The 121,896-nt window shown below is 42.6% G+C and overlaps 11 protein-coding genes and 2 long non-coding RNA genes across 19 annotated transcripts; 6 read left to right on the top strand and 7 right to left on the bottom strand.

Annotated features, from left to right (window-relative positions):
* The first annotated feature begins 1,058 nt into the window (after positions 1 to 1,058).
* stc2a (stanniocalcin 2a) lies at positions 1,059 to 4,448 on the top strand. The gene is given in 4 exon segments (NM_001078589.1): positions 1,059 to 1,197; positions 2,661 to 2,803; positions 3,352 to 3,563; positions 4,091 to 4,448. Coding segments are annotated over 4 exon segments (852 nt in total).
* Positions 4,449 to 5,300: 852 nt separating this feature from the next.
* LOC115252319 (uncharacterized) lies at positions 5,301 to 10,005 on the bottom strand. The gene is made up of 3 exons (XR_003890733.1): positions 9,676 to 10,005; positions 9,079 to 9,333; positions 5,301 to 5,435 (listed from the first exon to the last, which is right to left on the bottom strand). It is a non-coding gene; the product is annotated as an uncharacterized lncRNA (long non-coding RNA).
* On the top strand, positions 9,273 to 18,222 carry LOC101068848 (cytoplasmic polyadenylation element-binding protein 4-like). 2 transcript variants are annotated; one of them, XM_003970509.3, is made up of 12 exons: positions 9,273 to 9,409; positions 10,340 to 11,453; positions 11,526 to 11,624; positions 12,137 to 12,227; positions 12,729 to 12,779; positions 13,265 to 13,288; positions 13,626 to 13,802; positions 13,879 to 13,968; positions 14,043 to 14,161; positions 14,792 to 14,906; positions 15,027 to 15,208; positions 15,293 to 18,222. In XM_003970509.3, exons 2-12 carry the CDS (start codon positions 10,395 to 10,397, stop codon positions 15,518 to 15,520), a joined length of 2,235 nt encoding a protein of 744 aa, XP_003970558.2. In that variant the 5' UTR covers positions 9,273 to 9,409; positions 10,340 to 10,394; the 3' UTR covers positions 15,521 to 18,222. The 2 variants fall into 2 exon arrangements, with proteins under 2 accessions (XP_003970558.2, XP_011609124.2); XM_011610822.2 differs by lacking the exon at positions 13,265 to 13,288.
* A 479-nt stretch (positions 18,223 to 18,701) lies between these two features.
* Positions 18,702 to 19,668, top strand: LOC105417388 (uncharacterized). Its single transcript, XR_965069.2, has 3 exons — positions 18,702 to 18,955; positions 19,138 to 19,186; positions 19,355 to 19,668. It is a non-coding gene; the product is annotated as an uncharacterized lncRNA (long non-coding RNA).
* A 12,121-nt stretch (positions 19,669 to 31,789) lies between these two features.
* LOC101074285 (D(1) dopamine receptor) lies at positions 31,790 to 34,559 on the bottom strand. The gene is made up of 2 exons (XM_003970533.3): positions 34,294 to 34,559; positions 31,790 to 34,043 (listed from the first exon to the last, which is right to left on the bottom strand). Exon 2 carries the CDS (start codon positions 33,779 to 33,781, stop codon positions 32,663 to 32,665), a length of 1,119 nt encoding a protein of 372 aa, XP_003970582.1. The 5' UTR covers positions 33,782 to 34,043; positions 34,294 to 34,559; the 3' UTR covers positions 31,790 to 32,662.
* A 4,536-nt stretch (positions 34,560 to 39,095) lies between these two features.
* On the bottom strand, positions 39,096 to 42,534 carry nek12 (NIMA-related kinase 12). Its single transcript, XM_003970534.2, has 2 exons — positions 41,308 to 42,534; positions 39,096 to 40,946 (listed from the first exon to the last, which is right to left on the bottom strand). Exons 1-2 carry the CDS (start codon positions 42,317 to 42,319, stop codon positions 40,738 to 40,740), a joined length of 1,221 nt encoding a protein of 406 aa, XP_003970583.1. The 5' UTR covers positions 42,320 to 42,534; the 3' UTR covers positions 39,096 to 40,737.
* Positions 42,535 to 43,031: 497 nt separating this feature from the next.
* pin4 (protein (peptidylprolyl cis/trans isomerase) NIMA-interacting, 4 (parvulin)) lies at positions 43,032 to 44,631 on the top strand. Its single transcript, XM_011610823.2, has 4 exons — positions 43,032 to 43,191; positions 43,402 to 43,475; positions 43,693 to 43,812; positions 43,999 to 44,631. The coding sequence occupies exons 1-4, from the start codon at positions 43,155 to 43,157 to the stop codon at positions 44,155 to 44,157; spliced, it is 390 nt and encodes a 129-aa protein (XP_011609125.1). The 5' UTR covers positions 43,032 to 43,154; the 3' UTR covers positions 44,158 to 44,631.
* Positions 44,632 to 45,190: 559 nt separating this feature from the next.
* faf2 (Fas associated factor family member 2) lies at positions 45,191 to 49,457 on the top strand. Its single transcript, XM_003970513.3, has 11 exons — positions 45,191 to 45,313; positions 45,874 to 45,942; positions 46,018 to 46,152; positions 46,346 to 46,422; positions 46,508 to 46,646; positions 46,743 to 46,828; positions 46,970 to 47,061; positions 47,344 to 47,521; positions 48,234 to 48,405; positions 48,790 to 48,933; positions 49,029 to 49,457. The coding sequence occupies exons 1-11, from the start codon at positions 45,251 to 45,253 to the stop codon at positions 49,209 to 49,211; spliced, it is 1,338 nt and encodes a 445-aa protein (XP_003970562.1). The 5' UTR covers positions 45,191 to 45,250; the 3' UTR covers positions 49,212 to 49,457.
* A 524-nt stretch (positions 49,458 to 49,981) lies between these two features.
* Positions 49,982 to 60,488, bottom strand: rnf44 (ring finger protein 44). 3 transcript variants are annotated; one of them, XM_011610824.2, is made up of 11 exons: positions 60,178 to 60,488; positions 56,661 to 56,854; positions 56,257 to 56,479; positions 55,939 to 56,106; positions 55,367 to 55,540; positions 55,115 to 55,276; positions 54,821 to 54,936; positions 54,312 to 54,399; positions 53,993 to 54,114; positions 53,813 to 53,912; positions 49,982 to 53,732 (listed from the first exon to the last, which is right to left on the bottom strand). In XM_011610824.2, exons 2-11 carry the CDS (start codon positions 56,765 to 56,767, stop codon positions 53,670 to 53,672), a joined length of 1,323 nt encoding a protein of 440 aa, XP_011609126.2. In that variant the 5' UTR covers positions 56,768 to 56,854; positions 60,178 to 60,488; the 3' UTR covers positions 49,982 to 53,669. The 3 variants fall into 3 exon arrangements, with proteins under 3 accessions (XP_011609126.2, XP_003970563.2, XP_029702832.1); XM_003970514.3 differs by lacking the exon at positions 60,178 to 60,488 and adding an exon at positions 58,321 to 58,729; XM_029846972.1 differs by lacking the exon at positions 60,178 to 60,488 and adding an exon at positions 58,321 to 58,726 and having other exon boundaries at positions 55,987 to 56,106.
* Positions 60,489 to 61,444: 956 nt separating this feature from the next.
* cdhr2 (cadherin related family member 2) lies at positions 61,445 to 71,470 on the top strand. Of its 2 annotated transcripts, XM_029846969.1 has the most exons (33): positions 61,445 to 61,468; positions 62,754 to 62,997; positions 63,063 to 63,144; positions 63,691 to 63,753; positions 63,834 to 63,893; positions 63,986 to 64,125; positions 64,207 to 64,257; positions 64,332 to 64,421; positions 64,562 to 64,651; positions 64,747 to 64,866; positions 65,113 to 65,259; positions 65,332 to 65,407; positions 65,494 to 65,603; positions 65,729 to 65,935; positions 66,012 to 66,161; positions 66,240 to 66,401; positions 66,474 to 66,535; positions 66,623 to 66,866; positions 67,187 to 67,426; positions 67,502 to 67,571; positions 67,650 to 68,234; positions 68,316 to 68,387; positions 68,463 to 68,512; positions 68,587 to 68,738; positions 69,147 to 69,243; positions 69,317 to 69,405; positions 69,483 to 69,554; positions 69,676 to 69,811; positions 69,978 to 70,099; positions 70,246 to 70,359; positions 70,441 to 70,524; positions 70,750 to 70,813; positions 71,088 to 71,470. In XM_029846969.1, exons 2-33 carry the CDS (start codon positions 62,836 to 62,838, stop codon positions 71,232 to 71,234), a joined length of 4,110 nt encoding a protein of 1,369 aa, XP_029702829.1. In that variant the 5' UTR covers positions 61,445 to 61,468; positions 62,754 to 62,835; the 3' UTR covers positions 71,235 to 71,470. The 2 variants fall into 2 exon arrangements, with proteins under 2 accessions (XP_029702829.1, XP_011609137.2); XM_011610835.2 differs by lacking the exon at positions 61,445 to 61,468 and having other exon boundaries at positions 62,580 to 62,997.
* Positions 71,471 to 71,602: 132 nt separating this feature from the next.
* gprin1 (G protein regulated inducer of neurite outgrowth 1) lies at positions 71,603 to 75,287 on the bottom strand. Of its 2 annotated transcripts, none has more exons than XM_029846970.1 (2): positions 75,115 to 75,287; positions 71,603 to 74,698 (listed from the first exon to the last, which is right to left on the bottom strand). In XM_029846970.1, the coding sequence occupies exon 2, from the start codon at positions 74,687 to 74,689 to the stop codon at positions 72,635 to 72,637; it is 2,055 nt and encodes a 684-aa protein (XP_029702830.1). In that variant the 5' UTR covers positions 74,690 to 74,698; positions 75,115 to 75,287; the 3' UTR covers positions 71,603 to 72,634. The 2 variants fall into 2 exon arrangements, with proteins under 2 accessions (XP_029702830.1, XP_029702831.1); XM_029846971.1 differs by having other exon boundaries at positions 71,603 to 74,678; positions 75,115 to 75,286.
* A 3,776-nt stretch (positions 75,288 to 79,063) lies between these two features.
* On the bottom strand, positions 79,064 to 80,164 carry LOC105417390 (uncharacterized). The gene is made up of 3 exons (XM_074084931.1): positions 79,881 to 80,164; positions 79,642 to 79,704; positions 79,064 to 79,387 (listed from the first exon to the last, which is right to left on the bottom strand). Exons 1-3 carry the CDS (start codon positions 79,957 to 79,959, stop codon positions 79,284 to 79,286), a joined length of 246 nt encoding a protein of 81 aa, XP_073941032.1. The 5' UTR covers positions 79,960 to 80,164; the 3' UTR covers positions 79,064 to 79,283.
* Positions 80,165 to 80,998: 834 nt separating this feature from the next.
* sncb (synuclein, beta) lies at positions 80,999 to 88,613 on the bottom strand. 2 transcript variants are annotated; one of them, XM_011610796.2, is made up of 6 exons: positions 88,435 to 88,613; positions 87,455 to 87,585; positions 85,580 to 85,609; positions 85,275 to 85,360; positions 82,499 to 82,585; positions 80,999 to 81,134 (listed from the first exon to the last, which is right to left on the bottom strand). In XM_011610796.2, the coding sequence occupies exons 2-6, from the start codon at positions 87,573 to 87,575 to the stop codon at positions 81,105 to 81,107; spliced, it is 354 nt and encodes a 117-aa protein (XP_011609098.1). In that variant the 5' UTR covers positions 87,576 to 87,585; positions 88,435 to 88,613; the 3' UTR covers positions 80,999 to 81,104. The 2 variants fall into 2 exon arrangements, with proteins under 2 accessions (XP_011609098.1, NP_001029018.1); NM_001033846.1 differs by lacking the exon at positions 88,435 to 88,613 and having other exon boundaries at positions 81,105 to 81,134; positions 87,455 to 87,575.
* Between the last annotated feature and the right edge of the window lie 33,283 nt (positions 88,614 to 121,896).

The following is a 121,896-nucleotide window of genomic DNA, read 5'->3' as shown; positions in this document are numbered from 1 at the left end:
CAAGTAGCTTGGATGTCTAAAGACACAGAAAGTCTTGGCTGGATTCCGCTGCAAAGACACCTATGACCTGGTATCTGACTGCAGAAACGTTGTGTATCTCCTGTATTATGACAAATATTACTTAAACGTGTCCAAATGCGTCAGCTCTGTTCCTCTGTTCCAAGCTGCTGTTGTTGTAGTGGATTGTCTCAGTCTAAACTATGAGAGAACTCTTCACATTCGCATGTTTTGCTCAGCTCAAGGAAAAATTTGGATTGCTTGATCTGAATTTTGTTATGACAGCATGACTGCAATAATAGCATTTTTACCATTTGAGTGCATTACCATGAGATTCAGAAGTACGTTTAAAGAACACCATGAATCCCATTGAATATTTACTACATAGCATATTGGAGGTTTTTCCTCAGAATTCCGTGGATTTTGTAAACATTGGGAGCAGGAGCACTTAGTGGTGTTTTGACATTATATGCTTCAATTTTCTTAAGTGTAATGGTGAGTTGGTATTTTATGGTATTTCCTCCCGCTGCTTATAGCACCAAGCTGGAACTGTAAACCTATAATATGAGGAAAAAAACTGGAAAGATTGTAATAATGTCTACTGTATATGGAACTTAAGGTTCAAATGTGACATCATAGGGCTTTTGTTGATTTGGTTTGTGAATAAAAAAAAACTGCTGTCACAGTCAACTTAGTCATGAATCTTGCTTTATGGCGCCAGTTTTATTGCGAAAAGGGGACTTTTATTGGACACTCCCCTAAAACCTTGGATGTGGATGTCTGCGTCTCTGATTGGTCGTGAAGCCCCAACAGACAACACCTGCTTTACTCCTTCATCCAAATTGACACCCGGGGCTCTGAGAAATATAGGCAGCATCTCCTCCTGCTCATGCATTAAGTCCCACAGCTGCTTATAAGGCACCGAGGCGCAGCTGCGCTGATCACTGTTCCAAGGTGAACCCTCACACACATACACGCGCACACACAACACACGCAGGCACATACACAGCCGAACGTTGCCGGATCTTTGTTGGGAACGGAAGCGCACTGCCGAGGACGCAATGCTGGTCAAACTGGCCGCGGCGCTGCTGTTTTTTTCGGTGCTGGAGCAAGTAGTGGGATCTGACAACATTGATATCTACGACAGCCTGCCGGAGAAGCCCGCGATTCAGAAAGGACGCCTCTCTCTGCAGAACACAGGTAGGAGATGTGTGCCAGTGTGCTACAAATATGTGGATTGTCGGCTGGTGCAGGCGGTCGCACATACAGCCGACGTTTGTTCGTACACGTGTTTCTGAGGCTGGTGAAGAACAGCCGAGAGATTCCGGAGCATTCCGGAGTTTTTTAAACATCAGGGATCACCAATCAGAAACCCGATATCTTCTAAATACGTGCCGACAGAATCCCAATGTGTTAGTAAACTATTAATAGATATTTGCGGCCGTGCGCATAGATGTGCGTGCGTGCCACGTATGGACGGGAAATGTCGATAAGTTATTTATGAGATAATCCTGCTGTCGCCTCCGTTAAAGGGTTGTGTCCTTATAAGACTGCGGAATATGTGTGATCCGGCAGGTTAGTAGAGCAGTGGGCCTGTGCAGTGGTGCCATCGCTGCAGACCGCAAGTTTTATGCATCTCATCGTTCTTCACGGAGAATTTAGCTTCCAAACCTCTTCGAAAAACCGATGCAATTGTTCCAAATAGCACTAAAGCGTCGGGACGCTTGCCCTTTGGCATAAATGTGTATTTCTTTAACACCCACATGACGCATGACGTGCGCGACACCGCGCGAGACTGTGTCAAAATATTACAGCATAACTCTTATCTTGCCTCCGCGCTGGGAAAACAAAGCATCGAGGGGAAAACTCCGGCGCTGGTTTGACAGCAGCGATTCTGGTAACGCTGCTGCGTAATTCAATGCATGTCGCGGCCAAGCTCGTACGATCCAGGCACATTCCCGCGATGCCAAAACAAGCGCTGCTGACAGGGGCTCACTTTTCCTGCGCACCGAAGTTCAACTCAGCGCATACACCCCAAGTAGTTCTTCCCCTTCTCCCTCCTCCCGCTTGCTGCCCGCGACAGAGGCTCTTTGTTGTCAGGCGTGATTTCTAATAATCTTCATGTTTGCATGTGGCCAACGCGGCTTTTTAAAATTAGATGACGCACACTTCGTGCCAGAAATCACATTATTTGAGGGGGGCAACGGTTTGAGTGAAACGTAATCCCCCCGAACGCGCAGTCGAGGGTGAGAAGAAGGGGCATTTGATTTGTGCTTTAGTCCCAACAGTAAAGCGACGGGTGAGAGCAAGCTGTTGGCTTAAATGTTCCCAAAGTTATTTGCCATCCATCTGCAATGCACCATCCCATGTCAATTCTAGGCAGTGAGTGCGGATTGCGGTGCAGAATGACATAGTGATATCTGTCATCATGTGTTCCTGTGCAGGGAATTGCCCCCCCTCCTTCCCCACACACACACACCAAAAAAAAAAATCCAATTTTCTCTGATGACCGCACAGATAAACATCTTTGTTCCTGGAAATGTTTGTTTATCCTCCACACGGACCGTGTGCTGCGGTTTAGAGCTCCATGTCTTGTCACCGGGTAATCAGACATCACCTCCGCCACCCCCGCCCCCCCCCCAACCCTTGTCCTCTCTTTCCAGCTGAGATCCAGCACTGCCTGGTGAGTGCAGGAGATGTCGGCTGTGGTGTGTTTGAGTGCTTTGAGAATAACTCCTGCGAGATAAGGGGGCTGCAGGAGATCTGCATGACGTTCTTGCACAACGCTGGCAAATTTGACTCTCAGGTAGGCCAGTGCCTCTTTTGCAACAAAAAAAGGGTAAATTTAAATTAAGTTCATTCATCCTTTCCCTCCATCCCCTTACCCCCCCCCCCCCCCCCCCCCCCCCCCTTCCTAAAACAACAGATTCTCTTTCTTCTGCATATCGTTCTTACATATAAACCTGTCACATTTCCTAGAAGGCTGGTCATTATACATACTTCTCATAATCTCCTTTCCTCTTCTGGGATATTGGCATCCCTCTCAGTAGCCAAGCGCATGTGTCGGACCACGGCTCATGAGCCGGCGGGTGTGAAGCCTAGTTAGCTCCTATTTCAGAAGATGAAGTCCTGCCAAACAAGGACTGACTCTGGTCTTAATATATCTTTAGGACCTGCTCAGAATCTACTAAAGAATGAGAAATACAGTGCATATTGTGTCAGATTTCATTACCTGTGTCTTGCAGTAGAAGCATACAATGAGTGCTGATTTTAACGCGGCCCGTGCTAATATGTGACCCTCAAGGTCCGAATGACTTCAAGCGCCCTTCTGAAGTTTCTCAATGCTTCATCCAGGGGAAATCCTTCATCAAGGATGCTCTGAAGTGTATGGCCCATGGTCTGAGGCACAAATTCAGCTGTATCAGTAGGAAATGCGTGTCTATCAAAGAGATGGTGTTCCAGCTCCAGAGAGAGTGTTACATGAAGCACAACCTGTGCTCTGCTGCGAAGGAGAATGTGGCTGTCATGGTCGAGATGATCCATTTTCAGGATCTCTTCCCTAAAGGGTAAGTGTGTTTTCTTTTGTTCAACAACCCTGGGGTGTGATTTGTTGTATGCACAATGTTGCAGTCCATCCAGTGCATTCTGTTTTTAATCATAACTATCAAAAAAACATTTAGACTTTACTAAATTAGACTGATTTTTCTAGGCCCGATTTTGTAAAAATGCCAGTCAGTTTATTCTTTTACTAGAACCCAATGTAGCCTTTACTGGAAGCAGTAAATTTAGCCTCTATGTGGGACTATAACTGGTCAAAAAGGTCTTTTTAGTTATTTCCACGGCTTTGCCAGAAATGAAAACCCTCACAGATGCGAGACACTACAGCAAATCCAGAAACCCCCACGATGGACGAGCCCTGAAGGTTTTAGCTTTTATCCAAGCTGATATTGGGTATCAGTCACAAAGACCACAGGGCGCCATGAGGCTCCTCTTCAATTCACAGTTCTGTTACCACATTCATGACAAAGTAATAGAGTCGATCTCGATTATATTCGCAATCCACCACTACAGTTGTCAATCTGTCTCTGTTTAGTCCATACGTAGAGCTGGTTAATATTCTCTTGAGCTGCGGAGAGGAAGTGAAGGAGGCACTCACACGGAGCGTGCGTCTACAGTGCGAGCAGAACTGGGGGGCCTTGTGTGACAGCCTGAGCCTCTGCTCCTCCCTCTCCCCTTCTCCCTCTGGGTCCACTGTGGAGCACCGCCACGTGCCTTCCCACCCCGAGCAGGAGCACCCTCGTCCGCCACGCCAAGGAGACAAGGAGAGGCACGGTAAGGTGGGATTCAGTGCTCACCCCCGCAGTCGCAGCCAAGGACCACGTCGCCAGAGTCCAGAGGCCGGGGTGGTCGCTGAGCGAGAAGACCCCGAGACCACCAACATCCGGAGGTGAAAGCACAGGAAAAAGGGCTGACCTGGCTACAGCGTCTCATAAACAACACTTGCACACACACAGAGATACATACACACAAATTCCGAGACTGAGCAGAAGGACAAATTCCCCAACTTTTCCTCTCCTTATTCCACCTTCATTCCAGCAGTCCCACATGGTAAACCTGCAGGGTAACTGTGGTGTAGCTTATACTGTTATACCAGACTAGGCCACGAGTTTGTCTTTGTTTTTGTTTTTTTAAATGCAGTAATTATTATTATCGTGACTATTTAATCTGTTAGAACTATTGTGGCTCTAATATAGCATTTCTCAAATCGTACTTACTGTAAGATTTGATTATATTTTTACTATTTATTTTTTTGTTTATGCAATGTTGAAATATCAAAATGTACATAGAAATATACTTATCTATATTTATATAAACATGTATAAATATAGCTACAATATGCAAAACGGATATGCTATAGATGACAAGGTATATGGTGTGCTATCTGTTGGCATCTACACATTATTGCACCCATCATGCGTTGGTCTGTAGATATGTAACATATGCAGTTTGTTGTGTCAGCGTGGGAATGTGTATTATAAATATAGATACTTGATGATTAAATTCAAATTGTACAGGTTTCAAGTCCAGCTCTGGCACATAGGAATTGTAGTGCATGATGGCCCCACGGCCAACAAACTCCTTAAAGTGAGAATCCTGTTTTACAGAGGCTGCAAATGTAATACTATTAGCATGGACACTTGCGTGTACTGATCGGTCTCCTGCAAATCTGGGAATAACCAAGTCAAGATGGATCTCTGTTCGGCGTGGACACGTTGCCGTCGCATCCTTTGCATTTGCAGCCTCAGGAAAAAGGTGTAGGTGAGGCCACAGATGGATGCTGTCGATCATTTTCATTAGTGTTCTTGCTTGCAAGTAACAGCCCAACCATCGGATGTTACACGTTCCCCGAGTTGCTTCTTCACCCACGTGTCCATGAACTGCAGGAAAAAGGGAGTGCGCTCCGTTAGGTTTCAATGCTACGACCATTTAAATGTGTAATAGCACACATCAGGGTGCCTAAACATGCTGTTGTTTCCATAGTGACCGCTTCTCTGTGATTTCAGTCAGTGGATGATGGAGAGTCATGAGGAGATTTAATGTTGAGCTGTTGTCTGAGAATGCTGAGCCACAAATGTCTTAGATTTTGCACTTTGGATGATTGTCATTTTGTGTTGCACCAGATAACCACAGCACCCTCTAATTGAGCACCCTCTAATTAGCTCGCTGTAGCACCGGCTCCTGTTTCCCCATGTACTCCTTAAGACCAGTTGGAACCCCCATCTGACCTGATATAACATTTCTAGAATACTCTAAATTAGCCCCCACATCCCTCCACTTTCCTACCTAGGCAAGGAGAGACATGAAGGCCTGGTATTCTACCCAGCAGAGCCACAGGCAACGTAGCAAGGAGCCAGGAACTGGGTTAAGTCCACACGCAGGGGCTCTGGTGGTGTTATTCTTAATGTTATATTTACTGAGGCCACCAGAGAATTCCTCTGGGTTATAGCCAAATGCTAGTAAGGCAGACGGAGAGTGGAGCTAATGAGACGTGCCTAAAATGAGGATCTGCTGCTTCACTCTTCTTCTCACCATCATTTAGGCCACAAACACGGGCTTGTGACCTTTTCAGGACAGGCAAAGGACCACGCTGTGTGAAATGCAGTTGATGTGAACGTCTCACGTCGGGAGGTGACTTGGGCAGGAAAATACATGCTCGAATTTTGCGGTTCAGGTCACGTGTCAGCGTAAGCTAATGCTTTTCTTATCCAGCCATTCAGAAACAATAATAAGCTCTAAGGGTTTGAGTCATCTGTGAGCTTTCTTCAACCTTTTTCTATGTTACTCTGTTGTGGAAGTCGGGATTCCTGTGACATCCTGATAAGAGATATAAGCTAATCCTTTTGAGAATGTACTGTGTGTCAAGTGACAATCTGTTTCAGCTCTCTGTCATTAGATTTGATATGGCTATTTTGTAATAACGTAGTAGCAAAAACTTGTGACATGTGCAGAGGAAAATAAAGCTAACTGTGTTTCCTACATTGTTGATGCTCCATCACAACGTTGTTTCCCTCTGCTAAGCACAAAGACTCTGCTTTCACAGAAGAAAATATGGAACATGGTCAAGAACTTTGTACCACCTGTAAGACATTGAGCATGTAATCCTATTAATATCTTTGGACTCTTCAAGTCAGATGTATTTTGTTACCATTAAAACATGTTTGTCTGTATTTTGTACCTGTTGTGTTGTTGTGTAAAAGTTTTCTTTATTTATTTATATTAAATCATAGAACTGGGACATGAACATAAAACTTCCATGTGGTCTTGTGACATATTCATATATAAAAAGAGAAGTTTCAGTGAATTTCAGATGAGTAGAGAACTAGTCTCAAGTGTGCACATGAGTTAAAAGACACCCTGTTCTCATTTGACTTGCTGCCTCCCTGCTGACACTGATGAATAGGCTGTGTTTAAAGTTTCAGGGAAAAGAAATCTCTGGACTGAGTAATGGTGTGGCTCATTTTAACAGTCGACAGTACTCCGATATAAACGGTAGTCAGTCAATGTGACATGCCGTAAAGATCACAGCAAAATAGGCAAACATATATGTTGTAGTTTCTAAGACACGAGCGCCTCAGCTGTTGTGAAGCTGCTTTTGGCAAATTCTGCATCAGCTTTTTGCAAGTTGTGCAGCTGTGTTGTCGCACATATCGACCGTTAGGTGGCGACATTACACCTTAAAACGAAGCCAGAAATGCTTTAATTGGGAAAAATAAATGGGTAGATGAGTGCAGTATTTGCTGGCAGGAAAGCACGTTTCCTGTTATAATATATTACACCACACAGCTTAATATAGAACAGGAGACCTCATTCCATCTTGTTTTATAAATATTCTCAGTTAAGAAATATTTTTGTATGATATATTCTGTCATGCCATCTGTCATGGAGCTATACATATTTTTAAGTGATGCTGAGAGATGTTTTATATCAACTTATAATAAATTTCAATGTTTAATGTCTGATTTAAAAAAACGAATAAACTAATTGTCAGCATTAATATCATTCCTAGAATAAACATCAGACCTATAGCAATGCATCAACCATAACAATATAGAATTTTTCCACCCCTGTCCTCAGTTGGAAAAGCCTGAGGGAGCTACATGCCAACACTAACCAGTAATGCTGACGTTGATGCCTGCACACGGTGGCTGTCATACTATAGTCCAACAGCTGATAACCAAGGCTACATGGGTGAACCGGTTCAGTGCGTGAAGGATTTACATGGCCTAGAAGGAAAATTTGTAGTACCTTTCAGACATATGACCTTCCTCCCTCCCACAAACAATGGGCTGTGCTCAAAATTTCCTTACTTACATTGTTAGTGTTGAAACATGAATGTAGCGAAGATCACATGCAGAAAGAAGAGGAGGGAGGGAGGTCAGCAAAGAGAGAGCAGAGAAACTCAAGATAGTGCCTCTCGTGCTTTGTTAACTGGCCTCCTAGAGTAAACCCATCACAGTTTTAAGAATTAATGACTAGGTGAAACGTTCCGTGGATTAATCATTCAGGAACCCTTCTTGGATGATTAAGGGCTTTCCAGTGCTCAGCTCCACCAAGACTAATCATCATACTCAAATAGTTTTTGGTAGACATGGCCAGGTACATTTAAAGTTTATTATAACATGCACTGAGTAATTTCACTTGTACAATATAAGTTCAACCAGTAGCAAGGCTCAGTTTCAACAGGAATGGCAAAGTGCGTTGCTCATGGAGAAGAAAATGCCGACACAACAAACTCCGCTTGACTTTGTCCGTGCCTTAAAATACCCACAGCAAACAGCAGAATTTAAAAACAGTATTACATATTCACACAGCTAATAGATAAATCCTCCTGGTGTTAAATCAAAACATAGATGTATAGATGCAGAAGTATTAGGCGAGCAATGTCCAACACATGGACTTCCTATTTACGTTATATATATGTTCTTGTTCTCTCTCTGTATATATATATACACACACACACACACACACACACACACACACACATAGAGACACTCAATATATACAGTATCAACAGGCCCTGCAGCACATGTAACTAAAGTAGGGTGGAGTGTGGCGTGCTACAACTAAAGTGACTATGAGTAGCAGATATCATGGAATTCATGTTGATCCTATGCTATTTTATTCTAACAATTCATGTTTATCCTATGTAATTTTATTCTATCAGCCAAATATTTTATCAAATGGTATAGTCAGCGCCTATCAGGGACTGACTAGAAACAAAAGAATGGAGCTTGATCACAAACTGATAGTTGACTGAAATTTGTTTTCTATGTAACATTGACAAAAGGAGAGATCTATTTATCTGAAACCTGTACAACTGCTATAGGCTGAGGTGGAGTCTCAATTTGCCTAGGCAAATTTATTCATCCGCATTCAAAATGGTTGCAAATACTGGCCTCCTGTTTTTTGTTTGCATATGTTCACGGTAAATATGTACGAAACATCTCGTCTCGGTCGTTGTAAACAATGTCCAAAAACATTTCGGTTGATCTGGCGTGTGTTCCTCTGCAAATAACTCACCGATTTAAAGTAGACCTTATTTGGGAGGACAGCGTCGTCAATACATGTGCCATTCATTGAGAATGGATCATGTGGGCGTAAACTGCACAGAATCAACCAATAATATCCTAGGGTTCTAGAGGATGGGCGGGGCTTCCTGGGGAAATCCTGACACACATTGGTCGTTGTCTGTGGGAGGGGGCGGGGCTAGTAGACGGAAGTGTCTCCCGACTGGTCCAGCTGTCATCTAGAAGAGAGACCATTTACACCGGCTGCCTAGGAAATGCAGAAAAAGGGAAAACGTTAAAATATGGCAACAGCACAACGATAAGGTCATGACGCCGAAGTAAAGGTAGCTATACCCGTCACGTCACCCAACACACATGCTCATCCACATCCGACAGAAGCGTACGCGGTCGCGTTTGGTGAATTCGCTATGTGAAAATTATGTCAAGGATTGTTGGGCTGTGACATTGAGCGTACAGGACACGAAACAGACGAGGTCGTCGAAATGTGTCACGAATTACAACCAGCCACCGACGGCTTGGAAATTCGCCCGTGTCGTTTATATCTTAAGTAATTTCGTGGACGTGATAGTCGTGTTCATTTACTGCTCACCAGCTTGCGAAAATGCCACAGCGTCTTTGCGGTATCGGCTATTATCCTAGCTTAGCTCGATGAAGGAAACTACCTTGTAGACTCAGAACATTTAGGATACGTCATCAGTATTTTCTTGTTTTTAAATCGTTCCTTCTGAGGAGGTCGTCGCTGAAACTCGGGAATCATTGGGTTATTGTCTTGGCCTTGAGGCCGAAGGGAGCACAGGCTTTCACGGATTCGCTGTACCGCAAAACGTACTTTAAAACTGACTGCTGGGATCTGCTTGATTAATGGGGCATATGGAAGGTGGCGGAGCAGCTGTTAGCTCGCTGCTAGCTTCGTAACGACCTTTAGAGATGTCAGTCCTGCAGAACAGACAGCTTGCTGCCTACCCTGGTTAAGCTGGGTGTTTTCTGTGGTTTTCTGTCTGCTGGTCGAGTATTATATTTCATCCAGGCCTCCCATGGCCAAGCGACTCAATGATTTTTATCTCTCCGATTACATCACAAGACCAGACTGGGTGCAGCACTGGCACAGTCAGTGGCGTTTGCAAGGCTTTTCTGGGTTTTTTTTCCCCTTCTTTTTCAAAAATATTTATTGTCTAAACAGTCCAGATTAACTTGATGAGCAACATTCTAATGCTTTATACCCCCCACCTTTCTCCTTCTCAACCACAATTTAGGATAAAGAAGGCGGTGAAAACCAAAAGTGAACTGAAAATTTACTGTGCGTCCTAAATGGGGGACTACGCGTTTGGAGTTCTAGTGAAGAACAGCAGCGGTAACAAATCTGCTTTCCCTGTAAGGATCCCTCCTCACCTACAGCCCCAGCACCATCACCATCCGTCAAACCCCCCCAGCCCCCCTTCCTTTATTAGTAACAACTGCTCCACCAATGGGGGCAGTGCCTGGTTGTTTCCTACTGTAGCTCAACACAGTAACATGCAAGATGATATTCTGGAGTCTGACAAGTCCAAGGCTTTGGACCTTCAGGACATGCAGGAGAAGTCTCAGGTTCAGTCCCAGCCCCAGTCCCTGTCTCCTGGCCATCAAGAAGCTGGGGGGAACCTAGGTGACCTTGAAGGGCCTGAGGAGACCACCTTAGAGAAGGGTTCTCTGGAGAGCAGTGGTGGGAAAGAAAAGTTGAGGATCGAGTCTCCGGTGCTAACTGGGTTCGACTACCAAGACGGTCTGGGAATGGGTACAAGCTGTGCACAGTCTACTTCCTCCTCATCCTCACTGACCAGTTTCAATAATTGGTCCCCTGCTGTTCCACCCACCCAGTCTCCAATCGTTGGTGAAGATATAGGAGGCTTCTTTGGCCCTGCTAGCACAAATGCTAATGGACCTCACCTCCTCTTCCAGAATTTTTCACACCACACTGGGCCTGGCTTTGGGGCTGGAGGTACCTTCTCCCCACAGATTGGACCTCTCTCCCAACACCACCCTCAAACCCCTCACCCCCAGCACTACCACCCCCACAGCCAGGGGCTCCCACAGCAACACCGGCCCTCCCAAGCTAGTTCTCATCCACCACAGCCCTCTTTCCCACCACATCCCCAACGCACTGGTCCTTTCACCCAGCTTCCCCACCTCACTCCCGCTCAGAGCAAACCTCCCTCTCCTTGGGGAAACTACCAGAGCCCCTCCACCCCCACATCCACCTCTTGGAGCCCCGGTGGTTATGGTGGCTGGGGAGGCACACAGGGGGTGCGGGAATACAGACGTGGATTAGGTGGTGGGATGACAGGTCTTAACTCGATCTCCCCACTGAAGAAGTCCTTCTCCAACAACCAGGTAGATACAATTCCCTTAAGTCCAGTGCAAGTGGTGTGATTGCCCACAGTAAAATGTGAAACTATCCCGCAGGTTCCATCACAGAAGTTCCCCAGAAATACCTCTGGTTTTAATCACAAAGCCTGGGTGGAGGATGGTATGAGCCGCGGTGACAGTGTTTACCCTTTTCAGGTGAGAATGTCACAGGTTAATGATCAGGGAGTGTCCTGTTATGATACTTCTTCAAACTAAATTCAGATGTGCTGACAGTCACAAACTTTATCCCATACAACATATTGTAGACATATGTGTCCTCTTGCTTTCCCAATGTGGGGGATTTTGACCCGATTAAACACACTTATCTGTAACAAATGGAGCAAATAAGCACGCTATTGTGCAAAACAGGATATGTGACTTTACACTTGCAAATGGATGAATTGAGATTACTGTGAGTTTGTGTCAGAGGTTCTTATCTAGACCACTCCACTCATCACATGGCCTTTTTATTGTCTTGAATTGAGAAGCCCTTGTGTTCAGTTGGTCCTCACCCACACTTGCTTTTCTTACATATTTCTTAATATATCTATTTTTATTTAGCCGTTGGTGTTTGAGCAGACTTCTTTAGACATCTCGTACCATGTGCTGTTTGAGGTGGTGACACAGGAATTGAGGACATTTATTGTTGTCTTCTCCTCTTTCTCCAGGAGAGAACGAGATCCTTTGATAGTTTCAGTATGCATTCTCTGGAGAACTCCCTGATTGACATTATGAGGGCTGAGCAGGATTCCCTGAAAGGTTTGTTCCCACACTAACCATTGCAAGGGTGGGATCATGTACTCCACTTTGACTTGAAGGAAACATGAATCATATTGGGTCACAAATATTATGTAGCAACAGTGGTATTTTAAACACCCATATTGGCTTCTAGTCAGCTGAAGAGACATTTGGAATACAGTATCAAAAAGAAAACCCACAATTTGTAAGATTTGGATTTCCCCATGTGAAATTATGCACATTTTGGCCGGCTCATTTAAAAAAAATAAAAACCACCTAAGAAACTTCTCCTCGATATGTCGCAGATCTTTTTGCTACCTGTCACATGAACATGCTCCATTAATCTATCTCGTTCATGTTCGTGGGTGGTTTTATTCTATTTATGCAAAAGCATCACATCAACACATCACAACACAGCATCATTATAGTTTTAGATTCAGCTTCTAAGCAAAAGAAATGATCTGATTCAGTTGGAGGCCTGTGGTTGTTTCTGAGGCTTGTTTTTTTCCCTCTCCTATCTAGGACGCTACAGCTTCCCTCATCAGGGTGGAGACGGGCCTCTTCCTATGAATGGTATGCAAATGATATTCCTGTAAATACTCAGTGCTGCAGAAAAAATGGAGGCTTGAAACTAACGTCCGCCGCCATTTTTTTCCAATTGGTTGAACTGTCAGTGGACACTAAAGTGGTTGTATACATTTATAGTTTTTGAGCCATTGATTTCCAATCTTCCAGTTGCGATTTATCATTTAAAAACTAGCTCTTATCATTTATGGGGATTGCTGGTGGTGTTTGCATCAGTCTTTTACTTTAAATGCCCTGGAGTACTCTGTGAAAGGTAACGCATTGTCTGTGAATTGTATTATTTATTGTAGGTTTAGCTTTTATTTTTTAGTTCCCCTTAAGATTATTTTTGTTTGGTGAAAATTCAGAAGAGTTGTTTCTTGTAACTGGCTTCCATTTTGGTTGAAGCTCACCGGCCTCTTTGCACGTGTTTGACTTTGTGCCTGTTTGGAGGGGGAGAGATATTTTAAGAGTGTTTTGTGTTTTACACGCAGCGAGAAGTTATGGCAGAAGACGAGGTAAAGCCCGTGACTGTTTTGCTTCCCAGCTGTAAAGAACCCTGATATTATGCCATTGTGGTTTTGCTTTTGTGTCCGTCTCTTTGCCTGTCCATTTCACCACTTCTCCTGCCTGATTTACACTCCAAGTTCAAGCCTATTTTTTTTTTTGTGTAGGACGTGTAAATCTTCTGCTCATTCCTTTACCTTTGGTATCCCAAATGGCAATCATGGCTGCTTTTGTATGCTTTTCTTTAATGTCCTTAATTTTTCCACATCTAATCACATTGTTGCTCATTGTAATTCAGAAGAGTTAGAACGTGTTCTGTCAGTCTGCTCACGTAATCATTTTCTGCAGGCCATTCGTCTTTGTTTCCCATGGAGGACGAGCGCTCTTTTGGTGAAGATGAGTCAGGTGATCAGGGGCTCGCTGGCCTTGGTTCTGCCCACTGTTTCCCCCACCTTAACGGTGAGCGTGTGGAGCGTTTCTCTCGTAAGGTGTTTGTCGGAGGACTGCCGCCAGACATAGATGAAGGTAAAGACTCGTGCTGTTTTAGCAGCACAGAAGCTAAAGCAGATGTTGATCTCTGACCGTTTCGTCATCTTTTTAGATGAAATCACTGCCAGTTTCCGCAGATTTGGTCATTTGATTGTTGACTGGCCCCACAAGGCCGAGAGCAAGTCCTATTTTCCACCCAAAGGTCAGTCAGAACAGCTAGCATATTTGTGCTAACACACTGTGAGTGGGTTTAATAAGCTGTCGGCCGTCCTTCAGGGTACGCATTCCTGCTGTTTCAAGACGAGAGCTCTGTTCAGGCCCTGATCGATGCCTGCATTCAGGAGGAGGGCAAACTGTACCTCTGTGTGTCCAGCCCCACCATAAAAGACAAGCCTGTAAGTCCAGTGCTGTGTTGAAATGCACGTTATCCATCTTGCTTTATGCAAACACCATTGCCTGTCTTGGTGCGTCTGCTCATCGTATCTCGGGGCAATTTCAGCACTGCTTTACCTGTTCTGTTAGCAAAAAATGATTATAATGGCTCAGAAGAGAGCGTGCGTGTTTCAAAGTTACATCATTAAACTGAAAACGAGACCGTCATTGTTTGGTTAGTGAATTAGTGTGCTTTAGTATGATGATAAATATGTTCTGGTAGTCACCACAGCAACAGCAGGTGATGTTTTCTCATGATGATGAATGACATGAGGGTTTCCTTAAAAGTGGGGCAAATCCATTTCCATTGTTCTGGTTGTCACCAACAGAAACTCCTAAATTCTCACGCTTTAGGCAACATGGAATCTTTACTTTTGTTCCAGTTTTCAAGTAATTCAGGTTTAGAGTTAATTGGTTATTTGATCCTAAAAATGTAACTAAAACCCCATAAATGGTTACACTTGACACATTAAGTACTGTCATTTGCATCAGTCCCTGCTCGGACTTCCTCGACCTACAACAGATGTCGTCGTTCAGCACATTTTCTTGACTGCGTCACGTGTGTGTTTGTGTGTGTGTGTGTGTGTGTGTAGGTTCAGATTCGACCCTGGAACCTAAATGACAGCGACTTTGTGATGGATGGATCTCAGCCGTTGGACCCAAGAAAAACGATCTTTGTTGGAGGCGTCCCTCGTCCTCTACGTGCAGGTGTGTGTGTGTGTGTGTGTGTGTGTGTGTGTGTGTGTGTGTGTGTGTTAAATGCATTGCTTTGAATGGACTATAAATGTTCTGATTCTATTAACTGCACCTCTTGTGTGGCCTCTCCAGTGGAGCTTGCTATGATTATGGACCGTCTGTATGGGGGAGTTTGTTACGCTGGCATTGACACCGACCCTGAACTCAAGTATCCAAAGGGGGCTGGGCGAGTGGCGTTCTCCAATCAGCAAAGCTACATAGCAGCCATTAGTGCCCGATTTGTTCAACTGCAGCACGGGGAGATCGATAAACGGGTGAGTCCCGCTGGTGACATCCTAAAACCGATCAGAGTGTTTATTAATTAGCCGCTTCTCTCTTTCTTCCGTGGCCTGTGTCAGGTGGAAGTGAAGCCATATGTCCTGGATGACCAGCTCTGTGACGAGTGCCAGGGCACCCGCTGCGGCGGGAAGTTTGCTCCTTTCTTCTGCGCCAACGTGACCTGTCTGCAGTACTACTGCGAGTACTGCTGGGCGGCCATCCACTCCAGGGCCGGCCGAGAGTTCCACAAGCCGCTGGTGAAGGAAGGAGGGGACCGACCGCGACACATCTCCTTTCGCTGGAACTAAGGCGAGAGGGTGCAGGATCGGGGAGGGGCCGGGAGAACGGGGAAAGTCAGGGAAGGGGTACGGGCTTCAATACGAAAAACAAATGCACTTTTCTTTTTAAGTTAAAAAAAAAAATGCTTAATTTATTTTTTAGTTTATGTTTTTTAATTCGGCCTTCTGAAAGAAGTAAATGCTAAAAGAGTGAAATCCCATTTCTGTTTCGATGTTAAGTATGCATGAACATGTGGATGCATTAGATTTGAATTTAGGTGTTTTCTGACTTGACTGTGATTTCTTTTTGTTAGCTGACAAAGCTGCTTACATTCGTTGTCAAGGGTAACAAAAACTTTAAGTGAGACTCATCATACCTAAATCAGTATATTAACAAAGGAGGGTGAGCATAAGATTGCTGCATTTTCTTACTTTTGCCTGCAGGATTAGTGAACAACCGGTTACCAAAGGTTGAGTGAAAATGGTTGAGTTGAACAGTAGGAAAAAAAAACAACCTTTCAGATGGCTAAATGATTGAGTTTGTTGGTGAAGCTCGTACAGCACCAGCTCACAGTCGTCCGCTCAGACAGGAGAACATGGTGGGATTACTGTGGGATTATTTGGGTCTTGGTTTAAAAGTGACTACTCTGTAAGCAGAAAGGGCAAACCAAAGATTGGCCTAAAACACCGCAACAAAGTAGATGAGGCTTTTCAAGGATAATGTTGCATCCTCTCATATAATCAATGAACCTTTTATTTTCAGTTTTCTCTATTTTTTCTGTCTGGATTTTTAGTTTGTGGGTATCAGCAAAGCGAGACGTAGCCCCTCAGGGCTCAGGTGTTGGCAGTAGTATTTTCTCACTCTATATTGTCAGGGATATTAGCACTGGAAGCTAACGTAATTAATGAATTAATTTAATCCAAACTAACAGGAACGCACAGTTTCCCTCAGCTGTCCTCATGATGTACCACTGCACGCTCATGACTGGGGCTTCTATCACAAGTGTTGTGGTTGGATATGTTAGTAGCTAGAACTTGCTGTCACAGAGATAAAGATATTATTTTATACATGGCCTGCTGATTTTTGTACAGTGTTTTATAGCCGATTATTTTGTCATGAACATATATACATTTATTATGCACTACTTTTCTAAATATTTTTTTCAATAGTCATTTTAGGCACATTTTTCCACAGATGGGAGGACTCCTTTTGCAATACCTCATTTTTTTCACTTGGTGAAAAATAATTTTGTACCTTTTGTTACTAAGAGACCTGCATTTATGGTGAACTTAATTTAACAAAAAAAAAGGAAATGAATGGTATAATTTTCAATTAGCTTTTATATATTTAAGTGCTGGTAAAATCTGAAAACTGTCTGGTGCATTGGTGTGATACTGTAGATTAAAAGAGAAAAAAAAAAAAAAGCTAACAGCCAGTCATATATGGATTATCCTCTGTCTAATAAACACGGTTACACGATTCTAAGGCATGATGAGACCTTTCTATGCTCATTTTGATAGTCTTGAAAATATAATATATTTCTCTCCTAGGTGTAGTCGGTAACTATCAATAATATTTTGGCTTTGTTCAATGTGAAAACTCCCCTTCTATCACCAGATCTCTTTAATATTTAGCTCCTCTTTCTGAGACTGCCTGTAAGTCCTACTTATTCTCGGCATGCGTAAATGTAATACAGACATAATATGGCTAGTGTTGATGCAGGACCTATTGTAATGCACTAGATCTCCCTGTTCCTTTGTAAACTTCTGTTCATTCTCCCTTTGAGATCACCTCTCTTGTAGCCTCTTTACATGACAGTCTGCCTTCCTTACATAGACATGATGTTTATGCAATTTACGACAACACTTGGATGCGTTTTGTAATGTAGAGGACACTCGGTAGGACATGAAGTCAGGAGACTCATTCACTTGACCCCTTTGTAATGTGGCATGCTTTGGGACATAATCTGAATGTGATTTAATGTTGCAAGTTAACTTTGAGCCATTATGTGCAATACTTATTTCCAGAATTGAGTCTCTGCAGTGTAAGTCATGTAACTCATAAATCATGCAGTCATTTACACATTATTTGTTTCCTGTTCTTCATGCTAATGTCTGCAAAGAAAAAAAAATATATACCTGAATTTATTTTTAAACATTAGTTTTGTGCTTATTTACTTATTTTGCTACTACCATGCTACTGTGATTTAAAAAAAAAAAAAAAAAAAGTTGTATATAATAGGTCGATAATGTATTTAGCCTTTGCTATATTTTCAATTGAAATGTAAAACTATCATTTTGATCAGATTTTTGTTATATTTTTGGGGTGACGTATTAAACTCATTGATGTCTAGTTTTTCTAATTGCTGTAATGTGCTCCACATTTGCAGATGAAAACATTATGTCTGTTAGTATTACTTGATTGCAAAATTTAAATAGTTTTTAATTGTATGTTGGGAAGGTTATATTTATTAACTTTTTTTTTTAACCTGGTATGATTTTTGATTTCATTCATTTCACATTTATATGCAAGTTCCAATTTTTACATTTTCTTTCTGATCAATTTGCGCTACAGTACAGAAGTCAGTTTTTATAGTTGGTTTGTAGTACTGAAGTAAAACAAAGATCTAATGTCATATTCTTTTGCTGCCAACTGTTTGTAACTGTATGCATTCATTTGAAGTATTTGTATTGTGAGATGTTGAATGAATAAAACAGCTGTGAGGAAGTTATTCTGTGACTGTTAGTGATTTAAACATTGGTGTTTCTAGATGTTTGCTGGTGCAACCTTTGCTGCTGCTGATGTGAAGCAGCACTTTCTCACATCTGGGTGGTTCAAGTAGAATCAGGTCAGTTATTTATAGACGAGCTTATTTCAGCTCCTCCAGAGAGCTACATACATAAAACCCCATTTTTAGGTTAACCCCCCCCCCCCCCCCCCCCCAAAAAAAAAAAGAATTAGAAGTAGGATTTGTAGTCGTAATATTGCCATATATTGCAGAAATAAGGGGATATTTTTAAAAACCACGTTTTAGTGAATTTTGGACTTCCCATTATCCGCACAGCAACGCCACCTGCTGGTCAGCAGTGTTATCGCCTTAAAACGCTGGCCAATGTAGAAAAGTGTCTTTTCTGCCTGATTCTTTTTATTTATACATTTGAATTGATCTACACAGGAAGGGAGTATGCCTATCAGAACCAAGTATGTTTCCGTATTTCGCTCACAATTGAGCTGCAGTCAAAGTGGCATTTCACAGCCGGAACGAACTACGGTGCCGAATGGTTCCCCCACCCAGATTCGCAGGTTCAGGCCCCGTATGAAGCGGGACAGCGTCGGCCTTTTAAAAGTCAAGCTACCGAAATTCCGTAAAGGAAAAAACACGGAGGAAAAAACCTCGATGAAATGGCTGAATGAGCCTGTCGCAGACACAAGTGTTTGCAGAGAAGAAGCGGCTCCACCTGCGAGTGCGTGAAATGCTAGTTAGCATTAGCCAATTTGCTCTGAAGGGTGACCCAGACTAGTTTGCATTGATGTTGATTAATATTTAATTACTTTTGCTACGCACATTAAAATTAGATACCTGGGGAAGCAAGTCTAAGTGAAGGCCTCAAGCAGAGGCTGCATATTCACGTTATATTTTTGGCAGGTTCTGGGCCTGAAACTGGATCTACTGGTCAGAGACTAAATGACAAAAGGTGGGTCATCTGAAAAATGTAATAAGGTGTGTCAACATGAGTAGTCCCTTTATGAGCAGTAAGAATGCATTGGGCTGTTGCACACGAAACCTGGAAAGTCAGGCTCATTTTGTGCTCAGTCATGAATCCACACCAAGCTTTTTTTTCTGTATCTTCCTTATGAAAAAGGTCAAACTTGAAGTTCTAAGGACAATCTCCAAGGTACTGCAAGAGAACCAGCTTATTAGACAGCGACTGGTTGAGCTCAACAAGACCCAATGATGCTGAACTGGAACGGCCGCAGGTCACCGACCTTTAGTTTCTTCACCCGTGATTATCAGGGTCAAAATGCATTATTGCTGTAAATGTTTGGTTCATTCAGGGTGGAAGATTGAAAAAGCAACAAGGTGCAATGGGATGGTTTGGTTGGTAATAGGTTTCAGACCAAGAAGCATAAAAAGGATGTTTGTCTTATAAAGAAGCCTTTCAATGTTCAGTTGATGTGTTTAATTAAAAAATGGCTATCTTCCAAACACTAATTATCTATTTATTCAACTTTAAACCCCCTTTTTTACATCATGTCTGCTAATTTAATAATGAAGGCTGTTGCATAAACTCTTACAGGTTTTTTCAGTTACATCTTTATACTACATTAAAAAATTAGAGTGCAGCATTTAATTAATACAATGATATTAAAATAACATCCCACCAGGGGGCGCTGCCTTCTCAAAGAATTGTTCTAACGTGTTACTTTTCGTTCACACCAGCGTGACATTATTATTCACAGTTGTCGCTTGAGTTCAGGGAAGTGTTGTTTGCAACATTCTAGGTTTAACTCAGTTTTCCCAGCAACAAGTTACTGCTACTCTGCTTCTGAATATGTGATTATTAGGATTATATTTGTTTACACATAACAGTGTTTGAGCTTGAAGCATGTCGCAATTTCAGCATTTCAAACTATCTCGTGGGACTAATAATAATGTCAATTAAAGAGCTATGGGTTAAAAATATTTAAGATAAACCATGAGGTTTGAAGATAGTTCTACATTTGTACTTTAAACGTAACAGATATAAACACTGGTCAATGAAAGTGTGTCCAAAATCAATCTTCCAAGTTGATATGCTGGAATATGCTGCAAGAATGAGTTGCAATTGTCATTATGAAGTGTTTTATGAGTAGCAAAAAGAAGATCCATGGTCTGCAGGTGAATTATCACAACGGGACCTTCAGCACAGCCGACTAGAAAGATCAGTGTGAGGTTATCAGGTCAAAATCTGAGAGTCATAGTATGTCTAATACCCTCAAGTAACTTACACATCAGAAATAATTATTACGTGTACCCCTTTATCCTTGCAAAGGGCAACACGTTGTTTTTTTGTGTGGAACACCACCATTGAATGGCATCAGCTTCAGACAGATAATGACTTTATTTCATATTTCACTATAGAGATGTGGGTTTTTTGTTTCGTCCCTGTAGATAAACGTCAGTCACTGCTGTATACTGATCTCCCAGCTGTGGTGACTCATGTTCCCTCCGGTTATTTGCTGTGATCACGCATAAGTGGGAATCTTCGGGTCTTATTTAAAGGGACCATACTGAAAAATAGATGTTGAAATTAGATAATCCACCCTGAATTAGGATTCAGACTGGTGTAAACGGCTGTGGATTAGCCCCACGTGTCCTCATCCCGCTTGAAAGTGTCAATAGACGAATGCAGACGACCTTCACTCCTGAGAGAACACATCTGGACGCCCGCGGCGCACTGCAGACTCAAACCTTCCAATCAAAATCATTTTATATTTATCTTTACAATTAAATCTTATCTTGTTTTGGCCTGCAGTGAGTAATTAAGACTGACTTATCCAGAGGTGCATGTTAATAAAGATGATGTTAATGCTTGAGTTGGTGTACGCCGCTCGCCTTTGCCAGCAGAACCAATCGCTGGTGACATCAGTCGGAAGGGAGGAGAACTAATTGTTGTTGGGGACGATTATTAGAGTGTGTGTGTATGTGTGTGTATCATGTGTCTATTTATACAGTATATATAGACACTTGAATGAAACACTTAAACATCTAACTACCTCTGACCACCATCACTGTCAGTGAAGGTCAAATATCTCCATTTTTTAGCCGCGTAATGAACATTCATAATGACCTCTTAACAAACAACCCAACTGTTGCCCTGGCTGGTCTCTTTAGAAAGGTCCTTACCCTCCTGGCCTCCCAGTATGTAGGGAGCATGCTGGAATAATTGGGAGGCCCCGTAATTGGTTTGCATGTGTTTACAGGAGAGTGAGCTGGTGCTATGGTGCTCCTTACTAATGAACTTGAGGAATGGGGGGGATTCCACACAGATCACACAGCTCAGGTCTGTTCCCATCTGGTTCCTCTATTGTGTCTCCTCAGGTGGCTCGCGGATGCTCTGAGCCTTTGCTTTGACACTGTGGGTGTCTCCAGTTTGTTCTACTTTTTGAGTGGCTTTGGTGATTCTGCTCCTGGAGGCTCCGAGGTTCGAGACAGGAGCATGGATGCTGTTGCAGGTATCGGCGGGTTGGTCTCAGTGAGGGTCATTGTGATGATCCACTCTAATAAATAGCCAGAGAGAGAGGACGCAATGTACAGGATGATGCCGAGCATGTTTTCCTGGATGAGTGAACACCACATCTAAGTCAATATGACACAGAGCGCCCCACTCCTCATGTCTTCATGTCACTTTTAATATCCATGTTCTTTACAGCTAATTTTCATGATTGACTTACCAGTCGAGTTGTTAGAGGCCATTTCACAGAAAAGTGTCTCTGTGCGCTCGTATTCAGAACTGTTGCTGGTATGAGTGTAAAACCAATAGACTGGAAATGATCAGAGACACACCTCAGGAAGAAAATAAGAAGAAAAAAGTATCCCATGTAATTTGGGGCTTGCGGAAGCAGTAATACAGAATAAGCCTTGTTCAACCCAAGTTTCTCTGCTTTTGGTTCTCCACTTGCTGTTTATCTGCAGGTCGGCCGCCTGCCACCTTTCTTTGCTGTCCCCCGTCCGTTTAAGCTTTAAGCCTTTAAGTTAAGTCACAATGATGATTTCTAATTATCTTTACCATCATCATAATCTCAGCTAATGATTACACGTCAATATAATTTCCTCCATCAGATGTTGCTGTGGCTGAGACCGACTTGTATTACATAACTCAATATTTATTTATTTATAGTTGGTTTATTTCATGCCTCACACACACATCTCTTACATTCTGACAGAGCATTGCAAAGAGGTTTCACTCTTGATGTCGTTACATAACGTTTTGCCTCTCTAGATTTATGAAAGTATGCCAAATGTTCCGTTCTCGATCTGATTATTCTCCAGTACTGACTAAAACATATTGCTCTGAGGGCAAAGAGGAACTTGAATACTTAAATGCATCAAGCACAGAGCTCCAGTATGCGACCACAGATTGAATAAAACAGAAACAAGTGGCGATGAAACACAGTAACATTGTATAATCCTGCAAATTACCATTCACCTTGCGCTACTATCAGCCTCTCAGTGTGTGCCCAACAAGTCTGTTTTTGGACACAGGGACAGGAGTGGACATTAGAACCATTAGTACATATTTCACAGTCCATTTCCTTCCATTCATTAACTCCGCATTAGCCTGATAATGAGGTCATTGGTGGATTTTAGCTGCCCAATAACGTAAATGTCCATGTGTTTTAAGCATGAAACACCAGGGGAGGAAAAGACTTTAGCAAAATACTGGAGAGCTGATGCAAAGTTCTTGTGCTTTAAGGGGACAAGTGATGGAGTAGAAATCATATCTCAGTGGGAAAATGTTTTTATAGAAATGTTCTTCATTTACATGATGATGGCCATAATCTGGGTCCCACAGACAGACCAGCAGAGCTTCAGGTCAGACAGAGTCCAGAGGAGTTCCTAGTATAAAAATCAGAGCTTTTCCCCAGTCTAACAGACAGAGGGCAAAATCTGTCCTTGTCCTGCAGAAGCCCTTAAGTGCAGCTGATGATAATGCAATTCTCCAGCAATACGAGCTGGTCAGAGTATGAATTTAGAGTCCGTTCAGCTCTGCATGTCCTCTATGCATTTGCCAGGACAATTTTCCTGATCTATTAGCTGTAAAGACTAAATGGCTCTGCTAAAAATTATTAGGGTCTTGGCAGTGGAGTTCCATACACTTAGTGGTTTCGGTCCTTTACTTTTCTGACACTGCAAAAGGACGCGTTGCCATCCGGCGGCAGAATAATCAGATTGGATTTTTGAAATATCAGTGCTTAGTCATTTTTATACACAACACTTTTTCTTTAAAATGCCAACAATAAACTATCTTTATAACTTCGTTTAAAGGCGGTGCAGTTAATGGGAAGTATGAGTGTGGACTAAATCCAGCGCATCCCTACAGAGCTGATCCTGCTGCATGATCCGCCCACACATTTTGGCTCTTAGCTGCAGTTCCTTATTAATTCCACTAGATGTCGCAGCTTCCCATCTCTTGCTGCTCACAACAGAGATCATCTCTGCTGAGGTACATGTGGTCTCCTCACATATCTCCTCCCATTGTGTGGAGTTGAGATGTCACGAGAGTCAAAATAGCATCAACATGTCTTTAATAAAACAGATCAGATTAGACTGAGAAATATAGTTTTTTAGTATATTCAAACCTTCACACAACTCTGGATCTCTGTGAAATGTATATGTGTTTTTAAAACATGCATAATTACCCACTGCAGAAATAAAATATATATTTTTTAGGAAATCCTCACTGGCCCAGGATTGCTTTTCACAGGGGTGGCCGAAATGTGAGATATGCCAAATAAAAGGTGGGCGGAGGGCACTGTGCACAGTCCTGAGTAAAACCCTGACGTTTGCTTTGTTCTGTGCTATGATTATTGGCCATCCTTTCATCTGTGCTTCAAAGCTGAGCAGCAGGTGTGTTTCCACAGACAATCCAGGCTCTGTCCTCCATCTTTGCTGTGCAACTAAAATTCATTTTCCTTCTTTGTGTCATACTCAATGTTATGTTGCTATTACGCTGCTGTTAAATGAGAGGGCTGACAGTGAATGCAAAGATGTTTCAAAGTTAGGTGGGCCGTAAACAGGTTTGTCAGTAGGTGAATCTGATCTCTTGTGCACCCACAGAGGAGCAGACTCATCTGTGCTCTGAGAAATGTCACCTCCAGCACTTTCTGTCTTTTGTTCGTCAGACTGGTTTTGAGGAGACCCTCCTCTGAATCAGGTCAGCCGAACAATATGAGCCATTCAACATAAAGACACACCAGAGAGCATTTGCTTTGAGCAGCTGATGCACAGATCTCACCTCAACTGGAAGGAGAAGTCGCACAGATGGTGTTTTTCTATTTTAAAACGAGATATGCAACAAAAAAAACAACATATTGGTGTGGTCACTCCCTAAAATTTGCAGTTTGAGCCAAATGTGCATGAACGCAGCATGTGGCAGTAGGAGGTCAGGAAATGCACCCTTGTTTGGTACATAAGAAGCATGAGAACTGGGGGATTTCTTAATGAAATGTCACATATGTGGCCTGTTTTTCCGTGACCCTGCCAGAAGCACTTTGTTCCATATAACATACCTTTCATCTTGTTTCCGTTGTATATACAGTCAAAACTTAACTAATCAGGAGAAGTCTGACTCATTTGTGGAAAACCACTTTAAAGAAAATGCATTTTAAAAAAGTAAAACAATCATATTGGCTGCCTCAATCATTTTGTCAGGAAAGCTTGTTTTGGCCCCACTGAACAACAGAATTATTACTGAGAACGCTGGGCACCCTCTCATTTTCTTTACCTTGGACTATAGGCCAAAATATCCACTGTTGCTTTGACGCTGCACGTTGCTGCACGAGAGGATTTCCCCAAGTCTTTCAGAGAGGCAGCATCTCTATACAGCCTTGTCCCTGTTTCCCCACAGACCTGTTCCATCCTCAGATCTGTTCCATCTCACCTGTTCAATAAGATGTTGATCTCCCATATGTGCTCTGATAAAGCAGCCGGAGCCCAGCCAGACTTTATGGTGATCTATTAACAGATAAATACGGAACTGTGTTTAAATTCTTAGGCTGCATTAAGCTTTTTTTTTTTTTTTACCTCTATTGGAAATGTACAATTTTGTGTGCTACATTTGAAATGTCAAGATGTGCAGTTTCCAGCCTGCAATGTCTGTGACTAAAGTCAATAGACACACACATGCACACACGCACGCACATACGCCTTCACCATCAACCTCAATGATTCAATGATTGATAAACAGAAGGTGATCAAAGCAGGGGAGCAGACTTGCAGATGGAACAATTAAAGAAGATTAACATAGTCCTCTGAAAAAGCATGCATCTCCACTTCCTGCAGACTCTGGTTTATTTCCTGTATGGGGATATAGACATGCTATCCTGATTAATCAATCCTGATCCATACACTACATGTTGCTTGCAAGGATTAGCAGAGGGTTAATAGATCAATTATGCTTCCTGTGTCCCGAGATTAGCACAGAGCAACTTAAATAACCACAGAGACAGAACAGCAGCATCGTATTCATTCATAACTGTTGTAAAAGCTTCACATGGCCAGTAAATAATGAACAAATACATTTACGTGTCACATGCATCAGCGGTACATTTGCTCAAGAGTGTTTGATTGGACCCTACCAGCATTATGATGAAAGGAAACAGACAGAGAATATGAATGTATGAAAGATAAACTGCCAGGCAAACCTAAAGCTTTCTGGGTTACTGATGATGAAGTTCTCTTATGTCCATTTGCATTTGATTTGTGCTTCAGGGGACAGTGGGCTCTCTCAACCACTGTAATTCTATGTCTGTGATTAATGCACAGTGAAGGAGAACATCTGTCTTTGCAATCAAGCTGCAGAATGAGCTTTCCTATATAGTCCTCGTGGTGAACCAGAGGAGTCAGACGTGGGACGAGGGACGAGGGTGATGTAATGAGAAAAGCAAACTGGATTCAAACCTTGTAGCATCCTGTCCTCCAGCTACTTAATCCTGCTGGTCGCAGGGAGACTGTTCTCCGATTGACCCCGATCTTTGACCTGTTTCCGAACGAGCAGCAAGGAAACGGACTTGTTGTGTCACTGCATGACCAGCTTTGATCTGCTTCATGCTGCCGAAGGCTGTATTGGACTACTGGTGGGGCCAAAGATGATGAAATCACTCTGACCTACCTCAGACTTCACAGAGGACACGAGATTTGGCTTTTCGTTTTCTCTCTGTGATAGTTAAAAACAGGAGTAATCTCTTGGTCACAATGTTGCATCAGAGAGATCGCTGAGCTTCCCTAAGCCCAACCCTCTGTTGACATCATGTTCTAGCTTTGTCTTTTACATGTGTGACCGTATTTGTATGTCCTGTCTGGAGAGGGTACACAAAGCTTCTGCTCCCGCATGAGAGGATCCTCCTAAAATAGGAGCAGTTGTCCTATCCACTACAGCTGAAATGCACATACACACGTAGCTGCAAAAAAAGTCAAGATTTAAAGTTTCTTCATATTTTTTTCTTTTCCAATTGCTCCCCTGCATATCACCAATGCTCGTGTATCATGACTTTCTGCACAGATGCAAGAGTAGCCCGAAATGTACCAGGATTTGGGTGAAATTGGCTGCCTATATGTTATGATGCAGATGGGTCTGGGTCGGTGTTTATATACTGGCTTGGATGAACTCTTGCTCGTGGCCCTATGGCAGCAACACGTGTGAAAGACTTAACGCAGAAGTGGCAGACGTACGACAACATTTTGACCTCTGATAGCTCGTCTTCAAAAGCTTAAGAGTAAATTCATTTGAACCGCCATTAACCAGGTGATTTCTCTCATTGGCACCAGAGTGTATATTTTTCAGTCTGTGAAGCACTTTTGCTGCACTCTAACTCTTGCCTCATGGGTGTTGTCACAGGCTGATCTTTTTCTTCCCAGACTCATAATCCCCCCCACCCCCCCCCCCCCCCCCCCCCCCACCCCACGCTTTTTATTTAATCCTGCTGTCCTTATCATTCTCTCCTCTCCTCTCTTTCCTGCTCTTTCTGTCTCTCTGCTGGGGATGTTTGTTCAGCTTGTCAATAGACCTTCACTCGAGTACCATGTCTGTTGTTGAGAGGTCCTCTGTGCTCCTCCGCTGCTCTGTTAATCCCCTTTGCAAATGCAAACAGCAGAAATCCAGCATGGCGGGTTTTTATATTTCCCGTTTAAGGTTTCTGTTTTGTGCATCCTCCGAATTGAATCAATTTTTATAATCAGAAAAAGTGAAAATTGAATGTAAGCGTTTGCAGATTAAGCCCCACAGATGTATTTTCATCCCAAACCAGCACAAAATCAGGAGGCGGCTACCAGAAAACAAGCAAATAAATGTGGACCCATGTGATTAGAGTGAAATTCTCAATGTCTATGGCCTCACAATCTACGTTGGTATTGAAGCGTGAAGCGTAGCACTGGCTTGGCTTGTTGTTCTCTCATGTTCTGCCCTGTTACCAAACTCCATTCCAGGCAGACAGCAGCCATCACCTCTCTGAAACTCTGGCAGAAGGGCCAACTGTGTCACACTTTCTCTGCTTACTTGTCAGTAATCACTCTGTGGCCATGTCTCTGTCAGCTCTTGCTGCCAGCATCCAGCTCTTAAAGAGATAGGACGCATCTGCTCTCCTGTCTAGGCTCACTCATTAAGATGCACGTTGGCACAGTGCAAGTGTGGACAACATTAATAAAACCAACTGCACTCGGACGGAGCAAGCTTCTGCAGCTTGATTACTACTCATTGTCCTACTTTGATTTGCCGTCACTAATTTGACCTAATGTCCCTGCGCTGTCCCATTAGCGACAGGCTCATATAAGCATCTAAGAAGATCAGTCCATCAATTCTATGGAGGATTAGATCTGTCAGAATTTAGCAAAGAATCTCTAGTTGTGGAACTCCAGTAGAGCTCACGTCACGACATAGTGTGATGCTGCAGCTGTGTCAGTTTTCTGTATTGCTATTACAGTTAATTTCAGCTTTATGTTTGTTTTTTAAATAAAATTGTTATGCGGCGAGGGTTTTAAGGTGACCGAGGTCGAAATGGCTCACTCTGTCCTATGAAAATATTTGTATTACAACCACTTTATATTCTCCTAACTGGTCACTCAACTGGATAATTTAGAACCACGCTTGCTTCCAAATGTGGGATTATTTGTTTGTTTGTTATTGGCTGCAGCAGATTTGACAAGAGTCGCTGGAATTGAAATAGTGGCCCCTGAGGATTCTGTCAGATTCACTCAAGCGTGGTTCATTTGTAGAATTCTGTCAGGCAGCTATCTTGAGCAGCCTTATAGTTTTGTGCTTTGTGGACCTAAAAAGTGCTTACTACTGTGTTCCTCAATGGGCCATTCTGGGAAAATGATGATCCATTGTTTTGACCTGTATAGCCTCTGTTTTGTCAGAACAGTATATTGGTTTGTATTTCCAGCACTGAGACCCATTCCCAGTTCAGTTTGGACTCCTCCACCTTTGCCCTTCGTCAGCAGTTCTGTTCATTGCTTCTTTCTCACACAGACTGAATTAGTGGCAGATGGTGTCATGTTTGATGACCTTAGGGTTCCATCCCTAATTTTTTTTGCACATGAGGTAATCCTATTGTCCTCTATCAACAGTGAGTTGAAGCCTTCAGCTGACACCGGGGATGGTTTACACCTGAGTGCGACGCTGCCAGGGTAACAATCAGTCTGAGGCCGTTGTCTTCAGAGACTGAGCCTACGACACGGTCCTCCAAATAACAACTGGCCTTGCCAAAACCATTACGCTTGCCCAGGAGGAAGAAATAAACAAAATCTGTGGATAAATCTGTATTCGGGCCCTTACATGTGGGAAAATATAACCATCCAAATGTGTTTCTGGGCTTAGCCTTAGAGAAAAAGTCAGGAGTTCATATGTCAGGGAGAAGATCAAATTACAATTGCAAATTGTGGTTCAGGTGTCTGGTCAGGATGCCTTTAGGACGTCTTCCTGGGGAGGTGTTTCTGGCACATTCGACCAAGAGAGCCTGGATTAGACCCTGGATATGCTGGAGGAATTACATCTCCCATCTGGCATGGGAACATCTTGAAATCCCCCCCAGTCGGAAATTGTTGCCCTTATGACAGATGAAGATGAGACAAGATGTATACGCCAAGCAACATTGTGAAAGCAAAGGAGATTTAGATAAACAGAACAAGACAAAAAACATTGTTTGTATTATGCGATGTAAACTTTCGACATATTTGGCAGCCCATCCAGATATAGAGATGCTATTTTGAAGAAGCTTGATGTGGCTCGTTGTTGAATCTATGTGCTTTTTCCCCTCATCTCTTAATAGCATTATGTGATTTTCCCTTTCCACTCATTTCCTTGCTCTTCTCCCAGTGGTGGGGTCAGAGGGTCTTGTCCTCACCACTGGTGCCAGCTGGAGTGACGAATGGCAACGAGGCACTGCCAGCGGCCTGCGGCACAAGCAGTAAACAGAGTGAGAGCGCAGGAAGGAAATGGAAGAGTGTGATAAGAAATAGTAATGAAGAGCATGAGTGACGGGGCGCTTCGCACAAAGGACAACCACCAAAGGTCAGAACATGTGCAGGGCAATCTCTGGTAGAGGCTTGTGTAACTATTTTTGACTGTGAGTAGTCCATTGGTCAGAACTGTTTTCACATTTGTTTTCAAGAGCATTACCGCGCTTAGATTGCTCTTCAGTCGTGAACGAAACGAAGTTTTCTGAAAGCAGAAGTCATGTTAAATTCTTCCCTCCATCACTTTGAAAAGAGTATAAGGTATAACATTGTGTTTACGTCACTAAGAGGAGCAGACAGGGACAGCCAGGGAGCATTTGTCAGCATGCAGTGTGCATTCACATCTGTCAGCATGCAGCCGCACTGATGGGCTTTCACCAGCGTGCACAGCCTCTATTATGCTTATCTTGGTGCTGCACGAGGGTATTAAAAATGCACTAGATTCAACCGCAATTATGATGAAGCTGCCAGTTGTGTATAATGCATATTTAATAGAAAGTAATACTCGATTATTGCACATGTTTAATTGCATTTTCACTCCCCGAGTACTCATCAGATGATGGATGCAGGGTGGCAGTGGCAATGAATGCATCACAAAGTCCAACTTCACATAACCAGGTGGTTCCCGGTTTTGACTTGTCAACATGCTGCCAGAGAAAATACTGAAATATGGTACTTTGAAAGGAAACATAGTGAGCTTACGTAAAATTTTCTCAGCAGCCGTCCTTTTGCGTGATACTTACATAAGACTGTCAATGTCTCACTAAACCTTCTGTTGTCAGTAATGAGATGTCTTAAAAGTCCCTCTCACAATCTAGAGCCAAGCAAAATATATTAAATGTGCGTTAACTGTCCTTGCTTTGTGCTCATGGTTGACATTGTAACTTGTAGCTTCACAGGCTACAAGTTCTCCTTTAAATCTTTTTTTTCCTCCCCCCTCTGAGCGGCGGACTGTCCTTGCCTCTGTGAAATCTCCTCAAGCGTGCCAATGGAAGGGAACAGCAATTAATTTGACTGACATCATTCAGAGTGATGGCTGAGGTGGCAAGAAGGCTGTGTGCGTGTTTGTGTGTGTGTGTGTGTGTGTGTGTGTGTGTGTGTGTGAGTGTGTTTGTGTTTGTGTGTGTGTGTGTGTGTGTGTGTGTGTGTGTGTGTGTGTGTGTTGACGGGGTGGTGTGCAAGTAAATCTCAGATGCTTCACTTACCTAAACCAAAAATATTGATTTTTTCTTTTTTTAATCAAAGGAAGGTTTAGCCCAGAATCAGGCTTTTTCACAGAATAAAGTCCACTCCATCTCTTGTGCTGGCTCTATCACACCTCTTTTAATTAGAGGGCAATAAGGACTTTAGTAGAATGAATTAAAAGGGTGGGGACAGCAAAGTGGTTGCTTTATCTCATTATTCCAGGATATTTACAGGCCAGGTTGGGCCTTTCTGTTTCTGATGATGACACTATAATATCATCAGAGATGTGGCAGAGATTTAGAGATGAGGCTCAACATATGTTTCCAACTATTCAGCCATCTATGCATCATTTATACTTTTTTTTAAATGATCATTATTAGGACTACATGCATACATATACACCCTGACTGATCAGGATCTTAACTCCCCCCCACAAACATGAAAAGGTCAAATGTTGACATGTAGCTAAATTATGGAGTGACACATGAAATACTCATGCAGTGCACTACACCAGGTCACTGTCGCTGTGTCCTTCTGTTAATATTTTACATCTTTAATCTAGTTCTTTCTTCAGTTGATATGAGGCGACTGCCAGCCCGGTGTTGTTTCTCAGCCCCTAGAGTGAACACAATCACAGCTAACCTGATTCTGTCCACTGCGAGCACTTCTTTTCTTTTTTTTTTATTTAACTTATTCATTTTTTTACCTGATATGACATGTAAAACCACATCCTGGTTCCCTGCATCCTCCTTCAGTGGACATAGGAAAGGAAAGCAAAAGGAAAGCAAAAAGTAACTTTCCCCTCTATGTTTCAGTGAGAAATCATTGAATCATTACTATGCAGTAGAGAGATTCTTAAATATATTAATTTAATGCCTTTAGATCTTCATTATTCGGTTTACATTCATTTATAAATATGTTAGACTGTGTCATTTCAATGCAAAGAAAATTTATTGGCACGAAGAGTTTAACTGAAGCACTGAAGGACAATTTGTCTGAACATTTGGGCACAACACACAACAGTAATATATTTGAACTTTTGAAAATGCTAAAATCCTGCAAAATACAGAAATATGTATCCCATTTGGCAGTGACTGGAATGGGCTAATCATACATTTTGAAGATAACAGACATTTGCTTAAATAAAATTGCACCCCAGGATTTCATATTGGCAGTAAAACATTTGCAATTTGCAAAAGTGGCAATTTTTGGTGGTGATTTTTACCTTAAAATAGGCTGTTTGTTAAAAACACAACACACAGAAAGTGAAATTTAGCATTGCGCTGTCACAAACTGAAAAGAGAATTTAAGTTGCTGTGTCAATTCCATTAACAGGGACAGGAGAAGTGGTTACCAATCCGGCAATGCTGTGGAGGAGAAATGGCTTGACAGTGTTTGTGTGTGACGCTATTCAAGAGAACAGTGTCTGACAGCATTAGGAATTCATGCTGCCCAGTCATGGGATCTGTCCCACGGGCGTGTCAGTGCTGTTCCGCTCCCAGCTCCCTGGCACAGGGGCGGAGAGGGCTTATCTCAAAACCTCATATCGTCTTTGCTCTTTTAGGAGATTCCTCCATTGCTGTAACAACTGCAAGTGCAACAAGGTCCCCTGACAGTCTGTGCACACACAGGCCACACGCACATGGAGGTCACTGTATCCTTCAGTCAGCACCGAGGGCAGCGCCCTAGCTTGAAGTTGATCAAGCTGGCCTGCACAGGAACACTTGGACTCTTAATATTAAGGGTGAGTCAGTGCTGTGAGAGTCATGAGTCATTTCTTGTTTAGACTGACTGTCTCCATGTTGTGGCCTCCTGGATATAGTCTGTGGCAGCCCAGCAGGATGGAAAAGGCCTTACGAAAATCTGCATTGAAGGCGTAGATGATGGGGTTGAGAGAGGAATTAGCCCAACCGAACCAAACAAACACGTCAAACGTGGTGGGGCTGATGCAGGGGAAAGCTTCCCCTCCCCCCGAGTGCTCGCAGAAGGGTACCATGCAGTTAAGGATGAAGAACGGGAGCCAGCAGCACACAAACACCCCCATGATCACCGACAGCGTCTTCAGTACTTTGGTCTCCCTTTTGAATGTGATTTTGAAAGAGCTCTCTGACTCTGCGATGCTGGAGCCTCCGCCCATGCTGTCATGTCTGTTCTTGGCACTTTCCGCCGCCCGTTCCAGTGCGGAGATCCTCCTGATCTGTCGGTGGGCGATGCGATAGATCTGGGTGTATGTGGCCACCATGATGACCACGGGGATATAGAAGCTTATGAGGGAGGTGGAGATGGCATATGTCCTGTTCAGACTCGAGTCACAGTTTTCTGAGCCATGGAAAGATGTAGCGTTGAAAGGTGTAGACACTGAGGAGCCGGTAAGAGGGATGTAGGCTTTAGTTTGGGCTTTGTGCCAATTGAGTTGCACTGGAATGAAGGAAATAAGTACAGAAAGCGTCCACGCCACACTGATCATCACGTAAGCCACTCGGGGTGTCATTTTCCTCTCATAACGGAAGGGACTGGAGATGGCCCAGTAGCGATCCACACTTATAACACACAGGTTTAAAATGGATGCCGTGGAGCACATTATATCAAAAGCCACCCAGGTGTCACAGAATGAGCCGAACGGCCAAAATCCAGCGATCTCGGTGACCGCTTTCCAGGGCATGACCAAGATGGCAACCAAGAGGTCTGACACAGCCAGCGAGATCACAAAAAAGTTGGTAACCTTGGAGCGTAGATGTCGGAATTTGGTGACGGCGGCACAAACCAGAGTGTTCCCCAGCAGGGTGGTGAGGATGAGCAGTGAGAGGAAGCAGCCGGTCAGCACGCGGCTCGAAGGAACCTCGTCCAAATACCCGCTGTCGATGACAGTTGTGAAGTTCATGAGATCCATTTTTTTAGTAGAACCCTACATTTCAGAGGTGAGAATCTTGGAGGCTCTGTGGCTCCAGCCTTGAAAAATGCAACATGACAAATGATGCGACCTTTACCATTTCTGGCAAAGCAGCCCTTCTGGCAGATATTTGCCTCCTGGCTTCACAGAGTAGTCTTGGCATCATTTGGGCTGCAGTGAGGATACAGCTGTGACCGGGGAGATTTTCAGAATTCCCACTTTGGCAGGTGTCGCACTTTTAGAAATGGAGTCATCATCAACCCTGTGGGTTAGAGGAATACTATAAGTTCTCGTTTTTTTACACATGTAAAATGATTTAATCTGTGTTCCAGTTGATTTATTCATACATTTTTGAAAAGTGTATGATTCCCCCCCTGCATGTCACGTCAATAAGTCTGCGTGCATGCGTGAATTAAAAAATAAAAAATTTATTAGGGACCTAACCTTCCTCCACACATCAATATATATACATATATATATAAAAGACTTCTAATTTCAATAATTTCACTCACCTCAGTAAAGCGGCGAGCAGCGGCTTCATTTTAATATTTTAATTGCTTGCGGAAATCTGCAGCTTTTAAACCTGGTTCAAAAGCGGCATAAAAACCAAATAGCAAATGTTTCCACCACTGATCTATTACATGTTTTGCAAAAACAAAAACAAAAAAAGGCAAATCCACAGGAATGTCCTATCACTCAGCCGTCGCCGCTCCTCCCGCAGCCTCGGTGTGCGTCGAAACACAGATTTCGTGCGCTCCGGCGCGCTGACGTTGTCCCATTCAAGAAAAAGTGAAGCACGAATGAGAACATGATGTGACTGTGCGCCCATTTCCTCTTTGCAGCCTCAACCCTGCAGCATCGCCGTGAACAGCCTGTGCAGTCATGAATGGCATTTTATTTTTGGAAAAATTAAAAGTGACCCCATGCTATCCCTTTTTATTTTATCTGTTCCAATTTTTTTCAGTGGTGTAGGTCAATGGAATCAAAGTAGAAGTTATGAAACTGGAACAGGACTAAGACCAAGTCTGCAAAAGGCAGCGTGTCTCTGAGGCCCCCTAACGGAGAAAGCGGAATGTTGCATCAGTTGGATGTCCAAGAAGAGGATTGTCCTGCAGAGTACTAAGTATGAACTGCTGCCACTGTAACTCATATCATCATGATGTGCAATAGATATTTAGTATTTCTGACTGCTGCAGCCCGCAGCACTCTGCTGCAGGCTGCAGCCCGAAGCACTCTGCTGCAGGCTGCAGCCTGCAGCAGTCAGTCAGAATCGTCCATCCTCGACACAAACACTCTTCATTTCTTCTCTCTGTGTTTGTATGTGTGTGGTTTTGCACTCATTCGTACCTCTAAGTGTGAGATCTGATATGCTGACTAGCTCTCAGACATTCTGATGGAAGGAACGGATAAGAGGGTGAGTTACTCTTAAAAGGTTCAAAACCTAGAAAGTTACAACAATGCCCACAATGACATCATTGTTGATCCCCAGGCACTGAAGGTAAAGATATTGCGTCACATCGGAGCTGTCCTGTCTTTTTACTGTTACTTAGTTATTTTTGTCTGGATTCTAGGGTCAGAAGTTCTAACTTGATCCAAAAAATCCCCGTACGACCATGACTCATCATGCAAGTGATGGAAGCATTTATCTTTACGGAATCTCTGATAGCACTTTGGAATGCATCACCTTGTAATGGTTCCGTTGTCCCCGCAGAAAGCAAAACTGACACGAAACCACTGAACAGGAATGTTAAACTGTTCCGCTTGTGATTTGGGGCTGTATTTGAAACCGGTTGCCACCTTGCAGGGCTGATTAAAGCTTTCAGATCATGACTTTTTTTCATCAGTTGAGTTATTTTAGTGGAGTATGAAGTTTCTGTGTACCTCAAACATTTTACAACCAATCCAGTGTGTGAGATTAGTGAATAACAACTGGTTAAAAAAGATTAGCGGGCCCATCCATCCAGTCTTTTGTTTGTGTGTGTGTGTGTGTGTGTGTGTGTGTTCTTGCACTTGCTAGTTTAAAGGACCATTTGAGGGTTAAGACACGTGGTTTTAGAATTAGATTTAGCTCAGGGATATATATACGTACAAGGACGTGTGTTTGTGTAATTCTAATAAAATAATGAAAAAATAGAAAGAGGAAATGGAGAGATTTACAAAAAACTTGATTTATTTTAAATCAGCAGCACAATATTCCAAAGTCATAGAAAATGTGTCATTTTGTAAAAAAATACTTTGTACTGATAATCCAGTCATCTGAATAAATCCCATTGGAATACAAACAACTAACTGTTGCTCATAAATAAATATATTCAGAAATAAATTAAAAAATATATACTAATAAATGATTACCGGTACTTGTTTTAAATATGTTAATCATACATTATTATTTCAGGTGAAACAATTCTAGTCTATGTTCACATTTATCCCATCAGTTAACAACTGACGGGGGAAACCGAAGGATTAGCCGCCATTTGGATGTTGAGTTTCCTGATGAAGTTTTTGTAATTTTCAATTGGCAGGTTTCTTGAGGTCTTGTTTGCCATCTTGCATTCCTTGGTGTTCTGAGAGGAACAAAGAAATAATGTTCAGCAGGAGGTATCCAGCCACACTGTGGCAATCCAGAGATTCGTTAACTCACCACTGGAAACGGTTTCGCAGTGTTCAGGTTGGCCAGTAACATCGTGACGCTGTCGTTGTACCTCTCGGGAAGGTTGCAGAGGATGACTCTGAGCTCTCTGATGAATAAGCCCGCGCACAAGCCCTGCCGAGGAGCAAAAGTTTGGTTAGCAATGTCCTCTACATCCAATCCCAAACTATCTTTAGTGCCATGTATGTTGTCAGTGTTGGAGGAGATGAACGTTGTTGTGACCATCCATCTGATCATTATATTCTCTCACTAAAATGCCACTATCACATTATTTTAAGATGCCTGTAATATAATACGGATTTTATCATATTGTTTGTAATCGGACTTATAAATACATTTTTTTAAGAATGATCTGTTTTGATATTAGCAGAGGTCAGTTATTTGTACATGCATTTTATCTTGAGCTTCCATCTAAGTGTTAAGTCTTCTCCTAATCTTAATGGTGAAACTGGGCATTTCATGATTAGTTACTTATTATGTTGTTGATTAAATATTTAGGTTAATGATAAATCATTTGCCTACTCAGCAGAACAAAAACAGCCATAAACTTACCGGATTTTCAAACATGTATTTTGATGGCATGTATACTGTGGTGGTCTGTAAAGGAGGAAAAAATTCTTTAAAAGAAGATATGAAAAATGAAATCTTGCCTGAATTCCTTAAACGTGAAACAAGTGTTCCAATTAAGATGACACGATAACACCAACAATCATACTTACAGTGTTTGGATAGTTGTCCGACTTGAGTTTGTCATTGAGACCCGTCAATCCAAGTATCATCTCTGTTTTCAGAGGTGATACACGGATTCTCTGCATGCTGTAGCAGCTGTAGCAGAGGTGCAAGATGACAACAAGGGATATTACGCTCTTCATACTGCAGTCAGATAGCTCTCTCTCTCTCTCTCTTGCACTCTTCTCTTTATTTGACTTGAATGTTCATCTGCTCCTTTTATATGCAACAGAGGAAAAGGAAGTCCTTTTTCAACTTCACACCCAGACCACTGGTTTCTTATTACTCATTTTACTATATTTGAAATTGCACTCTTGAAGAAACCCATTACCATGATCTCTACCTGGACAGGGAATGCCCAGTCTTGTTGAGCAGGATTCTGTTAGAAGACCGTCTAGGCATGATAACAAGACCCTGCTTGTGAAATGTTGTTTCTCTCTTTTTTCTTTATCTACTTAAGGTCACAAGTGCACCAGTGGCCTATTGCTGTTGCATTATTACTTCAATCAGAATATTTTCACGATAGTTTCAATCTTAATAGATGAATTCAGAGTGAATTTTGCTCCGGATGTGTCCTCGAGGTTGTGATAATGTGACAGATGAACATATGCAGAAGCAGACTCTACATCCAGGGCAGGTTATATAATCAGAATATGCAGGTTTACAGAGAATACCTGAATGCATCGGAGGCATTTGGTCACCCCAACATCAAAAAGTATTTTTATTTTTCTCAGTTCTTCCTACACTCCTACATACCCCAGTTAATACCAAACAGCCCTGGTTCCTATATAAGGCCTATGTAACACAACACGCAGATATGCCACTTAAATGGGTCACCGAAGATAATACTCAAGAGTAAGAATCAACTGAAGGGTTGCTGGTTGAGGCAGAACATGATTCCAGTTAGAGAATCAAGGTGCTTATGGAGAGAGGGCTGGGTGGATCTGGCTGAGGGATCAGGATGGGTCGTTGACTTGAATGGATTTTAAGTATTTTATTCAAAATTTGAGTCCGGGCAGGATGCTTAAAGCCCTACAGGTTCCAGACATGGTAAACATATATTGTGGTTGATCAAAGGGATAGTAGTAGCTGGGGGATCAGCATCACTGGACCTCAACTTCTAGGTCAAAATTCTGCTCATGACTCACAGACTTGTCATCTAAGAGATGAGCGGGTGCCATCTAATGTGTAAAGGAGGATTTATTTTTATCATCCTTCCTGCCCACCTCCATTGATAGGTGGAGGTGTATGTATTATATTAACGTGTAAATATTTAGGTGGGGGGATTTGATTTAGAACTTAGTTTTAGAACTTTGACTCAGTGGAGATAGAGCAATGGGAAACCCCAGCATGACCTAAGGGATTCTTTGTTGTTGGTGTCATAGTTTCACCGACCATGACCCATAAAACCACAAGACCTACAGTGTGTAAATATTTTATATGAATTCATGTCAGAGATTTAAACTGATTTTGAGAAGAATTTGCTGGCTTATTTGGGACATGAGTGAGGGCCTTGTCTACACAGTCACCATGGCGATAGCTCCTAGGAGCTGCATTAGGACGTTCCTGTCATGGCAGCAGCTGAAGAAACCCTCTGTGGGTCATTATATTTACAATTTTTTTTTAATCAAAATTAAACCAATTTTGCATTTGTTTTCATTGTCATCGAATGGTGCCAGCAAATTTAGCTTTCAGAGAGGTCTCCATGGAAATACAGAGTAACATATTTGTGGCTCCAATATTAACTAACAATATATACAATATATTAACCTTTGACCTCACCCTGAAATATAATAATACTCTTTAAGCCTAGAATATTAGCCTGACAGGTTGAGTGAAGGCTCTAAGTATGAATAAGTGACACCCACACATGCACATTCACATGCAAGTACACACACAAACACAAACACTTACAAATGCACGGACATCTGTGCATGCATTCGAATACTGCTGCATCGAAATACACGATCTATATCTATGCAAATCTATGCAAACAGAATTTTTATTTGAAGTTTGATTTGAATACATTTCTTGTAAACTTATCTTTGTGTCATCATTTGTTGAGATCCAGTGACTCATGGGTTATTGCCTGTGGCGTAGTGGTTGCGGCCTTTATCATCACGGAACGCCATCCGTCAGATACTTGCAAAGGAGGTGTGAAAGTTTTGTGCGCATTATTGGCTTGGAACAGTTTCCACGATGAACCGACCCTTGGCGATTCTCATTCATTAACACACGGAACGGTAATCTGTACAACTGAAAGATAAAGTAAAAGCGATCCGATAATAACAAGATATAACCCCACCCTCGAATAGACACGGATTGTGGATGTGTTAAAAGTTTGTCTCTTTAAGTCGCTCAAAAGGTTTAGATTTTTTGTATGTGTTTGTGTGTGTGTGTGTGTGTGTGTGTGCATGCGTGTGTCTAAGTCTGCGTTGAGTGAGTCCGTGAGCGCTTGGGGTGGAACCTGTGAGAGATCGTGTGAGGATAAAATGTGATTCTTGTATTTTCCCTTGAACCCTGAGCTTGGCCTATCTATAATCATAGGTTAAAGAAAGAAACTCCAAAAACTGTAAGAGCACAGATAATGGAAAGAAAAACCCTATTCCTGGTACGGAGGACCCAACAAATTATTAAAGAACGGTGGAAGATCTTTGCGTGCGTACCTACAAAAGGAAGTGAAAATCAACATCAAGAGAGAACTCTGCATCTGCTTGAACGTCAAGTTATATATAAAATAATAAGTGCAGCACCAGACAGTCCATGCAGATATAAGAGCGTAGCGTCAGAAATATATGCTTCCATTTCTGTTAAAGACAAACACTTATGTGTAGTTATTCAGTAAAATGGAGGGTGGGATAAATGGGTAAATAGAGAAAAAAAGGAAAGAAAATCAAAGCTATTCCTAAAATCACATATGTATTAAGCTAACATCAAACTGAAAGAGTAATTTTGTCAAAATGAATGATGCATAGGCTTATTCTTGCATTTTTTTCTATATTTAAAATAGCACTTCAGGAGGACTACACCATTCAATTTCAGGGGTTAGGGTTAATGGAGCCAACCCCTTTTTACAGCTGTCTTTAGGCTACCTGAGCCTTGCAGGCCCAACTTTACTAATATAATATACACAATGCTATTTTGATTGTCCAGTGCAGTCTTTGAAGAGTTTAACACACTGCAGTATTTAAATAACCTGACAGGAAGCAGGGGCCACATGTGTGTGTTTTTAAAGAAGGAAAACCTCTGAAATTAAAAACTAAATAAAATTAATTCTGAAATTAAAAACTAAATCTTAAAATGTTGGGTTAGGCTATCACTGTGTAAAAAACAAACAAACCCTGGAGAATATCAACATTCGGTCTCTTCTAATGTCTTTCTCAGTTGACAGGCTTAAAAGTATGTCTCTGGGCTGTGTGAGTAAACTGTGTGAGAAAAACTCCCACACAGACGCAGATTTGAACTCCAGACCTTCTTGCTGGTTTTAACACCAGGTACCACTGAGTTGAGGTACTACTCCTTGAGCAGGACTTTCAGGCTGGATGGGTCATGGTTGATGACAGATATCATCCTCTTCTTATTGCTCTGCGGACTGTTTGTTGCAAATCTCCTTCTCTGACATCAGGACGATGCTCAATCCTTCAGCCTCGCAGATCTTAAATTCCAAAACCATTTTATTCCGACTGTCGGCAGGTGTCCTGTGAACCGAGGGTGGTTCCTCCTCCTCTTCCTCCTCAAAGTCATCTGGGTAGTCACACTTAGCTTCGTCTGACTCAGCCAAAACATCTGTAAAAGATAAAGAATCAGCTTAGCGATCTACCACAGAGATACCATATCAGACACATACGTTTTTATGACTTTTGAAGCCAAAAATACTTTGCGGTGTGAATTACATCTTTTTTTAAATAATGCTTAAATTAAGTTTAATGCAATTTGGTTTTAATACTTGATTAAATTTAACATTTAGACAGACAGACAGACAGACAGACAGACAGACAGACAGACAGACAGACAGACAGACAGACAGACAGACAGACAGACAGACAGACAGACAGACAGACAGACAGACAGATAGATAGATAGATAGATAGATAGATAGATAGATAGATAGATAGATAGATAGATAGATAGATAGATAGATGTTCACCATGTTCCTCATCGCCACTGAAGTCATCAGGATACTCATTGTGGTCTGATTCTACAGCATCCTCCTCCTCCAAACTGCTGGAACTATTCTCCAGGTCTGTTTCCTGTCCTGACGTGACCTCACACAGATGTGGGTTCCTCGTCCTGGCATCAGTGTCACAACTCTCCTCAGAATTCTCGGCTGTGCTGGACTCCATCTCTGTCAGTCTGAGGGATCCCGTGTAGTTCTGCACATATGCACTGTTGAATACGCAGCCTGCACTGGGCCTGTTCTCTGGGTCCAGGCACAGCATTTTGTGGATCAGAGTCGCGATGCTGTCAGAGAACACGTGTGGCACAGCCTCGTACTCTCCTCTGGTGATCTTGTAGAACAAACTCAGCAGGTTTGTGGATGAAAACGGAGGACTGAGGGCACAAATCTCATACAGAAGACAACCGAGAGCCCAGATATCAGACTTGGAGCTGTATGGGACGTCCTGACAAAGCTCAGGGCTGAGGTAATGGGGAGTCCCAATACAAGTGGATGCCATATCAAATGTGTTAGTCATCAATTTGGATATCCCGAAGTCACCTAACTTAACTTTACCTTCCTTTGTCAGCAGGACATTTGATGTTTTAATGTCTCTGTGTAGTATTTTAGCCGAATGTATATAATCTACAGCCATGGTGACCTGCACAAACCACCTCATGATGGTGTCTTCAGTGAAAAACTGCCCTGGCTTCCTCTCTTTGACCCTGTCATCCAGAGTCCCACCATGACAATAGTCCATCACAATGTGAACACATCCCATACCCACAAAGGCCTCACTGCATGTTACTATATGGGGGTGCTGCAGCCTCCTGATGATTTCAGCCTCCTGCAGGAGCTCCTCCTTGGATTTCTTTGCGGCCTGTGCGTCAGCGACTTTCACCATCTTCACTGCGTGCAGGGTGCGGAGCTGCAGATGCCTCATGAGCAGCACATCTCCTGCTCCTCCGCGTCCCACACACGAAACAAGCTCGTACTTCTCCATGTTGTGGAACTACAGTCAGAAATATTAAAAAACAAACAAACAAACAAAAAACAATGTCAAAAGACTGCAGCAACACCGATGTCAACTCAGTTTGTGTACATTCTTGTTGCCGGGGCAACCACCACGCTTGCGAGCATGGCGCGATTAGCGCCGGGAGACGTTACAACCTGTCGGGGGCGTGACAATGTCAGGCCCAAAAGTGAGAAAAATGGGAAAAAAATCCACCACAGTGACACATTTTTGTATAAAAGCAGCATTCGCAAATGTTGATTTGTAAAAAAAATAAATACATTCTAAAATGTAAATTTGTTTCCAGCTTTGTAAAAGTGTTTTGAACCTCTCGGCCACCGTAGTTATTAGTTCAAGTATAAAAGAATATTAAGACCAAAATATGGCATCACTGCACCCAGTGCAATAAACGTTGTTATCAATTTAGGAAACACGTATTTTGGGAGGATATTTCTGCATATTATCACAGATCACTGAGTGTAAGTCTCGTGTAAAATACTTTTTATCTGTAAAATAACATAACATTTTGTTATGTGAAAATAACATAATATAATATAAAATAAATATTGATATTTCAGTTATAAAGATCGTTTGAAGTTTGGATGTAATTTTTTGCTACCCTGGCTTAAAACAATTTTTAAGGAAATGTCGCTTTACCCTCCAGAACAGCAGGTGGCGGTAAGTAAACGTCACACTGTTGCCACCGACCCTAAAACAAGATAGCGTGGAAGGCGCATGCGCAGGTTTATGAGCACGTTAACAAGTGTTGGTGCGGTTTTGTTTTTGTTTTCATTATTTCGCGAATTCTACTAAACATTAATCTAAAATGCCACCTAAAGGAAAGGGTGGTAAAGGTGGCAAAGGTCAGTGTCTGTTTGCCATTCTGCTCTTAGCTGTGTCTAGTGGAATGTTTGCTTTAAGTAAAACACATTTACTAGCAGATGAAGATGTACTCCGATAAAAAAGGTTTAAAATAACACCTAATAATCTCGTTATAGCGTTAATGGTGGTGGAGTCTTCACTTTTAATCATGTAAAATCGTTTTTATTTTTAAATTATAAATTGTTACACAGGAGGAGGAGCTGCTTCTGCAAGTGCAGAAGCTGACAAGAAGGAAAAAGCTCCCAAAGGAGGCACTGCTGTGAAGGTAACATGTCATACATGTAGTTCAATCTCAAAAGTCATTGTTTGGAGCTCAGCTCAATTTCTAGTTATTGGCCACAAATGACACAATGCTGTAAAAGTGTGTAAAGCTGTAAACACACGCGTCTGCTCCATATGTCACTATGTGTACAAAGACTGTCATCTCCCTTAATTTTCCCAGTCATCGAAACCTAACCGTGCATTTACTGTCTTTTTATCAGGTTCGGCATATCCTTTGTGAAAAACATGGAAAATGCATGGAGGCGATGGAAAAACTAAAAGCAGGAGTTCGTTTCAGTGAAGTTGCATCGCAGTACAGTGAAGATAAAGCAAGACAAGGAGTAAGAATTTTTCTAGTTTTTTTAAGTTGACTCTATTGACCCCATCTGGCCTTGAAATTCAATTATACAATCTTATAGAATGACAATAAAGTTTTCCTTTTCATGTCAAGTTTCCCTTTTCGTGTCATGGTTTGCAACACTTGTACTGCATTTATGCAACTTCTTTATTACTATTGTGTGTAACAGGGTGATCTGGGGTGGATGACACGTGGTTCGATGGTTGGACCTTTCCAGGATGCAGCATTTGCCCTGCCTACCAGTTCCATGGATAAACCTGTCTACACAGACCCTCCCGTCAAGACAAAATTTGGGTACCACATCATTATGGTAGAGGGGAAAAAATAATTGTGTCTGTGTGTGATATATGATGAAAGTGATGTTTTACACATCAAGAAAAATAAATGATTTTTGGCCCTTTGGCACTGGTTAAAACTAAGCCACTGCATAATTATTATGGTCAAATTCACAATAACAATATGTATCTTTATAGATATTACTAGGTGAAAAACAAATCTTTAAATGTTTATTTTGGTGGAAAATGCTTTGGTGATGTGGAAAGCTCTGTATCCATTAAGATGCACTGGACCCTATCATAATAGGCTTCTACTTAACCAATTGTGAAAAGGTAACTCAATGAACTTAAATGATGTGTACATTTGCGACATTCACTAATTTAAATGTAGACTAAATAATCCACCTGGAGGGAGTATTTGGCAAGTTTAAACTTTACATGCAGATAATTCATTGTATTGTATTTTACATATTGCTGTCACTGGAAAAGAAATTTCACAATAAACAATTTTGTTCAAATATGTGAAATATACAGGAGGTGACGTGATCAGGGGAAAAGACTACTGACTCCACAGTTTTCCAGAAGACAATCAACATCTGAACATCTGAACAAAGAGGATTAAACACAATAGGACATTGCTAAAAAAGCTGGCTGCTCTCACAGTGCTGGATCCAAGTACCATCGTGAAAGGGTGACTGGAAGGGAAAATGCGGTAGAAAAAGGTGCACAAGCAACCGCAACCTCGAGAGGATTGTGAAACAACTCCCATTCAAGAATAGGGGGGAGATTTACAAGTTGTGGATTGCAGCTAAAATCCTTTGAGATGAGACTTTTGAAGAAGAGGAAATTTTCCACACTCTAGAAGGGTTTAGTGGAGTCATATCTCCTGCTCCTGCTGGGGCACACTCTGCACTATTTAAAAAAGCAAAACAAAAACTTGAGGCTGCTTCTATTTCTGTTTCAATATTTACATATGAGAGCTGGTAGTGGATGACACAAAACCACTGCAAATAACTGCTTGCAAATATCTAAAGTATGTCACATTCCCGCCGCTAGGGGCGCTACGTTATCGTGGCTCCAGGCGAAGCGTCGGGAAAAGATAGTTGACATTTCCGGTTTGCTTAGCTGGATGATTGGCGAAGTAAGATGGCGGCGCCAGAGGAACCAGAATTATCTCAGGCGCAGACCGAAAAACTCCTGCAGTTTCAGGTAGACAGTCCAAGTGTTGCACGCAGCAGTTCTCAATTTGTAACCCATTTAAATGATTTGTTAACGCCAATGCTGACTGTCTGTTAATTTGTCGGAATGTCCGTGTTTAAAGGCTGTTTGCCTGTCAACTTCGATAACGCTGCCCCTCAGCCGTCAACTTGAGTCGGAGCTAACGCGGCTGGCTAACGTTAGCTAATCTATCTTGGAAGCTAACAGACTTCAAGGGCTACAGATAGACTTGATGTGGTAATTTTGTATCAATATGTGGACATATGCCCTCAAAATGCTTTTCATCAGTGTTGCTGGCGGGGCATTATAGCGTATTTTGCGAATTTATTTGGCTGTAAACTAACGCTCCCCCAATAAACAACCCGAGAATGCAAATTAGCATATCACACACATCGAGCTGTCACTAAAGTTTAATGGCAACAGGCTTTCATCATTTTGCTCGTACAACTAAATGGCGACCATCGAGTTGTGGTTTCGCAAATCTGAAGAAATACGTGCTTCTGAATTACCATTTCATATCAACATTGTATTTTGTGTGTGTGTGTCCGCAGGACCTTACTGGTTTGGAATCAATGGACCAATGTCGTCGTACATTAGAACAACATAATTGGAACATAGAGGTAAAGCCACACGAGTTTATCAGTTTCCTCCGTCTGATTCGTTTAAAATATTCTCATCCAATGTGCATCTCCCAGGCTGCTGTACAGGACACGCTTAACGAGCAGGAAGGAGTGCCCAGTTTGTTTAACCCTCCACCACCCAGGCCTTTGCAGGTCAATACAGCAGACCATAGAGTTTATAGTTACATAGTGTCAAGGCCACAGCCCAGGGTAAGTCTGGAGCACTTCAATTTCCTGATATCTGTAAATGATGATCAACACGATTTTATTATTGTTCATGGTGTTTTAGTTTTAGGGCAGATATTGGAATATATGAAGAAAATACTCCATGTTAATCCCTCTACGGATGTGTTTACTCTTTCCAATTGTTTAAATTGCTTTATTCTCCAATGGTTATTTACAGGGACTACTAGGATGGAGTTACTACTTGATAATGCTACCTTTCAGATTTACATATTACACTCTTCTGGACATATTCAGGTAATCTGGGTAAAATGAGTGGTTTCTAAGTGGTAAATGTGAAATTATGATTGCCTTGCTAAGCATGTTTTTATTTCTCTTTCAGGTTTGCGCTTCGCTTCATCAGGCCAGATCCCCGTGGTCGTGTGACAGACCCCGTTGGAGATGTTGTGTCCTTCATTCATGATTTTGAGGAGAAGTATGGCCGTTCTCACCCTGTATTTTACCAGGGAACATACAGTCAGGTGAATAGAAATATAAGAACATATTTGTTAATATTGGTTTTATTTCATTAACACGTTTGAAGCTTTTGTTTTTCAATGTGTCATTAAAATGTTTAGGCACTGAACGATGCCAAACGGGAGCTCCGGTACCTGCTAGTGTACCTTCATGGTGATGATCATCAAGACACGGATGAGTTTTGTCGGTATGGTAGCTTTACCTTTATTTTACGCACTTTACGCACTCAGGAAGACACATCAGTTGAACCTTAATGTTATTAATGTGGTTGTCTGTTTATGAAAGAGGAGTTAAAGATTTGTTTGTGCATTTCTTTGTAATTTCCCAGCTCTACGTTATGTACAGAAGAGGTTACAATGTTCCTCAATACACAAACGCTGTTTTGGGCCTGCTCGACCAGCAAGCCTGAGGGCTACAGAGGTATGCTGCTGTATAATGTATTCTTTATGTGAAAAGAAGATGAGAAAAAGATTAAACTGGTTAAAAAAATGAATAAACTGCCTAAGACTCTACCATCATGCTAGCCACATACTTTACATTAAATTAATGTAAAGAATTCTATGCTGTACAAGCACAACAAAAAGACTTTACATTCGCTTCCATGACTGAAGTGTGGCTGAATTTATATATCTGGATAGATTGATCATGAAGTGAAATCTACCAAACAAAGAATATATCACTATACTACTTGGTTTGCCATAGTTTCCCAAGCGTTGAGAGAGAATACCTACCCATTCCTGGCCATGATAATGCTCAAGGACCGTAAAATGACGGTGGTCGGCAGACTCGAGGGGCTCATTCAGCCAGAGGACCTCATCAATCAGCTCACCTTCATCATGGATGCCAACCAAACACATCTGATGTCGGAGCGCCTTGAACGGTAATAAGGCCACTGGTTCTGTGTAGTTTGCTGACATACACAAAATATATTTGCCCAGAGCCAGAACTCGCAGGCTGAAATTCACTTTTTTTACAGGCAGATAATGAATCTCAAACTGGAAAAATATGATTTCTGGTGCTGTGGCTGCAGCACTTTTGTCCAGTTTAAATTGTTTTACGGGAACTTTGTAGGGCAATTAGTTAATGAATTGAAGTCTTGAACAACTAAATGGAATTTTATTCAATATCACCCTGAAACAGAATGTTCCTGATTTTTTTTTTTTTTAATATGCTATATAGGTGAAAGAGAAGTCTTGTGCACTTCTGTCTTTCACCTATATAATGTATATAAAATGTGAGTGTGTGTCAAAGGACAACGACAAATAGTCCAAATGTACACTTAATCCTATGTAAGTTTTTAATGTTTCTTTCATTTTGTCTGCATTAATTTGCATGTTTGGGAATAAAACCAAGCAGCCGTCTATCTGATGTCCTTCCAGTTCAAGGCATCATAGTGTAATGAGTTTAAAATATGGGAAATAAGAGTAATTCTACTGTTAACATACACATCTTTCCTATAATCAGATTTTTTTGCCTATTGTGCATAGATTTTGTATTGTTAACATATATTTGGTCATTTTAGTGTACTTCATAATTATTACCTTTGAACCAGAAGGATTCATAGCATTAAAACCGACGTTTTCAACTCTCAGGGAGGAGAGGAACCAAACGCAAGTGCTGCGGCAGCAGCAGGATGAGGCCTATCTGGCATCTCTTCGTGCCGACCAGGAGAAGGACAGAAAGAAAAGGGAGGAACAGGAGCAGCTGAGGCAAGAAGAGGAGAAAGTCCGGCAGACGGCTCTGGCAGAGGAACGCAGACGACGAGTGAGTCTCATTTCCTATTAAATCTGTTCAAGTACACAACCAGACAATTTTCATTCGTCGAGTACAAATAAGTTCATATTCTCAGAATCAGTCAGCGACACATTAGTAGTTTGAGCATTTCTAAAATATTTTGTCTGGGAGGGTTGGTTTCCCCCCCCCCCCCAAAGTCCTCCACAAATAGCAGTAATTCTCCAGTCTGTGTGGATGGACTGATGCTGAACTGGAACAGCATGTGACAAAGCTAAAATAGTCTTTATGGGGAAAAACATGGTCATCAGTGGGGATGACTGAACCGCCAGTCTGGACACACATCAAAGTAGACGCAGTTTGACTGACGTGCAGACAAGAGTTCTAAATAAGTTGTGGTTTTCTCTTTAACTTCAGACGCTGGAAGAGGAGAAGGAGAGGAAGTCTGAATGTCTCCCCCCAGAACCACCTGTGGACGATCCAGAAAGTGTCAAAATAGTGTTTAAAATGCCCAACGACACAAGAGTAGAGAGACGGTTCCTCTTCTGGCAGTCTCTCACAGTGAGTACCACTGTTTGTGACCTTGTGTTCAGACCTTGGGTCCAGCGGGGTTAGCCGCAGAGCCTAACGCCTCTTTCTGTATTTTTCTGTCGCAGGTCATCTACGACTTTGTTTTCTCGTTGAAAGAATCCCCGGAGAAGTTTCAGATAGTGACAAACTTCCCTCGCCAAATTCTGCCATGCCTCCCAACTGAAGAGCAGCCCAACCCACCCACGTTGAAAGAAGTGGGACTCAGCCGGACCGAGGTCCTTTTTGTTCAGGACCTCACGGACGATTAACAGCAGACATACCTCCTCTGTGGAAAACTCCTTTTCCTCCATTGCTCAACCGCTCCCTTTTTTTTTCTCCCCTTTTTTGTTTAATGGCCGTTATGCACAAGGGATCATTCAGATAAAATCCTCACAGGGGAAAAAATAAATTAACCACCCTGCATCCATTTCTATTTTGGTTGTTTACAGGGTTCCCAGTAGCCTGAAAAGTCTTGAATTTTATCAAATAAATATTTCTTGAGGTCTTTCCTTGAACTTGTCTTTTTATCAATGTGCAGAACCTTGTTAAATTCATGTATGGTAAAGAGGGAAGGGCACGTGGAAGGTGTAGAATGTCGTGGTCCAATTCAGCTTCATTTTTAAAACCAAGGTTCAACATTTACTCATGCTTCCGACAGTGATTAAAAGCAAGTCCGTTTTACTCCTGAAATCCTTGAGGAAGTTATGGGAACCCTGTTGTGAGCAGTAGTTATGTACATATGTTTGATATTTAAAACTCCCAGTTTTTGATTTCGGCTCAGCATCTTTAAACGACCAAATTCCGACCGGTCGCTACGTCCAGCAGACAGCCGCTACGGCTTCTAGTACGAGTGCAAGTACCGTTCCTGTGGTCGCATATAGGAGCCTGGTCTGCCTGTAACATCTTTAATAGGGTCATGTAAAGATGTCATTTTCCAACGAAATTAAAAACATTTAAAAAAAATTCGGAGTCGGAACTGATTCACATCCTGAAGAGGAGGCGTCTTTCCCAACCCGAATCAAAGCAGACGGGAGCGGCGTTGGTATACATCATACATTTATTAGTGAACAACCCTTTCAAATCAGCCACAACGATTAAAAAAAATATGATTGCACTACTTGATAAAGCATAACTAGCAACTTTCATTTAAAAAAAGTACAAATCTTAAAAATTTCAAACAGTATACAGATGTATATATAATACACTAACTAGTTATGTTAAATGCTACAAACAATACGATTCCAATGGAATGAAAAATTATAACATTGATAAGAACCATTTTCCTATATATAATATATATTAGTTGTTTTCCCCCAACCCCCCCACCCCTCAATACAAACATGGAAAAAATGAGGTAACTGTAAATGTGCAAGTACCAAAGCAAAAATATCTGCCTCACACAGAACACATGCCCCTGGCTCTGTTGGCGGGTGGGTAGTCCGGTGTTCAGGCGAGGACCCCGAGGTGGCCAGGGAGAGTTAAGAACAGTAAACCACTATCCCACCACAGCAAACGTCATTGGTAAACAATAAATGGCATCTACGGAGCGATCGATCACAAACCCTAAATAAAGTTTAGCTGCTTATTGGAACACATCTTTGCACCACACAAGCTGTGAGATTATTCAATAACTCTTAACAGAAGGACTACAAGACTCTATTCTTAATTTTCGTTACCTTATTAAGTCTTAATGGGAGTTTTTTTTTTATGTATTTAATAGGGTAGCTGGATATTGTCAAATATTTACTCCAAAAATAGTGCTAAGATTAACATGAATAAAGGTATCTATATGTGAACAATACATTTTAAGATATTGATACACAGCAAGAGCCTGACAGGCAGGTACACACTGAAAGAATATGACAACACTTAAAAGAAAATCCCTTAAACGATACTGATTTTCACTGACATTGTTCAGGGGTAGTATTAGTATAACATGCTGTAAGAATACATGGAACCCATGACAAACTATTGCATTCACGCGAGTGATTCTTCATAGCTAAAAGCAGAACATCTAGCACCTTTTCACTATGGCTTTTGATAAACTACAGTAGTTTCAGAGCATGTAAATTTCAGTCGCCAGGGCAGAAACAGTAACACAAAGGAACTAAGGAAGTCTGGATTCGAGACCCGTTTGCTTTTTTTTTTCTTTTTCTCATTTTCTTCTCCTATAAAATGATGTTAGCGCAATAAAATCTTGTAGTCATTCAGTTCTATTACAAATGTGTGCAGTACAATGCATGGCAGTTATCAGCTGAGCGTTAACGTCCAAACCCCCTGAACCCCGAAGCCAACTAGAGCTAAAAATCAGTTGGGATCTGGTCGACGAGCATGCATGTTGTGCACCGTTAAATAGGTCCCTGTCCGATTTTTAGATGTCCCCGGCTATAACACACTTGCTTTGTTGTTATTTTCGTCTTGTTTTTTTTTAAAATCATGCAAACATCTTAAATAGATCTGGGAGTGAGTTCCTGTAGGTAGAATAGTGCGCATCATTGGCACGGTTAGAAATGGGAGCACGACTGCGATGTTGAACATATGATCAAGTAGAACAACTAAAGTCAAATAGGTTTGGAATAATACACTTGTTATGACTTGCAGTGTACATTGCTTATTCTTAGTGAATATTAATAACATGTACTGATATTTTTTTCTTGCATGCCTGTCTTTAAATGACGTAATATCTATTTCCAACAACAGAATATTGTAATCGGTTATATTAAATTATTTATGGTCTGAGGAAAATGACCAAACTAAATTCAGATATACCTTTTTAATGGTGTCCTTTTCTTTCAAAAATGGATTCTCCTCCCTTATTTTTTTTTTTAATATACCGAGGCCCTGAGTGATTTTTTTTTTTCAAACTTACAATATATGCCAGCGAATAGATATGTACATGTAGGTTAATTCTCAAAGCTGTGGGTTTAACTCATTAAATGGCTTTTTTCTTAAGGGTGGCACACACATCAAAACTCACATTCACTTTAGGAAAAGGAGGAAAAGGCAAGATACCTTTACAGGAAAAAGCAAAGGTTACAACTGCCTGTTAGTGCTTATTGGGGCAGCTGAGAGTTAATGCAAAGCAAAAGTCCATCTGTTGCTATTTAGCCTCTCGCCCCAAGTGTGTCCTGTATTTATATATATTTAAAAAAAAAAAAAAACTTGTTTAGGTGTGAACACAAGCAGGGAAATAAAGGTCTAACAGTGTTTCTATACCAATGAACACTCCAGATTCTGCCTTTTTGCGTCCTGATCGACAGTCGGCCTTTCACGGAGCGTCACCAGTGACCTCTATGCGTGTTTTCAACATTCTTATGTCTTTATCTAAAAGCATTCACGCTGGAGTTACACATACAGTTGCTCTTCTACAACACCATGGCCTAAAACATGACCTAATAAAGTCACCGGAATAGAACTCACACCACACACAAACATTGTTAGTGCTCAAGCTGTTTCCTTCAATGCATTTTCTTTAGAGGATAAAACCAATAAATAAACATTCTCTTTTTCTTTTTAAAAAAAATGACACTTTTAAAACAAGTGGAAATGACAAAGTATTTTCAGGGTTATTAATAGGTTTGTGCTTGTCACGGTCAGAAGAAGGCAGATCTGAACTATTGAACAGTATAGGCTATAGCTGGATATTGGATGTGGCTCACAAAGAAATAAATAAAAAGCCCAGTCTTCCTAAAAGGGGAAGAGAGTGCGTTTAAAACAAGCCACTCTACACATATTGCTTTCTGCACAGACCTCCAGGAGAGGACTCCCATCCTTTAAACACAGTGAGGGTGGAACCACATGCTAGTCTTTACCTTATAGCACGCTCTGGATAAGCAAGCAGTTCTTTTAGTATGCTTCTTTGTATCTTTTTTTTTTCTTTTTTTAATTTGATCATTTTGGTGGCAATAGTTGATAAAAATATTGCTAGTCTGAGTTAACAGTTCATGCAAAAACTAGCATGCTGCCCTGTATCCAGTGGTTACACAATGCATTGGCTCTGTGAACAGGACAAACACACGCGCCCAATTCCACACGCACACACACACACACTTGCCAGAGGAACAATGCTGACACGGAGGTTGGATGTAGCACTTGTGCAGTTACGCTAGGTGACCTTGAAAAAGATGCAGTCTATTAAACAGTGACTGCTTTTATACAGCTCTGTTCCAGAGAGGATAATCTTGGGTAACAGTTACCCCACAGTTGCACGTCCCATCGCTTGCAGTCCAGAACATCGGGTTTGAAAGAATCTGCATTTCAACACTGCGTGTGACACGTTCACAAAAGCATCGCTAAATCTAACTTAAGGATTAAAAACATGCACCTACGCTGTTGGCGCGTTAGCTCTGCAAACAGATACTCGCGTTGAAGTATTTTTCTGCTCATTGCACAAGATCTGCAGCTCACCGTCCTCCAGCCCGCTGAACTCACCGCTCTCTCTCCAGGACTTTACTACTCATCACCACCGCAACCAAATCCACTAAATTCAAATGAAACCCAGGAAACAGAAGCAGCAAAATAATGCATTGTGGGGAAACTCTTTGGAATAGGCAGTGGGTTTCATGAGACTCGGACGATGAAGCACAGCAGAGGTACGAGGGCTCCAGTAACATTCCTGGATTACTTATTTCTGAGGGCAGGGCAGGAGTCTTAGGTGGTTAAGCTATACTGGGACAGATTCTGCTGTGTGCAACTTTTCCAGTTCACCGCTCATGACAAGACAGTTCTCACTGCACCTCTCGGTGCACGTCCGAAGCGTCAGCCCGGCAGATGGGACAAGTGCGATTGGTCTGAAAGTAAGCCACACAAAACACGGGTTAGGAACATATGTAGAAGCTATATGAATGCCGCATTACTGGAATCCACGTACCTTTAACCATTTATCCACGCACTTGGCGTGAAATTCGTGGTTACACGGTAATACCCGAAGTAGCTGCCTACACTCAAAGTCACTAAAGCACACAACACACCTGAGGGGAGGAGACACGGAATGAGAACCATCATTGTGAGAAATGTGAGTTTTTGCTGGGAGAATGAGAGAAGAGCTTACAGCGTTTGTTCAGACAGGTGATTTTCCGCGTTGAACCTGTAGGACGGAAGTTGTTCTATGTCTGCTTTTGTAAGTCCACGTGGTTTTGCTTCACCCAACCTCTCTGCCAGATTCAGCAATGCCTGCAAGGGCAAAACAGTACAGATCTGCCACATCTGCATATTGGGAGGTGGAACAACCACCAGTGGTGCAACAATCAACATAAACAGTCTGGAGCCAGAAGCTGATGAGTAAAGTAATAAATAATGTAAAGCCACGTTTACCAGTAATGTAATACATGTGATGCATACGTGTTTTAACTACAAAACCTTACACTGACCTCATAGTTCTCCATTTCCACATCATCTACATCCAGGTCCAGGCTGATTGCAGGACCCACTGCAGTTGGAGGCACAGGAAGCACTGACCTGTGCAGATGCAAATGTACAACCTGTTGAAATGTTTGCCTTGGGTGGAGCTGAGCTGAGAATGTGACTATAAAAATCTTTAGTCTAAAACAACAGTAAGAGCTTAACAATCAACGGCACAGATTTAGAGTTAACGTCAAGATTTTGCGCAGTGATATATTGGAGATGTAATTTCACCCCTGTCCAGTAGATGGAGACAGAATAAACGCTCTATCTTTGATGTCAGCATAATCTTGGATTTTTATTTAGCATAAATACAATTTACAAAAAAAACCCCCAAAAAAACAGCCCAAAACATAACACGTTGTCTTTTGAGTCAATTAGCTCAAATTTCAACAATGATGCAGCAAAATTGTCCGTCTTTAAACCACGTCCGTGGTAAAAACTTGAACTGAACATCATACAATGTTCGGGTACTCACAGGAAGTCAGGGAGGAAGCCTGGGTAATATGATGGGGGGGGAGGAGGAGGAGGGAGAGGCTGCTGCAACCGATACCTCTGCCCGCTCACTCGCCGGGGCAGCATGTGGGGATATGGCTGTGGGTAAACACAGAAATACAGGACGCAACACGATCACATTACATTTTTGATTCACTTTTATTCCTAAGCGGTACCTATTGATATTTTTGTGCAAACCTTTTAGCCCTAATAGCTATGCTATTGTCAGTATCTAGGTTCTTCAACAGTAACAGTAACTGGTAAATAACAGCCTTACCACACCGAAGGGAAGCTCTGGATGCAAAGGCTCTTGAGGAAGATACTGTAAGGGCAGAGACGGAGGCAGCGCTGGTGGGTGATGAGAAGGAGAGTAGGAGAATGTCCCTAATGGGTGTTGGTCCCCTCTTAGGTCAACGTCATTTTCTACCCTCTGTAGAGGCTGGGGGAAAAAAAAAACCAAGTGTGATGAAACAACAAGTGTGCAAGCGAGCAAACTACAAAACCTGCGACTGTAGGGAGGGCTACTCACCATGCGTGGGTGCTGAGGCTGTAAAGGGACAAATTGGCTCAAAGGAGTAAGGTGCGGTGGCTGGTGGGGTGTTACAGAGGGGGCTGGATGCAATACAAAATGCTCGTTGGAGATAAGGGGCGGAAAGGCTTGATACGACACCGGCATGTGCTGCATGGTGCACGCCTGTATGAGCTTAGACGACAAAAAACAACAAGGCAGACATAAATTTAAGAGAGTCTAAGGTCATTTTCATGTATCAAGTATCACCAAAGGAGCCACCAGCTAACACATCACATTTGCTGTAAATTGGCAATAAAACATGAAAGCATGTAATGAAGAGCAGTGATGAATCACATAAATTCAAAGCACTGGCAGTGTTGCCCCAAAGCATCAATAAGAATCTACTTCAAGAAACAAGCTCGACAAGAAAATCTTAATTCATGTTGCTAAACTTTTAAATGCCTGTTCTGTTATCGACTGTAAAACCTGCACAAGCAGCTAGGTAATCACGAACAGTGACAGACTGTATGGCTGGTATGGTGTGCAACATGGATGCCACTGACATTTGGGCTCTTCCTTTTTAAACTCACAGGAGGAGGAAGGCAGCAGAGCAGAGAGAGCTGTCCGCTGAACATTACCGAGCATGCTGGGAGCTGCTGCGTGTTGCACCCTGGAAGGGGCTGCCCGGTGTGAAGGGGGAACCCGTGGGTCGTCACCGTTGTAACAGTGTATGATATTGGTACTGATCCCTGGTGCATCTTTTAGGAAGAGGAGTAGGGTGGGGGAGATCAGTTAAATCAATTCTGTCAACAGTTTGGCTGTAGATAACAACTTTTATCTGTGACCAGAGAGCATCGTTTGGATACATCTGAGTTTAGATCTGCACATATTTATCCTTCATCTGTCACCTGGTCGTGTAGATCCACCATGATGGGGCTCTGGTGGGGCAGGGGAGCAGCGGGGTGAAGCATGCGTGGTGGTGTGCTGGTGTGGTTGTACTGTCTGGACTCATCTAAAGGAACCTGTGGGTGGTGTTGGGAGAAAATCAGATGATGGAAGTTCTCATCCTGGACCAGGGAACTGAACAGTACGGGTCTGTCTCGTCTCCCCCAATGGTGTCGCTCTGGTGGGCTGGGACATCACGCCAGAAAAAAGGAATAATTGTCAATACAGCTGCTCAGCAGGTCAGTACAGACTTTCAATGATTAGCAAGCCAAAATATCAAAAGCTGACATTGGTTTGCTACTATAGGTTTCTTACAGAAAATGTATTAAAGACATTTTTCGTGTCTGAGGTGAGGTTGGAATTTTACCTTCTCCTGAGATGCACTGGAGCGTTGCAGGGCTCTCCAAGGAACCTCCTTGGATTTAAGGGGGCTGTTGGTGGCAGCCTATTTACTGCTATTTCCCATGGTCGCATTGGTGACGTCGTGCAAACGAGTCACACTCTGGGAAAGGAAAACTGTACAGAGGAGGCACTTGTATGTTGCCTCTGATTGTCGTAACCCTGTGGAGAAAACAAAAGGGACAAACTCAGATACTTATAAGGTCAACGGAAACCAAAACAAAACCGTGCAATGCAAATTGAATAAGCCACTATGTAAATCAGTGTTCTCATTGTGCTTTTGTGAGTAGTGCATATACAGGAAGTCAATTATTTTTCCTAATATAACAGGGTTGAAATAAAAAGCAACTTATAATGTTTATTGCTCTGAACCACTGTACCATGCTTCCACATTACTGCATTATGCAAATTGTAAATACACTATATACAGCTTCATATTCTGTAGACTGTTAAATATTTGCTTGCAAAGACAAATATAATGTGCTAATTTTGTGTCTCTATTGCTGTTAAGACTATTTCATTTCCTCCAGGTCTTAAAAAGGTCATCCATAAATCTATGACCATACGCCAATTTTCTTAAAAAAACATTTGATGTGTCAATTAATAAATGACGCCGGGAGTCCGGGATATAAACTTTATTACCCACAATAGTCTGCTGTGCAGCTTATATCATAAAAAACCAAGTATATTCTGCAGGAACATTGTATTATTGTAAACCGAGTACAAAAATGATAATGCGACTTCTGTATTGTAAAATCAACTACACTCATAAAAAAAGGTCAAAATCTAAAACATTCAGCGTCGTCAGTAGGAAGTTTAATGTTGACTACAGTGATATGCATTCGCCCATTACAGGTTTACCTAATTTAAATATAATTATGCAAGTCTGCTAAAGCAGTAGTTAAAATCTTGGCCACCAACAATTACACGTATCAATGTATCCTGGGATTCACTATGAGGCTAAAAATAATGTAAATTCGGGCTTTTTAAGGCCAACTATGAAATGTGGTAGCTTCGGGGCTAAAGTGAACAGGGGTCGCTGTGGCCTGCCTGAACAAAAACATGGAGAGCCATGTGCTCCAGAGACAAAGCAACAACAAAAGAGGTGGTGAGCAATCACGGCGTCTGGCTACCAGACAATTAACTGGACCACAGTGCTCCCAGCGTGTCTTGCAAGACATTTTTAAAGCTGTAGACAGATCGCTTTGAAAACGATGTGTTCGTTGGTAAAACTGTTTTATTTCTCAAAAGAAAAATACGTTTGCATATTCGACAACCGTGCTGAGGGAGAGCGGCTAATCTTAGCCATGCTAAGCTATCGCTTTGTTCAAGCAAAACCAAAACCTACTCAAAACACAGGTTTAAATTGCAGATCAACCAGCAAGTTTGCCATTCTGGCACCTGGAACTTCAGGACTTCCTGTTTTGCTCATGTAATGTGTTACACACACACGCACAGGAAAAACCGTTAGCTAACAACAGCTGGACAACAGATACTTTCAGTGAGTTTGCTTGCTCGCAGCATTTGCATGCGTCGATAGGTCGCGTCCTATCGGGTTATCCTAGAGTGAATCCCCGCTGAACTGACAAAAAAAATCGCATATTGGAAAGAAATCTTGTATTGGTTACCTGAATACGAACCAAGCGACGTTTCCTCCAACTAATTTCCAACAATGTCGCTGCGATTAGCTTGCTATGGCTAGCAAGCTGACACGCGCTCTCAATTGCAGTGGACAAATATCATCGGTGTGTCCAAATCGCAAAAAAAATAACGTGTCCGGTAACGGCTTCGTCGGAGCAGGACATGGAGTTAAAGACGTGCAAATGAAGCTTTAGCTTTCCAGCGATACAAACTCTTCCTTGGCGCGAGCATTTCGTTGACATGCATTGTTAGGATATAAAGCCACGCCCCCCTTCGCAGATTGACCAATAGGAGCGCAGCTCTGCTCCAAACACTTTGGCTTCAAACAATTGCTGCAATGTATCAAAACAAGCGTTTCCTGTTGTTGAGTGGAGCTTTTAAAGAAAAGGCTTTTTTAAAAATGTCAACATCCACAACAACAATTTTTAACCAAATGCCCCGAAGCTAAATGTTAAAGGAAAACTGTCCGTCTTTGTCCTCCTGTTTACAACATGCTCTTTTATTCCATGCTACCATGACATTACTTACACGGTCATGTCGCTTTAGAATCTGGTGATGTTATTGCACATGGGTTCAAATTCCATATAGTCCAGTAACAAATTAATTAAAATTAAACTAATTTCAGATATAAAATAAGAAAAACAAGATGATTTTCCTCCTTTTTTGTATCAACGAACTTGTGCCCACACAAACACACAACTTGACCCACAACAGGGTAGGGAAAGGACATGAAACCACAAAAAGGAGCCATAGGGGATATGGAGGCACAACACACCTCTTCGGAAAGAATAAAAATATGTTCACAAAGGGGGAAGAAAAGTCACTGTTTTTCATAAACAAAGAAAATAACCAGTTATGTAATTTGTCCGTTGATTTGCAGACCTTCACCCTGTGCAGCAATGTGACAATTGCACTGCGATGTATTTCCTGAAATAGCATGCCATGGAGCTGTGTGCTGACTTCCTGTTTCAGGTGATATGTTAGAGCGGAAGCCTCAAGTGTGTGAAGACAGATTGTAAAAATAGATTATGTTAATATTCCTCAGCACCCCTACAAAGTGAAAAGGTCAAACATTTTCAGTGCAAGCACCTGCTAAAATCCAGCTTTAACATCACTATGCTGAAAAAAAAGTTTGGTCTCCACTGACACATCTGCAGTATGGCAAAATCCCTTTACGTGTAAGAATTCTGACAGTCAGATAACATTTAGCTGTATAGAAAATTTTGGTTTGCGCTCCAACATAATCACCCAGAATGTCTGTAGCTCTGCTGTGGCCCATAGCCTTGACTGTCACTTGAGGCCATGGTGTCCTGCTGTAGTCTACCCAGCTACCCAGTTATGTAATATTGCACTTGCATGATCAAGTGAGAAAATCCTCCATCACCTGTATAAGGCTGTGACATTCCTCAAATGTTCCACAGACCAACGAATGATGCCACATAAAATTATTAATAGCATGTTTCCCCCCATGCAAAACCTCCAAATCCACCTCGTAATAAGTGTTTTTTAAATAATAATATTATTATTAATAATAATAACAATAATAATAATAATAATGCTTTTTTTTAACGCTTTACGACGAAGCATTTGAACATATCTCCTCTTCTTAATGCACTTACACATCCATGCAGCCAATAGCTGCACCAACACGGCAGGAGCTATGCAACTAAACAGACTAAATGTAAACATTACAACATCGCTGTCGGTAGCAGCAAAACAAGGAGGGGCTGGAGGTTGAGGATGACAACCCGAACAACCCGTCGAGCCGTCTGCCAGAGACGCGCACCGGGGGTCCGCCAAACTCGGCAAAGACGAAGCAACAACAAGTGGAGAGACGCCCTCACCTGATTGTTAATATGCGAGCATCTGATCGCTGTTATTTGCCTTGCAATGTTCACATCTCGTCAGGTTAAGTGCGGCATCCTGGTCAGCTGTTCCCGTGTGGAACATTCCGTGGGTCTCACCACTGCCGTAAAAAAGGTGCCCAGCGTCAACGCTTCGGTCGACTGGGCCGAACCACCCGGGTGTTTCGCGGCTTTGTCGCCTGCTAGCACTTCAAATTTTCACCCTTTGTCGAAGATTAGTTGTCAGACATGAAATTGCAGCTCGGCCGCGGATTTTATTTTCAGCTGTGCCGCGCTACACCCCCGTCCCTGCGTCTTTCTGGAGCAGAGAGCACGCCCGCCGCGCTGCCATCTTTACCGTAATCGACTGAACGTTCTGACCCGTAAATATAGGGTCGCCCATTTTTATGTTTTACTGTACAATCGATGATTGTGTAACACTTTTTCCATCAGTAACCAACAGCCATGATGGGACTAAAATTCATTTAAAAGTCTTGATCCGAACGGATGAGCAATAGTTCCTCTCAGCAGGCTGCTCCCAAAATAACTCATCCACACATCCCACATGTTGGCATTAATTTGTTGGTCTGCTACCCAAAGAACCCGAAGAAGGTGATTCACCGTGGAGCTAATCTCATCTCTTAAATTTCAACCAACACGACGATGTATCTTCTGTTCTCCTTTTGTCTAAATTATATCAGAAATCTGTGATGTAATAATCCAGCCCAAACAACTTTATTCACGCAACATGTGAACGCACACATTTAAATAAAGTAAAATAAAAGGTAGACAAAACAGTGTCTTAAACCACACAGACAACGAAAGACAAAAAACCCCACAACCCTTTCTTTATTATGTATGTATGTGAGTATTATGAGATTTAAATGTTTCTAGGGTGGGGGTCATTTTAAAATTCAGTGCTCATATATACATTTGAAAGAATGTGAAAAGGAGAACAGCAAATCCAAATGCATAAATATTTGCACTTTCAACACACATTTGTACATTTTTTTCGTCTTTTCTCAAATTAGCATCCCAATACAAGAGAACACTCGTTTGAGACAACACCAGATCCTGCAGGAGACCTAGAACTGTCCGGGAAAAACCAAAACGTAGTCACTCTCACCCTGCTGAGCACGATCACACCGCAGTGGTGGGTTTGGGATTTACTTCAACCGCAGAGGAAGTTATAACTTTTATTTAACTTTGTTTATTATTGTGTTCATGCAGAGGTGGAAACAGTTGGGTGTGTGACCAGCAGGTGGCGCCAGACACATTCGACCGAGTTACAGTTAAGAGGGATTCTACTCTATTTTAGTTTACTTTAACCTTTTCTACATCTTAACTAACAAAAGCCCAAAGCTAATAATGACCAGGTTTAACCTGGAGATGTTTTGTGTCTTTCTCAATATAGCACGACATTTCTCCATCCTCGAGTTTTGCATTTATGACTTTACTTTGGATTCTGGCATTTGAGGTGCAGGCATGGAAAATGCTGCAGTGACTGTGAGGCACAGAGCAGATTACATGAAGCTCTGTGACATGTTTTATCTCCAGTGACGTGAAATTCAAACACTGTTAGGTCATTGTCGCCTGTCTATATTTCTATTTCCTGAAATTAGTTTTATTGCATGTTCTTACATCCCTCCCATACTTTTATTGCTGGGACATGACTGCTGATAGTCATAAACCAAAGTCTAATTTGATTGTGTGTTAGAGATAGATTTGGTGATGTTTGTCAGTTGCCTAACTTCCACACAAACCCCACTCTGATCTGCTCAATTTCAAGTTTACTGGCATCAAAGAAGTTTTAGTAATATAAAGGCGTCTTTAGCCAAGCCAGCACCAGTTCTGTAGTCGAAGGCCAGTGTCAGTCCGTTTGGAGGTGACAGCAACGGCCGTAATTTGCTATTGGTGAAAGATTATTCACAACTGAGATTTTGGTTGTTCCCTGAAATGTTCTCACCATGGTTGCCGCAGAAAGTTTAGGTCTGTTTCTCACCTTTGTTGAGTGTGCATGTTCTCTCTGTGCCCGCATGTGTGGGTTTCGACTGGGCGGATTTTGTTTGTTTGTTTGTTTATTTAGTTTTCCTCCCACACTTTTACAGTAACCAGAGACCCCAGTATGAGTGTGGACCTGTTGGACTGGTGAGCAGTCCAGGTCCAGCCTCACACCCAGTGCCTGCTGAACTCAACTTTATCGGGAGGAATAGATGCTCTCACTAGATCCAGTCCAGCCATCAAGAGCATATATTCGACATGATTGGCTAACATTTTATCCATGTCTTGCTGTAACCAGTATCAGTGACCCTGGTGTGAATGTGAGTAGTTCCCTGTCAGAGCACAGTTGTATGGACCCCACTTTGTTTAGAGACAAATGTCTGGTTATGAATGATGCCAGTCAACCGAGGAGCAGAACGAAGACAATCGTTTGTGTGGTCTCATTAAGAGGACAAGCGTGGAGGGAGGGCATATTTACTGGAGCTCATTAGTGAAGCGCAGGGATTCGGGCCCTGATTGGTTCCGACACGACGCGCTTTAGCAACGGTACTGGTCTCTCTGGATCTTCTTGGCAGGTGGAAAGAGATTCCGCCCGTTCCCATGACTACCAAAGCGCCCGCTCAAACAATGGGACGGTTCTGAGGCCAGTTCTTGACGATGATGAATCACTATGGCACGGTTCCCCTCACGGGCGAGCAGCGACGGGGAGACGGGGTCGTCTCTAATTACTCGTTACTCTCACAGACACGTGAGAGCGGACAGCTCACAGATGGTCCCAGTCTGGAAACTGGAAAACTGGGGTTGGTTGACTTAAGTGAGGTGCGTGTGGATCTATAAATGGGAAGGTGTTTAGTGCGGCCCGGTAAATCATTCATGTTTTACAGCCGCAAGACGTAATCACTGGAAAGAGACGGAGCCAAAGGTCTCATTTTGCATCCGTAAAGGGGAAGCTGCGAATGCCACTCGGTGAGTCTGAAGTTGCATTTTTCTTTCTTTTAATCAAGTGTGAGCAAAGTGAATGCAAAAAGAACTGACGCTGTGGGCAGGACGGCCTATGTGATGTTCTCTTCTCCAGCTCACATTTGTTCTCCCCTTTCCTCAAAGTGTTCTTACAGTGCAGACGTGCTAATGTCATAGGGGTTTTGCTTAAGTCTTATGTTTTATTAAAAAGCAAAACATTTCCCTAATTTGGGTTGTTAGCAGTTGCCATAAGCACCCGCCGATGTGCTGTTAAACGTCACCCCAGAGAAGCTGACGCGCCTCGATCAATCGATCAATTATCGCATTGCTGTTGTCTTTCCTTGGTGTACTTTTATAATAACTATAGTTGCTGGCTCTAGGAGAAAGAAACCAAATATGCACATGCTTGACAATGTTTTCCACTTTCTTTCTTTTTTTAATTTCACATTTTAACTTGGGAATTCCTTCCGCCCTCATAATCCTGGAGTTTGATGCAGTTTATTGGTCATAAAATGAGGATCTACTGTATCTAACATTCCTCTTTATTTGCAGGGATGGTGGCGGTCACGTTGAACACGTTGCTTTGCCTGTTGTGCTTCGTCAGCTTCGCTGATGGTGAGTTCACTTTTAATTAGACCGATTTCAATTTTTAATCATCATGTCTTCACATAATCCGCTTCTGAATGCTTCCACAGCCAACATGGGTCCACAAATCAACAAAATACTCTACAACGTGTGTGAAGACACTCCTGCAGGTAAGCTGTGTTTGGAATATTAAAGAATGTTCCTTCCTCACATCATTCATCAGCAAATATATGTATTTATATTTGACCCATTGCTTCCCCAGGTGAAGTTGCATTTGTTATAGACGCAAGTGATCCTGAAAATGACCCACTGACATTTGAGCTCATTGGGCCAAACTCTGGATTCTTCAGTGTGGAACAAGGCACTGGGAGAGTATTTATCGATCAGACACTGGATAGAGAGGTATGTTGGCTATTTTATTTAAGTCTGTAAAGCAGATCCATGTGGGTTCTAAATCTCAGCTTTTCCTTTCTTTTTTTTCAGAGTTCTGAGGTCATGCCACTCACTGTTCGTGTCTCTGATGGTCCCAACAAAGTGAGTTCCTGTTCATTTTCAACTGGTCTTCCAAATCACAGTGGATCATATACTATGTATGTGGTGTGTTTCAGATACAAAGAGATCTAACTATCTTCCTAAAAGAGGCCAATGACAATAAACCCATATTTCAGCAGTCTTCATATGATACGAAAACCCCAGAGGTCAGTCGCTTCTTCGATTTTTCTATCTTCTTTTTTTTAAACAAAAGCAAACAAACATCAAGATTCAAAGAATTATTTTGAGTGTTTTTTGATTGGAATTGTTTTTTTTCTACCCCCCCCCCCCCAATCAAATGAGTCAGGACACTGCTGTCGGTGCGTCTCTGTTCACCGCTCTGGCCGAGGACAGAGATCTTTCAAATGCAGGTGCTGTTCGTTACAGCATTGACGAGGTCAAGCATCCTTCTCTTTAAATAACTGGCTACTGTTGGTCGTCATCTTCCATAAAGTCAATTATCATTATTATTTTTTTAAATTCATTTTTCAGGTTATTCCAAGCAGCGGTGTGAATCTGTTTCGCATCAACGCATCGGGGGTCGTCTGGTTAAATGGGGGCCTGAATTATAATACCCTGAGCACTTTCTATCAGCTTAAAATTAATGCAACTGTAAGTAGATTTGATTTCATCATCCATGACAACATTCTTCATAGGAAAACAGCATAATTCCATTCAATTGAGGACATGTATGCATATCCAGACATGTCGCTACAGCTAACTTAGCATAGAAGGTGCTAAGCTAAAAGCCAATAACTATGGATGTCAAGTCATGTTTTTAAGACCTTTATTATTATTAATCCAAATATAGAAATAAAAGCATCCTTTACCAGCTATTCTGTCTTTCTTTATTTATAGGATGGAGGAGGCCGGTGTTTTTATAACGAAACAAATTTTTGGTCAAATGTGGTTTTCTCCTTCATCACCATTGTGGACGTCCCAGATCTTAACCCAATGTTCCTCGGTCTTCCCTATGTAGCATCAGTTGAAGAAAATTCACCTGTGGTAAGTGCAGAAGGGTATTTTTTTTGCTGTTCAGTGGGTTTAATGGCAACTGAATGAACTTTTCTTCAACAGAACCATTCAGTGTTTACAGTCAACGCATTTGACCAGGACAAAGGAATCAACGACGCCATCATCTACAGCATTGAAGGTTGTATTCACCACCGTCAGGGATAATGGCCATTGTTGTTTGCATGTGTTCAGTAAGGTGTTGTTTTCCTCCACATTGTTTAACAGGTTCAACAACAGAGGGCCTGTTTAAAATCTCAAGCGACGACGGTGTCATTTCTGTAGCAGGTCCAATTGACAGAGAAGTTACTGGTGACACTGTTAATCTGACTGTAAAGGTAGAACTCTTATTTAAATTTGTGTAATTTTTAAATGGCAACTGAATTGGCAAACACAATTAAACAGATACGAAGCCACGGCCTGCAGGTGTAGCTTAGCATCATGCTAATTTGTTGAACCTTAGGCTACGGAGTCCAAGCAAGATGTCCATGGAGTGTTTGCCAACACCACAGTGCAGGTGCAGATCAACATCCAGGACGTCAATGACAACGGGCCTGAATTCTACAAGTGCGGCTTCTATTGTATGAATACAAGTCACTTCACTGGAGAGGTCCTGGAGCATTTTTTGGGCTCCATTTCCATCAATATGACGGTTAAAGATCCAGACAGGGTGAGTAGAAGTACAATCACAAGGACTCCGGGAGCCAAAGGTCTGGCCAAGAGTAACACTGACAATCTTTCCAAAGACTCCCAGAACTCAGCTGATCCTGGAAGGAGAGGACAAAGACGTGTTTTCCGTGCAACCTGAGTCTCTTGTATCAGGCATTAATGTTCAGCTTCAGGTGAAGCAGCCTCAAAACCTCGATTACGAAGTCAAACAGCAAATGATTCTAAAGGTACGTAAAACTATGAAGAGTCAGTTTGTCATTTTGGAAGCGCTTTGGGTTGATTTTTGCGACCCTTTGGTGGTTTAGGTGGTCGCCATAGATGAAGGAGAAAGCAAGTTCCGGTCCACTGCTACAGTTACGATCAGCATCATTGATACCAATGACAACAGCCCCAAATTCCCTAAGGACACATATAAGCTGTCCGTGCCTGAACACGCTTCTAATGGGATGGTGATAGCAAATATTACCGTAAGTCTTGCACCAACTCCACTCTTAGAGAAAGTTTACGGTACATCGCTCAGTTTGTTCTTCCTTTCCCAGGCGGAGGACCCTGACACGATGGACCGAGGCAACATCAGATATAGACTCCTTCCTGACAGCATGTGTGTCACCTGAACCGAACTGGTTTTTAATCTGCTTGGTCGTCTGTCAAGCCTGTCGCCACTCACCAGGCTCTCGCTCTGTTTCAGACTGCAGTACTTTGGCGTCGATAACCGCACGGGCGCGGTTTTCGTGAAAAACAGCACCCTGTTGGATCGCGAGGTCAGATCTTTGCACTCAGTGACTCTGCAGGCAAGAGACAGCGAAGACAAAACGGGCAGCACAGAGTTGGAAATCACCGTCACCGACATCAACGACCAGTACCCAGTCATCAACAGAGACTCCTACCAGGTGTTTGTGAAGGAAGGAGGGGACTTTAATCTAAAGATCGAGGTAATAAATGTTTAAATATGACAGGAACAGTTTTTCCATTATGGAGACATGCAGGCACTGGTTCGCTGAAAGAAATCTAGAAATTGTTACAGTTGGAAACCATAGCAACAACGGAGCCTACAGTCGCGCCCCATCTTATAAAGGACATTGAAAGAGGTGCAGCTAATGCAGATGTAGAATTGCCTTTTCAAACTAATGGATAAAAATATAAAAGACAAGCAGCAGGGGGCGACCGCACTGATGCATGCTGGTCTGGAAAGCTCCCTATTGGTGGAATTTAACGATATTGATATATGTCTTATTGTTTTCCTTTTGGCCAGGCTACCGATGCTGACATGCCTAACACGTTGAACAGCCAGATAGTGTACGCAATCTCACCGAGCACGTACAGCGATAACTTCACCATTGATCCGAACAGCGGAGTTTTGACAAACAGCGGCAACCTCGATCGTGAGTTCCTCGACTCCAAACTGCAGGGGAGGGTCGAGCTTATAGTAACAGCTACTGACAAGGGCACCCCCTCATTGTCTTCTAACGTTACGGTCATTGTTAATATTGAGGTAAGTATCCAGATTGTGTTTCGTGCTGGTTTCTGCTGATGTTGCCTAAACGTTTTAATTTTTAATGCATTCCAGGATATTAATGACAACATACCACAATTTAGCAATGCCTCCTACACATTCTCAGTTAAAGAAGGGCAGAAAGGTATTTACCTGCACCAAGCACTTTGTTGTGATCACAGCGTTGAGGCCGAGCATTAACTGCATCATTCCATCCCATCAGGAGCATATGTTGGCTCAGTGTACGCTGAGGATTTGGACCAGACCACAGAGTTTAACCGCATTTCCTTCAGCATTGTCGACGGAAGCTCCGGCAGCTTCATCATTCGTTCCTTCGCTGAGGACGGCCGAGGCTACAGGGGTGACATCAGAGTGGACCCGGACGTCGAGCTTGACTACGAGAGCATCCGGAATCAAACGCTGCGCATAGAGGCAGCAGATCTGGAACAGAGAAGTGCTGAAGCGGTGGTGAAGGTGAATGTGCTGGATGTGAACGATGAGAGGCCCGAGTTCGAGCCCATAGAGCCTGTCTCAGTGAAGGAGAACACCAACAACACGGAGACCGTCGGGAAATTTACAGCTTACGACAGAGATGGAAATCACTCCCTGTTGTATGAACTGGAATCCATCCAATGCAAATGCAACGACTCCATGACGTCCTGCAACAGTTTTATCCTGGATACAACAGGGGAAGTCAGGGTGAACCCCAACGACCTGGTGGACTATGAAAAATGTGATCAGGTGCTGATAGAAGCTCAGGTGGTGGATCAGTTTACTGAGAAAGGAGAGAACAACAGTGCCAAAACAGGTCAGTATTGGTCTTTAAAAAGGCATCAGATTCAATGTCATGAGCACAGCTACAGATACATATGTCACTTCATTGATTCAGGGCTAATGGTGATCAACATCGAAGACGTTAACGACAACGCTCCAGAATTCATTTATTCGGATTCTGTTTTTGGTGAGTTTATATCTGAGTCGGCACTTGAATGCTGTTCTCTGTGGTTGGTTGGTGTGTAATCCCTTTGTGTTCTAGTTGTGGTGTCTGAAAGTGCGAGTAAAGGGACGTCGGTCGCCGGAGTCACCGTGAGTAAGAATGTAAAACAGTTGTAACCTGAAGTATAAAATATTTTGATCGTGATTAAAGTTTTGCTGTTTAGGCCACCGACCGTGACTCGGGTCTAAATAGGCAGATGGAGTTTAAAGTAACAGCAGTCCAATTTCGGGACAACAACGATCAGACCAATACCATGAGGATCCTGTTTGAGGCCATCACCACCCAACAAAAGGACTCATATGTTGGGATAATCCAGTGAGTACAAAGTCAGTCATCCACAATATGCTGCCAGATGACTGATACGCTCCAACCGTACATCCCCATAATCGCGGTTTATTGCAGCCTCGCTGACATTTAACAGCTCTGTGGGGTTCAAAGGTCAGCGGAGTTTCTGTCAGCTGTCATTGTTGGGATTTACCGGTACATAACTTGTTGATGACAACAGACACTAAACTGCTGGGGAAAAAAGAAGAAAAAAAGGTTGTTAATGTAGATTTACATATTAAAAAAGCTGAGCAGTCACAACCACAACGGACAATCTGGTCAAAACAATCATAAAATCAATCAAAGATCCTTGTGCGATGGACTGAAACATGTGTTTGCTTATGTGGTATCGTCTCCAAATATACCTACACGCAGCATTTATTATTTTTCATCTCACAGAACCACCGAAGGGCTGGATATGAAGCTCAAAGGGAAGTATGTGGTCACGGTAACTGCGACTGACACCGGTGGCCTCTCCACCAACACAGAACTGGAGGTGCGTAACCTGAATGGAGCGCTGCAGCCAGACGAGATTTCAGCTAACATACACACGTTTCTCTCCTTTGCAGATTTTTACAGTTGATGAAACATATAAAGTGGAGCTTGAATTTACATCCTCGGAACAAGAAGTAGAACAAAAGCTCGATGAAATCATCAAGTTCGTCTCCTCACACTTGGTCAACACTTAATTTTGTCCTGTCATTTTATATTCATTTTCTGATTTGCACGTTTTAGTGCGCTCACTGCTGCCACCAAAGCCGCCGTTGAAATAGTTGCAATCAGGTCTGACACCGCCATACTGTCCAGGCAAGTTTGGAATAATCTGCCTTTTCGTTCGGACTTTGTCCACTAGGTGGTGCCATCGTTCATGTCACCTCTCATAATGAAGATTAATTTCTTTGCAATGATGGAAGATCTATTGTTTCAGGGCTTCTGGTAACACTATCATAGTGGCATATTTTGTCTATGCTAATGGGTCTGCTCTCACCTCTGCTGAAGTGGAAAGGATGCTCTCTGCTCCCGAACATTATCTTATCCTCGGGCAGCTCGGCCTTAAGAACATAGTATGTACACAAGTATTAATATAAAACCAAATACAAATCATTAATACTGATAAGGAGTTTTGCTTGTGGTTGACTTTACTGTATTCATCTGTAGAACCATATATTTTTTGAATGAGACAGTAAATGGTAAATGGCACAAAACAGGAAAGTTTCTACTTTATTTCAGGGTAATGTGCCAATAGTCACAACAGATACGAACCCTCTCCAGTACATTCTGCTGGGAATCGTCGCAGGCTTGGTTATTGCACTGGTCGTCCTCACCACTACCCTGTTGTGCACTCGCAAAAAGTATGAAGAGATATTAAATCTATGTGTTGATGTGATGTGTTAAATTTGATAGAACATTTAACTAACAGTAATACTAAAGCCAAAGTTGCTAAGTGTGTATTTGCAGCAGTGTAAGTGTTTATGAACCAGATGACTTTATGCCGTAGCTATAAGAGGAAGCTGAAGGCTGCAAAGGCCTTGAAGTCTGCTACCATGGTGATATCTGACAACCCAAAAAATACTGCAGTGGTGCCTGGAACCAACAAATACACCACGGAGGGGTCAGGAGTCACATACCTTAAAATGTAACGGTAATTGGAACAAATGCACATCTCTGACAGCGTGCTGTTATTTATCGCCAGGGCCAATCCTGTTCTGAACCTCAACATTGACACAGCTCTTGTTCTGGGCTTGGACGAAGAGACCTCTGATGTGGACAAAGTCAGGTACGAACCAACACATATTTCCTCTGGCATCTGTTGATGCTCGGTTGTCGCAGTTTTTATTCAAGCTGGATGAACACACTGACGCATCAGTGCTAATCTGGGCATGTTTCCAACATTTTATCCCAGTGTGGATACTGTGACGGAGAACTAGCCCTCAGTGTTTGCACTGCAAACTCAATGTGGAGTTTGGACTTTTATATACCAGTAATAATTTATTTATTTCAGCCTCAATTCTATGGATTATGATGAAGACTCACACTCCTTTTCAAAAGAAACTGGTTCTGTTATGGTGAGTTGAGCAAAAATTCAAATGAATGGTCTAAAAAATATCAATTACAATTTTTAAAAAAAATATCATCCTTCTTCGATAAACTTCATTTGCCACAATTAATTGATGCAATCAGGAATGAATTACAACTCTGATTAACAGGAGATATAATCTTCAGTTATATATTTATGTCGGTAAAACATCAAACAAATGACTATACAATTCAATACATTCATTCATCACGGAAATCACTGATACTAATATTCATTTACTTCTCTCACCTGGTCTTCATTAGCACATCATTCAGGAGGAGGATGAGGTGGAACCACCTGAGTATGAGGAACCTCTGGGTGCAGCGCTGGCCTTGCGGGACAAAAAGAAAGACAAAAACGCTCCTCCCCTGGTTTTAAATAATCCTGCTTTTAGCACGACTGACCTGTGATGAAAACAAATGCAGAGACTGACGCGATGAATGTACTGCACGTGGCCTCTCGGCAATCGCCTTTGTGCCGAAAAACTTACTATAAGAGACAAACAAGCCAAATCTGAGATCTTTGCTCCATGGAAACAGTACAGAGGCACAGCAGGGATGTTTTTACAGCAGATTGTTTGACACTTCCATTACGTTTGCAGCAAATTAATTGATATTGAAGTAGAGTAGCATTAAGAATGATCAAAGGAGGGGCAAAAAGCTATGCTAGAGGTTCATCTGTACCGTGTCTCCACAGCTGCGGCTGCATATTTAAAACTTCATTATTACAGAACAGCAGGTTATATCTAAAGGCAAGCAATGGGGAAGCCAACAACTGCTTTTGTTGCACACGAATCACTTTATTGTTCTTTAACCATAATAAGCAACACTGAAAACCATTTTTACCTTGAACTGAACTGAATAATATCCAATGCAATGATAATTCCGGAGATGATGCTACTGGAAAGAAAATCCAAAAAAGATCAGTACAGACAAGCACGATATATTTTATAATGTCAATGTATGAATAAAAGGGTTATGTATGAAGACAGCTATTGTGTATAATTTGTCAGGATTTGTTTTTAGTTTGAAATGCCTATATGTCTTTATAATAAAACCTCGAGCAGTGTGACTTCCTGCAAGCAGCTGATTAAAAAGACAGATTAATCAGACGTTAGTGCAGTTTGTAATTAAAACATATTTCTACCAAATGTTGATTTTTATGAGGAAAACACCAAAATCACTGACAATGTTGCCACTGAACTAAAACACTTTAGCAATTAGAACTGTCACATGAACTGAGTTACTCATAAGGACATTAGAACACATAAAGTTGCCAAGATTAAAAAGACCATCTATACAGATATTATTGATCTTGAAAAAGATGATGAGTGTGCTCCCGCTTAATGTTACAAATCATGGCACCACGTCTAAAAAAACAGAAAATAAGACATAGAAAGCCGTCATAGTCAAGGGTTCTTTTACACACAAGGCAACACCGACACCAGTTTGAACTATAATTTCAAAATAAAAGCCTTAACCAAGTCCATCACTCATTTCTCAAAAGCTAATTAGTACCATGGCTTTATATTATACGAGGCATTAAAAAAGGCATCAACACCTAAACTGGATCATGAAAAGCCCAAAGGGCCTCCAGAGAGTTCTCCACATGGAACTCGGATAAGGGCAACAGTCCAGTTAGGCGTGGCTGATTCTCCGACGTACACTGAAGATGTAGGCCCACGGTAAATGCCTTTGTGCTTTTTCTGTCACATGACAATGTGATCCGCCTCTCCAGATTGTGATGGAATCCATCAGTTGGTGAATGTTCCTCATCGCCGCTCTGACTGCACCCACCTGATTTGTCAGAGTCACTCTGTGGTGTGTGCTTTGGCACAACAATGCGGCTGCTGCATGTTCTCCATCATCTGACGGAAGGGGTTTCTTCTGCGCTGGCTCACCTCTCCCCTGTCCCGTTGTCTCCTCTTTCCCGCCCTGTCTTTCCCCGTCGGCCCCTGGATGGACTCAAGCGAGAGGGGCTTGGCCGAGGGGTTGAGTGGAGGAGGTGGGGGCATAGAAGGCTGCCTCTTCTTCATCACCTGTTTCTCCAAGTGTTTCTGGATGGCAGAGCCCAGCACCGCCACCTCCACAACTGCCCCGTACACCTCCCACGTCATCCCCTTTTCATCCCAGCTCACCTCTTGCACCGGCTCCTCGCACTTCTCCTTACAGTTCCTCACCTCTTTTGAGTCATCTTCAGCAAGTTTCACTTCAGATCCCTTCTCCTTCCCTACTTCCAGTACCTCCTGCTTGGCCTTTATCTCCACTTCTATCTTCCCTATGCTGTCTTCCTCCTTGATGTCCGGAAAAGTTGCGGCCGTGGGTGTCCTCGGTGTCATAGGTGCCGTGGCCACGGAGCGAAACTCCACCTGCCGACCCACCTGCAGTTCGGCGTCTTTGGTCTCCATCCCCACCACACCACACTTCCCGAAAGAGCTCGGAAAACAGAAAGCCTGATCACCCTCAGGTGGCGTCATGGGGCTGGTGGCGACCGACTGACACTGCACCACCTCCAGGCTCACCTGCGTGCGGATGTTGTGGCAGCCAAACGGAGCTGGAGATTCGGGGACAGAGGGCCTCGTCACAGAGGCATCTGTCGGATCTTGATGTGAGTTTTCCGAATGTTCGGCTTTCGCATCTGCTGCTGCTTCAGAGGCAGAAACCTCTCCGGTGTGATTTGTGTTGGACATGTCCGGTGCGTGTGGAATGCGTCCCATTCCATCCACATCCTTCACATCCATTACACCCTCTTGTTGTTTACGTTCTTGCAGTTTGATCACGTGTAGCTCTAACAATTCCTCCTCCTCCGCTTCCTCTTCAATGTTATACCGTGTCACTGTGATTGTAATATCTTGGTCCATGCTGCCCAGCCTCGTCTCCTTGAGGGGACCATTCTTATCTTTCAGACTCTCTTGTTTATCTGTTGGTCCGGCTGCACTGTCAGAGCTCTCTGGACGTTCATTTGACCCATCTTCACTCAGCTCCTTTGATGCGTTGATCTCTGTCTCTTGTTGGCCACGTTTTCTCCGTTGCTCGCTAATTTCCACTCCCTCCCTCTTGTGTACCGCCTCCCTCCCGACGACCTCTGGAAAGGCGCAGCTGAAAGGTGTCTTTGGGGTCATGGGAGAGGTGGCGACTGAGCAGAACTCCACCCGGTGACCAACCTGTCGGTCGGCGTCTTTTGTGTCAGAACCAGAAAATCTCTCAAGGGAGGCTGGGAAGAAGAAGGAATATCCACCTTCAGGGGGTGTCATGGGGCTGGTGGCTGCCGAGTGACACTGGACCACCTCCAGACTGACTTGTGTGCGCATGTGATGTTGGCCCTCAGGAGCTGGGGAACGAGGATCATAGGGGCCCGGGGTGAATGGAACAGGTATCGAAATATTCTCAAGTTCTGCATTTTTCCTCTTTAGGTCTTCCTCCTGATTGTCAGCATCTGCATCACCAGGGAGCTCGGTGGAGATTGCCTTGTCCTCATTTGTGACTGCAGTTTTATCAGCTTCAGGCTGTTGCTTCAGAGGAACAGGCCCAGTGTATGGAAAGGTTTTAACTTCTATAGAGTCTGATTGATCAACATTGTTACACACACTGTGGGAAATCTCTTTGAATATTGGATTCTTGTCTCCCTGTTTATCATTATTTGCTTCCATGTGTGACCCTGTCTCATATTCTCCCGCATTCGGTGCTGCTGGACTCACGCTGGTCTGAGTTCTCCCAGCATCAGTGCTGCCATCTGAGCTTCCCACACCGTGTCCTTCATCCAGCACCTCGCCAAGCTTGTGGTCTTCCCTGAGTCCTTTCAGGTTTTCCTTAAGGCTTCCCATGTTTTCTTCTGCATCAATGTTGTGCAGCAACCTGTAGGACATAACACACCACTGACAAAGTGTATGTGAAATGAGGGGAAAGAAAGTATTGTGTAACAGCACACTACTAGAATGAGCAGCAGCGACCGTGACAAAAATGTGTCGTCAGACAGTATATCGATAAAGGACCCAAACACTGAGCAGTCAAGTTAAATCACTGTGAAATTATCAAGTTGCTTATTAAGAACTAGGGACCACCAATCTGAATGAGCCATGATTACTCATTATATGCAAGATGCAGTTCTACCAAATCACGATGAGATCATTTAGCCGGCCGATTATAACAAAGAAGACACCAATATCCAGAAGCATTGTTCTTCTTTAATGATTTTGATACAGCTTGGTGTTACCGAAGCATAAAATCATGCACCACATACACAAATAATGTAATGTAAAAAACCAAACAGGATAGAACAAAAATTTCATACCTCAGCCCTTAAAGTGAGAGTAAAGCCTGTCCATACATCGTTGCTGAATTTGGGTCAGACATAGCAAATCTCGCAGTTGATCTGGAGCTGCATCTGTCCACGCATCTCCCCTGCAGACTGATAGTGATTGCAGAGGCTACAGGTTTTTCTCTAGAAGAAACTGTCTTCTGCAATCCTCTCTCTTTAAGCTGTGGCTCTCTCTATTCAAAAGCTTCACATTTCCAGTTTCCCTGGAAACCACGGTGGGGTGCTGGCAGAGTCTGGTAATGGAACGACAAAATATGTGTTCTGCTCTCTGATCATCAGTAAATCATAGTAATTAACTTGATCCTCTCATAGCAACACAACGGCAACAGCCGAGAGTGAATATATGTGTCATATGGGGCAATGTATGGCTTGGGTATGGGTATTTAAGAAATGGCACCTTCACTATAGACAAAAGTTTCGGAGAAGATGAAGGATTTGTTATCAGTACTTTAAAATAAGACCACAGTGTGCTCGTCTCTGAGTCCATGCAGGTGCATTCATAGCAGGAAAATGATATGCTGGAGCATCATCGAAAGTGAAGCACTTGTCGAGGCAACCGGAACCAGGAAATTTATGCTAATTGGCTTTAATGGAGAAAATGTATGAATGTCGGAACGTAATGTTCTGAGGCAGAAAGCACACAGAGGAATATGGTTCTAACAACTGAAGCCTGAAGGACGAGGAGCTGTACCTCCCACACCAACAAACATTTATAATCCACCCCGTCTTATTCTCAAGTCTCTTCGCTCTGCCTCTCCCCTCTGTGGAAACAACACTTCTGCCCTGCCTCTACAAAGACGAGGGCATTATTTTCCATACTTGCCCCTATTTTAAGAACCTTCCTTTTCGTGTTATTTTAGAAGCGAGCCGTAGTGTGGTCAGAACACACTGTACAGATATAAGTATTCTCATCATCAATTCAAAGGCTTCCACCAATCACACACTGGCAAAAAGATCTGTTGCTTAGCAACCAGCTAGTGTGATGCCAGGAGGTGTTTCTACTGAGGGCCCAAGTAGACTGTTTGGATGACATCCTGATCAGAAACTCTCAGCATGCCAAAGGCCATCTTTTCTGTGTAGTGGAGATAACCAGGACACACACCTCACATTTCTATTGTTATGGAGACTTTTATTGACATAATATCTTACGCAGCTCCTTACCCTAATGCTAACCATTCCGACTGACTCCTCAAACCTGAACTTATTCAAATTCTAACCTCAACCTTAAAACCACATTTTAACCTGTAAACAGTGATTGTGAGGTTGTGAGGCCCATCAAAATGGCCCCACTTTGCTAACAGAATGAGAATTTTGGTACTTGACATGAAGTAAATGCGAGGACCCACACGCGTACAAACACATATATGGGTGCTGAACAAACAGCTGCTTTAGTTATCTACGTTCAGTGTGACAGGATGCCACATAAAAAACACACACACACAATGGAATGTTTTTATTTTACAAAATAGTTTCAGATGATTCAATCTAACACCAGAAAAGAAACACAGATGACAAGTGAATAATTTAAAAAAGAAAAGGAAGATTTCCTTGGAATGTTAGCTGAAAACATAATTATATTTCTAATTATAATGAGAAGACATTTGCTTTGGTCTGCCTGACCCACAGCTTGCCAAAAAGCCCCACCTTAGTACAGCAGCTCAACTGGTCTTGAACCAGCTTAAACACCCCCTTCACCACCCAATCAGGTAGCTTCTATTCTCACACCCCCACAATAACCAATCCAGCTCATACACATACTTTCCCTCCACAGATGGCCCTATCATGGCCTCCTATCAGGACATTCATGCCAGATTGGTTAATTGACCTGTAGGTGAGGGACTAACCCGCCTTCCCTCAACAGTATAAATACCTCAGTATTCGGCTGTTCTTTGGCCTCTGGAAACAATATCTTCGGAAAAAATCAGGGGTTCACTCTTCTGTCTCCTGTTTTTAAATTTTTTTTTACCTCATTGATTAGAGGGGCTTTTTTTTTTATTTTATTTGATTTTCACCATTGCTTTAATTAAAAAACGAAGTCTTCTTGGAAGCTGCGAGGGCAAACTAGCCCTTGCAAGTAACCCCGCTTCCATCCGGAGGAACTGAGACCAAAACCCTCATGGTTGAGACTACGAATTGAGGGAGGTTCTGTAGCTCACACTTGTTGAGGGAGGATTGTTAAGCCAGAGGACACAGGTTCATTACCTGCCAACCCAACGAAACCAAGGCTTTTACCTCAGCGAAGAAACCACCAACTGTGACACTATAGAAAAAGAAACCTACATCTTCCAATGGAGTATATATGTTTGCTCGATAGCACAGGCTGACTGATGTGCAAAGGGACATGGGTTCAATTCCCCCCACTGTATCCTTGTAGAGCTGCGACGAAAGCTCCCCTGGGTTATCGACCACCTGTGGCATTAAGGTAAGAGCTGTCCATCTCCATGATTTATTCACAAAGGGTGATACCTGTGCATAAATCTATACATGCAAACATATGTTCATCCAATAGGCCACACATATTAGGATGGCAACAGAACATGCACCACCTCACTCAGCCAACCACATGATCCAGAAACCAGAACACACAAGCAAACAGTATTTTAAACTAATTCGGGCAATACACCATATGGACCAGACTCAGGTGCATTTCCACCAGGGTTGTATACCAATTACCAGACTTTGTTAAACCATCTACACCCACTATGGACACATGTGATAAAATTCACAGCAATATTTCAAAATGGATCCAAAGTACAACTTCTACTCTCCACCAATACATAACTATAGCCTCTGTAGCCTCATACTCTCACAACTCCACAGCACTACAAATAGCAACTTCAAATCCAATGGACAATACCCTACCCACTGTTCCATAAACCGCAGAAGAACTCCAAATATTGCCCAAACCACAAGCCCCCTCTAAACTGTTCTTTCACCTGGGTCCATGCACATTTATTATAGAATAAATCCAGCAATACTGCTCCATATCCTCTCTTCCAACAGCCACTTCCCGGACAATGGCTAACAAAGTTATTGACTTGTTCCAGACCACCCTCTATCTACACAACCAGAAAAATTCCTCCCAGACCACCAACACAAAACTCAACCTACAAAAAGAGGCCCGATGAAACCCCCACAGACCGCTGGACCAACAGACCATAAATCTACCCCACAAACTCAACAACAGATGACTCCCCCTAAATGGTCCGCAGCATCTCTCCTACACCATGAACATAATCCACCAGGCGCCGACACATCCAAACCACAACCACCGAAGGTCTCGGAGGGTCGATCACTCCAAGTACCAACTCCAATGACGCCATTTGCCCAACTGACAGTCTTTCCCCTTTGGAAAAACCTACTTGCCACCATCAATAATGATGACTGGGTCAGGTAAGGTCAATCATGACCATAATCTAGCCGCCTCTGAGCCTCCCACTTCACACTTCCAGGCTGATATCAAACCTTATTCTTGGAACAGGGACACAATTAGATATATTCGCTTTAACAACCCCCTGGGGTATTTGTTTTTAACCAATGTTGGTGTCTTTTCCCAGAAATGGAGGTTCAATGGCTTAGCTTTTTACTGGGGTTAACTTGTGGGGTTGCTAGATCACTTTTCAATATATCATTTATTCATTTTTATTTATTCAGCAGAATGTGTTTTTATGTTTTTATGTATTGTTGCTCGATTGTGTATTTTATCATGATGTGAGTTGGTCATTTTGAATCCCCTGATCCTTGCTGCTCAAACATCTGTAGTTCATGACCCTGAGCTGTCCCTGGCAATTTAGGACTAGTAAATGTGAGGACACACGGACACACACAAAACATTTACTTCAGTTATCACCACGGTGTTTGTCATGATCACACACACACACACACACACACACACACACATGGTTTGGTATATTTTTATTTCCCAAAATAGTCACATGTGATGAAATCTAACATCAGACGAGAAACACGGATGAGAAGTAAATATTTAAAAAGAAAAGAACATTTTGTAAAGATTTCCCATGGAATGTCAGCTGAATATATATTTTACCCCCCCACCCACCAATGATTTGCTGGACTGAAGCCTTGTTGGGGAGCCGTTTGCTTTGGTGCATCAGCCAGAATCCACATTTTTTTTTCACGGCTCATTTGCCATCCACTCTCCGTCCAAACTCCTTGATGGTGTTTGCAGCCTTGTCTGCAGCTTTTTCGATGGTCTCTTGTGCCTGTCTGCCAGCTTCCTGAGCAGCTTCAAAGAGACGTAAAAACAAGCATCACTGATGAGACTTGAATTACATAAATGCTGACGTGTAGTTTATCATATTTGTGCTTACAATCTGAATAATCAGCTTTAAGCGAGAAGGCTACTAAAACAATATTTTTAAAGTAATTTCAACACCTACTGTAAAAAGCATCCATAAATATGACTTTGCAAACATTTCCATCCTCCTGGCTTTTCAAAAATAGTTGTTCTAAGCTCAGGCTGACCAATATGACCTTTACCTGTGTTGGCAGCTTCTTTGGAGGACTCTGCCACCTGCTGCACAGTCTCTTGAGCTGCCTGCACTGAAACACATCACAGCAAATCAAGCTGGAAGAGCTCCAGTTGGATGTTTTTGTGAGATACTAGAAAATAGAAGCCTGGAAATATTTGATACATGTATATATTTCCCCCCAGTCAGTCAAGTCAAAACCAACATTTAGGACCGGATCAAGGCCCATTTAGATCCTCTCTTCTCTACCTGCAGTGTCGGCGGCTCCTTTGGCAGCAGTGTGGCTCGTTCCTTTCAGGTTCTCAAAGGACTTCTTAAAAGAGGCCATGGCTCCTGTCTCTGTCCTTGCAGCTTGTGTCCATCCATCTGTGCAGACAGCAGCCGGGCACGGCTGTTTAATACCCCTCGTTTGAGCCCAACACTACCGACCCTGCACGTTCCAGCTGGATTAACCCGAACAAAACCCGTTCAGAGTCCCAGATCAGACTGGCATCCCAGCAATGGCAGCGTTATGCCAAGAACAGGAGCGCAGTCAGCAGATTTTATACACCCCCTAATCAAACTCTCTGAAATGGGGCAACAAAAAGGGCCATGGCTGAATCAAACCTGGTCTAAGACACAACTTCAGTCGAAAAAACATCAGTTTTTTTAAATATGATCTAACACTAACAGAATGATTTTTGTTGTTTTTATTTACAGAGGAATGTATGTCTGGCTTTAACACATAAACCCTTATACTGACAAGTCCTGCAATTTAAAGCACATATTGATGTGACAACCATTGTGATTTAAAGACATAATATATTGACTTCAACTTGTTAAAATCTTCGGTACACACAAACACGCCCACACACAAACATGTATACTCAGTCCAATTCAAGCAGGTGGTCAAAAAGAATGGGCTCACAGGCAACTATAAAGACACAATGTTTTTGTTTTTTTTTGTAAAAAAAATCAAAATAAAGTAGCAGAATAATCTTAAATATTGTGAAATTTCAAAAGAAATGTAAAAATAAAGAACCCACGTACAGGCATTGTTGACACTTAAGAGGATATTATTGTTTTCCATATCTGCTTGCAACCGGGCATATTTATTTTTTCCACTCCCAATGTCCCATTGGAAGATGAACATCTATTGCACATTTCTAAATACAGAAACACACGAGTACAAAGTCACAAGCCACTCTTGTCTCATTTCATTGGGAGGGAGTCAAGGAAAGGAGACAGAGTGAGCAATTCCTACATCTCAAACACCTACATCCAACACATTACATTAATAACATGACATTTACAATATATAGTCATAAAAGATTTGTCTTGAAGGAAGAACTTTTCAGTGGGAATGCTTTTTTTTCTTGATTTCTTGATTTTTTTTGCCACAGGAGGATAATTGTAATAGTTTCAGCATTTGTCCTTTTTATTATTATAAATATTATTGTGCTGCTGGTTGGATGGCGGCTCGTAGTGAAGCATTTACGCCTCTGGCTCGTAGTCCTGGCTCTCCTGTGAACAGAAAAATAGAGACTTAAAATGCTTTGATCACACAGAATTCTTCAGAAAAAACTGATTCTAATGGTGTCTTTCCATCACGGCGCTAAGCGCTGGTGCAGTGTCTCTCTTTAGCCGGAAGGGGGCAGCAGCAGATCCATCCTGTCAAGGGCACGTCGTGAGCACATTCCAGCATGGTCGCAACCCCCACACACGCCCACTACGCGCACGATTGTAAATAAATAACAGCACCTTGATGAGGTAATGGGTGCCATATGGTAATGGGTGCCTATGCACCCGACGGAGATATTGAATGAGAGGAATTTTTTTCTGACTTGGGTTTGTGCTGCAGCGCTCCGACTCCATATTTACGGCAATGCAGGGAAAGCCTGACATTACCCACAGTGCTTTGCGGCTTGCGACGTCATCACCACACCCATTCAGAGAGAGCTCACACATCACTGGTGTCGCAAAGGATGGGGGAGGGGAGATGAAATGTAGGAGGAGAGGGACAGAAAAATGGAGGAGGGCGATAGAAGATCTCTTTTCCTTCACTTTTGATTTGAATACCTGCGTATTTAATACTCAAGCTGATTACTATGGCACTCTTCTGATGGGGAAAAGGAAGAAAAGATGAATGGAGAGAAGATCCTTTCCCATGACTGGATACTTTCAGTACTACTAGAAGATTATGCAAGAGCTCATTTTAAATAGATTAGGATGTTCGAAGAAAAAGATGAGCTTAAGAAAATGTCAGACTGGTGCAGTGAATATGATGACTGTATGTACAAAATCTAATTCCAATCAAATTTAATTAGCTGTGAAGGCTATTTTCAGCTGTATGGTTACTCTCTCTGTTGCACAGTTCCAGAAATAACCATGGGTGTCTAACACCCCCCTCCCCCCATCCCACACACAAATATTTGTTCATCTGTGTTTTTCTGTATTTTAATGGCAGTTGAATCGTGTGCTGTGTACATGTAATGACATGCATTCCTCATGGGTATAAGTGCATGACTGGACAGGAGAGCCCCAAACTCTTTCCCTCGCCATTGGCTTGACTAAGCCTCTGTTTTCTTTTCCCAGTAAACAATTACTTGCATGTGCGCTGCAGAGATTGCGTGGAGCAGAAGTGGAGGGCAAGTGTGGAGTGCTATTGAAATTCAATACGGAACAAAATGTGTAACCGAGCGGGGTTGTTGAATACTGATGAGCTTCCATCTGCTGTGAGTCAATGGATTCATCTCAACAGCAACACAGACACACACATACACACACACATTATTGGAGGAGTCTCACCAAACCACAAAAAGCTATTTACAGGCTGATCAGAGACATGCAGGAAGAAGTAGTCAGTTGATTTTGTGTACACGGATTACCTGCTGGGACTCATCATATGTCTCTCCTTCTGGGTCCAGCATTGCCTCTCCCTGGCCCTCCATGGCCTCCTGCCCATACTCCTCAGGCTGCAGAGACAAAATAGAGAACAGCTCTGTGGTGACATAAGCCATGATACATATTTGTGAGTGGACTAAACACAGATTGTTCTCTGCATTCTCTCTATAGTAAACAAATGTTGTTCAATGGTAATCCAGAATCTGCCATTGTTGGAGAGGAAAAGCATCCAGTTGTCAGGAAAATAAACATCCAAAGCTGTTTCTCAAAGGTTTTTTTCTCTCCCAACTTTCAGAGATTTACCACAAAGCCCATAGGAAGAAGAATTCCTTCTAGTGTCCAAAATGTCCAAAATCAAAGTTGAAATCTAAAATGATAGCCTCCAAAGTACGCCCACCCCCAAATTTTGGATATTCCCAAAACATTTCGGACTCCAGCCTCATCAGATCACGTTTTAATTTGACCAGCAGCCGATTGATTTGAGCCCCCTGAGTATTAGCATGTTCAGTCAACAGTTTGGCCTTAAACAGGGTGTTGTACCTGAACACCACCTCACAGAGATGCGTGTTTGATCAGCAAATAAAATATTAATGATTTGAACTCCTTTGCAGTAAAATAACTAAAAATAAATGACCAATTTTGATCCCAGTTAACCAGAGCTGATGAAGAAAACAAACAGTGGCCTGACAGCAGACGGCTGTGCCTGCCTCATCACGGCCATAAAAAACAAAGCTAGTGGGTCAGCACACATTTATTTTTAAACCCGGCAGTAATTGAGTCAATTAGGCCAGAGAAGATCGTCCTATAATCCCATGTTCTGCGAGAAGCCGATGCTATTGCTTTAAGCCGACAAACGTGATTACCACTGCCTTAAGTGCTGAATAATAGGAAACCACCACAAAGAGGCATCTAATCAGCCAGATCATCTTCTGGGGAAAAAGGGAGCACAATAAAGGACAGACAGAGGAGCAGAGGGGGAAGAAACAGTTGGTGTTTCATTTTACTCATTGCTTAAGCTGAAGATAAAGCCCAGTGTCAGTCAGATGTGATTCACATATTATTTTTAAATGAAATGTGGTTTTGTATGAATGCTTTTCTTTATAATTCCTGCAGGACACTCTGGCTGAAGAGCATTCATGTAACCAGTGTAGCAGTGTGCTGTCAGGGTGTTGCCAAACCCAGTTTTATCACTTGATAACGCTGTTGGGGTTTTATTAGACCAGTTATCAGATTTACTTGATTAGTGACTCACTGGAGAGGGTTCAGCTCTCCAAATAAGGCTTTAGGACAGGCCAGGAGAATTCCAGTTTTACAGGGGTTGGGGGGAGGAGCATCAGTCGTAATAAGCTGACAGGGCTGCAGAATAATTTAGGCAAAAACTTGGCAAACATCCACTGCGCTCTCTTGATTTTTGTTTAGCATCTATGGAAAATCCAGTTTGTTCTCCCTCTAGGTACTATTTATTATTATTTTTAATATCAGCCACGATGGGCACTGACACAGGGAAAAGAAAAAGCAGATTAAGTTTCAGCGTGATGTGCAGAGCAGCATTCATTTATTATTAGCACATGCAAACAGCACAGTGACGTTCCAAGTGCTGAGCATGTTGGATGATGTCATTTAATTCTCCACAACCAGGCTTCGAATTACTGGGGAAGTTCAATGCGGGTTTTAATCCCTCAAATGTGATTTGGACCCCGCAAAAGTTTGGAGGGTAGCTAGATATTTGATCAATTTAATTAATAAATGTTTGGTTACATAGTATTTCCCAATTCCTGTTTATTATGCAAGGAATACTCAAGGCAACAGGATTTCAAACACCCCTTCAGTGGACTGTACCATTTCTGTGCCTTCAGAATTGTTTGACTTGACATTACTTGACTAGCATGGCTCCAATACAAGTCACCCTGTCTTGTCCTGAACTAGACGGTGACTTCACCTCTATCCATTTATCTGCAAACTTGTCTTCTGTTAGCAATCTGTCAGTTTCTCAGCTGATATCATGAACGGACATCTCACAGACATGGCTGCCTCCTATCTAGATTTTATTTTTATTTTTTCACCCTGTTTTCAGTTGTTTGAAGCACATGCCATTCGAAGTGGACAATCTGCTACACTAACTGCCAGTGTGGGCAGTGCCAATTTACTTTAAGTTGGTCTTATTTTCCCACTATATCTGGTAATATGTGATCTTTCTTTTCTCCAGAATTGGCTACCTGGCATTTGCTAGGATTGCAGAAGAATGTATACTGCACACCAGAATTGCATAATGATACAGATACGTGTGAATATAAATTCACGGCTCTTGGCTGACACTGTGCATCGAGTGAAACTGCCACCCCCCCTCAAATGTGAACGCTGTCCACAACACATCCAAAATAACGAATACAGTATTTAAAGTGTATATCTGTAGCAGTTTGCATTGTTAAAAACTGACATCCAATCGAAATGGAGATAAATTTATCATTAAAAAATATGAAAACAACTGCTGTTTGTCTCATATGTCGTTAATGATGATGTTGATGATGACGTATTGTAATATGTTTGTATAAAATATATGTATGTACTGCAATCTTGTAGTTTCAAGCTTGTAAAACTTTAATTGTACTCCACGACACCAAATGTTATGCAAAAAAAAAAAATGAAAGCATTGTGTGAATGATTTTTAAACGTTATTTATGTGTCAGACAGCCCTCACAACGCCACAGTACGTTTGTTAGTTGCTGTATTTCATGACAGCAGCAGACAGTAGATACATACGTTCATGTCAGTAGGGAACTCGTCTTTTTTCACCAGGCCAGTGGCTGCCACAATGTTTCCCATCGCTCCAGTGGTCTTCTCAGCCACTGCAGGGACACACACCGTCATGCATATATATGCTAGTGAGTCAACGCACAGATTGAAAGTGTCGTCTCTGTAATTTCCACCTTCCCCATCAGCATCGCGGTTGTTAAACAAGGGTTTTGCAGATGTAACATTATTTCTATCGATCTCGTTCCACTTGTTTCTATTTTTTATTTTATTCACAGAAATTAACTCAACATATGAGAGACAGTAAAACTCACCTGTGCCCACGCTGTCTTTGGCTTTGTTACCTAGCATATTGCAATAAAAGAAGAGGGGAAAAAAGGTTAGAATGGGTAATAGCTCTTTTAAAGGTTAACCCACCGTTATTTGCAGTTGAGCCGAACATTTCCTTTGTTTATATAGAGCAAACTTTATTTAAACGTAGAGGAACGTAAAATTTCAGGCATACAATCTGAAGCCTCATAGGGATATAGTAAAAGAACAGCTGCTGCATTTAAAAAAAAATGTTATTAGCTATTGTTGGATTCACTCTAGCTGGATGGTTAAATGCGGTGAGGATGTTTTACTTGTAAATGACCTGAGGAACAACACAAGTAAGTAAATACAAATGCATTTCTCAAGAGACGCTACAGAACAGCAGCGGTCGAGTTGCTCTCTCCTCTCTATTAGAAACCACAGAACTCCTTATGCTTGTGATCTACGGCAGATATGAAGCATTTGCTACACACTCCGACAGTCTATTTGGGTTTCACTGTTTGCCTCATTGCTATGATAACTTTTTCATCCTCTTTTCTGCTCAAGTCACATAGGTGGCTGGGATGCTAAAAGCCAAACGAGGAGAGATGGACTGGTGATAACGTACAGCGCTACAGCCCTAAACCAGCACGTTCGAATCAGGTTAAACTACATTTGGACCTGTAAAATCCAAATCCATTATGTCAATTTAGTGATGGAAAAATGCCTTAAAACACCAGAAGAGCATTAGCATCAGATAGTAGTGATGCTTGGGAAGGTTATCACCACTAATAACCATGTAAACCTGCTATACATAAAGCGAGTCTGTATTACTGATTTTGCTGCTCTTAGAGTGGCCCTGTACAAACACCAGAGCCTCTAATACAACAGTTGTGACATTCATTTGCCATGGAGCAGGCCTTTCTGTCTTCTCCCTCTCCTCCCTGCTTCATGCAGGCTGATCGCTCAGCTGAGCCGGGTGGGCGGGCTGCAGCAGCTGTCAAAAGGTGGGCCGCGGCCCTATCAGATCACTCCTACCCCTCCTCCAAGAGCAGCCTTCAAGCAAATCATATGGAGCTTTCTAGGCCAACACCACGCTCGACGAGCGGCACACAGCAGTCGTGCGCGCGCACACATACAGGCAAACACGTCACAGGAGAGATCAGCAGGATGATGGCGTGTGTGTTGTGACAGCGGCGTCACATGTTTTAATGGGAGGGGCAGAAATATGAATGGATTTTCTTGAAGGCTGACACCTTTATGTGCCTGTCTCCAGGCCCTGGGGTTTGGAGACTGCTCTAAAACATTGAATGGATGGAACTAATCACTGCAGATCCCTCCTGAGAGACTATCTCAGCTGTCAGAGGGTGGCGACGCTGGGGTGGGGCTGCTTCAGTCGACCAGACATGATCAGCTAACCCCTGTCCCTATTTCAGCCGGTCAGGTGAAAGGACACACGGACATTCGATCATATTTTTACCCTCTATAGGAACTGGACATTGTTTAGGAGACAACATTAAAATGTTGATTTTAGAGCGATACTGATCAGCTTTGGTAGGCTGTTGTAATCTAAAAAAGGGCTGCGTTTGAATTCTAATACTCTTTACTAAACTAAACTAATTTGACTTACTGTCTTACACATTACCCATCCAAATAAAATGGATTTACTAGGTAAGACCTGAACTTTAACATTTTTTTACCTCTCATGGTTGTAAATTAGGCCTTACTGTGGAATATAATTGAAATCATGCCATTATTCAACCATTTATTGGAGCGCCTTTGCTGCAGCAGCAAAATCATTAAATCTATTCTCCTCTGAGTTGTTCCTGCTCCTGCATACAGCAGGGACATGATCAGCCTCAGCGGACCCACTTGCAGGCGTTCGCTGATCATCTTACCTACAAACATGACTCCTTCTTTAGTCTTCTCAGCTGCAACTGCAACACCTTCCTTGGTCTTCTCTGCAGCCACAGCCATGCCCTCTTTAGCCTTAGACAAACCCTTCATAAACACATCCATCTTGGCCGAGCTATGGAGAGAGAGAGACAGTGAATCACTGCCGTCACTTTGCAAAAGAAAGAAAAGAACATTTCAATTTAATGGACATTGGCATGCCGGCTCCCTCATGACCCATAAGCTTCTACAATCAGTTATTTCCAATCGTTTCCTCTTTAGATTAAAACCCTCTTTAATCGTGGGCTTGAAGGTAATGGAAGGCGGCTACGCCCCTTGTGGTCGGACCCTGAACTGCAGGCATTTCACGCTGTAGTAAAATCCCTGTGTTCACTCACGCACGCAAACCCCCCTTTTCCACATCCACGTCAAAGCATGAAATATTCAGCTGCAGAAAGAGTTCAATGAAACGGTGACATGAAGATGGGCTCATTAATTATGGCTCGAGTGAAAAGCAACTCTGGGTGGCAGCGAGATGACAGTGCATGGGAGAAATGCGGCCCGCTTTTAACCAACCGGGTTGCATTTTATGCTAAAAGGCTGCGTTATGTTGCAGAATGTAGCTGGGGGGAGGATGGCAGGGGTGACATCCAGAGATTGTCCGATCACGGGTGCGGGGCCATCAGCGTGAAACAGGCAGCAGAACAGCATGATATGCTTGCATCCAAAGGTTGTTGTATAATCTTCACACTACTACGTCCTTAATGTCGCCCCTTGCTCACGTTTTGCGACCGACGGGGGGGGGGGGGGGGGTTGTGAGCCACGTCCTTTTCACGAATATTTCCCGACATTTTGCATGTGGCTTCCACATGCGGTGCAACCAGAGCCTCCGTAGGACGACGCTAATGTGCCTGATCCTCCAATGGGGGTGACCTCTATGTGCATCTAAAATGACGGGGAGAAAAAGATGCGATCGAGCTCTTACCTGTTCCCAAAGAGCCTTGGACTTTTCCCCTTATGATTCGGTCACGCGGTGGAGACAAACAGACGTCTGAACGGGATATATTTGAAATGATCAGTGTGTGGGCCTTCCTCGGGACTGATCTCCACCAACAGGGACGTCCCTCTTCAGAGTGCGGCTGAGACGATCCCCCCACCCCACCGCTCTCTCGCTCTCTCTCTCTCTCGCTCTCTCTCTCCATATTCATCATCATGGCAAGCTTCCCTTTATTGCACTTCGACCCATATTTCACACACAACAGATCTAATCAACTTTTCTTTGAATGGCTCTCCGGGGATCCATTTTGGATCTGAATGTGCTGCCTCCATCTATTGCACCCTTAAAACTGCGGCCGTTGGCCCCCATCTACTGTCCTGTTCAAAGCATCATTTGTTGTATTCTTAACTTCAGTTAACCGGTTTTACATCAGTAGTTGCGGTGGAGTAGGTGGTAGACTTAAACACCCATCTTCTTACCCCCGTGTGTCCAGACCCGACATGATCGAAGCTGCAGGGGCAACAGCAGGATCCTGTAATCATGCGGTGAAACCGTGCTTTTCGGTAGAAAACGAGTCATATTTGTTCAAGTCAGCAATGTCGAGATTATTGTCAACAACCAAAACGAGGCTTTAATTTGCAGAACGTCAGTTTGACGGAACACAGCGATCACGATGCAGCCGATCAGATTCAGCTGCAGATATGTGACACAGAGGTGGGGATCCACATTTCCACATTCTTTACCGGTTCAAGGTGGCTTTAGCAAAGGGTTAAAATCCGCCCCCCCACCACCACCTCTTTAGTAAAAGTGACGATATGCTAGTGACGTCACTCTCGTCGTAGTGCTCAGTTTTGAGGAGAACCCCAGTGTCGTTTTCTGTCGGTTCAAAATCAGGTGAGCAACAGCACATATCGAGGTTTTACCCCCTAACTAGCATATAAAGAAGGAAAATAGACGAATGTGTTGCGCCGTGTTCATCAATGTTTGCTTTACACAGAAAGTTACAGAGAAAAATATGGAGATTTAAGGAGACCAGCAGATGTTGTTGTATAGAATTGTGTCTAATAATCGTCTGACTGATTAAAAATTAACGATAGTCTCATCATTCCTAATTTTGTGGGCATTATTTTACACTAAACCATCAGACACTGTCCATGGTCCTGATCAGTTCCGTGTCTCTGTCCATGGTCCTGATCAGTTCCGTGTCTCTGTCCATGGTCCTGATCAGTTCCGTGTCTCTGTCCATGGTTCTGATCAGTTCCGTGTCTCTGTCCATGGTCCTGATCAGTTCTGTCTCTCTGTCCATGGTCCTGATCTGAATGGCGCTTGTGCTGTTCACCTACTTTACATGAAGCTCGTTCAATGTATTTCGTCTTTAAATTACTTGTGTTACTGTTACGTCACACCAATTCATTGTGTTGTGAGCTGCTGCCCTCTTGTGGCCAGAACGGAACATGGACGATTCGTTCATATTTTCTTTTTTGTTTCTATTAAACACATGCACGTTCTTAATTCATTTAATTCTAATTTATCATACTTGATAGATAGAAATACAATTTGAATAAACTCACATGCAAACAAAAATCTCAAAGCAACAAATTTGGTTAGCTTTTACCATAACTCCCTGAATATATTCTATAGGTGGAGGAAAGGTTGTATATTCTCTTGTTTGATTAACCTTGTTACAATGTACTGTTTCTATTTAGAACAGCACATTTTTCCTGACAGCAATACACGGCATGATAGCTGATTTATTTTACAGACCTGCCTGCAATTAATCAGTCCAGAATTCAAAGGTTTGTATCGATTTAATATCTATAATCTTACTTTCAAGAAAAGCTGCAATAGTTTGTGATCACTGATGTTCTTTCCAGATGATAAACATGCTAATTAGTTATCATATATCATATTGATACCAAAACAGTTAAAAATTATTGATGGGAATGCACACATTTGGAAACACAGAACTAAAGAATAAACTGGATATTTGAGACTTGAGTATTTTACTGATTTAATTTGATCGCTTACCAGAATTTTGATGTTGTCCACAGTGATTAATGTGCAGATTTGTCTGCATGTTTTAGGTCCTTATCCAAATAAATCTGCAGGCTGCAGCCTTCTTGCAGACTGATTTAAGCTGAATTGGACAGTTACTTTATGTTTTGGCAAAGTGATCCAGGTGAAAGTGATCTGCAGAGAACAATCTATGAAACATGCATCTGAATATGTCAACATTTTTTGTGTGACAGTGGCGAGGATCATTTTTAGAGGAATACACAATTTAGCTCATATGGATGACTAGAGTTGAAGGGGAATAATCAAATAAAAAGTCACATAAAGCAAGTATTTGAGTAAATTTATTTGGTTACTTGTAAATGTCCAGTTCACACAGAGTGAAATCAACCGCTCCCAGCGCGCACCATAAAATCACTATAATCAGATTTCTTCGCAGGCCCTTTCAGCCTCAAGTGACCCTCCTTTTATAATTATGGCTTCTTTATGACCTGAGCTGCTGCGTCATGTTTTTCCTTTCACACGCGTCCAAGTGGAGTCGGCCTGTCGTGGCTAGCTCAATATAATTCCAATCAATCCTTAAAACCTTGACAAAGGCTGCAGTTGTGCTAAAACTACAATTTACCGCTGCTGGATTGCAAGTCATTGCGTCTCTTACATGCATATAAGCGCTGCAGGTGCCTTCTGAGACCCAGTTAGCTGAATTCTCCTCCCTCCTCCCGCCTTCCTGTGTCTTGCTGTAACTGGATACCTCAGTCTGACTGTGGAGACAGTTGCTGTGGTTTCTGTGAATCATGGGTGAAACAATAAAGCCAGCTAAGCCTGCAGACCTCTAGGGGGCAGCAGGGACTGTTTATCTTTTCAGGCCACTCTGATTATTATTCACAGCACTGGCCAAGGTGCATATCAAACCAAAGCGCAGAGGAATCGATTCAGTTTAATGTATACCGGGGGCAGAGTGGGATGAATCATTTACTTGTATATGACTTTCCTCCGGACGTAGAAAATAGCTTTTATGAGTCGATGTAGCGCGAATGCTTTTGTCATTACCTTAAGCAATCTCGGCTCATTCTCTCATATGTGCATTTGTCCAATCTCAAAGTGGCTCAAGATGCCCTCCCATCTCATATGTAAGTGAAAAGAGCCTAAAAATGACTGTTTATCTGACTCTGTCCTTCCTGCGTGGGGGTGTCACTGTGTGCCTCATGCAAAAGCAGCAGATGACTTGTGCTCTATCATACTTAATGACACTTTGTGATGAAGTGTGTGTGTGTGTGTCATTAAGGATGACTGTGTGACATTCCTTTTTCATAATGTGGATTAATTTATGCATCATCAGTTTTAAACATGTTTGCTTTAGCGATCCTTTATCCACTGTCTACATCATTTATAAAATGCTCTGTGGGTAAGTCTTTAGTCTGCTCTGGAAGTATCCTTTGGGTATAGTAACAGCCCAACTAACATTAAATGCTTTATGCTAATTTTGCATATAAAGCGCTCAAAGCTGTTTTCCATCTCTCCACGTGCACGCATGATTCATGAATCTGCAGAAGACCATTTAATGGTTGTTGTCGACACCTGGGAGTAGCGGAATCAAAAAAGTAGCACATAGGAAGGAATATGATAATCATGTTGTGGCAATTTATTAAACTGGCTAAAAGCTGACTGCAGAAATGCCAAGAGAATATTTTTTTATATGGCTTGAATGTGTGTACGGCTGCTAGACAAGAAAAAAAAAGACTTCTTTTATTTGTCAAATGATGGCAGTTACATAAAGCCATCCCAGCTGGCTGGTTGCCTGTAAAAGTGCCCGCTATTAATTCGGATACATAATTACATTACATAATGTGTTGTGTTTGCCTTTTAGAAGATTCAAACAGCTGCGGTTATTAGCAGTTTGTGCTCAGAGTCGAGCTCTTCCCTCTAGCATACTGCCAAACTGCAGTCTGATCATAAATGGGAGCTGTCACAGGCCATTGTCAATTTGAAGCCGTATCAATGAGGCTTTTATAACCGTTACACCACTGATACAGCGCATAAGAGTTCAGGTCCTGGGAGATTTGGTCCATTTATATTCTTTTATCAGGCTGCTGCTAATTTAAACACAGCAATCGTACAATGTCATCAGTGACAGACAGAGAAATCAATCTCTGTTACAGCCAGGGAGAGAGAGAGAGAGAGCGAGCGAGCGAGAGAGAAGGCGTTCCTCATCACATCTGCCTGTTGGTTCTCCAGCAGATGGTAGTGCAGCATCAGAGAGGAGCGCCGCTCGCACCAGGGCGGAAATGATGCAGGACACGAGCTCTCTGGAAATAAGCACTGCAGCTCCAGACCTCAGTAGGATAACGGGGTGTCTTTCCTACACCCGCGTTGCAGGTGCCCTGTCTACACAAACCTGACAGAATCTTCCATATGGGGCTTCCAGATGGATGATTTAAAGCAGAGCACATTGACAACGTGGGTGCTGTCAGGGTGCAGTTTTGAATCCAGCCATTTATGTAAACGGATTCAGGTTTTAACTGCAGATTAAAAGGGGCAAATATAGCAGAGGCTGAGACTGGGTTTGTGCGGCCAAAATAATGAGCAGAGCAGGAATCAAACATGTTTGCACTGCATCACGTGCCTTCCCAGCGTGCTTTGCATCACAAAGGCTGCATTTTACAGCCGGATTTGTCACTTTTTTGCTTTGTTGTGCACAGTGTGGCCTTGTGATATTGCACTCATTCTCAGGTGTATTGCAAAGGACTCTACCTGCTTCATTCAGCAGGCAAATGGCAACTTTTCTCAGCTTCTAAACACAAAATCAAGTGTTTTGTCACGTCACTGTTGGGGAGTGTCGGTGCTCAGATAAGAAGGGTTGTAGTGACAGAGCTTAAGGTGTTGATAAGATCCCCAAAATGGTGCGTCGCTCTGCCAATGAGTGAAGATAACGGCTGAAAAACATATCACCATGCATGTTCTGTCATAAAAATATCAGCAATGGGCGCATCAGCCCAAAGTTCTGAGGCAGAGCAGAATCCTTTGAAGTGGTGCAAAATGGCTCCCATCAGACGAGAACTCCGCAGACTGAGACATCCAGCGCATAGAAAAAATGCTGTGATTGGAAACCTGGTAAGCTAATGAGTTTGCGCTTCTATCTTCTCAATTTGTCCAGGCTTTTGTGCCAAGGCCTTTGAGGCTTTTCTCTGCCAAGTCCTGTAATAGTGTTCTCATTGTCCTCCTGAATATCTGACACTGTTTTATTTGAAACTTAGGGGAATCCGTCTCCAAACTTTTTCACATGGGAAAGACGAGGGAGGCGGGAACATGGCTGTGAATTATGGATCCGGCTGCAGTGAAATTAAGACGACAAAGAAATGGCACGAGGGAGTAGAAAAGGTTCCTTTTCTTAAAAGGATCCAAATGGAAGATTTTCCTTTTTTCTTCTGATTTCTTTTTCTTTTTTAACAACTGCATCCGGCTGCAATGCAGCGATATGAGTCGTGAGCAGTTCCTGCTAAAGACTCACGAACCCGTTTGGAGGCTCCTCGGCGTCAGAGTGAGAGCCTGAAGTCCCGCGATCACATGAGCAGTAACCATCACTTTTGTGAGCTCCTGGCTGCTCGAATAATGTGTCGATTAGTTGAATTTCCCTCTGAGTGGTTTTGCGGACCACATACTCGCCCGACGAGACATTTTCACACTTGGGGGTTGCGGAAATGAGCGGGAGGGCAGCGACCACAGTGCTTAAGATGCAGGTGGTTGATATTTACTGGGAGTGCATCAAGAGGCTACTTGAGTCTTTAGGCATGTCCAATCCGATCCATTCAAGCATTAATGCCCGAGAGGAGACCAGAGGAAACATTACAGCTCTGGAGCACAGAGACCAGCGTCTCTCTCCTCCTTGAACTCGCTGCTGCCTTTCGCCCCGGCCTCGGCAGAAATTCAAGGATTCTTACACATGACCAGACAGCACAGAACATTCTCCAGACCCTCCTCCCCCTCTTCACCATTTTAAGATACTGTACACTCAGCAGTGCTTTTTCTTTTTTACTTTTAATTACAGCCTTTTCAATGCAATATTTAGCTCTCTGGGGGCATGTGTGAAGCAGGTGAAGCAGTGATGGACTTGGCTGCGTGCATGAGGACAGCCCTCGCTCTTGTGTCATGTAGGTCAAGATAACACAGAAAAAAATGTGCCAAGGAACTCCGGACAGTTCAGGAGTACAGTAAGAGGCCACACATCCCTCTCTCTGCAACGCACACAGACAGTAATTCTAAACCTCAAGGTGGCCGCGCTTATTGAATATATCAACTTAACCACTGATGTCATTGATCAAAAGAGCCAATTCCAGTTCTATTATTGTGTTAGAGGGTAAAACAATTGCCAGATGACTTTGTGAGGTGCACTCACTTGGTAAACAGATCTGGGATCCATTAAAGCCTTGGAGATTATCAAGCCTCAGTCCAACAATTTGCAGAGATTGCTCTAAACACCTTGCTGGTGACCTTCTTCATGCAGTTGAAAGTCAATGGGAAATGTGGCAGAGAGCCCGCCACTGCCAGGAGCACCCCCCTTGCACTTTAATTACACTGCGTCGCAATGGCTGGCTAGTTCCATGTCCCCTCACCTGCTTTATGTAACTATGAATCCATGTCAATACCTTAGATCCACTTCCTGTGGGGCTGAGACGTGTCATACGCCGAAGCACCACAAGATAACGGGAACTTAATCAGGCTATTTTTGGTCCACAAGAGATTTGGCCAGGCATGAAGTCCAGCTCATCAATATTTATATCAGGGGCCGCCTTATGCTGCGCTTTGTGGTTTACTGTTGATGCATCTCTCTGACCTCTGAGTGAGGAGCGAGGATGTTTTCCGTGTGCTTAATCATAATGCACAGAGTCTACCGCATTGATAGGTTAATGTACCTGAGAGGATCAATAGAGTCTTGAGGACGCCGACTGCAACAGACGTTTAAAGGTTCTGGAACGGCTTTAACAATGAGCACAGCCCGTCTCTGTAAGGATTTCCAGCTTAATTAAATGGGGCTGTGTAAGGTCTGGAGACCGGCGTGATGAACTACAGCAGATAATTGGTGAAAGCAGCAGTTCTAAAGAATTCCAATTCTTCCAAGAGCTCATTAAGAGCACATAAATAATATTCCTGCAAATTCTTCAAAAAAAGATCCCGCTCCTAAAAAAAAGAAAAGAAAAAAAAAAGCCCAATAAAGTTTAATAATAGCTCAATAGTTTCTGGAAAACAGATCATTTAATGATTTCACACCTTAATGTGAACTGAAGTCAACACTTTGATGCTGTGTAAAGTGTTTTTCCGCGCAGCTTTGTGTTGATGTAGCGAGGAACAAGGTATCTGAAGATGTTGGATAGGAGATGGATCAACATTGGAGGCATTTTTTAGAAAATAATTTTATCGTTTCCCCAAAAAATTTCAACTTCAACCTCCAAAAAAGTATTTTTGTATAATCATATTTGTATGGCCTAGATGTTTATTCTAAAGCTCCTTTTCCTTTTGTTGATTACACCTAGGATCCCGAATCTCCTTCAGAAGGGGAAAAATCCTGTGCATGGTTGGAGAGGAAGAGAAGACATTTCTGCCCAATGAATAAATGATGAAAGGAAATGAGGTGCTTGCATTAATTTGCAAAGCACAAAATGCAGAACATTTCACAGAGTATTAAGCTGGGGTTTTTTTTTGGGTGGGGAGGGGACCATTTACCTCAAGGCGGGTTGTTACAATACGCAGCCAAATATAGCTTCTCTTCTGGTCTGGGAACTCACAAAAATCTGTGTTCTTGTCAGCAAAGGAAATAGAAAACATTCAATTGTCTTTCATTTCAAGAGCCACAGCTAAATCAGGTTATATACAGTTGACAGCACTTGTACACAGTCGTTGATTACATTGCTGGAGCCACTGGAAGGGCCTAAACTCACTGATTCGACCACTCTACAGGTAGGCTTTTCCAAATTTACACAGGGAGACACTCTGGATGGGTGCACATTAAACAACACATTAAACAACCTACCTTATTCACAACTGACACATGGGCGGTATTTTTAAAAAAAAACAAGAAAACCATCAGTTTAACCCAACAGTTCTGCTGTAATTTCCTGCTACAGTGACAGCACAGTTCATCTTTGTGCTGCAGAAGTGCGAAGACTCAATTTTGTGATGGCGGAGCACCTGCAGGCCAAGCGTCCCTTTTATTTCCCAGTGTTTGGCAATCCGGAGCACAGCTTTGTGGTCCAGCGAGCAGAAAGCTGCTGTCTTTTCTTTGTAAAAACCTAAAATCAAACACAGCTGCATGCCAGTGATTGTCTGGCATGTCACATCCATTTGTCATTCCATAAGCACACTTTAATGCTGTGCATAAAGATTGAATCAGAGCTCTGAAGTATAATATGTAATTATTGTGTAGCTCCGGGCTTGCATCTCAGCAGGGGCGCTTGAATACATTGCTGCACAGAAATGCCCCAGCAGACCAAAGATCATTATATTCCAGAGTATACTATGAAAGCTTTTAATTAGTGGTTGGCTGCAGTGCTGTCATTGGTCAAAAAAAGAAATAAAAAAAACCCAATGGCCTCTGCTTGGATCTGCATGTGGAATATTAATGTTGAAGAAAAACAGCCGGGCTGAACTGTTGATAGCATTATCTGAACCAAGCCATTTTGATTCCCTTCGAGTTCTTCCACCCTGGAATCTTAGCTCGGTGTGAAGTGTTTAGCAGTGAACGCAGGGGACCGGCACAGCCCTGACCTGACGAGCCACCTTTGACCAGATGCAAACCAAGCAGGACTCATTTCCTCTGCTGTGGGCTGCACACAGCTCTTTTGATTGGCTGGAGAATTTTTTATTTCCCTCTCATAAACGATCCACTACATGAGAATACTGGCTGAATAGAGAAGCAATTCTAAATTTAAAATTTAGTTAATTTGAACCAATTTACGGTTTCTGGTTATGAGCTTGTGGGCGCACATTTTAAACACCTCTCTTGGAGAAGATTTGAGTAAGCTGAATAAATAAAACCATAATGTTAATAATTTGTGCCCCAAGGCGAATTATTTTCGATGTTACTGTATTGCATCCTTGAACAGTAACAAAATAATAAGAATAATTAGCACCTAAGGAGCAGCAACACCTCCAGGATTCTCAAGGGTGACACACAAAAAAATCTCTGGCAACCTATTATCTCTAATGCTGGTTCCAACCTCGTGGCAAATGATTTCACCATTTGCAGACACACAATATGGCAGGTGCTGATGAACATCTGTATATTCTGGTCATAAACCCAAATATTTTAATTAGCAGTGCTGCCTTTGAGCTTGACTTATACCTCAATCAACCTTGTATAATACCACTATTACATTGTGGTACACTGTGGAGCTATTGCATGTGTGTGTATAATTACTACACTATACTTGTGTGTATGGATAGACCTATATGCGTTTATGTGATTGTGTGCATCTATACATACATATTTTTCTGTGTTAGTTTTTTTCCATTCCTGCTGCCTTTAAAGGAAGAAGCCCTGTGGTGACCTGATCTTTCCAAAGAGGAACCTCTGTTAACATGCATGTGTTCAAACTCGAGGAATCAGAATGCGGCGTTCTCGTTGCCATGTGATTGGCTGTGGTGAGTCATCACAGGAGCGCTGGCTGTTGTTCACCCCTGTTCATCCCTGTGTGCAAACACTTGGATCCAACAGATGGCAACATTGTTCCTCCGCCACCAGAACAGGTTACTTGGTGCTCCGCCAGTGAGGTACGGGCAACATCCACCAGCCCTCCAAAATAAAAACAGCCATCAAACGAGAGTGTGGGCGATGATGATGTGACTAATTGTTGCCATGGTGATCTGGTCTTTGCGATAACGTCGAGCGGTACGGGGAAACGGGAGTGAGTGTTGTAGAGAGCAGAATGAAAAGAGAAGGGGAAGGGGAGATAAAGGGGTGAAAGAAGGAAGCAGGGAGAAGGGAGGGTGGAGATCATGTGATATGAGGTCAGTTCAATGTCTTGATGTAAATACCTCTGCAATCATTTATTCAAGAGGTGGTCTTCCTCTTCCAAGAGACACTGTTCTCATTCCTCAATTACTCAAATGGATTTGAACACAAGCCCAGGCACCGTCGCATTCCGAGCTGAGTGCCGTTGACGCCTCGGTGGCGGCAAAAAAAGGTCTTTGCCTACTAAATGTGTCGCAAATTGCTTAGATTGAGGACGATATCGGGCCATTTCCCCGACTTCAGGCACGTTCAAACAACGTGAAACAATGTTCTGTCCCAAAATAATAAAGGCCCGAAACCAAAAGCTCTCTGGCATCCATCGTCTCCAAAACGAATAGACGTGTGTGTTTCCGGCTGAGACAGACCCGGATCTCTCCTTGGCATGACCTGCTGCTCCGTTCTCCTCCAGGATTCTGTCGTCAGGCATCGTCGGTGACTGAGGTAACCCACCTGACACGACTGGGTTGTGTTGCGTGATCGGCCCCGCAGTGAGCGTCTGGTCCCGGGCCCGCAGCCTCATCACTTTAAACATTCCTTTTGTGTGGCAGGACAATGAGCACACTCTTTGAAAGCAACAGAGAGAAAGTGGGGATGAAACGGCGCATCAGCGCAGAGAAGGGAGAGGAAGCGCATTTCAGCAGCGTAACGTCATCCAGCGTTTAAAGAAATCTGACTAATCATGTTGTGCCCGTGGTCAAGGTCAGCGCTGCTATGAGGCAGGTATAAATCACCAGTGGGATCATATTTCCACTCACTGCTACATGAGACCCCGCAGTACTCTCAGGTTATGTATCATCACATGGGTGGCAAACGACTCTGAGCTGTGGCCTCTTTTATATGACAACCTGCTACCTGGTATCCACTGGAATGAGTGATAAGGGTTTGTTGATAAGAAGCCCCCTGTTGGAGGTGGAGGTGGTTGTTTTTAAAAAAAACACTAAAAATCGAGTCAACGTGTTGTCATTAATGTCTATAAAAAAGGTCTGCAGGAATCTCAGGCTGCTTCTGCAACCATCTTTTTTTGTGTGATGACTGAGGAACTGTAGCCGCCGTATGTGACTAATAATTGCTCACGCCTCCGACTGCAGCGCGCCTGATAACGATGGCAGCATGGATTTGTCTTTACTCCCACACGGGCTGTTGCTAAATGACAGCGGCGCGATGTGCGCCGCCGATCGCGACATGATACACGGCGTCTTTAGCTGGGTAAAACTCGTCTGAGACCCTTGTCGCCACTTGTCTGCACGCTCCTACTGCTCAGCGATGTGCCTCCCACTGTCACAGCAGACAAGCCAATTCCTGGATTTTTTTTCCCCCTAACAGGATCCCAGTGTCCTATATTTAAAAATAGCGTCAATCCCGCTCATGAAAATAAGTCAATTCCTTCCTGCCACATTGTGCTGGTGAGGATTTTGTGTTTTTTGCCATGTAACCCTGCTGGGTGTCCTTGCCAAACTTGCCATTTGTTTATGGGACGAATCGGTTCTACAACAATGTCTCAGCGGGGGTGTGTTAATATGGCGACCTGCATGTGTGTGTGTATTTGTGTGTGTGGTGTGTGCGCCACTGCAGGATGAATTAGCACATGTGCATCAGGCTGTTTGTGTACATTTTCCCATTTAGGCTTCGCCTAAGCCTAAAACATTTAGTTGGAAGGGACTCCAAGAACCAGCAATCAGCCAAGGCTTCATTAAAATGTAAATTCCAGTGAGCCTCTTTTCAGTCTTTACAGTTCTTCCAAAATAACTGAGCTGCGGCCTTCTGGGGATTTAATTTATGATCTAATCTGCGTCTTGTTTCTGAAAGCTCCCTCTCTCGGTGCAGGCAAAATTGGAGTGCCCCATCTGACTTGGGGGTGGGGGACAGAATAGTTCTAACCGATGCCTGGCCAGCTTTCAGTCTGTCCCGCTTTCACTGTTTGTTTGCTTTTCAAGAGCAGCACAAAGCTAATTAGACAGCCAGTATTGAGCCAATTTGTGTCCCTCAGCTGGTTGTTTACCCACTTTTTGCATGCAGATGCGATTGTTGACATTGTATGGCGCCGTTACCGGGTCACTTGTGGCTATTTGGTTTATTTTCCTGGAGGAAACTAGGATTTCACATCTCTGGGATGAACATTTTTGTCATTTCTGTGTCCAAAACACATATTTGTTTCAGTGTCAGATGCCCTTTTCGCCACCATCTACCTGTGGTTCCTTGGGAACAAAAGATCATATCTCTGCTAAATACATTTTGTTTGCACACAGCATTCATCCAAACAATTACTATTATTTTTTCCACTGAAGATGTTTGTATAATGAAATAACATGTCACTTGTTATTTTGGTACCGTTTCCATAGAGCAAATGCAGCATTTTCCAGAGAATGAGATTCCCTCTAAGAAGAAGATGAACACATTTTTCTATCTTTAATGACAAAAATGGACAGCACCTCAGTTTTGTGTAAATGTGCTCACATGAATCAGCTCATGAGGCATCAAAATTATGCTGAAAGCAAAACTATTCATATATTTAACAGTCATTAGGATCGGGGAGAATGACGTCATTGAAGTGCTGCTTACAGGTCAGTGCATCAGTCTAATAGCCTGTGCGTTCTTTGAGGTATTTGGCCCTTTATATTGCAATGCACATCATTTACCTACAGTGTAATGGATTATTTTTTTCCATTATGATATTGCTATTATACATGAGTGAGCATCTGGATTCACTTCCATCACTGTACTCTGCACTTTAAGCTATTTTTTTGCATATAAAAAACTCAGTATTTGCAGCAGCCATGCATCAAAGCCTCTGGCTTAAACGTCATTAACACTGTTGACGAGCAGTCACTTCAGCAGAGAAAAATATTTCACTTGAGTTTTCAACTCTGGAAAATAAAACTGAACACTTCTTTGTATTTCTGCTAACAGCTAAGATGAACAAAGAGTCAATTTTTCCTTCTTTGCTCCCAGTTAGAGCTTCTAATGGAACTACTTTTCCATCAATGAAACTAGAACTCATTTTTCAGGAAAAAAACCTCCAAAATATCTTGATCCACAAGCAAATAACTGTGCACCACAGGTTTAATAGTGTACTAATAATAATAGAGGCGGTATTATGTGTTTAGTAAAGTCCACCTTTTCACATACAGCGTTACTACGTTGCTGTTCTGCTAGCAGAAATTCCTGCTGGTGGATTATTTTCATGCCCTGGTGAGCGAGGAGGAACAAAAAAGGACAAGAGAGCCGGGAACTGGAACTGGAACGACTTGACAGCAGTGCTGGTTTTAGTCAAAACCCCGACTGCGTTGGACTCATTTATTCATAGACACACTCCAAGTCTGCTTACAATGTTTGATTTGCAAAAGGGTAAAGTGCTGCGGATGTGTCCTTACATGGCTTTGGAAACCAGACAGACACCTGAATGTGTTCCACGATAGGGGGAGACCACTGGGGATTCATTTAAGTTTGATAACCCTAAACTGGTTTTAAACTTATCGCGTAAAGTATTCATACAGAAGGATCTCAGTAAAACCTGAGATATTTTAAGTAACTCTACCAGAAGTCTCTTGTGTCCACATTATTCTCTTTACTGCAGTCTGAAGCAACAGTTTTCCAGCACTTGGGAGGTCAAAGCAGTTTTTCCTTTGATTGAAGGATCAATCGATCGCTGACCCCTGCAGGAAGTGTCGATAGACACTGAACTGTCCTTGAATGTGCAGGCCCTGATGTGTGAATGAATGTAAACGGTTATCTTCCTAGCTAGCAGATGGCTCTTTAGACATTAATCGCTCCCTCCGGAGCTAAAATGGATGAAGGTGATAAACATAAAGTGCACTGACGAGTCAGTAGATTTGAAAGGTGTGACACAAGTGCCAAAACATTTACTTTTATTTTCATGGCAAGAAATCATATATGCCAGAAAACCAGAGAAAAGACATTGGGCAAGAACGCAGTAGGTGTCTGCCGTCGCTTGTAAATAAGCTGTTAAAATTGGGTTTAATAGGGCTCTGTGCTGTTTGATATCAGACCACTTGCTGGTTGAAGGTTCTGAAATCTGTCACAGCCACAGCGAAAAAAAGAGGGTCGTTTTTCACCCATGAACAGCTCTGTTGCATCAAGTCAGATCAAGAGGATTCTCTCAAAGGCTTCCAGGCTGCAGACAAGAGGTGTCAGGCGGCAGCGAACGTTGGTGTTTGTACAGCCCTCTTTCTGCAATGCAGATTTTCTCCTTGGTGTAGAATCCATCCTTCAGGTTTGACAATGCTTGTACCAAAACGTATGTTAAAACAAATCTTAACAGCTAACCATATAATTGGGACGTCTGTTCGCTAAATAGACAAAAATGTGCACTGTTTTAACTGAAAGCAAACATAGTTGATATGAACTCATGTCTCAGATGTGTGTTTCTTTATTAGCTTTGCAGTTGCTTCACTGCTCCAACACTAATTCACATTATGTCCACACCGGTGCACTTAACAATCCCGACCACTTTTTTAATTTTTATTTTTTATTTTTTGTCTAATATGCTATTATTTGCACAAGTTCAGTTGCATCTAAAAGGATTTTTAGAAACATAAAGCTTATTGTGTCATGTATGAGTCACCACAGATGCAAGGTTAGAACACAACCAAACCACGTCATCCTTGGTCTAACTTTACACGTACATCTGCAGAAAGGCACATCTGGAGTACGAGGCTCGCAGCTAACAGGGTGCCAAGCGTGTTGCCGCCTTCATCAATGGAAGGTTTCAGAAGAACTCTTCATCCCTACATTCACATCACGTTATATCAAAATATAGACAGCTTTCAGGAACTGTGCACCATCTTCCCTTTGCTGTCATGTCTGCATCTTACATCGTATATGGCAACGCTGAGATCCTAATAATCATAAAGTAAAAGTTCAATGCAGAGTGGGGTCAAGGGGGCAGACATGAAGGAGAAAGCAGTAACGGGAGTAATAAAAATGTGATACTCTTTAAAAGCCCGTTTGATTTCTTTGGCTGTGCTCTGTTGTCCAGATGTGTGTGCATATTTCCCTTTCATGCATCTCATGGCCAGACTGACTGGCATGAAAGCCAAGCCAGGCTGGTGATCTCTTTGTTTGAATTTGACTGTTTATTTCCTTTGTCGGGGGGGGGGGAGTCAGATCACGACCCATGTGGTTCTGTCAGTCACTGCGTCGCGCCTCCAGGGGAACAGTCTGTCTTCATCACGCAGGCCTTCCATCTGCTGCTGTCCTTTTGTTTCAAGCTCTATTCATAGATCAGAAAAAGACAGCCGTCTTTGACGTTTCCTGTTTCTTGTCTTCAGCCCGTACGTTTGACCACATGAGGCGTGATTAAGTCATCACATCTCTGTTGTCGGCTCATCTTCGTATTGTAGTAGTGATCAGAATGGATGCATCAACACATGTCCCCCGGTGGGGGAGGGGACCTGTAGGTGGAGAGCTCATGCCGCTGATCCTCAACAAAGTAATCAATGATGACACTGGTGTCTTATCAAAGGGTGTTTTGAACTTAGTGGAGTTTCATTTGAATGAAATTCAGGGTTTTAACTCAGAAAGGGAAGGTCTGTACGACGACTCGGCCTTCTGTCACTCAGGGAAATGCTGAGTGTTGATCTCTTGATCAATAAAAGCAGGGATGTGTGAAGGAAAATTACGACTTCTCTCTAAATTCTGGTTTGGACTGTACATCTGACCTTTACTCTCCTTCAGTGTCCTGAAGGAGCTTCTGAGCTCTCGGTGACCAAGTCTTGTTTTCCATTCTTCCTAGAGACAAAGCGATGCTGAAGAGATATCAGTGAACTTTATTCCAACACAAGTCATTCGAGTCTCCTGTGTGTCCAGTCCGACTCTCCTGAAGCCCGTATGTGTGCAGTGCTGGAGATGAACTCAAAATGTAAAGTAGGATGGCCAGAAAGCAGCTGGAGGGCACAGCCAAATCTATCTGGACATACTAAATACAGACATATTTCTACCGACGGACGGACAGACATGACAGATATGGCAGATCGTGCCAAAAAACCTGGGAGCCATTTTCAGTATCGGCTCTATTAGCACTTCACCAGAGGAGCTGTCTCCTGTTTGAATAAATGCAGTCAGTCATCGACACTAAGGGGCACATTCATCAGACGCTTTCACGGATCACACCTGTTTCCACTGGCTACTGCACACCAGCTGCGAAGGCTCTCTGCCTTCCCTCATCTGTTCCTCGGGGGTCCGTGCACATATTGTGTGCATTAGCGAGCTGCTTTTTCACAGCAGCTCCCTGTGATGACCGTCACCATTCACAGTTAAACAAGGCTAATCTCTTCAAACCACAGTCACCCGCACCTGCAGTGGTACCGGGGCGTTTCAAACCATATTAGGCCTCTGTTATCCTTTGCCGAGACACGTGCGGCCAGAGGTGCGCCACAACTGTTGAGCAAAACAGCGGGCATGCACGTCCCCTCCCGGCCTGTTTAAACAGTACGACTACATCAGCTCTTAATTCTTCGCTAATATGACAGCTGTGTTTTAATCAGGATGAAGAGCTGCTTGTGGTGTGTGAGGAGCCGCAGGCCTCACCTCGGTGCTTGAGGAGCTGCTCCGGCTTACTACTCAGCTGCCCGGCTCCATCCCGACGTGGCCACCCGCCGGGTTTGGGCCTTTCTGCTGAGGGTGTGTGATCAATTCTTAGTGTTCGCCGTGTTTTCAGTAAAGGGTTATGGGTATTATTAGAGATTCATCCAAGGATGTGCGTCACTCCTTCATATTTTCCTTCCACTCGCCTCGGGTTTTGATATTACGCTCTTATCTCCGATGGCCTCCTTGTCTGCAGCCTCTTCATTCCTCTTGCATGCAAGTACACGTTTGAGACTTTATTGATTTCCTTTAAAATTGTATTTGCAGAAAACAGGAAGAATGTAGGCTTTAATATTTCCCTGCTCTCTCTGCAACACCTGGACTGTGGTTGCTAGGTAACCTGCAGCACAGCAGCGTTTGATGTGTGTGTGTGTGTGTGTGTGTGTATGTGTCTGTGTGTGCTCTTTGCAAATGGCTTTGATCCTTCCACGCTGACAGACTCTCCGTAGAGTTGCCTTCTCCTGGGAGTTTTGGCACCTCATCACACCGCAGAGTCAAAAATGTATCTGAAGCCTCCCAGGTGAAATGGAAAGCCTACCTTGTTAGGCAAAGTAGAAAGAGGAAGCTGTCCAGAAAAGTTTAAAGCCGTTTCATTAAGAACACTCTGGGATAAGGCAGATGGTGCCTCCGACTTACAAAGCGGAGTCATAAAAGGAGACTGGAGAATCTTCTGAAAGCCCCCAAAAAGATGTATATGGGAAAATCTGAATGGTTGCACCGGTGTTACTGCTGAATATTACTTCTAACACGGTTTCAAACGTTTTCTTGCTCTCAATTTTACACAAACCTCAGCTCGGGAAGCTACAACATGATGGACTTGAAGTCCATCCTGCTTAACGTGCGACTGCACCAGTATGAAAGAGAAGGAGGGGGGGGGGGGGGTCTTTTATGTGTATCGGTGAAAAGATCGATAAATCAAGGCATCATCATGGGGCAGCTTTCACATGGATGTCAAATAGACACAAAGCTAAAAACAGTTAGCAGCCAGGTTGCTATTAAGAAAAGAATAATTGATTTAAGAAGGCAAGGCTTTCCTTCATGACATGTTTAGCAAATAATGCCAACAAAAATGTGGGTTATCATTATAACCCACCGGTTAATTATTACTATATTTGGGGCAGTTGTGCTACATGCAGCAAGCTAACACTATAACAGCCTAGTCACAAACACAGTTATCCGTTTTTCCACTTTGAGTGGAAAGCTTAATGATTTGCATAATAGGTCACCTTTAAGATGTCAAATCTTCTGTAAATAATTAAACACGTTACACTTAACACCCTACACGTTTCTACTACTGCTGCTACATTCTAGCACATTTAATTATCCTCTTTATTAACTTAAATATTCTAAACATTATCAGAAATAGTCTTTTTTTCTTCCGAATGACAGGAAGCCGTCCAATTATCTGCCTGGATGAACACACATTAAAGCCTCTGTTTTGAACCCGATGGTAAAAGTTTTTCTGGAATATTATTCTGGAGATAATCAAATGCTTGTGATGCGTGATTTACACAAATTATTTTCGGCGCTGGCATTCAAATCAGCATATAAAAGACTCCCAAATTCTGCCTGCTGTAAACAGCGCTGCTGCTGCTGTCAGTCTTCATTAGCCGAGCTAATGTCAGATTTCATATTAAAAGATAACATATTGCCAGGTAGAAGTAGATTAAATCAATGGGAACATTTAAATGGCGTCGCCCCTTTTAGAGATTCGCCTTTTAGACGGTAAAAACGAGATCTATCACACAACCAAACTTCAGCGGTGTGTTTTGGTGCGCCGACAATCACAAAGTCAGTCACTTTGCATTCACCCACTGAGCTGAACAACCCCAGAACTAGAATTTGGGCTGAAGCAGAAGAGAAACGGAGACATTGCTCTGCACACAGGTATTTCAGCCTGTGTGAGGTTATTACAGGTTTGATTATTGAGTTCCACGGGCCAGCTCGCTCAAATGAGGGCTGACAGCTTCCGAGGGCAGCGAGCAGCTGGAGGACTGATCTCCGCCAGCAGCCACATTAAGATTGCTCCCCTCCCCAAGCGCATCAGCTGTATGATCTGTGATTAAGGCCCGGCTAATGAAGAGCTGATGAAGGTAATCGGACACCGCTGCATCCAGAAACATTTTCAAGAGCTGGGAAGTGAGGAGAGAAACATCACCTTTAAGCACTGTAGGCGTTTATGAGTTAAAGGTCACATCACAACGTGATGTTTTTATGTGCTGCAGGGCAAAATATGAAGAAAGGCAAGCTGTCAGAACACAGTGTGACATGTATTAGCCTTGATGCCAATCTGGAAAAAAGAGCAAGATTGATTTCGCTGACGAAACTGTGATTGGTCTTTCTAATCACTGATACAAAAGATGATTTATTGCCACCATGGTCCAATTATGAGGAAAGCGAAACCTGGGAAGGTGTCAACCTGCAGAGGAGACCGTTTGTGTGCCGCGGTGATCAGGAGCTCAGCTGGTCGGGGTTTGTATTTTATCTGGACTACACTGAGCAAACTAATGTGTTTGCTATTTTTCTCCACAGTGCTACAGAACATGTTGGAGCCACTCTCTTTGGGAGCCCTGCTAAATTATTTGTTAGCATTTCGGTGGCACCACTTTGCTGCAGCTCTTCTTTGCTTCTCTGTTTATTTTTCCAACTGTTTTTTGCAATTACGGACCTGTTCACCGCAGCCAGAGAAGTGCAACAGAACATAACATTCGTGAAACACTTTTACAAAGTTTGGAACACATTTAAAATGTAAAAACTTTTTCTTTTTCTTTTTTTTTTGCATTTTACAAAACAAAATTACAAAAACAATTTTGCATAAAACACAAATAAGAAATAACAAATGTGAAAAAATTGAAATGGATATATGGAAGCGACTTATCAGAGATGATCAGCGAGCTGTGTTAGCATGCTAACAGCGTCACGACAGCTCCGTTCTACCTCGTTCTGAAGACTTTGAGCAGGGTGCTATGTCATAATGGAAAACCAACACGGTTGCACCTCACCGTGTCGAGTCGATCCGTGTAGCCTAGTGGAAAGGTGCCTTATGTGGCATTCTGATGGTTATGATAAACAACTCCCATCCAGTTTGGCTCTTTCTGGATGGATTGATGGATTTTCACGGAAGGTTTTTATGGCTTCAGTGTGAATCCAAAAACAAAAACATCATCTTGATCATATTTACTCCACAAAAAGGACAAAACATATTCACTTCATCATTTGATACAATCCGTTGGTTTGCTTATATAATTTTATGCCATTAATGTGTTTATGCTGATGTTACAAATGGGCCAGGTTAATTAATAATACGTTCTTATATTCACATATAACCAATGTCTGTTAATAAAGACAGGAAAAACAACCCACGGAAACTTTTTTTTTTTTCCTTCATTAATGGCAAACTTTCTTCACAAAAATGCCAACTTGCAGGTCACTTCTGGTCATCGGCTTCCACTGAATTTTGTCGTATTTGTTCATTTGGTTTAGAGTTCCTAAAAGAGTTCCTAAATTTGTTTGATTGTTTGTAAAAGTTAATGGCATTTTTCCTAATTTGATTTTTTAAATGTTAATATGTTTTTCTTTTGCAATTTTGTTTTGTAAAATGTGAAAATGTTTCAAACTTTGTCGAAGACAGAATCTGTCAAACACTAAATGGAGAGCCAGGAGGGACCAGGATCTCTATAATTATAATTAAACTCATTCCAAAAGAGTCCAGAACACTTGAAATTGCTCAGAGTACTAAAACATTACCTACAATAGAGACATGAGTGAGGAAATCTTTTCAAGAACCATTTTTAGATTTCAATTTAACCCAAGCACCATCTTGAGTCAGGGGTGGGGGGGTCTTTTTCATCACTACATTCAAAAAAAAAAGGGTGTCTGTGCTCCAAATTTGAGCCAGGTTCAGTCTGTCCCCCAATATTGGAATGGGATACTGTGCACCCCAGAAGGCCACGTAGGCTATCACAGAACTACAGCTGCCCCGCTATTTAAGGCACACTTCCTCCAACTTCAGGTAAAGGGCAAAATGGAGGGAGGTCTCTGTGTGTCCAGGTGGTATCAACCTGATGGAAATGGACAGTTTGGGATTTCTCTACATGTCCTTACAGACCATTCATCTTTATGTGTTCCAACTTTTGTCCCTGTGCTTATTTGTCATCAGACATCACAAAAGTGTCTTATTCGCCAATTCAAACCTGTAACCTAGCAACCAACAGCTTGCAGCTAGGCGACGGGAAATTAACCAGCTCCAGAACTTTGTTCTGAATGAATGAGCTGCATTTGGCACTCCCTCTGATGTAATAATGCTTAATTTCCACCTTGAACTAGGGGGGGACTTTAACTGCAAACTATGTTGAATTGTGCTTATTTATTTATTTATTTGGGGTGGGGGAGTGGAGTGCAGGAGTGTGGGTGCAAGATGAGTTTGGCTGGGATCCAGGTGCATGAATTTTTGAGTGTAACACTCCCTGTAAGAGATGTCAAAGCAAGGTAGAAATGAATCGACATAATCTCTGGTGGTGCAATATTTATGAGTTACCACTGATGTGGGTAGACTGTTCAGCCTAATGGAGTCCACAATGTGGGCGTTGGAATGCGGAGCGACTTTTAATTGTTCTGTAATCATTATTTATTCCCTCTTATACTTCTTTGTTCTCATTTTATAACCGAGTCCAGTGTTTTGCATATTATAAAGATTGCAGTTTTGTACCAATCTATGTGGGTTGCATGTAAACAAACAAATTTAATTATCCACCGCTTAGCAGCTGTTTCACGGGTAACTAAACACACCAGCGGAACTTCCACGGGACTCTGCAGAGAGATCCATGGCCTTTTCAGTTCGGCTCCTGTTAAAACTCCACATTGTTGTAGGGCACGAAGCTGCATCTCAAGGCTCTTTCCATTTAATATTCACTGTCATCTGACAGCAGCCTCCAGTTTTTAGATCAAAAGCATTGCTTGTTGAGTATCAAGGGAAAACAGCCGAGTGTGGAGGATAAAGAGAAGACATAGCGAGGATTCACAAAATGCCGCGCACTGCCTTTGATATTTCTGTTTTCTTTTGGCCCTTGGAAGAAGTGTGGGCCGCAGATGATCATTTTTGTATTAATGACCTGCGTGTTTGGGTGATGCAGCAACTGCTGTCATGACACAGAGTGATTCTTAAGTCAGGCTCACTGTTACATGGAGAAGAGATCAATCTTCATGTTGTTTACGGTGCAAAAAATCCCTAATCTTCAGCTGGGCTACGGTCTTTCCTCCTAGTTTGATGCCATGCCTTCACCTGCGCTTGTTTTCAACAATGCTGGGGCTGCCATGCATTCAACAAAGTTGTTTTGGAACCGCAATGTCAGATAAGATGTCGAAGCTTAGGTGTGCCGTGCACAACAAGCCTTTAGGTGCTGAGAGTCAAATCCGGCGCACCATTGAGTGACTTAAAGATTTGAGGAGATAAACAATACTTTGCATAATTACAGAATGTGATTCTCTTATTTTGGGCCCACAAATACACCTGTCACTGCTACAATTCCTCAGATCTGTCATGTTTTAAGGAGAATTTTGACTCTCTTGCCTCCGGCTAAGTAAAAAAAAATCCAAATGTGTCCTTCACTGGGTGGAAAATGCCTTTTTAACTGGCTGCTTAGACCACATTGATATCGGTGCCACTTATCTCATGCAAATCTCATCTTTGTGTCTGTGCATACGTACAGTTACAGTAGTCTCGCATTAGTTCCACCCCTTAATGTTTGAGATACGAAGTGTTTTGCTTCAGCATAAAATTCCTCCGTAGGTGACATTAAAGCCTTGATGGTCTAATTTAAGACTGTGATGACGAGATAAAGAAAATGCATTTTCTTATATCGGGGTTCGTCTTCTCCATTTTCCGACTCCCACACATGTTGAAGTGATGCATTGAAGTCCAAGCGCTTCATTAAATATCCATCCCTGATTTCCTGAGCTTGTACAGACAGCTGGCCTATTATATGTTTAGTTGATTCTGCGGCGGCACGACGCCGAAATCAATCCGCAGCGAGTCACGGCGCAGTGGCCGCTGCAAGCAGCTCCATCGCACATTTACATGCTTTATTAGATTTTTATCAAAATTGATCAGGAGCTCTTCTGATTAACATTGCGAGGACTTAGCGTGCCACTCAAAAAGGCATCTGACACTGCTGTCATGTAAAATGAAGAGGCTCTTGAGTGCCATTGAATAAACAGATAACGGCTCAAAGCCCAGCCAGAGGATGTAAATGTCAATAATCTGATGTGTCTCAGTTACAGGGACCTCTCTGGACCGATCACCCTCTACGGCTCGACACACTCACACACGTGTTTACCCACAAACACTCCTTTTTATGCCTGACTTATATGTGCGACAGTGATACAGGAACTGCTTTGATGTTAGCACTTATTCCCAAGGCTTCGCAGGTAGTCTTACCGCTGAGCTAACTGCTCGTTGTAACAAATGATGACAGTTTCACCAGAAAATTGTGTTTAATCTTTGGATAAAAGGCAGCGTGCTCTTCAGAATGATCGAAAAATGGATTTCCTCTTTTCTGTAAATCTTTTGTTCACATTGGGATTTGCTTTTCAAAGGAACTCTGTATTTTGAGATCCAGCAGTTCACTAATTCCACAGGACGCGCAGAAGTTTAGCGTTGTTGAATTCTAGCATATAACCCGCACACAGCTGAGACATAAAGAGACGCATAATAGGGACTGACTGGCATAGTATAATGGTAAAAATAAAATAATAAATACATTAGATCTTTCCTCGACGTGCTTTAAACCGACCATCTCACTCACCATCTATTGCAGAACTCAGGACATTCCTGACAGCACGATGATCCTGATAGCCCCTGATGCGGAACAGACTTTTTCTTTTTTAAATCAGTTATTTCCGATAAAATTGCAAATCCGTGTGAAATTGCCTGTGAATTGTGCATCCAAGATGACTCCCATCTGCTGTGATGGAGGGCGCCTTCTGCAAACTGATAAACGTCTGTGAGAGGGAAGCAGCAACAAACAATTATGATTATTCTTTAGGACTTAAAGTCCCGAGGGACAGCGGGAGGACAGCCTTTGTTCCATCTCTCTGCAAAGTGGTATTATGTAGATAAGCTTGGCTTCCACTTTGGTAGGTTTATCCGGTGTAACGTCATCTGGATGGAGGATACGTAGTGATACCCACAGAAACCCTGGCGGGTCGCCCAAGAGAAGTGAAAAGGTTAATGGGATCCTCTCACGACCACATGCAAGTGTCCAATTAATGTAGTATTATCAATAGCATCTTGCTGAAAGTCATTTAAATTCCTTTTCATTTAAATAAGTTGTGGCTTTATCCCAGTGAGAGTGAATGAAAGTGTTTCTGGGCAATCAGCCTGGCTCGCCGTGAAGGCTGGTTTAATAATAAAGCAGCATCCACAGAGAGGGGACCACTCCGGCAGCATGGCACCTGTGTACCCACAGGTTAGGGGGAAAATGTTGTGTTAATTCTGGCTGCACACAACATCAAAGTTAAAGAAAGTGAAAGCAGTAATTCAAAGGCAGCATGTAGTTTTATTAATTATACATCTAAAGAGTGTGTGGAAGTTGACAATGTACGGGACTGACAGGAGAGAGGATAAAATCTACATAACTGAAATCGGGCAGGAACTCACGGAAGTTTGTTTCCGCACTTCCTGATCTGCTTCAAATACACCAACATCACTAAAGGTTTGACAGGAACACGGCTTTAGGTGATGAACGGCAGCTTCATCCTCTCGACAGAGGCTTTGCTCAATTTAAAAAAAAAAAAAATGTGCAGGGTCATTAAAAAGAAGTTAGCTGACACCCCTGCAGCACATCGAGGAGGAGGGGGGTCACTTCCTGCCACACGCCTGAAGTCTAACGTTCCTTTGAATGGCGCAGGTTAAAGCATTCTCACAAACGAGTCCCCAGGCAGGCCTGACAGCAGGACTTGGATGGGACTTGGCTGTCATAGTCAAAGCAGTTCGGGGACCTCACAGAGGACGCAGTGGTCAAAAGAGGTGAGACTAGCGTGTACGACATTTCACTATAAAGCCAGCCGCCTCTTTGTGCATCCCCACAATGATAGCACACAGTGTTAAACTGCAGTGTTAAGAAAACTATCAAAGCAGTGCTGTAGGTGTTTCGTCCCCCATGTGGATTTAGTGGCAGTAAAACTGTGTGTGTGTGTGTGTGTGTGTGTGTGTGTGTGTGTGTGTGTGTGGCTACAGCTTGTTGGACATTTTCCAAGTCGACAGAGGCAGCAGATGAAACCGGGGAAGCTAACAGCCCAATCACACTTAAAGGCGTTGCCCATGTGTGCCGGTCGTATGCGTTAACATTGCTGGTCTGCAGTGAACACCTCGGCTCAGAACCCCTGCGGGAGCCCAAACACGGCAACAGAACAGTGTTTCCCCCCTCTAGCGCCATCTCCTTCAGTTGCCCAGAAATGTGCTGGCTGTTGATGTGATTCACCAATAATGTCCATAACTCCTGTACCCAAGAATATGGCTGTGCTGACTAGGAACTCCCACTCGATCATACGTACGTATGTACGTACGTATATACGTATACATGTATGCGTGGTGACGCTGTGGCTCAGATAGCTCTGCATACATGACATATAGGTCATGTGGAGCGAATGTTTTTATTTATGTCTCCGTTTCTTTCTTTTGCCTGAGAACTGGTTCAGCTCCAACTGAGCGACGTTGCCCGTGGTTGCTGTCAGCTCGTGGAGCTCTTTCATCCCTGTACTGCATTTCTGAATTCATCCACTTTAAATCTTAAGGTGCCTCGCTGATTTGAAAATCTGATTTCCTTCCTTCTCATGCAACATATAAGAGACTCAGAATGAACCCATATAAAATTTTTAGCATGCGCGCTCTGCTTTATTATACCACAGTGGATTAATGGGTTCCACATGTTCTGAGCAGTTTGAGAAAGGCGGTTACTGGAAGAAGCTGCCAACGAGCTCCCTGGGATATAATATTCCCCAATTTCCCTTTTTTTGGAAAGATGGATTTTCAGCTGTCATGAATTTGGCATGTTGCATACGTAGCACCTAGAGACGTTGGTGCATGGTCAAGGGGTGGGAGTGTGGACGTGAATAGGATATTTGGAAAGAGGTTCAGGAGTGGCTACTAAAGGAAGTTGAGGCATCACCACGAGCAACAACATGCAGAGAGTGGGAGCAAAGCACGGGGAGGAACATCTGTTAGCACATCTGGAAGAAGATCCCACAGAGGAGCTGGTTCTGGTAAAAATCTGGAGCCAGCTGCAAAGATTTGCATTTTAAAACATCAGTCAGAGTGAAGCAATAACCTGCACAGGATGGATTTTTATCTCCTCAGAAAGGTGAAGCCAAAGAAATGAAAAAGGCAAGCGGCCGTTCACATTACAATGTGGATTTCTGAGGCCCTCGGGCTAGGTTGGAATGTCAAGAGGGGAGTGAAATGGAGGGAATAAAGGCAGTGTTTCGAGGCACTTTGCCAAAGAGTGAAAAATCGGATAATTCTGAATGATTCACTTCATCTCCATCAGCTTTGTTTATTTATGTGGCAGACGGGTTCCATAAATTTCACTGCAGACCTCTGCCTAACACAATTAACCAGCCAGGTTGTTAGCAAACACTTACGTAGCTGCATCCATGGCAGCAAATCACCACAAACAGATGGGTGATATTCTTTATTTGCGGCAGCTGCGGCTTGAATCCATTATTATACTTGTTTGTGTGAAGGTCTGATTCATTGAATAATCAGTTTGATGAATGAAAACAGCTTCTCAAAGCGTAATGGTTCTGGCTGTAGCGAGGAGCAGCAGAAGAATGGCTGCACCTTTTCCACCGGTCCATGGGTTTGTTTGCTTCAATCCAGCGCTTTCCTCTATTGTTTCAAATAATAAGACACAATCAATACATTAAAAAGAAAAGTTTAGAGCATCCAATTCAAATAAACTTTGTTACTGTTCCAGCGACTCACTTCATTCCCACCTCTCCTCCCACTGACCACTCACCTGTCCCCTTTCATAGATCTTTCTTTAGCTCACCATCATTTCTCTTCCCCATTTTAAATATTTCTAATGTCCCCACTTCATCTACACTGCACACCCCACACCCAATGCACCGCTCATATCTCGCTCTTTTCTCCTCCTGCCAGTGAGCCGCCCCTGCCATCCTTGGCCCTCTTAACTGCATCATTTCTTCCAAGAGATATCCTTCTCCACTGACCTCTGCGCTAGCTGGCTGCCTGCCATCTTCACTCAATGAACTCATCAATCCATCTTAGTTCTTGGACGGCCTTGATTTTATTGTCTCACACAGCCCTCCGTCATCCTGTTCATCTCTCTTCCTTAATGTCATCCTTTCAGATTTTAACATGTCTGCATTTTCGGAGTGCAAAGCTTTTGATTATATTGCGCCGCAAAGGCAGAGTCCAGGCGGGCGATTATTGTCGTGTTCTTGTCGGGGTTGATGGAAGCGCAGGCGTGGATACGCTCCGTAGGTTATCCTTTGGCTGCAAACATCTCTTTCCCGGCGTTGGTGTTTTTATACGCTGAAGGTGTATGCTAGGCGGTGCTGGCACATGCAGCTCGCTCGTGTGGAACACTCAGGTTTCCTGTCAAATCAGACCAACAGAGAAGAAAAATGTTGCTCTGCTGCATTGGTCCTGATGAAAGGTGAGGACTTCTGAGATTGGAAGGAAGGAAATACGTGTAGCCATGGTAGTTATTTAAACAAGACAAAGGAGAGAAACATGCTAGGGTTCCTCTTTCAAAACAGGCGAAGGAACATTTGACGATAAGCTTTCCATCTTTCTTGGAAGGTCTTCAAATGTCTTTATCTGAGCTGCTTCTGTTGCACACAGAAAATAACTCTGAATGGCCGAATCTGTTATTGAGTGCACACAATGACTTGAAGTCGGGAGTGACGTCACTGCAGGATAATTTAATTCTGCCTCAGCTTTTATAGAGGCAGCTATGTGCTGGCTGTTATGGATTACACTGAGCAGAAATGTTAAAAGAACCTGCTGAAGTTTCCACTTCAGGGGCAAAACTATCGTTAATTACGGCTCGTACTGGAGGAAATGGGAACATGAATGGCTTCGTGTCTTTTATGTTTAATATGTTAATCTACCCACTGAGAGAAAGAACAAAAACATGGTTGTTTTGGTTTTTTTTAGGTGTTGTTCTGGTCTCGATCAATATTTTAATAGAATTCAAACCGATGGCTGTGAAGAAAACCCGTTCATGGAGCTTTACCCTCCCTGCTCCTTATGGAAATCTTTTACAGTCCACTTTCTATCCACAGCTGGCCAGTTCTGTAAAAATAAATAAATAAATGAAGCCCAAAGCTAATGAGGGCAACCACTCTACTATTATTATGGTTGTTGCTATTATTATTATTACTTGTAAGCACACTGAGGAAAGTCTCATTTACAGTGTAGATGAGCAATGAGTACAATGCAACACAATTAAATAAACTAAGACAAAATACAGACCATCTACACAATAAAGTACAACAATACAACAGAAACAAGTACAAACAGAGGACCAGGAATTAGCAAGTAATGATTTAAAGTGATTGAAGTCCACAAGGGTGTTTAGCCTGGACGATTGGTCCAGATGAAAGGGGCATATGCAGAGAAGGCAGCCTTTCCAAGCTCTGCTTGGATTTTGAGATTATTTTTGGCTGCAACCAGTTACCTCAGTGGGTGTTGTGTGCTTTGAGTTGAGTGTGTTTATTATTAATCCAATGCCGAGATGTTGTTTATGTTGTTTACAGACTCTTTCAATAGTGGAACCACATATATTGTGGGAATGTGAAGATTCCAGCATGTATTGCTAGCATTTGAAAACTGTATTCATTTAGTTTTGTGTGCATTGAGGGCAGCTTTAAGATTAATTAATGCTGTCTGTAGAATGTGGAGGGAAGCTTGTATGTTTTTAACGGCTATTTCAGGAGAGTATGAGATTGTGTTGTCTGCGTATAAATGAGAATAAGAGTTTGCTATTTATAAAAATAAATTATTTATATGAACTGTGAAGAGGACATCACCTAAAATTAAACTCTGAGGCACCCCTTAGTCATTGGTAGGAGATTGGAATGAATACGGTCAAGTGGAACAGACTGCTCTCGATCGGTTAAATAATTTGTATCACCGGGTGAAAGTCATGGGACCGAAACCAGCGTTACTTAAAATTGCAATGAGCAATGCTTGATCTATTGAGTCAAAAGCCTTAGAGAGGCCACAGTGACTCTTTCCAGGGCAGTTTTAATAATATTCAGAGTGGAGGCAGTGGTGGATGGATTTAAAGTGCAACTTATTGTTAGGAATTCTAAGTTGTTGGTTTATTGAGGAGTCCAGTAATTTGGCAAAGCAGAATACTGCAGTTTGGAAATGGTTCTGTAATTATCTAGATTACAGGTATCCACATCTTCGTGAGGGGGCACAACGCTTATTTTCCATATATGAGGAATGAAAACTGATCCGATGGAGAGATTAATTATGCAAGTTCTTTTCTTAGCAATCGAATCAGCTGAAAAGCAGCAGATAAAAGGGTCTAATTCATCAGCATTTTTAAAGCAATTGTGCAAAAGACCTCAACGCGAAAAATCTACATGAACAGGACTTAAATTGAACTCAACGATGAGGGGTACTTTTTAGATGATACTTTTTACTGCTTTCCAAAGTTTATTTGGGTTTGAATGAGAGCTGGAAATCAGATTAATATAATAATTAGACTTAGCTTGAAGAATTAGGGCAGCACATTTATTGCCCATTTGTCTAAAGGTGTCCCAGACACAAGAAGCCTTACTGCCTCTGGCTAAAGACCTGGCTTTATTACGTTGGATACGTCTGACAGCTCAGCGATGAACCAGAGATCGATCTTTTACTCTGCTTCAGTGGAGCATGTTTATTTACAACAGAGGGAAATGTCTCTGTAAAAAAGGTCTCAGGCTAATTCAACATCAGTGGCATCAGAAGTGCGATATGTCACTGTGGGATAGCTCAACAAGGAAAGCTTGCTCATTGAAAAATTCTTTTAAGATTCAAGAGTACTTTATTGATCCCTTTTAAAATGATTTTATAAAAGATTCTTTTTATGTATTTAGACACAGGCAATGGGGCAGTAATCACTCATTCCCAAGCTGAAGACAGCAGCTCAGGAGATTCCATCAAGGCGATTGGAGGAAAAAAAAAGAAGTTATCCCGCATGCCCTCAATGATCCTACTGGCGTGTGATAAAACCAGTTGGCTTAACTTCATTAGATAAGGCATGTTAACTTGGCAGACGTGTAAATTATGTAAATAGACGTGTGAGCTCTTTCTTTATGTAGAACCCACTCACACTGCCTATTCATAGCAATTATGCATCCTTGTACTTCTATCTTTGTGAGGACTTTCATAGACATAATGCATTTCCCGACACCTTATCCAAACCCTAACCCTAACGAACTCACTAACTCTAACCAAAACCCAAGTCCAACCCCAACCTTAAAACCTTTTAACCCTCAGTCTATAGAAATTGTGAGGACCAGTCCCCACAATGTTATCACTTCCCCAAATGTCCTCAGTTTGCCAGCAGAATGAGGATTTTGGTCATTAACATGTAGGAAGTACAAGAACACACACATACACACACACACACACACACACACACACACACACACACACACACACACACACACATATATTTCTGCACAGTTCAGTCCAGCAGAAGAGCACACAAGATAAATTACTCTGCAGATTCCATTTAATGCAGTCTTGGCTCTTTCACCTGTATCTGAAAGGAAGTGGAGCAGAGTCACGGTGACCACAAACTCTATTTCATCCTGCGTTTTATTTTCTTCCCAGTTAGGTTTGATGGTGACTGTGGACGAGCGGACAGCATCAGTGCAGCCAGTAAAAACCGTTACTCTTCCCGTGGGCTGGGCTTTGAGGTTAATACAGCTGCACTAACCCAATTACCATCAAGTATCAAATTTAGTTCCTTAAGATGTTGATTTTGAAATGTTAAATGATCTACAACTACTGGTCTATCAACAAACCTCAGACAAAACTGCTTCTGAAAATTTATTGAGTTTTGTAATAATAAATGCACTTTTGTATTTTCTGGGGTTCTGTCAGAGGGAATTTGACTTGATTGCACTTGATCAAAGCCTTAAATGACCTCCTACACACACACACACACACACACACACACACACACACAGACAAAGGCATGGACACAGTCACTCACGGGGCAAGCACATGGATCTGGCAGGTGTACAGGTGTGGGCAGATAAGGGAGGGGTTAAAAAAAACTCCCCAAACTCAAGCTACAGTAGTCTTGTGTGTAACATGTGTCAACTTCAATATTTCCACTTTAATTTATCAACAAAAATATGTGCAAAGAGCACTCTGCTAATTTTACTAACTATATTCAAAGAGCATTTTAATAATTTACACTCGTGTGGGGAACAAACGGAATTAAACATATGTGCGTTTGTGTGAGTGCATGAGTGTGTTTGTTAGTGTGTGTGTGTGTGTGTGTGTGTGTGTGGCGGCAGATACCCAGTATCTTGTGCAGGCAGGCTGTTTTGCTCCTTGTGCTTAGAACAGGTTTGGGGTGCTTTTGGCTTCATTGCACTGGGAATAAGATAGGAAAAGCACTGAACCACGTCTTCATTCTGCCTGCACTTTCAGCCCTTCCCGCCCACAGGCACGCAGACCCGGCACAGATGGATTTAGTATCTTGCAGACACTGCAAAAATGTTATCTGCCCTGGATTAAAGATATTAATGCTGTCAACATTGTATGCATGCCTTCATGCATGTATCTAAGTGGTCCTTATCTTTGTTTGGTGCGATTGAGCGTTTGTTTTAAATGCTGCTCTTTTGGCCAGGGCTTGTTTAAAAGAGATTTTAATCTTTCATATCGAGCTTGTACCATGTTAAATAAATGAGATGAATATCTGACCGCCAGCCCCATAGCTGCCCCAGCTTGATGCAGGCTGCAAACCTGTCGGATAGCGTTGAATTTTTAGCTTACTAAAGAGTGACCTGAGCCCCCGAGGTGCAGATCAGGACATTGGCACGCAATTCCAACTGCAGTTACCAGGTTAAGTCATACGCAAAAATAATACTCCGTGTGACCGCAGTGTGTCTAAATGCAACAACCTTATATGCTACAACAGTGGGGGATCCCCATGAGCACAGACAGCTTCATCACCTTAAGATCCTGAAAGTTTTTGCCAAACTCCAATTGCTTGCTATATATGCAGGGGTTATTGGGAGTAAACTGAGGGTGGCTAACACTCATCCACATTCACACAGGTACAGTACAGTCTGTACAATACATTATGCATCATCATGTGTTATCTTGGCAGCGCTGATGTCAGCTCGCTCTTCAGCCGATTCTCCTGAATCCTACTGGCAAAAAGAACATCGCGTTGAGGCTGCCTACACCTCCCATTCTGTTCCCTCTGCCAGCCATTATACCACCCACCTTTAACCCAACCCCATCCTCCCATCTGTATGGTATGTTCTGTCTACAGAGTAAATTTGGATGAGTCTAGAGAGAACTTTGTTGCTGGAAAATGACATTGGAATTCTGGACCATAGTGTTTTAATTTTTTTTTATTTTTCTGTTTGACTGTGGTTTGCTGCGCCTTTACAGCACTGCCCTCGGCTAAAAACTGACTCATGCCGTCATGAACATTAAATAGACTAAAAATGCTGTTGAGTTTAATGTCTGACATGTACAAATGAAATCCAAACATCGATATTTTATTAAATATGCGGCATTTCTGGACCTGTAAATAAGCAGTAGCTGAAGACTGCCTCTTTGAACAAACCATGCAATCATATTTCCTAGATTTACATGGTCGATACACACTGTTGCAAACAACGATAAACCCACATCCAGTCACGTGCACATCTTTTAATCTGATGACACAAACTAACCAGAAACCTTTGAGCAACAGTGATGCCTCCACAGCAAGCTCCCTGTTAAGGTTTCATTAGTCTTAAGGCATTTTGCATCCATGCATCGATGGTTATTATGATAGTGAACGGGCCATTACTGCAGCCTATTCATCCTTACTGTATAGATAATGATGGAGGTTTGCATAGGTGAGATTGCACGTGCATTACATGCCGCAGTGAACCTCTGTTTTATACCTACATAGGAGAATCCACATTGTCACCTAAAATTCATCAAAGGTCACAGCTTTAATGTTTCATGACTGTTGATGTAGCGAATCCGGATCTATTAAGTTCACTGAGTGTAGTCATAAAGTGATATGAACACATCCTAATTTCCATTTGCACTATTATAGTCGTAGCTGTCATAAAACCGTGCTGCTTTCCGATCGCTGGGTCAAATGTCTGCTCTCTGTCTGGCTCATTCGAACGAGTTGGCTCGTGAAAGGAAGGCCTGAATGCAGCTTTCCTTATTTGCTGAGAAATGCCCCGATGAAGCGATTGCGGATCGATAAATACGCCGCCACGCTATCTGCTGGACAACTTCCCGGCAAGTCCTGGGCTTTTTCCCTGCCGAACGTGGACGAGCCAAATGTCAGTCATTCTCCCCCAGCTCTCCGAGGCCATTATGACCATTTGCTCTGCACTATTTTTAGTAATCCGCAGCATGTTTAGTCATGAAACACTTGACCCTTCAAATCAGAGCCTACTAAGTAGAGCATGTGGGCCTTGTTTGAATCATAATTTCATGAGCTCCACTGCAGCAGCAGTATGGCGATTGAAACTTTAAAATGATAGGAGGGAAAGAGGCGTAAATATTTTAAAAAGGCAAATGCATCTCTGTCACCTTCGCCATTTCACTC

Source organism: Takifugu rubripes, chromosome 14 (genome assembly GCF_901000725.2).
Source record: "Takifugu rubripes chromosome 14, fTakRub1.2, whole genome shotgun sequence".
Lineage (NCBI taxonomy): Eukaryota > Metazoa > Chordata > Actinopteri > Tetraodontiformes > Tetraodontidae > Takifugu > Takifugu rubripes.
This window is presented reverse-complemented; position numbering and strand designations above follow the sequence as displayed.

Coding starts and splice junctions, on each gene's coding strand:
- LOC105417390 (XM_074084931.1), bottom strand. CDS start 79,959: ATGGCCTCTTTTAAGAAGTCCTTTGAGAACCTGAAAGGAACGAGCCAC. Junction 79,705..79,880: donor AGGAGCCGCCGACACTGCAG/GTAGAGAAGAGA, acceptor GATGTGTTTCAG/TGCAGGCAGCTCAAGAGACT. Junction 79,388..79,641: donor CAAAGAAGCTGCCAACACAG/GTAAAGGTCATA, acceptor GTCTCTTTGAAG/CTGCTCAGGAAGCTGGCAGA.
- gprin1 (XM_029846970.1), bottom strand. CDS start 74,689: ATGTCCTACAGGTTGCTGCACAACATTGATGCAGAAGAAAACATGGGA.
- nek12 (XM_003970534.2), bottom strand. CDS start 42,319: ATGGAGAAGTACGAGCTTGTTTCGTGTGTGGGACGCGGAGGAGCAGGA. Junction 40,947..41,307: donor CAGTGGCGATGAGGAACATG/GTGAACATCTAT, acceptor TATCTTTTACAG/ATGTTTTGGCTGAGTCAGAC.
- LOC101068848 (XM_003970509.3), top strand. CDS start 10,395: ATGGGGGACTACGCGTTTGGAGTTCTAGTGAAGAACAGCAGCGGTAAC. Junction 14,162..14,791: donor CCACCATAAAAGACAAGCCT/GTAAGTCCAGTG, acceptor GTGTGTGTGTAG/GTTCAGATTCGACCCTGGAA. Junction 15,209..15,292: donor ACGGGGAGATCGATAAACGG/GTGAGTCCCGCT, acceptor GGCCTGTGTCAG/GTGGAAGTGAAGCCATATGT.
- sncb (XM_011610796.2), bottom strand. CDS start 87,575: ATGGATGTGTTTATGAAGGGTTTGTCTAAGGCTAAAGAGGGCATGGCT. Junction 85,361..85,579: donor CAAAGACAGCGTGGGCACAG/GTGAGTTTTACT, acceptor GTGTCCCTGCAG/TGGCTGAGAAGACCACTGGA. Junction 82,586..85,274: donor AGTTCCCTACTGACATGAAC/GTATGTATCTAC, acceptor TTGTCTCTGCAG/CCTGAGGAGTATGGGCAGGA.
- cdhr2 (XM_029846969.1), top strand. CDS start 62,836: ATGATGAATCACTATGGCACGGTTCCCCTCACGGGCGAGCAGCGACGG. Junction 65,604..65,728: donor CTGTTAATCTGACTGTAAAG/GTAGAACTCTTA, acceptor GTTGAACCTTAG/GCTACGGAGTCCAAGCAAGA. Junction 69,555..69,675: donor GACACCGCCATACTGTCCAG/GCAAGTTTGGAA, acceptor CTATTGTTTCAG/GGCTTCTGGTAACACTATCA.
- pin4 (XM_011610823.2), top strand. CDS start 43,155: ATGCCACCTAAAGGAAAGGGTGGTAAAGGTGGCAAAG. Junction 43,192..43,401: donor GGGTGGTAAAGGTGGCAAAG/GTCAGTGTCTGT, acceptor ATTGTTACACAG/GAGGAGGAGCTGCTTCTGCA. Junction 43,476..43,692: donor AAGGAGGCACTGCTGTGAAG/GTAACATGTCAT, acceptor TCTTTTTATCAG/GTTCGGCATATCCTTTGTGA.
- LOC101074285 (XM_003970533.3), bottom strand. CDS start 33,781: ATGGATCTCATGAACTTCACAACTGTCATCGACAGCGGGTATTTGGAC.
- faf2 (XM_003970513.3), top strand. CDS start 45,251: ATGGCGGCGCCAGAGGAACCAGAATTATCTCAGGCGCAGACCGAAAAA. Junction 45,314..45,873: donor AAAAACTCCTGCAGTTTCAG/GTAGACAGTCCA, acceptor GTGTGTCCGCAG/GACCTTACTGGTTTGGAATC. Junction 48,406..48,789: donor CAGAGGAACGCAGACGACGA/GTGAGTCTCATT, acceptor CTTTAACTTCAG/ACGCTGGAAGAGGAGAAGGA.
- rnf44 (XM_011610824.2), bottom strand. CDS start 56,767: ATGCGACCATGGGAAATAGCAGTAAATAGGCTGCCACCAACAGCCCCC. Junction 56,480..56,660: donor CCAGTGCATCTCAGGAGAAG/GTAAAATTCCAA, acceptor GTGATGTCCCAG/CCCACCAGAGCGACACCATT. Junction 53,913..53,992: donor CACCTGTCTGAACAAACGCT/GTAAGCTCTTCT, acceptor TCCTCCCCTCAG/GTGTGTTGTGTGCTTTAGTG.